This window comes from Amblyraja radiata, chromosome 23 (genome assembly GCF_010909765.2).
Source record: "Amblyraja radiata isolate CabotCenter1 chromosome 23, sAmbRad1.1.pri, whole genome shotgun sequence".
NCBI lineage: Eukaryota > Metazoa > Chordata > Chondrichthyes > Rajiformes > Rajidae > Amblyraja > Amblyraja radiata.
This window is the reverse complement of record NC_045978.1, coordinates 17258522-17402700: the sequence shown is the minus strand read 5'-3', so window position 1 is coordinate 17402700 and position 144179 is coordinate 17258522. Positions and strand designations below refer to the sequence as shown.

At 40.3% G+C, this 144179-nt stretch overlaps 3 protein-coding genes across 5 annotated transcripts; all 3 read right to left on the bottom strand.

The window, feature by feature from the left end:
• Positions 1-17564: 17564 nt before the first annotated feature.
• LOC116986261 (bactericidal permeability-increasing protein-like) lies at positions 17565-55000 on the bottom strand. 2 transcript variants are annotated; one of them, XM_033041623.1, is made up of 16 exons: positions 54709-55000; positions 54036-54179; positions 51675-51780; positions 48629-48757; positions 44240-44392; positions 40827-40890; positions 34736-34796; positions 33817-33908; positions 32197-32373; positions 31460-31519; positions 29718-29885; positions 29505-29572; positions 26588-26630; positions 26264-26327; positions 23031-23107; positions 17565-18878 (listed from the first exon to the last, which is right to left on the bottom strand). In XM_033041623.1, the coding sequence occupies exons 2-16, from the start codon at positions 54145-54147 to the stop codon at positions 18837-18839; spliced, it is 1416 nt and encodes a 471-aa protein (XP_032897514.1). In that variant the 5' UTR covers positions 54148-54179; positions 54709-55000; the 3' UTR covers positions 17565-18836. The 2 variants fall into 2 exon arrangements, with proteins under 2 accessions (XP_032897514.1, XP_032897515.1); XM_033041624.1 differs by lacking the exons at positions 17565-18878; positions 23031-23107; positions 26264-26327; positions 26588-26630 and adding an exon at positions 27604-27819.
• Positions 55001-64334: 9334 nt separating this feature from the next.
• cdk5rap1 (CDK5 regulatory subunit associated protein 1) lies at positions 64335-84482 on the bottom strand. Its single transcript, XM_033041622.1, has 13 exons — positions 84144-84482; positions 82635-82738; positions 81334-81368; positions 80897-80997; positions 79563-79773; positions 78202-78322; positions 75801-76031; positions 75372-75469; positions 73206-73261; positions 70845-70975; positions 69437-69586; positions 66094-66234; positions 64335-64781 (listed from the first exon to the last, which is right to left on the bottom strand). The coding sequence occupies exons 1-13, from the start codon at positions 84418-84420 to the stop codon at positions 64674-64676; spliced, it is 1764 nt and encodes a 587-aa protein (XP_032897513.1). The 5' UTR covers positions 84421-84482; the 3' UTR covers positions 64335-64673.
• Positions 84483-87059: 2577 nt separating this feature from the next.
• On the bottom strand, positions 87060-143009 carry LOC116986259 (bactericidal permeability-increasing protein-like). 2 transcript variants are annotated; one of them, XM_033041619.1, is made up of 16 exons: positions 142766-143009; positions 123071-123209; positions 120871-120985; positions 117543-117671; positions 115366-115521; positions 107225-107288; positions 105915-105978; positions 102827-102918; positions 101587-101763; positions 99314-99373; positions 94120-94287; positions 93966-94033; positions 91790-91832; positions 90077-90140; positions 88744-88820; positions 87060-87364 (listed from the first exon to the last, which is right to left on the bottom strand). In XM_033041619.1, exons 2-16 carry the CDS (start codon positions 123180-123182, stop codon positions 87326-87328), a joined length of 1428 nt encoding a protein of 475 aa, XP_032897510.1. In that variant the 5' UTR covers positions 123183-123209; positions 142766-143009; the 3' UTR covers positions 87060-87325. The 2 variants fall into 2 exon arrangements, with proteins under 2 accessions (XP_032897510.1, XP_032897512.1); XM_033041621.1 differs by lacking the exon at positions 123071-123209.
• Positions 143010-144179: the final 1170 nt, after the last annotated feature.

Sequence of the window (144179 nt, the reverse complement as noted above, 5' to 3'; positions counted from 1 at the left end):
GTGTGTATGTATGTGTGTATGTATGTGTGTGTGTATGTGTGTGTGTGTATGTATGTGTGTATGTATGTGTGTATGTATGTGTGTGTGTATGTGTGTATGTATTTGTGAGAATGTTTATATATACACACTGAACTTTATTTCCCCCTCCTGTTTATTATATTGTTTACAGTGTACTATGTTCTGTCGTGCTGCAGCAAGTAAGAATTTCATTGTTCTATCTGGGACATATGACAATAAAACACTCTTGTCTCTCTTGACTCTCCTGAAAACCCAAGTATATTATTTGATCCTAAATCCACAAATCAACCTGAAGAAGCTAGAGATACTTCCATACAGGAGAACTCTTGGTTAACTGGGGTTTCTTTCTCTTTCAGCCCTATACCAAGTTTTTCCAGCATCCAATGCAAGGCCTTATACTTCCGAGCAGGCTGCTGCCTTATATAGGCCTGGTCCCCACAACAACTGATTGTTTCCCAGGAAAGGGACACTGATTTATAAAAATTGAATGAATAAGATTAATCTCTTACACCATGAGATGTTTTATTTGCTGTGCTTGGTAATTCAGTTGTCTTTTCCATGTATTGCTTAGTGCAACAGACTTTTACAACAACTTTGAACTGCCCATCTGCCAATATAGCCCCTTCACCTGTATCCACCAATCACTTGTGTAGGAAAGAACTGCAGATGCTGGTTTAAATCAAAGGTAGACACAAAGTGCTGCAGTAAGTCAGCGGGTCAGGCAGCATCTCTGGAGAGAAGGAATTGGTGACATTTCTTCAGATTGATCAGTTTGAAGACGGGTCTCGACCCGAAACGTCACCCATTCCTTATCTCCAGAGATGCTGCCTGACCTGCTGAATTCCTCCAGCATTTTGTGTCCACCTATCACTTGCTGGGCTTTGTCCTGCCCCCCATCTCTCTTTTCCAGCTTTCTCCTCTACTCCAATCAGTCTGAAGAAGGGTCCTGATCCGAAACGTTGTCTGTCCATTCCCTCCACGGATGTTGCCTGACTCATTGAGTTCCTCTAGCACTACTTTGCACTTTGAGCTCTGCGGAAAGTAAGCTATAGGTTCAAACAATATGGGGGAAAAAATTGAAAAAATTGAATATCTGAAAAGGAATACAATAGATTGATGGTATTGAGAATTGTCTTCAAAGGGTTTAGATGGAAGCAAACCTCACACAATGTTTTGGATTGAAAACAAAAGAATAAAGATACAATATTAAAAGTAATTTAACTCAATAGTGTAGGACGTTATCAGCCAGCGATTTAAATCTGAAGAAGGGTTTCGGCCCAAAACGTTGCCTATTTCCTTCGCTCCATAGATGCTGCTGCACCCGCTGAGTTTCTCCAGCATTTTTGTGTACCAGCAATTTAAATCTTCTTTTACAAATAATATTATATGAAAGACAAGAGTTTATAACAAAAGACAATAGACAATAGGTGCAGGAATAGCCCCCTCAAGCCAGCATCGCCATTCAATGTGATCATGGCTGATCATCCACAATCCACTCTCAGGAAAGATTGAAAAGGCCTGCTGGGAGAAAGAAACTTAGGGGTCACTTCTTGACAATGGAAGGATTTGACAGCAAAATGATTTCCGATTGAATGGGAATTCAAACCCAGGCATTACAAACATGTGAAAAATAAATGCGAGAAATTCAAGAGAAGCTACTTATTTACACGAGGGATGGTTCGACAGTGAATTTAGTGCTGCATAGAATTGGGGAGATGAGAAGTAAAGTGTATGTGTGGATCAGAGAAAGTAATAGTATATGGTGATGAGGTTAAATGATGGCTGGATGGTCCATTAAAATGATATGGCTCCATAAAGTTCAAATACCTCTAGTCCACTGGATGGCTGCCTCGCCAACAGTCTGTCTGTCCCTTCCTTCTTTGTTGTTTTATTAGTATGTGTTAAATGTATGTTTTAGTGTTCTTTAGCTTGTTTTATGTGGGGGGATTGGGGGAATTTTTTTTAAATTCCTACCCCGACGGAGATGCAAATTTTTTCCATATCGTATCTCCGTCCGCACTGTGGCCTAACATTAAGGAGTTGGTGGCCTTTGCTGGAGATCGACTTCGTGAGATTCAACCGCGGGATCCTGCAGGACTTACCATCGTGGAATTTGCGATCCCTTTGACAGCGATCAACTTTGGGAGCTCCAACTGCAGGAGCCTGCGGACATAACATCGTGGAGCTTGCGGTCCCTGGTTAGAGACCGACTTCAGAGGTTCCAAGCCGCAGGAACTTTGATCGCCCCAACACAGGAGCTTTGATCGCTGGCTGCGTGAGATTCGATCACCCCTACTGCGGATCGCTCGACTGCCCCGACCGCGGGAGAACAAAGAGGAAGAAGATTGGACTTTATTGCCTTCCATCACAGTGAGGCACGTGGGGAATCCGCTGTGGTGGATGTTTATGTTAACTTTTATGTAGTTGTGCGTCTTGTTGCTTTTTTTAGTTTAGCTGTGTGGTAATTCGAGTTTCACTGTACTGTAATTGGTACATGTGACAATAAATTGAACCTTTGAACCTTTCAACTTAGATCAGCGACACAAATTGCCACTTTAAAGTGGTAAAGTGTACATAGCATCGCTATAAAAAAAGTTTTTTTGACTAAATTCAACACATTATTGCTTACAAACACAAGGGCATTCTATTTATTATGATTGTGATAGAACTTTCTGATCAGCAATTCTAGTTTAATTGAACAAGTAGAATTGAATGTTTCACAGAGTATTGGTCCCATAAGATGTAGACTAAGGTCTCTATTTATGTTTTAAAGCTACTTCATTGGAACATAGTCCAAAATGAGAACTCTTCCTGCAATTGTTCCATAGTATTAACATATTATCAACCACTAGCTTCAGACATGAAGTATTGTTTAAATAGAGGTAGAGAGGGATAGAGGCCATTTGGCCTACATGCCAACCATCCATCAACCATCTACTCCCATTTATTCACCCCATGCATCCATTAATCCCCTCCACATTGGGAGAATGACTGATATAATGATGTGTTTAAAGTTTCTAAAATCCCTTCCTTCAATGATTCCTCTCTCTATATTGCTCTATTTCTTTACCTGAACCATTCAAACAAGAGGACATGACTTCAGAATTAAGGGACAGAAGTTTAGGGGTAACATGAGGGGGAACTTCTTTACTCAGAGAGTGGTAGCGGTGTGGAATGAGCTACCAGTGGAAGTGGTGGCGGCAGGTTCGTTGGTATCATTTAAAAATAAATTGGATAGGCATATGGATGAGAAGGGAATGGAGGGTTATGGTATGAGTGCAGGCAGGTGGGACTAAGGGAAAAAAGTTGTTCGGCACGGACTTGTAGGGCCGAGATGGCCTGTTTCCGTGCTGTAATTGTTATATGGTTATTCAACAGACTGGAGAGATGAAGAAGGGACATTTTGAATTGCTGGAAAGTCCAAAACCAGGGATCACTGACTAAGAATAACGAGTAAGTCATTTAAGACTGGGAAGAGGAGAAGTTTCTTCTTGCAGGGAGTGGTAAACCAGTGAAATTTTCCACCACAGAAAGGAGTTGAAGCCAAACCATTAAATATATTTGTAGGTAGATATTCTTCTTAAAAATACCCATGTCAGGGAATACGGGGAGAAACCTCTAACAGGTACTGAATTTGCCATAAGCAAGTTGAATAATGGAACAAATGGCCTGCTCCTGCCTCAATCTTCTATGCTCCAGTTCAGTTTAGTTTATTGTATAGTGAAAAGCTTTAGTTGCGTGCTAACCAGTCTTCTATCTTTAAGATGTTCTTTGATTCCCTACCTATTGACCACGGTTTTGATTATATGACTCAGTATCTCCTTGTGTGGCCTGGTGGCACTAAATCTCAAAGTGTTTCAGAGGTAATGTTGGCAAATGGTCTTGTGAAACTCCCTGAGGCAATTTGCTGTGAAATAAATGTTATAAACTGTTGTTTGCTTTAGGTTGTATCATATAGTCTGTCTTCCGTGTTACAGCTGTGGGAACCGCTGGTCCTGGTCTGATTGCTGAAGTGTTGCTGGTCTGAGGCACCTGCTTTGTGTCGTGATAACAACTCTCCAGTAACCTAAACTAAATAAATCACGGAAACATGGTGGAAGTTCCAGTAAATAAAAAGCAAAAAAAAAAAGAAAACGGTTTACCTGGATCTAGTAAATAATCTAACAAAAGAGAACAATTAACTGCAGAAAGTACCACACAGTTTACTGGAAAATCGTCCTTCATCAGTGACTTTTTGAGTGAAGCTTTTAATTTGAATTGTTTATCTGAAGAATCTACTTTGAAGAGGAATTATCTGTATCCTGGAGACATTGGCATTTGAAGAGAAAATGTTTCTTTTATCATTCAGGAACTTCTTTTGTACTGGGTCTTAATTCCCTGATTAGTCTATTAAAGGATTTGCATAGCTGCAAATAAATGACTAATCCTCTGAAATTAGCAGTGATGAAACCTGTTTATTGTTCCCTCTAACTGAAAGGTAATGAATCCATCTAAATTTAACGAATGATCCCACGTATACAGGGCCGAGAGATCAAGCATCAAGTTCTTTCAAGTTCCCACAGACCAATGTGAGAAGATTGTAACACGATCCTGAGCTAGTAACAAGGTTCTAACGAGATAAAGCTTTAAGTAAATCTGAATTATGTTAGTTCAAGAGTCATGAGTGTTTAATTGTTATATGTGTTGACAACAGAACAATGAAATTCTAACTAGCAGCATCTTAACAAGGCCATAAATGCAATAACACAAAGATAATCTGTGCAATAATAAATACAATAAATTAATAACCTTAACTCTGGGTAATCATAAAAGTGCACAAACTGAAGTCTGTAGGGCAACCAAAGACTCAGACCAGACAAGACCAAGATACAAGATACAAGGTACATTTATTTGTCACGTGCCAGATGACACAGTGAAATGTGATAACCATACAGCCATACAATAAAAATAAAGAACACAACACACGATAGAATTCAACATAAAACATCCCCACACAGCAGAGTCAAAGTTTCCCACTGTGAGGGAAGGCACCAAAGTCAGTCTCTTCCTCTAATGTTCCCCAATGTTCACCCATGGTCGGGGCCTCCCTGAGCCCTCCGCAGTCGCCGCTACAGGCGGCCCGATGTTCTGGCCCGCTCGCCGGGGTGATGTAAGTCCGACATCGGGGCTGGGGGACGTCCTCAGCGGCCTGGACAACAGAGTCGGCCACCTCCTACCGGAGTCCGCGGCTCCCAAAGTCCGCAGGCCGCGCCGGGCGGAGACTCATGCTGGCGGCCCTCTGCAAGGAGCCCCAGGACTCCGCGATGACAGTCAGCGCCGCCCGCGTTGGAATCTCTCCCAAACCGTAGCTCCACGATGTTGGAGCAGTGGCCCAACGCTCCGGCGATCCTGGTAGGCATCGCCCGCTCTGTGGTGAATCCAGCGCCGCGCCGCCACTGTTGTAGCTCTGGTCCGGTTCCCGGTCCCCGGCAGGAAAGGCCGCTCCGATCCAGCTGGTAGACCAATTGCTGAGGTACCTATTGTGCAGTTAAAAAAGTTGAAAATAGAAGCAGAATATATTGGATTAGCAGGACTAAGGTGAAAAAGGGGGAGTGCGGCATATTGGATGCTTCTTTCAAACAAAGAACAATGCACACACATTCTAAATAACTCTGCAGATCCCCTGCCTCTGACATGCCCTTGTTGCCACACAGGAGGCCATAAATCACCATCCCTAGTTGCCAATAATATGCCCAAAGGAAAATTGAATAGAAACTATTTACCCAAACAACAGTTACGATATGGTACATACTACCACAGGGAGATGTTAAGGTAAATAGCATAGATATATTTAATGATAGTTGGGTAAACACATGAGAGAGGTGTCATAGGATTTGTCGATGAGGCTGATGAAGAACGATAGCAAGGGATTTGCTTGGAAATATGAATTCTATTGTCTGCACCTATGCACCTGTTGGATCAAATGTTATCTACGTCCCCCCTGGCAAATAGCCCACAGTATTTTTTTTACTGATGTGGCGTGGAAACAGCCCCTTCAGCCCACCAAATCCACAGCAACCATCCATCACCCGTTCACACTGGTTCTACGGTATCCCACTTTTGCGTTGACTCTCTTCACACGAGGGGCAATGTTCAGTGGCCAGTTAACCTACAAACCCGCACGTTTCAATGAACCATGTTCAGTTGCTACCTGCTGTGCTGTCTATGTGGAGTTTGCACACGCTCCTTGTGATCCTGTGGGCTTCTCCGGTGTGCTCCATTTCCTCTCACATCCCAAAGACCTGCAGGTTGGTGGATTAATCAGTCACAGCATATTACCCTGATTTAGGGTGCTGGTAGAATTTGGGGTTGTGGGGAGAATAGAATAGTAAAATTACCAGATTAACATAAATGGATATTGACAGGAGACACAAGCGACTACAGCTGCTGGAATCTTGAGCAGAAACCAAACTGCTGGAGGAGCTCAGCGGGTTAGTCTGCATCTGTGGAGGGAAAAGGAAAAACAACGTTTCAGTCAAATGTTCAGATGACTTTTCAGGTCAGAGCATTGTCTGTCCATTTCCCTCCTCAGATGCTGCCTGACTCACCGGGTTCCTCCGGCAGTTTGGAAAATGAGTGGTTGATGGTCAGCATGGACTTGGTGGGTGAAAGGGCATATTTCTGTGCAATAATTGCATCGGGGATTCTTTTACTCCATGTGTTCAAAACATAAATTCAAGTCGCTATTTGCAGTAGATATTGGTTCTTGCTGATCCTAATTTATTGACAATGAAGTGAAATGCATCTCAGAAATTGCTGAAAAATATCCAATCTGAAATGTATTTGTCAGTTTACATAACACATATTTAAGAATTACACATATGTGAATAACGTCTGGTTTCAGAGCCCCCACAGATTTGAACAGTAATAACTCAGCTTGGGTAGATTTTGTTCAGGAAATGCCTGTGTATCTTGAGGCCTGGGCAAAGGAAGGATATATCTCCATTAGATAGACACAAAAGCTGGAGTACCTCAGTGGGTCAGACAGCATTTCTGGAGAAACAGAATAAGTGATGTTTCAGGTCTCAACCAATCTAACAGATGTGCCTTCAAACACAGCCCATGGATGAGAAAAATCATTATATAATGTGATCAATACTAATATGATCAATAGTCTGAAGAAGGGTCTCGGCTTGAAACATCGCCTATTCCTTCTCTCCATAGATGGTGCCTCACCAGCTGAGTTTCTCCAGCATTTTTCGTCTACCTTCAATTCTTTTCATCTTTTTCACCTGTACAGATTGTCAAAACTATCAGTAAAGAACGAGGTAATAGTGGCAAAAGATAAAATACTTATTTTCCTCAGATCTCATATATAATTTTCAGTTTTGAAAATATGATTGCTTACGTCATTCATTTTTATTTTAATAAAGATAGTATTAATATTTGGGTATAACGTGCCATTTTTAGGACCCCATCATCAACCCAAAGAGACAAACTTAGTGGTCTGAATTCAGGCCTCATTATCTTAACCATCTAACATGGAGCAGAGGGATTAAACTGTGGATCCCCAGGGTGAGCTCTTCAGAAGCACTGAATGAAACGGATAGGATGTAAAGGACACTCCCTTCAGTTTACATGGAAATTCAGTAGCCCACCCGACTAATCTGCAGATAATTGGAAATCTCATTTGGAGGGCAGCAGTTTATCAGTAAGATCATCGTGCTCAATGCTGCTGTTACTGTTCACAAACTGCATGAAAGAGGTGAGAAACACAGCCGTCAACAGGAAGTAAAACTAGCTGTAATTCAACATGTCTCTCAGTAATTCAGAAGTGACTCAGCTAATAGGTTGCTCCCATCTACAAAGGGATCCAGTTCACATAATTTCTCAAATTAACTCTCTACAGGAGTGCAGAGAGAGAATTTAACATCTCAGAGGTTGAGATTGGTCTTTAAGGAACCCGTTGAACTTTAGGAAGAGTGAGCCACAATCAACAATCATCAGAAAAACGCAGACAGACAGGAGGCACTCAGCTAAGCAGGCAGTACATGCGTAGACAGGTTACCATTTCAGGCTCGAAATATCAGAAGATGTTTCCTCAAAGTTTTATATCACCCCTCAACATCAGTGGCACCACGGTGGAGAGAGTGGAGAGCATAAAGTTCCTCCGAGTGTAAATTACAGACAGTCTAACCTGGTCCAGGAACAACGCTGGGATTGTCAAACGGGCCCATCGGCGACTGCACTTCCTGAGGAAACTCAAACAGACCTCACTCCCCACCAACATCCTCAGGACTTTTTACAGGGGCACGGTGGAGTCTGTACTCACGGACTGCATGAACACGTGGTACTCCAACTGTAACTGCTCAGACAGGAAGGCTCTGCAGAGGGTAGTGAGGGGTGCAGAGAGGATCATTGGCATCTCCCTACCCTCGGTACAAGAACTGTTCCAGAGCCGCTGTCTGAAAAAAGCTCTGAGAATAGCTAAGGACAAACTGCACCCCCTCCACACACACCTGGATCTCCTGCCATCAGGCAAGAGATACCGTAGCATCAAAGCCCGGACTACCAGACTGCTAAACAGCTTCCTGCCACAGGCTGTGAGGCTGCTAAACAGTCACTCCACCTGATTCTGCGGCTTTGCACTGTCAATTTAATAACTCTGGCACTGGCCACTCAAATCAGCTGCCCTGGACATTTTAATGACTGTTTTTACTGTATTTTAATGTTGCTGTTTTACCTGCTTTTAATTATTTATACTGTTTCATCAGGGACTGGATTGTTTTTAATGTTATTATGTGTTAAATGTTTATGTTTTATGTGCGATGCTCTGGTATTCCCTGGGAAACGTCTTCTCATTTCGCACTGTACAATTGTTGCTTTGCAAGATGACAATAAAGGTTGATATGATTTGATTTGATTTGATTTGAAAAGTTTTTACTCAAGATTCCAACATCTGTAGCATCCTGCGTCTTCAAATATCAGAATGTTACTTTATTCATTGAGTGTTTTCTTTGTATGTTTTTGTCTCAACATTTCCAGCACTTTAGCATAATGAAACTGTGGTTGCAGGGGAAAAAGTCAGTCAACCCATTGAATCTATCTTAGCTCCAACTACACTGGGCCTGTGAGGAGTGGCAGGGTGGCACAGCGGTAGAGTTGCTGCCTTGCAGCACCACCAGAGACCCGGGTTTGATTCAGACTATGGGTGCTCTCTGTACAGAGTTTGCATGTTCTCCCTGTGACTGTGTGGGTTTTCTCTGGGTGCTCCGGTTTCCACCCACAATCCAACGACGTGCAGGTTTGTAGGTGAATTGGCTTTGGTAAGAATTATATTTTGTCCTCAGTGTGTAGAATAGCATTAGTGTAAGGGGATCGCTGGTCGGCACGGACTCGGTGGGCCAAAGGGCCTATTTCCGTGCTGTATCTCTAAACTAAACTAAACTAAACTAAACTAAACTAAACTAAACAGTCAGTCTCTATCCACAAAATTTCCCCATAACCTTGCAAGTTATTATCTCTCAAGAGTCTATCGACATCTACTGAAGGTCCTGGCCCTGATTACCATTGTCCTAAATCTGTGACATTTTTCATGACTAATGTTGGGACTTCATAGGTATTTGCGAAGCAGACCTAATGCTTCCTAAACCTTGATCTCTGACTAGGCTTGACCTTAGCATTGATTCTGGTGTTGTGGCGGTTAGAGTGAAATGAAGAAAGTGGATACAAGGAACTGCAAATGCTCGTTTACAAAACAAGACACAAAGTGCTGGGGTAATCAGTGGGTCGGGCAGCATCTCTGGTGAATGTGAATAAGTGACGTTTAGGATCAGGACCCTTTTTCAGACTGAATGTGGTAGGGGGTGGGTGGGGTGGGAGTGAAGGAAATATGGAAGAGAGGAGATGCAGGACAAACCCTGGCACGTAGTAGGCTGATACAGGTTTTTGATAAGTAGATGATGGACAAAGGCCAGAGATGAATAGACAGAAGGTGTGAAAAAAAAGGATTGAAGATAGACACAAAATGCTGGAGAAACTCAGTGGGATAGGTAGCATCTCTGGAGAGACGGAATGGGTGATGTTTCGGGTCGAGACCCTTCTTCAGGTGTGCACTGCTGAGTTACTCCAGCTGTTGGTGTCTATCTTCAGTGTAAACCTGCAGATCCTTCCTACGCACCTCAATTTCTACATTTGCTATCGACTTTTGTACTTAAAGATATCTGATACTGGACATCAAGAATAAAAACAGAAAATGCTGAAAACACTCAGCAGGTCAGGCAGCATATTAGACAGAGAAACAGAATGAGTGTTTCAGGTTGAAGACACCATATGAAAACTGTCCTATCTTGGTTGCCTCTCACTTCAACTCCTCATTATAAAATGGAGTTACACAGAAATTCACCCACTGTATCTTCCCCACATTCCATTGAGTTCCTTTTAAAATGGCTGAGTATTTGATGACCTTATTGATATGTACAAGATCATGAAAGATATGGATAAAGTGAACACTCAACAGTCTTTTTTCCAGAATAAAAGATTCTGAAACTAGGGCTCATAGTCTTCAGGTGAGAAGGGAGAGATTTACTTTGCACCTAGAGGGTAGTCCGTGTCTGGTCTGTTTAAGAATAAGGGGTAGCCATTTAGGAAAAACGTATTCACCCAGAGAGTTGTGAAACTGTGGAATTCTCTGCCACAGAAGGCAGTGGAGGCCAATTCATGGATGTTTTCAAGAGAGATTTAGCTCTTAGGGCTAAAGGAATCAAGGGATATGGGGAAAAAGAAGGAATGGGGTACTGATTTTAGATGATCATATAGAATGGTGTTGCTGTCTCGAAGGGTCGATGGCCTACTCCTGCACCTATTTTTCTATGTTTCTATGTTTTTCTATGTTGCTATGGAATGAGCTGCCAGAGGAAGGTATTGAATTGGATACAATTATGAAATTGAAAAGGCATTTGGAGAGATATATGGATAAGATGTTTTTAGAGGGCTATGGGCCAAGTTAAGGTAAACGGATTAGCCCAGTAGGCATGGACAAGGTGGGCTGAAGGGCCTGTTTCCTTGCGTACAGCTCTATGACTATGATTCTAAACAGTCTAACTTTTAAACAATAGTCCTAGTTCTAGATTTCCTCATAAGGGGAAACATCCTCCCCACATCCACTCTTTCAAGATCCTAGAGCGAGAAAGAATACCACTGATGATTATTCCTCTTTAACATCCTTCACCCCCAAACTAAAGTGTTTGCATGTTAAAGAGGAATAATCCATGCAGTGGAACAATCTACTTGGAACATGTTGGTAAGGGCCTAAGAGCACCAACACTGCCATCTGCTGGTAAAAAGATGCATTGCTTCTACCAAGCCAGAGTAAAGATGAGGAGCAGCAAAAATGAATAATTTTGCATTTGATTCTGAACAACTAATGCTAAACTGCTGCATTTTCAGAGGTGTTGCCATGAGGTTGCACAGTAAATTGATAGCTTACCAATAAGGGCTATGCTTATTGACTGAGCTGCACGTGTTCCATTCATTAAGAAAATACTGTAAGGTATCAGAGGTCTTGAAGACTATTCGGTACTATTTCAACGTAGTACAAAGAGAGTGCTTTACTGTCCCTTGGATGGGACATTGACCCCTGTCTCTAAATTCCCTCCCTCAGGTGGATGTTAGAATCACCTGTCAATATTAGTAGAAGCAGAACAACAACTTTAAGTCTTCACAGTCTTGACCTACTGTCAATTACATAGAAACATAAAAAAATGTGCAGGAATTGGTCATTCTGTCCTTTGAGCCAGCACCTTCATTCAATATGATCATGGCTGATCATCTAAAATCAGTACCCCGCACTTGCTTTTTTCCCATATCTCTTGATTCCTTTAACCCAAAGAGCTCATTCTAACTCTCTTGAAAACCTTGGTTTTTAGCCTAGTTTAGTTTAGTTTAGAGGTGCAGCACAGAAATAGGCCTTGGGCCCACCAAGTTTGCGCTGACCAATGATCCCCATACACTAACACTATCTACACACACAAGGGACAATTTACAATTTTTACCAAAGCCAAATTAACCTACAAACTTGTATGTCTTTGGAGTGTGAGAGAAAACCAGAGCACCCGGAAAAAAAACATGCAGTCATGGGGAGAATGTACAAACTCCATACAGACAGTCAGGGTCGAACCCAGGTATCTGGCGCTGTAGGATTTTAACATTGCAATCATTCTTTTTCCTACAACTGAAATCATCCAAGGGCAGGGCAGATTCCAACACTATCCTGTCCCGGTAGCAGCGTCCCATTTCAGCAGAAGAGTCCCAGCCTGATGTTCCAGCCAGTCTGAAGAAGGGTCCCGACCTGAAACATCACCTATTCCTTTTCTCCAGAGATGCTGTCTGACCCGCGTAGTTACTCCAGTTTTTTATGTCTATTCCCAGTTTGAAACATTGTCTATCCATTCCCTCCACATATGCTGCCTGACCCATTGAGTTCCTCTAGCGGTTTGTTTCTGCTCAAGATTCCAGCATGTGCAGTTTCTTGTGTCCCCATTATCTTGGCTTCCTTCTTTTAATAACAGGGCAGAACAATGGTTGCTGGTTGCAGCTTAGCCATTTTAAAAGGAACTAATTTGGAATTACTTAGAGTATAAAGTAGAGTCAGAGTATAAAAGTGAGGTCGACCGATTGACCAAATGGTGCCAGCATAATAACCTGACTCTCAACACCAACAAAACCAAGGAACTGATTGTGGACTTTGGAAGAGGTAGGATAGGGATCAACAATCCCGTTTATATCAATGGGTCGATGGTGGAAAAGGTCAAGAACTTCAAATTCCTGGGCGTGCATATTTCCAAAGATCTCTCCAGGTCCCAGCACACTGATGCAATTATAAAGAAAGCACATCAGCGCCTCTACTTCCTGAGAAGATTATGGAGAGTCGGTATGTCAAGGAGGACTCTCTTGAACTTCTACAGGTGCACAGTAGAGAGCATGCTGACCCGTTGCATTGTGGCTTGGTTCGGCAACTTAAGCGTCCAGGAGCGGAAAAGGCTGCAAAAAGTCGTAAACGCTGCCCAGGCCATCACTCTCTGACTTGAAACACGTGCAAGAGAAAAAGAAGATGGCACATGGAATTAACTGGATTTCTCTTTCAAGGAGCTGGCAAAGGCATGCTGATTGAATGGCCTCCTGTGTGTAAGATTAATCATTCTCAATGTTGAATTTAAGTTATTCCTTTTCATACTTTAGCCAGGTTTACAATATGGAAAGCAAGTTTGGAAGGTGGAACAAACAAGATCACTGGGGTTTAAATTAATGAAGGCGCAGAAAACTGCTGCACGTTGCTTGGAATGCCAAGTGTTTGTGAATGTATTCACACTGCAAGCCAGCTCCAATCATTTGTTGCTTGGCTGAGTCAATGCGCTGCTTTGCTTGACAAGAACAGACCACCCTAGAGGTACATTCAGCTTAATTATTGTGCAATGTGAACACAAACATCCACTTGTTTCCGTGCTGGAGAAATGGGTGCATGTTTACTGATAGAGCTGAGAACTTTACAGTCTGTTCCAAGTAAAGTTCAAACTGGGCCTTTCTGGAGTCTGACCTCAGCTTCAGCCTCTGAAACCTTTCTTCCTTTCGTTTCTGGATCCAAATCATTAAATATTTCTCCTTTTCTGTGGCCATTAACACGTGACAGGAAGCAGAGTTCAACAGAGTGAAGATAGACTCATAGGGATTGGAAGTGTAAACTTGGTAAGTAAGGGGACCATTGTGTCTTGGTGTGCATAGCAAGAGACTGAATACACTATTCAGTGATACATCCACTGCCATGTATGCCACTGAACCTCACAGGGAACAGCTTTGCTTCAATCTACTGTAATAGTTGGTGTATAATATTAGACGAAAAATATACAAAGTTCTAGGAATTTTTTGAAGCAATCTGGTAACGTCTAATGGATTTGCTTCAGTTGTATTGCATAACTCAAGTTTGTTTTTGTTAATTTGTTTTCATAAAAGCCAGTATGGGTGACCCTGACCCCCCCCCCCCCCCCCCGACGTCCCCAGGCCGTGCCGGGCGGAGATTCAACACTGACAGCCCTCGGCAAAGGGCCCCAGGACTCCACGATGTTGGTCAGTGCTGCCCGTGCTGGGAGCTCCGTGAACCACAGCCCCGCGATGTTGGAGCAGCGGGCCCAACACTCCGGAGCTTCAAACGGCGATCCAGGTAGGTATCGCCCTCTCCGTGGTGAATCCAGCGCCGCGCCGCCGAAGCTCTGGTCCGGTCCCCGGTCACTGGTAGGAAAGGCCGCTCCGATCCAGTGATAGGCCACGAAGAGGGGGGGCGAGAACGCAACTTGAAATAGTCGCATCCTCGCTAGGAAGCGACTGGGAAACGGTTTCCCCCTCACCCCTCCCCACATAGAAAAACTAAAGAATCCCCAAAACAAACTGTTTAGACAAACTAAAATTTAAAAAAGAGGGGAAAGAATGGACAGACTGTAGGCAGAGGCGCCTTCAATGCAGCGCCCCTAGTGGAGCAATGAATAAATTAGAGTCAGTGAATAAACAATAAATAGAAATAAAATTCCATTTCATTATCATCTGTATAAAAATAAAAATAGAGAAAATGGTATATTCTCATTAACTTTATTCATTAATACATTTGTTTAATATCGCTTACTACATGGAAAAAATATTTACAAATCCAAAATAACTAATTAATCACAAACAACCAAAAATTAGATTTGTCCAATACCTCAGCTTTACCCCAATACTAAGAACACATTGTAAATGTTGTTAAGATTTCCAAAGGTTTATGAACTGGACCACGACTTGAACAGCTGAGACCAGGTTTCACATACAGTGAATAGAGTGGAGAATTGAATGATGAAGAAAGGGAGGTTAAAGGTGAGCGTTTCGATGAAATAATGCGTAATATAGTAATACCAAAAATCCTTCCAATAGGTTTTATGGCATCCGAAACTTACTAAGGTTGAATGATTGGATATAAGAAGTTGAAGGTGAAATGTAGTAAAATAAATGCCTGGGTCAAGCCAATCACTAAGCAAGCAGTGCTTAACGTTTCTTTATTTAATGCTGTAATTTTGGTGTTTACAAGAAATACTGAGGCCTTCTCAGCAGCGGTCTTAACTTTGTAACCCTGCTTCTGCATTTTATCAATTTCTGAGCCCGTCATAACATCAAGGTCTTCTTCCTCTGCCTGGTGGCTCCTTCTTTGGCAAGGAGTATTTGTCCCCCACTGATGACCCCCTCTCCCATCTCCAACACCCCTATTCCTCTCTGACATTCCCTTCTTGCCTTTTACCTTTCCCCGACAAATTTGTTTTCAACTGCTGATAGGATATCTACCGTCTTGACTTCTCTATCCCTTTCACTCAATCCAAGCTCACCCTCTTCACGCACGCAGATCAAGAATCTTGATGCAGGCCTTTACCCAAGATATCAAATGTCCCTTTGCCTCCATAGATACTGCCTGGCCTGCTGGGTTTCATCAGCATTTTTTCCCCCAGATTCCAGCATCTGAAGTTGCTTGTGTCTGTCACTTTGATATTGTAGCATTTCAGTAAAAAATGCAAACCATAATCACGTCAGATCTATATGGTAAGTAAAAGGATCTGTCAATAAAAGTCTTCACAGTACTTGACTTTCTATAGATGCTCATATTATAACTTCTATTGCATTCAATTCTTCCTTTTTACACATGCAAAGATCAATGAGTGAGAAATCTAAAGTATGGGCATTTTTCCCTATTGTATCTTAAAGATTTGATGTTTTGCCGTGATAAGACTCTGTCCTTACTTTCCGGTGTCTTCTTTAATCAACACCGAAACGGCCCTTCAGCCCATCGAGTCTGCACTGAACATTACGCACCCACTTACACTAACCCAATCCTCGTAAATGTTATCTCACACACCGACACACTGGGAGTAACTTACAGGGCAAAACTAACCCCCCAGATCTCAAGTTTAGTTTAGATTAGAGATACAGTGTGGAAAGAGGCCCTTTGGCCCAATGACACTAACACTATCTTAAACACACTATCTTTACCAAGCCGGTTCTTCCTCAACCGGAGAACCAACCAATCCCCGTCTACAGATACTCTCCTCCGCCTAGTCATTACTCTTAATAACTTTTCATTTGACTCTTCCCATTTCCTCCAAATACAAGGCATAGCTATGGGCACGCGCATGGCCGCCTCTTTGTAGGGTACATCGAACAATCCTTGTTCGAGACGTACCAGGGCCCCATCCCCGACCTCTACATCCGCTACATCGACAATTGCATTGGTGCTACCTCCTGCGCCCACACTCAACTCACTGACTTCATCAACTTCACCACTAACTTCCATCCGGCACTCAAATACACCTGGATCATTTCCGACACTTCCCTATCATTTCTCGCCCTCACTATCTCCATCGCAGGGGACAGACTCCTGACCGACATCCACTATAAACCCACTGACTCCCATGGCTATCTAGACTACACTTCTTCCCACCCTGCTTCCTGTAAGGACTCCATCCCCTACTCCCAATTCCTCCGTCTACGCCGCATCTATTCCCAGGATAAGGTGTTCCACACCAGGGCATCGGAAATGCCCTCATTCTTCATGGAACGAGGGTTCCCCTCCCCTACTATAATGAGGCTCTCACCAGGGTCTCTTTAATACCAGGCAACACTGCTCTCTCTCCCCATCCCCCCACTCGGAACAAGGGCAGTCCCCCTAGCCCTCACCTTCCACCCCACTTGCCGTCATATACAACAAATAATCCTCCGTCATTTCCGCCACCTCCAACGTGACCCCACCACTCGCCACATCTTCCCATCTCCCCCCCCGTCTGCTTTCCGCAAAGACCGCTCCCTCCGTAACTCCCTGGTCAATTCTTCCCTTCCCACCCGCACCATCCCCTCCCCGGGCACATTCCCTTGCAACTGCAGGAGATGCTACACTTGTCGCTTTACCTCCCCCTTCGACTCCATGCAAGGACCCAAGCAGTCATTCCAGGTGCGACAGAGGTTCACCTGCATCTCCTCCAACCTCATCTATTGCATCCGCTGCTCTAGATGTCAGCTGATCTACATTGGTGAGACCAAGCGTAGGCTTGGCGATCGTTTCGCCGAACACCGCAGCTCAGTCTGCATTAACCAACCTGATCTCCCTGTGGCTCAGCACTTCAACTCCCCCTCCCATTCCAAATCCAACCATTCTGTCCTGGGCCTCCTCCATGGCTAGAGTGAGCACCACTGGAAATTGGAGGAGCAGCACCTCATATTCCGATTGGGCAGTCTGCACCCCAGCGGTTTGAACATTGACTTCTCCAATTTCCGGTAGCCCTTGCTGTCTCCTCCTCAGCTCTCCCTCAGCTATCTGGCTTCTCCTCTTCCTCCCCCCCCCCCCCCCCCCCCCTACATCAGTCTGAAAAAGGGTTTTGGCCCGAAACGTTGCCTATTTCCTTTGCTCCATAGATGCTGCCTCACCCGCTGAGTTTCTCCAGCACTTTTGTCTACCTACAAACCTGTACGTTTTTGTAGTATGGGAGAAAACCGGAGCACCCAGAGAAAACACATACAGGTCACAGGGAGAATGTACAAACTCCGCACAGACAGCACCCGTAGTCAGGAATGAACCTGGGTCTCTGCCATTGTAAGGCAGCAAATCTGCCACTGTGCCACCATGCTGTCCCATTCCTGTCTCTGGGAATTGGGAGGAAACTAACATCTGGAGGAAATCCACATGGAAACAGGGAGAACATATGTTCTCCAAACAGACGGCACCAGAGATCAGGACTCGTGCAAGTCATTTGATGCTGCAATTCTGCTTGCTGCATCACTTTGCCACTTTATTTATTCATTTATTTTCAGATCCGAGAGTCACTGGCATTTCTTCACCATTCCTAAATTCCCTTCAGAAGGTAATTCTGCGCTGCTGCCTTAAACTGTGTTTGTCCTTTTGGTGTAGATTTGCCAAATGTGCTACAAGGAGATCCAAAATCTAGACCCAGTGATGATGAAGGACTGGCAACATATTTCTAAATCAGGATAGTGTGTGATTTGGAGGAGATCTTGCAAGTGTCTGCTGCCTTTGTACTTTGTACATCATGGATTTGGGAAATGCTAATAAAGTAGTTGAGGTGAGTAACTGCAATATATTTGTTGTTATTTTGTTAAAAGGTGGGTACTGCAGCCATCATGTACAGATGGCGGATGGAATTCCCATTCAAGAAGGCTCTGTTGTCCTGGACGTCTAGGCAAGTGAAGAGTATTCCCTCGTGGTGCTCACTCCTGACAAACAGGCTTTGGGATGCCAGGAGGTGTTCGCTAGAGGATGACCTGCACTTGCAGGCAAGATACTAATGTGAATGATCCAATTGAGTGATGTTGACAGTGGCAAACATGATGATGATAATGCCATTGAATGTCAAGGTAGATGGTTATAATAATATTCAGAAGCAGGCTAGATTTTACACTGACATGAAGCAAAAGCATATGCATATATGAACAGAGAAATATTTCCCTAACTCAGGAGCAACAAACCCATTTGTCACTACACCATTATTCTTCAGTCTTTAACTCTGAGATTGAATCTCATACACCAGCTACTTGCCGCATCCGTTCATTTTCACATGTACTGACGTAGAAAGTTGGTACGATTAACTTCTAAGCATTTGTCGGACAACACATCTTTAGGCTTAGTTTTACAGTCTTAAATTGTGTTGGTTTATATTGCCATTTAAAGGAAGGATTAAGAAATAAGTAAGTGTTATCTGGGTAACTGGATTAATTTAGTCAATTTTAGCAGTTTGGTATGTAATATGGCGGTAAATTAGCTTTCAATTTCCATATTGTATATCAGTTGCGAAGAGTATTGAACCCTGTAAGATAAACAGATGAATTATTATGTCAGAGTTGATTTCATATATTTTTAAACTCACATTGTAACATGCTGAATGCAATTTGAGCTGTTGTATCACAATATATTTTTTGCTTTCAAATTACCCTTCACATTTTTCAAAAACTAAATGCAGACTGTTGCCTGGTCTTTGTCAATATTTTATCCAATATTCTGAGTTGCTTTAAGTCTAACACAATCCACCTTCCAAACTTGTTCAAGCTCCACAATGGAAATTCTAGCTACTCTGTCATAGTAGGTTCCTTTTCTGAGTCAGGGTACCAATGGAAACAGTGTTCAGTATGTCACAGGTGTGAGCGCAAAGGCTTCAGCCCATGAAGTATTAAATCATCCCATATAAAAGTAAAGGTTATACTATTGGTCCAAAAACGAACCTTTATAGTAACCTGAAAATCACAAAATCCACTCTTTAATTGCAATATTTCCCTTTGAACTGATGTAATGGTCACATTTTCCAAATGTGTACGTAGGAGGGAAGCTTAGGGTTGGAAACCCTACAGAATTATTCTGCCAGCAGGAATTGTAGTTTTATTTTGGTTTACTTTAGAGATACAGCATGGAAACAGGCCTTTTGGGCCACTGAACCCACACCGACCAGCAATCACCCCATACACTAGCACTATCCAACACACTGGAGGGTGGCAAATGTTGTACCTCTTTTCAAGAAGGGCGGCAGGGAAAATGCTGGGAACTATAGGCCGGTGAGCTTAACATCTGTAGTTGGTAAGTTCCTGGTGAGTATTCTGAGGGATAGGATGTACAGGCAATTGGATGGGCAAGGGCTGATTATGGATAGTCAGCATGGTTTTGGACGTGGGAGGTCGTGTCTCACAACTCTGATTGATTATTTTGAAGACGAGTCAAAAAAGGTTGATGAAGGCAGAGCTGCATATGTCGTGTAAATGGAGTTCAGTAAGGCGTTCGACAAGGTTTCACATGGTAGGCTGTTCTGGAAGGTTAGAACAGACAGCTGAATGGATAGCAAATTAGCTCTGTGGAAGGAAACAGAGGGTAATGGTGGAAGGTTGCTTCTCAGACTGGATGCTTGTGACTAGTGGTGTGCCTCACGGTTCGGTGCTGGGCCCATTATTGTTTGTCATCTGCATCATTGATTTGAATGAGAACATACAGGGCAAGATTGGCAAGTTTGCTGATGATACAAAAGTTAGTGGTTTTACAGATAGTGAAGATGGTTGTGAATGATTGCAGCAGGAACTGGATTGATTGGCCAGGTGGGCGGAGGAATGGTTGATGGAATTTAATACAGAGGAGGTGTGAGGTGTTGCATTTTGGGACGCCAAACAAGGGCAGGACTTATACAGTTAATGGGTAGTGTTGTAGAGCAGAGGGATCTAGGAGTACAGGTGCATGATTCCTTGAAGGTCGAGTCACAGGTACAGTAGATAAGGCAGTCAAAATGGCTTTTAGCACTTTGGCCATCAGTCAAAGTGTATTGAATATAGAACTTGGGAGGTCATGTTGCAGTTGTATAAGACGTTGGTGATACCGCATTTAGAATATTGTGTTCAGTTCTGGGCTCCATGTTATAGGACATAGTCAAGCTTGAAAGGTTTCAGAAAAGATTTACGAGGATGTTGCCAGGACCAGAGGGTGCGAGCTCTAGGGAGAGGTTGAGTACGCTGGATCTCTATTCCATGGAGTGCAGGAGGATGAGGGGAGATCTTATATAGAGGTGTACAAAATCATGAGAGGAATAGATCGGATAGATGCACAGTCTCTTGCCCAGAGTAGGGGGATCGAGGACCAGAGGACATAGGTTCAAGGTGAAGGGGAAAAGATTTAATTGGAATCTGAGGGGTAACTGTCTCACACAAAGGGTGGTGGGTGTATGGAACAAGCTGCCATCGTTTATGAAACAGTTAGACAGGTACATGGATAGGACAGGTTTGGAGGGATATGGACAAAGCACAGGCAAGTGGGACCTGTGTAGCTGGGACATTGTTGACCGGTGTTGGCAAGTTGGGCCGAAGGGCCCATTTCCACACTGTATCACTCTATGACTATGACTCTAGGGACAATTTACTTTTTTTTTTACAGAAGCCAATTAACCTACAAACCTGTATGTATTTGGAGTGTGGGAGGAAACCTGAGCAGCCAGCGAAAACCCAAGCGGTCACAGGGAGAATGTACAAACTCCATATAGACAGCCCCCTTAGTTAGGATTGAACCCGGGTCTCTAGCACTAAGGCAATTCTACTCCTGCGCCTTTGTGCCACCCTTGGAGCTCTTAAGAGAAATCCACAGCCATCACTGTTCCCTTATAGTCAATGCAGAAGTGCACTGCATAAGCTTTCAGAAATGAGATGAGAGTTAAAGTGTCTTGACTCTCACATTGGTGTCCATGCACAGCATCTCCCACCCTTACATTTGTATCCAAAGGTAAGCATCATGGAAAATGAATCAGTGGAATTCCCTTCATTGATTGCTGTTCTTTTTCCAAATAGATTGCGAACTGCATCTTTGATCAGCCCATAACTCTTAGCGGCTTGAGGCTACTCATGCCATTCGTGATCAGTAAAGTTCAGTGCATGGGAATGTGCGGGTGTTGCCCAAACATGCTGAAGACCAAAGCTCCGCTCTAGGATCTTTGCTGAAGACTGTTGCACCCTGCAGACCAATACAATTTTCTCCCGTCTGTAGCTTTCTTTTCTACACTAGCATTGTGATTGCCATGAGAAAAAGAAACGTGCCAATGATGCAACACTGATATGACCTCCCACAGAAAACCATACAAAACCCCATTAGCTGCACATGTTCAGCACACCAGAAGAGGGTGACATTTTTTGGTGTGCATATCTAGTGGACTGTATCGGTTTAACATTGGCCCAAACAAAGTTAGTAGAAACACTGCAAAAAAGGAAATAGAAAAGCAAGAATGAGTAACCAATCTGAATTTAAATGGTAAAGACTTTTCTTGATCAACCTTTTTGGAGTAATTTCAAAGAGCAACCACTAGAAGAATATAGTAGGTGTAATATTTCTCATAGATTTCACATATTTCATTGATTAATACACTAAAGAACCACAATTAGAACAAGTAGAATTAGCTAGCTGGCCATAAGACAGAAAGTGGAATAAATGGGTAATCGGGAGCTATTACTGTCAGAATCGTAGTCATGCAGCACAGAAACAGGACCTTTGGCCCATCTTGCCCATGCTGACCATAATGCCCCATATATACAACCGCCTGTCTGTGATTGGCCCATATCCCTCTAAACATTTCCTATCCATGTACTTGTCCAAATGTCTTTTAAATTGTGTTAGAGTACTTGCCTCAACTACCTCCCCTGGCAGATCATTCCATACACCTAATGCTCTGTGTGAAAAAGTTGCTCCTTATGTTCCTATTAAATCTTTCCCCTCTCACCTGAAACTTATGTCTCTTGGTTTTTGATTTCCCTACTCTGCATGTAAGACTCTGTGCATTCATCCTATCTATTCTCTTCATGTTCCTGTGTGCCTCTAAAGATCACTATTCACCCCCCTGCCCTGCAAGGACTAAAGTCCAAGCATGCCCAATCCCTCGCTATAGCTCAGACATGTGCTGCCTCTGATTTTATCCTGTTCATTCCTCAATGGTCTGTTTCTTTCCTGCCTTTCCTATGATTGTGGAGCAGTTCACTTTTTTCTTTTCGGTTTAATTTCACAGTTGCATGTTTGGCTTCTTAATTGCTCTCTTGGGACTTTTCTCCTGATTGTATTTTCCATCATGCTTTCAATGTGCTTGGTGAGAATATCTTTCCTTATGTTCAGCTTTCACATGTCCTCCTCCACTAAACATCTTCTTTCCAGCACAATATCCATTTCCAAGACGATACTCAAATCTATTTTGATTATTGTTCAACATTATTGTAATACTGTTACATTTTGTTTTGTTTCCCAAATCAGATTTGATCCAATTTTTTACCCTGGTCTCCATCATGCTTAGCATTAAAAATGTTATTAACTCCAATACCATTTAGTAAAGATAAATATTAACCATACTTAAGCATGCTGTAGATGCACATTTACTGGATTACAAATAAGTTGTTAGTTTGAGTAAATGAGAACTGGAACTATTCACATCTCCTTTTTGATCAACTGAAACCCTTACCTGGTCAATTTCAATGATTGGATTGATCAATGCTATCTTGTCTATTTTTGGTATTGGGAGTCCCTTCTTCAGTTTTGCTTTGAAAACATTTAAACATTTAGAAAACATTAAGTACAAGAGGAGAATTATATCTTATACAACCAGACTCTGGTTTTCATATTAAAAAAGATACATATATATTAGAGGAAGTTAAACAATTAGTCTCTCGAAAAACACTTGTTACCAGCAACATGGTTATAATGTAAAGTACTCTGACCACCAGTAAACAGTGACGAGTCCCATGACATCTCATGTTATATTATTGATAAATGAATAGGGATCTATATTGTTATATCTGCAAGAATACCATTTATGTTATTTTACCATATTACATAAGTATAGTCCATGTAATAAACAGCAATTCTCCCTCACAGAACAAGGTCTAGCATTTGTAAATATGACACTGTAACTGACAAAGATAACTCAAAGTCTAATGAAATTGTCAAAGCTTTGGGAATAAACAAGATATCATGTGGGAGCGTAATAGTATAGAGCGTTAAGGTACAGAAGTGTGAAAATGCACACCTCCAGATTCAGGGACAGGTTCTTCCCAGCTGCTATCAGGAAACTGAATCATACTACCACAACTAGAGAGCAGTCCTGTACAACTATCTACCTCCACCAACTTCGGACAATTCTTGATCAGACTTTACTGGCTTTATCTTCCACTAAACGTTATTCCCTTATCATGGGCCTGCCTCTTTGTAGGGTACGTCGAACAATGACTGTTCCAGGCGTACACTGGACCTATCCCCGAACTCTACCTCCGTTACATTGACAACTGCATCGGTGCTACCTCCTGCACCCATGCAGAACTCACTGACTTCATCAACTTCATGACCAATTTCCATCCTGCACTCAAATTCACTTGGACCATCCGACATCTCCCTACCACTTCTAGATCTCACCATCTCCATCACAGGAGACAGATTATTGACCAACATCTACTACAAACCCACTGACTCCCATAGTTATCTAGACTACACTGCTTCCCATCCTGCTTCCTATAAAGACTCTATCCCCTACCCCCCAAATCCTCCGCCTATGCCGCATCTGTGCCCAGGATGAGGTTATCCATACCAGGTCATCGGAGATGTCCTCATTCTTTAGGAAACGGGGGTTCCCCTCTTTTATTATAGATGAGGCTCTCACCAGGGTTTCCTCGATATCTCACAGCTCAGCTCCCCACCCCCCCCCCCCCCATTCATAACAAGGACAGAGTCCCCATTGTCCTCACCTTCCACCCCATCAGCGGTCGCATATAGCATATAATCCTCCAACATTTTTGATACCTCCAACGGGATCCCACTGCGGGCCACATCTTCCCATCTCCACCCCTTTCTGCTTTCTGCAGACACTGTTCCCTCTGCAAATCCCTAGTTAACTTGTCCCTTCCCACCCAAAACACCCCCTCCCTAGGTACTTTCCCCGGCAACCGCAGGAGATGCAACACCTGTCCCTTTACCTCCCCCCCTCAACTCCATCCAAGGATCCCAACATTCTTTTCAGGCGAGGCAGAAGTTCACTAACACCTCCTCCAACCTCATCTACCGTATCCGCTGTTCCAGGTGTGAACTCCTGCACATCGGCGAGATCAAGCACAAGCTCAGCAATCATTCCGCTGAACACCTCCGCTAAGTCCACCTTAACCAACCTGATCTCCTAGTTGCTCAGCACTTTAACTCCCCCTCCAATTCCCAATCTGACCTTTGTGTCCTAGGCCTCCTCCAGTGTCAGAGTTAGGCCCAGCACAAATTGTAGGAACACCTCGTATTTCACTTGGGTAGCTTACATCCCAGTGGTATGAACATTGGCTTCTCTAACTTCAAATAGCTCTTGCTTTCCCTCTCTCTCCATCCCCTCCCCCTTCTCCCACCAGTCTTACTGTCTCCGACTACATTCTATCTCCGTCCCGCACACTCCCAGCATCAGTCTGAAGAAGGGTCTCGACCCAAAACATCACCCATTCCTTCTCTCCAAAGATGCTACCTGTTCCGCTGAGTTACTCCAACATTTTATGTCTACCTTCGATTTAAGCCAGCATCTGCAATTCTTTCCTGCACATTCCCTTATCACGTATCTATACACTGTAGATGGCTTGATTGTAATCATGTATTGTCTTTTCGCTGACTGGTTAGCACACAACAAAAGCTTTTCACTGTTCCTCGGTACACGTGACAATAAACTTAACTGAAACTGAGCAGCCTAGCAAGTAACATTCCATACCACATGATTGATGTGAACACTTGGTTTCACACCACAAAAATGTTCAACAATGCCCTCTGGTAACTGCATGAGAGAAGAGTGTAATGACTGGGTAGATCCAGTCCATAATGGACAGGGAGCTGGGAAGATTCGATAAATTAAAAAAATTAATCTGTAAATGGAAATTCAAAAGCTTTCTGAAAGGCATGACTGATGAAGTGAAGGTCAGTGATATATTTTTCTGGACAGAAGAAGGATCAAATAATTTCAAGAGCTGGACACTCCGTGAGTCAGAGACCAGATGATCCAACATACATATTGAGCTGAATTCAAATCACGGGGCCACATTTATGAGTTCCATTGCCAAGATAAAACCAGGTGAGTCAGTCAACAAATTTCGTATAAGGTTTAGAATGCAGTTAGGAAGTACAAATTCAAAGTAGTAGATGGAGAGTAATTGACAATTGTTTGGGATTCAGCACACCTGCAACTGCAGAAAGCTTGGATTTGGAAAAATGAGTTCATGATAGTACAGGACGTAAAGGCATCCACAGCATTGAGTTTGGAAGACGTGAGGAATTAAATTAATCTCAGTAGAAATAAAAACATGGAGAATTGAAAGCAAAATGCAGAATTAAAAAGCTCTCCAGTAAGAAGCAAGGATCAGTCCCCATCAGCATTGAACACATCACCGGGGTTTGAAAACCAGGCACATATCCACGAGATGTCACTGTTAGTTGCAGTGTCATTACCAATGGTTGTGGCCTGTCATTCAGTGCTCTATGCCAACTAAAATCCTAGTCTGTTAATCAGACTGATCTCAGGGAGAGAAGCCTGTTAATTGAACAAGATAGGCACACTGTGAAGTCACAACTCCACTCCTTCATGTCAGAATTTCCTGTCTGAAGTGATTATTTCTATCCAGTCAACAGTTACATTGGTCCAAAGAACAACTCAACTGGAGGATTTGCAATTTTAGGCAGGCATACCATTTATTTTCGGAATCACAATCTTCTGTAGCCCCAATTTCAAAGCTGTTTCCATTGGCTTTACCTGGGAGCAAATTATAATAAAAATTAATGTAACATTTTTTTAATCTTTAAGCTTTATATTTTCCAAAAATTAAAGTAAAATTTTTATCTTTAAGCTTTATATTGTTACTTTAAGACTAAGTTGTAAGACTAAAATAAATAGTCACATGGTTTACTCACAGAAGTGATTAAAAAATATATAATCAGCAATTATATATTAATATGTAAAGTTAATAAGCAGTAATTAACCATATCACTTTTAAAGTGACTATGCACACTTACTGGAATGGTTCCCACTTTAGACTCTTCCAATACCAAGTCCACACTAATTTCAAAGTTAGAAAGATATTTAAGAATTCAATTTGACACAAATAAATTGCAAAATGTTAAACTATTGCAGAAAAATTTTCTTTAGAAAATTATAATGTAACTTTAATGGCTTGCACAATAAAATGGTTGCGCATTTGTTTAGGCAAACACTATTTTTGAACATGAATGCCTAATGTCTCCTCCAGGGAGGAACTTATCAATACTCTATTAAGTTGTAAAGGCAGAAGCCAAAATCAAAGATCTTGGTAAACTTAACTCTTCAAGAATTGAAGGGTAATACCCAGAATTCTTTTTTTAAAGGTTGTCAGAAGAGTGGGCGCGGTGGGTGGCGCAGAGGTAGAGCTGTTGCTTTACAGCACCCGAGACCCGGGTTTGATCCCACCTACGTGTACTGTCTGTACAGAGTTTGTACACTCTCCCAGTGAACGCATGGGTTTTCTCCGAGATGTTCGGCTTCCTCCCACACTCCAAAGACATACAAGTTTGTAGATTAATTGGCTTGGTATAAGTGTAAATTGCCCGTAGCTTGTGTAGGATAGTGTTAATGTGTGGAGATTACTGGTCAGCGTGGTCTCCATGGGCTAAAGGACCTGTTTCCATGCTGTATCTCTAAAGCTAAAAAACTAATAGAAACTGCTCATTAAATAGACACGTGATGCAGAATTGAGTAGCGGATAAGGAAGTAGACACAATGCATGCTTTGCTTTGCATGCATCCATAGCCATGCAGTCGAAAATATCAAGAGCGGAACTCGCTATCAAAACATGGAGGGGACGGGGGACACAATTTTTTGGCGGCCACGCGCGCATGCGCACACTCACACACACACACGCGCGCGAGGCTTCGGAGGCTCAATCCAGCGCTAAAAGCGGAGATTTTAAAATTGGGATCACAAAAACTTGGGGGGAGATGTCCCCCACCTCTCAAAACATGGGGGGGACATGTCCCCTCTGGCCCCCCCGGGTTTTCCGCCCCTGGAAAACATCATGTACAATTGAACAGTCCTTGCATTCTTTTGCACCTCTTTTCCTTCATTGTGCCTTGCGCAGAGGAAGTCAAGTAGGTCACATGCTGCAGGAGAGTCAGGATGGATATAATCTGGGGAGTAGGAGGGATGCTGTAGCTTTATGCTGGGATATCCTTGTGCATGAACAAGTCATACATCCAGAGGTCCAAGAAGCATTCTGTTATTTAGGAAAAGCATAACTTTTTAAATATATATTATTCCAACATGTTACACACAAATTATAATATGTAATAAAATGTCTAAATATTTTATGCCAATGGTCTTGTCTGTTGCAAATTATACGTATGACCTCAAAGATTGGACTATACCTTCATACCCAATATCAAAATGATAGGGGCACACAGGTTATGAAAATAGACTAGCACTCATTATTAACACATTAGGCCTGCAGCAAATGGTTTGATGATCAATGGGAGAGGCACTGCAAAATCCAAGATTAAGTCCTGTTTCTACACCAAACATGTTCTACATTGTGTTGGAATCACACAACGCAAAGAAAAGCAGGACTGGTTAAAATCACAATAAGTAACACAAAGCTGCTTGATATCTCCATCTCCATGGGGTGGGGGGAGGTGTGTATGTGGGTGCGAGTGGTGTAGGAGGGATGGGAGGAGGGATGTGCCAGAAGGCGGTGTGGGGGAGGATGTATGTGGACGGGGGGGATTGTGTGTAGGCAGGGGGGTGTGCGGGCAGAGGGGTAATAGGGGGAGGGGTGTGTGAGCAGGGTGAGGGGTGTGTGGAGGCAGGGGGGTGGTTGTGGGGGCGGGGGGCTTGTGGGGGCAGAGGGACTGTGGCGGTGGGGGGGGGGGGTGTGGGGTTGCTGCTTGGGGCGGGGCTGCTGTTTGGGGCGGGGCTGCTTGGGTACTTGGGGCGGGGCTGCTTGGGGCGGGGCTGGGCTGCTTCCGGTCCCTCCAAAAGTCCGGTTGGAAACCTCCGCAAGCCACTCTCACTCCAGTAAAGACGCGATGGGGCAGGAAGGGGGCGGACCATCCCGGAGAGTGACAGGGGAAGAAACTAATCCACGCGGCGCCGACTGGCAGAAGAAGAGATCAATCTGCGCACAACGTTTTTTAAGATTTTTAAACCTCTTTTACGACTTTCAACTGATCGGAACATAACTTGTTGGAATCGCAGTGCAGGAGAACAGAGAGTGCACTGGCGAAAAATCGCAGCACTTTCGCGAACAGTTTTTGCGCAGATAGAAAGACTGCCAAACTGGAAGATAACAAGATCAGAGTTTTAGTTATGTGTAGAGAAAGATAGAGATAGAATAGATGGATAGATATAGATAGATAGAGATCATTGCAGCAACATTGACCCTTACTCAGAATCCTAGATATACCCATCTCATAGCTTTGTGGCAGTAACTTTTTCATGTGATCGACAACAGTTCAAGACCACAACTCATCACCACTTTCTTCAGGAAGGAGGAATTGACAATATATATTACAAACAACCGTTGAGATACTACATGGTTATTTAAAGGCATTATTTAATCCACATAAGAAATTTTAAGGGAGTATCTATTCTAATTGATTGAACAAATGTCAGAGAATAAACAATTTGATCTCCTCCAGTAAATTTATCATATCTTTCATTCAGTTCATTGGGATAATTGGAACTGAACCTTTTGAAAACAAATAGATGCTTGAAGTTGTCTGAAACATGCCTCACCACTGAGGCAAAAAAAAAAAGCAGAAAAAATATTTACCTTTATTGTTGTTTGTCTACAATTACACATATTTTGTGGCTTGAATTTGGTGTCAACTTGAATATCTAAAATAATAAAGCTAGGATCTGTTGACAGATAAAGAAAATATGTTTTTCCGCTTTACTTCTTACCTGCTGAGAGATACTGATCCATGCAGTTTTCCATATGAAGTGTACACCTGCCCACTCACACTGGCTGTCTGCGGTTGACATAAATTTTATTAAAACAATACCAGAACATGATTCTTACCTACAGGAAAAATAATGTTATTACCCCAGCCTTTTTCTTTTTTTAAATGAACACTGGTATATTGAATGTAAAGATCTAGTAAGAAAGGCACTTACAATACCCAAAAGGAATAGCTCTGCTAAGGAATTGTTCGGCAAGATTACAAATACTTCGGCTGCAGTAAATACATCAGAAGAGAATTTTCCTGGGACAAGCTTCACAATTGGTTGTTTTGTAGCACTCATCACAACTTTCATCAGTAAGTTGGGGTACTCCTTTGCAACCTGGATGGGGTCAAGGACATTTTATAATGGACTGTCAGGAGACATTAGAATTATTATTAAACCCATTCACTCATTATCCCCAAAGTTTGACTAAAAGCACGTCAGTTCATTTCCCTTTTGAAATTTCAAACCAGTTCCAATTTATAAAGTGTATATTTATTTTTCTTAATGAATATTTATGAATCTGATATGTATTTTTAATAATGGTCTGACTCTAATTCTGTAATTAGAATCAGAACATCATTGCATGATTAGAGCATTCAATTTGTTTTAACAGTAGAATTGACTTTAACTTTTAGATGACCAATCAATAGAGCATGTCAATACATCACATATAATGGCACGTTCTGTCAAAGAAGCGGCCGCAGTTTTAATGAATTGGCTTACTGTTTTTAGCCAAGAGTCATGAAGCATCAAGTGACCACCCTAATGTAGCTTAGTCAATTAAAAATTTCCAATTCAGGCTGACCTGGCTGCCTTTGAAATGCAAATAGAGAGTAAATCATAATTGTCAAGGATTTGACTCGTAGCACAGCTGAGACCAAAATAAGAATTTACTGTGTGGAGAGATTGTGACCCGTGCAAGAATCAATTAGTTCAAAGTTAAAATGACCATCAGTCCTAAAATGGCCACTGACAACATTTGAGGCTAATATAGTTCCAGAAATGAAAATTGACTCAAAAAAGTTCACATAAACTCACATTGAAAGGAAGAAATGTTAATCTATCATTGGCAGTATTATCTGAGGGAGGATAGTTGCCCAGGTCATAAGGGATGTCTCTCCTCTCTTTGATTAGAGATCGTTATTTGTCCTCAGCTCACAAGGAAATCTAATTGTCTCATCCAAACAATTGTATCTCCAATGATGCAGCATCTCTAAAACATTTCTATGCTCCAATTTTGAATGGGATTGAACCTGTAACATTATAAATCATGGGCATAAATGCGACACACTGGCCAATCTATCACAACAATTTCTGGCGTGTAATTAACTGGATTAATCAAAGAAGGGTCTTGACCCGAAACGTCGTCCATTTCTTCTCTCCAGAGATGCTGCCTGTCCCGCTGAGTTACTCCAGCTTTTTGTGTCTATCTTCTGTCTAAAGCAGTATCTGCAGCTACTTCCCACACAACTAGATTTTAATGTTAATTTACAATAATATTTTGAGCAATAAATTTCTGAAATGTTACAACTTGACTAATGTTGACTTTTGTCAAAGTTACTATTTCAAATTGGGAGTAACTTAAAATATTTCATAATTTTACAGGGATCGATGCAACGCCAATGTTACCGACTTAAGAAGAAAGCACATTTTAACCATTGCAAAAGGATGGCAAGAGAATCATCAATGTTAGTATTTTTTAATTCTCTTTGTTAATTTATCATTGAAAGGTGAGGGGCAAAGTAAAAGTGGAAAAAAGTGCTTAATATAGAAACTGCTTAAATTATTTGCACTCTAATAGTTTAAATGGGATTCTTACATCCAGAAAAATGGGTTACAGTATGATGTATTTGAATAGATGTAAAGTTAAATAATTCACATAACCGGTCACATAAATTGATATTTAATACCTCAGGTAACAGAAAATTCAAACTGGATGTGTTCAACTGAAATGGTATATCTTTTGGAATCTGAAATGAGATGGAAAAATGTTATCTCCACATGAAGTTATCAAACCTGACTGAGCATTCTTAAGGTATTCATTTTTGTAATGATACAATCAGTTTTTTCAACAGCAAATTTTTAATCAATTATTAAAATAGATAGAACATTCCTTTTTAAGCTAAGTGATATTGTGGTTGTAACTAACTGAGGACATGTAACATTAAGATGATCCTGGCACTTTGGTTTGATGGTACATTTGGCCCTTCGAGCCAGCACCGCCATTCAATGTGATCATGACTGATCATCCCCAATCAGTACCCCGTTCCAGCAATTTCTCACCTACTCCATCAGTCTGAAAAAAAGGTCTTGGACCTGAATGTCATCTGTCCATTCCCTCCATAGATGCTGCCTGACCTGCGGCATGACAATAATAATAAACTAATCTACACTAAAACATCATCTATGTTTTTCTTCATAAATAATGCAGGGATTATGGACTGGACAATAATCAGGGCTGTTGATAGATTAGCAAAAGTTATTTCTAACTATTTTGAGAAGAATTAACAAAAGTCATTTGAATAACGGAACACATGCCAAAGATGATTCATGGATTAACATTTCAACTTGTTTTTCGTGTTTGTGAGTGGCTACCCAGAGTGTTTTTTCTTCCCGTCAGTCTAATTTGGAGACATGATTTACTTACCATGTCATTTGTGATATTGAATTGCAATGCTCCAGCAACAAAGTATGCAAAGCCTCCAGTGTTAACAGAGTATTCAGACAGTCCAACGACTAACATTTGATTTGTGGTGTTTGAGAGATTAAACAATTGCGCAGTAAACGGAGCCTCCATGTGATGTTGAACATCATATAATTCTCCCTAAACGAGATTTGAAAAAGTTATTAGTCACTATTAAATGGAATTAATATAGATTCAATAAAGAAGTGCGGAAGAAAGAATAAAGTGGGTAAAATAGCATCTATCAACTAATTGAGTCCTCTGGGCAATTGCAATCGTACATATAAAATATATTACAAGGGAACACAAACTGTTTCCATATTGCTCAATGCAATTGGCAGAATACCTTCAAATTTATCTTTAATCACTAGAGATCGAGGTGTATTAACTATTCAATACATGTTCAATTCCAATCTACTTTTGTTATTATAATTTGTACGGTCTGACCTGCTGAGTACTTCCCAGTAAAACATACAATCCAACATTCCATACTATACAACCTTGGCAACACATTACAGAGATAAAGAAACTTAATCTGTTTTTAACTGCACTTATCTGATATTATTTTACCAGAGGTAAGATTTCACTTTGTCCAACCCATCACCCTCCTCACATTCTCTACTACCTCGACTAATGTGTTGATCCTTCCACAACTCCTTGGTTCAATTATCCCTTCCCATCCAACCTACCCCCTCACCAGGTATTTTCTCATCCCCTCTTTCTATCCCATGCACCCCACCCTCATCTGGTGCGCTACCATTTTTCTTCACCAAGCAATTGGTAATTATAGAGACATAATATATGTATTTTCCTGACAAGGATTTTTCCAGTGAAATGGTAATACAACAATGTTCAAGTTTGTGGAAGAGCTCGATTACTTTAAAATTGCTGTGGATCTATTCAGCATTATGCTGAGACAGTGCCTACTGGTGCACATCATCAATGACCTTGCCTTAGCAGGCGGACACCTCATTTATTACAGAGTGTCTGTGCTACAATGATTACATGATGTTTGTCTACCAATGCCTTCAATTCCTGTAGAAAATTAGTGCTTGGAGGTGATAGAACATTTCTCTTTCTTTCCCCCAAAACAATTATTTTTTTCCAAGGAAAAAATATTGACGATCTTCAGGAATGAGACTCCATTGCTAACCTGGAGTCCTTAGCAAGAGACATTTGTGTTAGTATCCTGGGGGCTAATTTCATACAACACATATTCTTCATGCCAGATCCATTCTAAGCCTATGGTTAACACTCGATTTGTGTTTCCGCAGTTTTGGTTGTGGATGATACACTCTGTAAAGCCAAGAGCTGCCAACTGCCACTTACTATTTCTCAGCCCTTTCATGTGAGGTCCTCATGCCAGTAATTATTCTCTCATTTTAATGATTTATTGATACCCAGGTTGAGCCCACAAACTCAACTCATTAATGGCTATTTTAGATGAGCAAATATCTCTGCTGAAAAAAGGCAGATTAAATACTAATCAAAATAAACTTAATTGGGTTTTGAAATGCAAGCCTGGAAAACCAGAACAATACTCCTCAGAAAAAAAATTCACTTATCAATATATGACAACTGTACCTTTATGGGGAAATCAATGAAATCAGTTGTGATCTCCGGTTCTCCAACCAAAGAATAATCAAATTCTACATACTTGTCCAATTGCCATGAAACTGTGAACAAAACAATAGAAACAGTAAGGTACACAAAAATGCTGGAGAAACTCAGCGGGTGCAGCAGCATCTATGGAGCGAAGGAAATGGGCAACGTTTCAGGCCGAAACCCTTCTTCAGACTGATAGGGGGTGGCGGGGAGAAGGAAGGAAAAAGGAGGAGGAGGAGCCCGAGGGCTGAGGGATGGGAGGAGACAGCCCGAGGGTTGAGGAAGGGGAGGAGACAGCAAGGGCTAACAAAATTGGGAGAATTCAATGTTCATTCCCGCAGGATGCAGACTCCCCAAGCGGAATATGAGGTGCTGTTCCTCCAATTTCTGGTGTTGCTCACTCTGGCCAGGGAGTTGACCCAGGACAGAGAGGTCGGACGGGGAATGGGAGGGGGAGTTGAAGTGCTGAGCCACCGGGAGGTCAGGTAGGTTCTTGCGGACCGAGTGGAAGTGTTCGGCGAAACGATCGCCCAACCTCCGCTTAGTTTCACCGATGTAGATCAGCTGACATCTAGAGCAGCGGATGCAGTAGGTGAGGTTGGAGGAGATACAGGTAAACCTCTGTCGCACCTGGAATGACTGCTTGGGTCCTTGAATGGAGTCGAGGGGGAGGTAAAGGGACAGGTGTTGCATTTCTTGCGGTTGCAACGGAAAGTGCCCGGGGAGGGGGTGGTACGGGAGGGAAGGGAAGAATTGACAAGGGAGTTGCGGAGGGAGCGGTCTTTGCGGAAGGCAGACATGGGGGGAGATGGGAAGAAAGAAACAGTAACGTCCACAGAAGACACAAACGCCATGAGTAAATATTTCCCGCTGACGTTTTATGCTAACGAATACTTACCTCTCAGAGTCTGGATGACATCTTCAAGCTTTCCAACTCTATCTCTAAATTCAGAACATAACTGTATGATAAATATAACAAATAATTAAAATGTTAACAAGAAAAGTACATTGAAAACTAAACAAGAAAAGCACATTTTACTTTTTCAGACGCATTATTGAATCAGTTAAGTATGTGTGTTGAACTTAGTTTTAGTTTTTGAAACTGAGCATAGCCCATCGGCCCACACTAACAAATGATCACCCGTAAACTAGTTCTCTCCGACACACCCGGGACAATTTACAGAAGCCAATTAACCTACAAACAAGCATGTCTTTGGAATGTGGAAAGAAACTGGATCACCCGGATGAAACCCACATGGTCTCAAGGAGAATGTACAAACTCCGTACAGGCAGAACCTCTACCACTGCGTAAAAGCCCCGTCCCACGGTACAAGTTCATTCCAAGAGCTCTCCCGAGTTTGCCCTGATTCGAACTCGGAGATTTACGTTAATGGCCACTCGTCGGTACTCGGGGCTCTCGTGGACATTTTTCAACATGTTGAAAAAGCTTCACAAGTCTTCCTGTGCTTACCTGCCGTTAGCGAGTCTTCCCGAGTGTTTCATTATGTTCTGGCTCTTTCTGGACTATACATAATGGACGATTAAAGCAGTCTTGCTTACTAGATCTTTATTGTCTTTGTGCAGTCATCATCCGAACTGTGTCACGAGCCCGGTGTCACCTCTAAAACAGTCCCCCGTACAACAGTACTTAAATAAACAATCCTATTGTTACACCGAGTACCTGCCGTTAGCGTTACAAGCCGCTAAGAGACGTCCCCGAGCTCCGACGTATCCGCTACGTTCATTCTCCGTGCTTACCACGAGTTTGATTTTTTTTAAACTCGGGAGAGCTCTTGGAATGAACTCGTACCGTGGGACAGGGCTTTAACTGTGCCGCCACACTTCATGGCTATTGACTGATATCTGAATATTCAAATAGTCATTCAGCATTCATAGTCTAAAGCATACAACTTAGGGGGAGGAGAGCATTGTCTGTGTTTCTGCTGTTTTTCCATCAGCTTCATGTTCCAAACAAGTCTTCAGGTTCACAATAATTGCCAAGATTCCACATAAACACAATGAAACATTTTTTATTATAACCTTACAGTTTTATAAGGTTGTAAAATGTTAAAATAAGGTTTTAATGATAAACATTGTGCAATTTGTACATCAGAGCACCCTGAAACCTTGGCGTTGCAGATTTAAGCAAATTTGCATTTCTACTTTTTGATTACTCTGAGTAATTTTACAGTTCTCCACATTATGTTCCATTCCTAGCATTATTGTCTACTTGTAACTCATTTTAGGAGATCCGAAAATTCCTTCCTCCCATTTTACTGTCATATAGAGAAACATAGTGCATAATCATTTTCTGGTAGATTCTGCTACAGCCTCTGGATTAGTCTAGGAAGAAAATCATTAACCAAAAACAAAATTAATGGGAGCCATAGGGTACTTGATCCCACAAGCCTGCCTCACTGCTTAATATGATCATGGATAATCTATGCTAGCTTCAACTCCTCTACTATGCCAGATCCTCTCAGTTTCTCAATCTTTCAAATATTTACCTATCTCCAACTTAAATATATCTAATGCCTCCACCGCCCTCAGGGCAGATGGACCCAGAGTTTTACAGATTATTTTGTAGCTGTGTCCACTTGTTCATGATTCTCCCATTCGTGGAAATAATATTTATCCCTTCAAGTCCCCAAAGAATCTTATATGTTTGGATAATTTCACTCCTCATTTTTCAAAACTCCAAACCCAAAGTATTTAGTATTTCTTGATAGGACAAGCCTCTCATCCCAGGATTTAGCCTGATAAACCTCTCTTCAACTGCCTCCATTGCTACAATATCCTTTCAGGCAAGAGGCCCAGAACCGTGCACAGTATTCCAGCTGTGGGCTTACTAACACTCAGCACAACTGCAACAAAACTTTCCTGTTCTTGAACACCAATCCCTTTGTAATAAATGTTGTTTGCCTTCTCAACTACCCGTTAGGTCTGCTTGCTAACCTCATGATTTGTGCACTCAATTGAAGTACAAAATTAAATATCTTTATCATGAAAAATAATTCATTTTTCAATGATATACATTGTCTCCAATTTACCTGAATTTACCTTTACAATTTTTTAGAATTTTACAGCTTTGATCTTGTTAACATCCAAAACTAGGAACTGAGCTAAATCAGGGGAGGTGGAATGTTTGGCTTAATCAATAATACTTGTGTAGGCCAAACATAATCCGAGAAAATATATCGCCCATTTTACAAGGCTCCTAATCTCCTTCACCATTTATGATTATGGAAAAGAAAATCACATTTGACAAAGACAGTTTATAAGCATAAGAAGGAATTCTGGCACTTCTTAAGCTAATTGGGATCTAACTTTACTCAATTTAAACCCAGCAAATTGAAGCCTAGCCACCAGAAATTTGTCTATTACTAAATCAGGAAAACATCATCAAATGGCCATCAGGAAAGATAACCTATCAATCCTCCATGCTCTGGCCCGCACTGGATGAATAAGGGCAATTGGCTAATTACATGCAAACACTGTAGATGATTGTTATTGTCGATAGCAAATAAGGCCTTGTAATTGCCATGTATACCACAAGCTTGTCCCTTAGTAACAAAGCCACCATTCTGTATACCACCATCACCCAATCCCAGATTTTTGCTCCAGATTGCAGCATCTGCAGTCTTTTGTGTCTCCTGCCTATATTCATTTCTTATTGCATACACCAGTGTATGAATAGAATAGAATAGTTTCTTTATTGTCATTGTAACATGAACCATGTACAACGAAATTTAAAAATGTCAGCCAGTCAGTGCACCATTCAAACATTTCTATAAAATAACGATACATACAAGGTAAAATATTAAAAAAAGATAAACAACTAAAATAAATATGATGAAGATAACACGCGTAAACACCCAACCCTACATCCTTCTGTCGATTTCACAGTGTACCACAGTCCCTTAGTATGTATCGCTCCTGCGTTCCTTGGCGGCTACATTTAGTGCCTTTATAGCAGTGGGGTAAAAACTGTTTTTAAGTCTGTTTGTCCTTGTCCTTGTAGATCTGTACCGTCTGCCTGACGGCAACAGTTCAAACAGGGTGTGTCCGGGGTGGGAAATATCCTTTATAATACTCTGGGATTTTTTGATGCAGCGGGAACTGTGTAAGTCCTTTAAGGTAAGGAGAGGGCAGCCGACAATCCTCTGGGCGTTGTCAATGGCCCTCTGGAGCGATTTCCTCTGAGCCGCTGTGCAGCTGGTGTACCACACGCATACACAGTATGTTAGGATGCTCTCAATGGAGCACCTATAAAAGGACAGCAGCAGTCTCTGAGTGATGTTATTCTTCCTGAGCACCCTCAGGAAGTGCAGTCTCTGCTGGACCTTTTTCAGCAGCGCAGAGGTGTTCACGCTCCATGTCAGGTCCTCCTCAATATGGATTCCCAGGAAGCGGAAATCCGCCACCCTCTCCACACAGTCCCCTCTGATAATTAATGGTACCATGTCCGTTTTATTCTTCCTGAAGTCTATTATTATTTCCTTTGTCTTTAAGGTGTTGAGGAGCAGGTTATTTTCTCCACACCACACTGTCAGCTGCTCCGCCTCATCCCGGTAGGCGCACTCGTCCCCCCCGGAGATGAGTCCCACCACCGTAGTGTCATCCGCAAATTTGATAATGGTGTTGCTATGGTGGGCGGGGGTGCAGTCATGTGTGTAGATGGTGTAGAGCAGGGGGCTCAGCACGCAGCCCTGTGGAGAGCCGGTACTGAGGCTGAGGGCCGTGGATGTGTGATGGCCCACTCTGATTCTCTGGCTGCGACCTGACAGGAAGCTATTTATCCACATGCAGGTGGAGTGTGGAAGTCCCAAGTCCCCCAGTTTGTCCACCAGTTTGTGGGGAAGGATGGTATTAAAAGCAGAGTTGTAGTCCACAAAGAGCATCCGCACGTAGCTCCCCCGCTGCTCCAGGTGGGACAGTGCAGCATGGAGAGCTGTGGCTACAGCGTCCTCTGTAGATCTATTCGCTCTGTACGCAAACTGGTGGGGGTCAAAGCTTCGGGGCAGGAGTGATGTGATATGACCTCGGACCAGTTTTTCAAAACACTTCATCACCACTGGTGTGAGTGCGACTGGCCGGTAGTCGTTGAGGCTGGAAATGTGGGTTTTTTTGGGCAAGGGGACTATGGTTGCAGACTTCAGACAGGGTGGAACAGTGGACTGGGCCAGATACTGGTTGAAAATCCTCGTACAGACTCCAGCCAGCTGGTCTGCGCAGTCCTTCAGCACGCGTCCAGAGACACCGTCGGGTCCAGTAGCCTTCCTTGGATTGATGGCCCGCAGCGTGCGCCTCACCTCATGCTCCTCTATCTTGAGGGTTAGGCTGCTGTGGACCATGTGGTGTGATGTGGCTGTCTCGGGTGGCTCCACTTCAAAGCGAGCAAAGAAGAGGTTCAGCTCCTCTGCCAAAGAGGCGTCACCTTCAGCAGCTCCAAGGTTGGTCTTGTAGTTGGTGAGATACTGGATCCCCTGCCACACTTGCCTGCTGTTGTTACTGTCCAGGTGGTCCTCTATCTTCCTCCTGTAGTCTGATTTGGCCTCTCTGATGCCTCTCTTCAGGTTAGCTCGGGCCGTGCTGTATAAAGCCCTATCGCCAGACCTAAAAGCGGTGTTCCTCTCTTTTAACAGCCGCTGGACCTCCCGGGTCATCCAGGGCTTCTGGTTGGGGTAGACCCGGATGCGTTTGTCCACTGTGACCGTGTCCATGCAGTTTTTAATGTAACACAGTACACTGTCTGTGAACACCTCCAGGTCCCGGTGTTCAAACACATCCCAGTTGGTCCTGTCGAAGCAGTCCTGCAGCTGCTGAGATGCACCATCAGGCCAGGTTGTGATGGTCTTTGTGATGGCAGGAGCGGTTTTCCTGAGGGGGGCATATGCAGGAATTAAAAGCAGGGACATATGGTCCGACTGACCCAGGTGTGGTAGTGGTCTAGCCATGTAGCCCAGCTTGATGTTGGAGTAGACCTTGTCCAGTGTGTTAGCTCCTCTTGTAGCACATTTAACATGCTGGTAGAATTTGGGGAGCATTTTCTTCAAGTCCGCGTGATTAAAGTCCCCTGCTATGATGTGAACACCGTCAGGATATATGCTCTGTTGACTGCTAGTGCTACCATACAAATGTCTGATAGCCGAGTTAGCATTAGCATCCGGTGGTATGTACACAGCAGTTATCATGACAACAGTAAACTCTCTAGGGAGATAAATGGGCCTGCATTTAAGAGTCACATACTCCAGGTTCGGGGAGCAGTGACTGTCCACAATCACTGTGTTTGTACACCAGGTGTTGTTCACGTACACACAGAGCCTTCCACCTCTGCTCTTACCAGAGTCTCTTGTCCTGTCATGACGCTGTGCTGTGTAGCCTGCTAGCTCGATAGCAGTGTCCGGAATGAAAGAATGAAGCCAGGTCTCCGTGATCAACAGGATACAGCTGTCCTTCACGGCGTTGTTAGCTGCAGTTTGTAGCCTCAGTTCATCCATCTTGTTAGCGAGGGATCTGGCGTTCGTGAGAAACAGGCTGGGAAGCGGTGGTTTCAGTGGCTGCCTCCGTAGCCGAGCCAGCGCGCTGGCCCTGCCGCCTCGCTTTTGCCTTCTCTCTCTGCGCCGTCTTCACCTCCTCCCCGCGGAGATGGTGATCCACAGAGTGTCGGGGCTCCTCGCTATGTCCGCCGGGATCTTATATGAGCGGACAAACTCGGCGGTAACCCCCCGTTCGCGACCGGCTCGACCGGCTCCAATCCTAAGAAGATCCTGCCGGCCGTAGACGTTGTTCGCCCGACAGTAAGTACACAGGGCACAAAACAACACGCACACATACACAAAAAACACGAAGCACTGACCGGGAGGACATCGAGCCGCTGCAACTGTGTGAGCCGCCATGAACAACGACAACAGCTGGTGACAAATAACTATAATTGTTTCTTCAAATACGATTGGTACGATTAGAAAACAAAGGATCTCTGAGCTTACCTGCTTGGGAATAATTTGTCGAATCAGATCTTTCACTTTATCAAGGAACATCTTGTAAAACCAACTTTAAAAGAAAACATGCTGGTATTACTAAGAGTAAAATGGTCCAGGTTATAATATTGTAGATTTAACAGAAAGATTGGCATTGTACCATTGCTAAAATGTGTCTTTAGATTGCAGTAAAATTGTTTGTTATCTCCCAAAGTAAGACTCATTGCCCAGTTTTTCAGTAGACAAAAGTGTTCCCAGATACTTTCACTGACTTCAGTTGAAGTATATGCTAGAGGGAGTGAGTTCCAGAGTAAAGCAAAGACATAACTACTAAATTCGAGGATTGGCAAAGAGCAATGCGGAGATCCTGTTGATTTGGAGGATTTATAGAAATAGGAAGAAGTGAGACTTTTCAAGGATTTTGAAACATCAATGAGAATTTAATAATGAAGCCATTGTTAGAGGGTAGTGAGGGGAGCAGAGAGGATCATTGGTGTCTCGCTACCCTCGGTACAACAACTGTTCCAGAGCCGCTGCCTGAAAAAAGCTCTGAGCATAGCAAAGGATAGATTGCACCCACTCCACACACATCTAGATCTCCTGCCATCAGGAAAGAGATACCGCAGCATCAAAGCCCGGACAACCAGACTGCTAAACAGCTTCCTTCCACAGGCTGTGAGGCTGCTAAACAGTCATTCCACCTGATTCTGCTGCTTTTGCACTGAGAATTTAATAACTGGCACTGAGTAATAACTCTGGCACTCAGCTGCCCTGGACATTTTATGACTTTTTTTTTTTAATTGTATTTTAATGTTGCTTTTTTACCTGCACTTTTTTTTAAACTATTCGTACTGTTTTTATCAGGAACTGGATTGTTTTTATTTATGTGTGAAATGTTTAAGTTTTTATGTGCGATGCTCCGGTATTCCCTGAGAAACGTCTTCTCATTTTGCACTGTACAATTTGTTGCTTTGCATGATGACAATAAAGGATGATGATGGTTGCTGAACCAGGAACTAACACCTGGGCGGTGGCAGAGGGCAGGAGCAGTATTACTATGTTATGGAATGCAATTGTACATTCTGTTCATAAACAGACATGATGGTCAATGATCACCATTCTAAGATGTTTTAGACACCCTCCACATTCATCTCAGTTACCTGTTGAAATGCAGGCTACTTTCTTCATTTGCTTATTTGAACTTTTGTAAGGAAAGTTAACATAAACTGAATTCTAGGGAGAATTAAATATCTCAATTCATACATAGATTACTACACCCTTAGCATGATTATATGTGATCTGTATCACATAATTCTAGTGACACATCATGGGTGAACATTTTATTGACCGATCTTTGAATATCTAACTAACACTTTTTGATTCTTGCCCTTGATCGGTATCCTGATCATGGCCAGATATCCCTTTGATCCAACCTGTGTAACATTCTTTCAAGGTAATTTATAACCAACAAGCTTTAGATGTGTTTCTAAAGTTTCTAAAGTTATCACATCTCCCCACATTTCTAGAGAAATTGCTTGAGGGGAAAAACCAGTTGCTCTTGACATCTCTGAAAACATTTGAGAAGGTCAATAAAATCCTTTTTAGTCCATTCATCCAGCTAACCTACTTATTCTCAACAAAACTGCAGGCAGTAGAATCAACCACCATACAGATCATTTTAAGAGGTTATAAAAGTGAGAGGAATTTGGGATACCCTTGTCAAATTTGTCTGCCAGTAGAAATTCCTCACCATCTTATGTTTGTTTAATGATGACAAGGAACCCATGATCTTAATGAATGGGTTCGCAACATATACAGTTTCAGTGCAATTTCAGTTTTAGTTTTGCATCACCAGCCTAATTTGTTTCTCAATCTTTCTCACCTTAATACCTCAACTCTAGCCTGACTGGAAGAGATTTGTATGTCATTGATAGAGGGCAGATGAGGGAGATCAGTCAGGACTTTATTCATTGGAATATCTCAGTTTATAAGCAAAAAGGCATGGATGATGGGAAACAACTTCTTTATTTCACAAGTTCAAGTTTAAGTTACATTTTTATTGTCACATGCACCGATTGGTACAGTGAGATTTGAGTTACCATATAACCATACGATAAAAAGAACACAATACACAATAGAATTTAACATGAACATCCTCCACAGCGGAATCAACATTTCCCACTGTGAGGGAAGGCAATAAAGTTCAGTACTTTTCTTCTTTGTTCACCCACGGTCGGGGTCATTGAACCCTCTGCAGTCACCGCTATGGGTGGCCCGATGTTTAGGCCCTCTTTCCGGGATGATCGGAGCTCCGGCGTCGGAACAGAAGAACACTCTCAGTGGCATGGAGTTTCCGAATCGGCCACTTCTTACCGGAGATTGCGGCTTCCGAAGTCCACAGGCCGAGCTGGGCGGACGGAGATTTAACACTGGCGACCCTCGGCAAAGGATCCCAGGACTCCGCAATGTCAGTCAGCGCCGCCCGCGTCTGGAAGTTCCGCAAACCACAGCTCCACTATGTTAAAGCAGCAGGCCCAACACTCCAGACCTTCAACAGACGATCCCCGGTTATGCATCGTCCCGCTCTGCGATGGACTTCAGTGCTGCACCGCTGCTGAAGCTCTGGACGGTCTCCGGCAGGAAAGGCCACGGCAATCCAGATGGTAGGCCGCATCCAGATGGAGGGGGTGATGATGTAATTCGGAGAAAAGTCACATTTCCGACCAGGTAATGACTGGGAAACGGTTTCCCCTCTTCCCCTCCTCCCACCCCCACATAAAAAAGACTAAGATATCTTTAAAACATATTACTGACACATTAAAAAATAAAAAAAGGGTGAAGTGATGGACAAGCTGCTGGCGAGGCTGCCGCGCGCAGCGCCACCCGATGACGTTACTTTATGGATGTCAACCCAAAAGTACAAGTTTTCTTCTGCTGCCAATGACGAATATTAATTATGTGAAGAAGCAGCAAAACTATTATCATTAAAAAAGTCACATTGTTGGATATTGTTTGCAATATGTACATTTTGGTTTTACATATGTTCATCATTAACATTGTTGATTTAGATTGTAGATATTGTAACGGCACCTAGTGGTTAGGCCACTCTTGCTATGCGAACCCTCGGCAGTTGGGGGTAGGGTCACTTCACTGGGCAATGGCGGGAAGGAGTCACTGGGTGTAGAGGTGTGCCCTAGTATATAAGAACCGACCTTTCCTCTCTCTTCATGAGAGTGTCCTGCCACCTCAGCAGGAGCTCAGCTCGAGCCCACGAGGCAACAGCCTCTCAGCGATAACAATGACTATTATGTTAGAGTGCTAAACATGCATGTATATCTAACCTACAATGCTTAAATAAAGAAATCATTTATTCACAAAGTTTGTGCCTCTGCAACATTTTCCTTACTACATTACGAACATACCTGCCCCCTCCATACATTTTGAGGTCAAGATCTCCTAGTGTTGCATCACAGTCATTGTAGGTTATCATCGGTCGAGAACTGTCCAGTGAAACACCAACAATAAATGCGGCTGAAAGATCATTAATATTCAGATCAAAGGTTCCTCCATCGTGTCTAATAGAAAGCAATACACATCCAATTAATTATTGGTACAACGTCCAAGTTATGCTGAAATTTAGTGCAATATACTCTTGTGCCCATTATGAAGAACCTTTGCATACGTTTGCATACTTTTCTTCATACTAAAATAATTACCAAATGTGTTCCTCTCCCGAACTCAAATCTTTTTTGTACCATTAGTCCCTATACATCTACATACCAATGCATCAGAGGTTTATGATAACAGCCACAAAACATAATAATCAATAGCCAAGCCAAGTTCCTTTTGTAAATTAATCCCAGGGTTTGCACTATACTGCAAAAAATTAGTGGCTGTATTCTGAAAGAGACAGAAAGCAGTGAAATAGAATAGAGAACATAGTTTGTCAAGCAATCAAACATAAATGGTTTACCAATGTCACATAACTAACTAGATTTGTTAATGCATAATAAACAGAACAGAAATGAGATTAGCAGATAAAATAGCCACAATAATGAAAGTGATTTTATGAGCATTTGTTTTAATGCAATTATATTTGTGTACAATCAATAAAATAAATCCCATTGATAATGACTCAGTTGAATACCAAATCTTGTTTTACTTCCATACTTGATTCAAAAGTAAAGACTTTGACAGAAGTTTGGAACAAAGTGCCAGATTATATTGGCTCTTAAATGACCACATTAATGCTGTCACGTAAATTCAATCAACCTTGATTGTAAATAAAAAAGGAGCCACAACACCAAGTTTTGTAAAAGCAGGCCAATTAATGATGTGTAATGTTAGTTAGAATTGTTTGTGCATAGTTTGATTTTGCCCATAAGGGCAAAGATGGAAATGTAATTATATGGTGGCATGGCAAGGGTGACAGCTCATCCAGGATCTTGGTAATATGAATAAAGGCAAATACATTCATAGAAGTGAGACTTGTGAAAGTGAGCATTGTAAGAAGTGGAAGAGAAGCACATAGAAGTCAGGGAACCATTTACAATAGACTTCACCTGTCTAATACAATACTCTCGCGATAATTTGCAGGTTATATTTTAGCAATTCCATAGTTTTAGGTTTCGATGATCAGATGATTATTTCAGCTTGTTCAAAAGGGAACTGCAGATGCTGGAATATCGAAGGTACACACAATTGCTGGGGAAACTCAGCGGGTGCAGCAGCATCTATGGAGCGAAGGAAATAGGCGACGTTTCGGGCCGAAACCCTTCCTCAGACTGATGGGGGGTGGGGAAAGAAAGAAGGAAAAGGGGAGGAGGAGGAGGAGCCCGAGGGCGGGCAGATGGGAGGGTGGGAGGAGACAGCTAGAGGGTTAAGGAAGGGGAGGAGACAGCACGGGCTAGCCAAATTGGGAGAATTCAATGTTAATGCCATAAGGACGCAAGGACCCCAGACGGAATACGAGGTGCTGTTCCTCCAATTTCCGCTGTTGCTCACTCTGGCAATGGAGGAGACCCAGGACAGAGAGGTCGGATTGGGAATGGGAGGGGGAGTTGAAGTGCTGAGCCACCGGGAGGTCAGGTAGGTTATTACGGACTGAGCGGAGGTGTTCGGCGAAACGATCGCCCAACCTACGCTTGGTCTCACCGATGTAAATGAGCTGACATCTAGAGCAGCGGATGCAGTAGATGAGGTTGGAGGAGATACAGGTGAACCTTTGTCGCACCTGGAATGACTGCTTGGGACCTTGAATGGAGTCGAGGGGGGAGGTGAAGGGACAGGTGTTACATTTCTTGCGGTTGCAACGGAAAGTGCCCGGGGAGGGGGTGGTGCGGGAGGGAAGGGAAGAATTGACGAGGGAGTTGCGGAGGGAGCGGTCTTTGCGGAAGGCAGACATTGGGGGAGATGGGAAGATGTGGCGAGTGGTGGGGTCACGTTGGAGATGGCGGAAATGGCGGAGGATTATGTGTTGTATTTGCCGGCTGGTGGGGTGAAAGGTGAGGACCAGAGGGACTCTGCCCTTGTTGCGTGTGCGGGGATGGGGAGAGAGAGCAGTGTTGCGGGGTATGGATGAGACCCTGGTGTGATTATTTCAGCTTGTTGTCTATCATTTTTTAATATTTTTGTTCCATAAAGTCATGCAATCAGACTATTCTTCAACGCAGACCAGTGGGTAACCTTATGTACTAACCCCATTGCCCAACACTTGGTCTATAGCCCTCTATGCCTATGAGATTCAAATGTTCATGTACACTTATTAAATGCTGTCAACAATCCAGGTTCCACCACTCCCTTAGACAGTGCATTCCAGGCACTTACCACTCTTTAGGTGAAGAAGGTCTCCCTCATATTAGTTATAGATTTTAATTTATGGATTCTGGTCCAACTTCCTTGAGATTATTTGTAATATTTAATGCACACCGTCATTACTCAGGTGTTTTTCACCCTCTTGGCTTACCCCAAGTCTTACATTTCACCCATCCGCTTCATACCAAGAATCAGTCTTATTAATGTTTTTCTGCACTCTTGTTAAATCTAGTGTCTCTTTTGTACCTGATTTGCACGAGTCTAATATATGGGGATGTAAGGAAGGTTAGAACAAGAATAGTTGTATTCATCTTATGCTTTGTATTAGATTTTTTTTAAAGAACTGATGGTCTAATTGTTACATTGTTTGCAAATGTATTGGTTTTACCAAATCGCATAGTAAAATTAGCGTGAATGCGCTAAGGTGACAGCTGAACCATTCTACGTCCTACTGGGTATTTGAGAGCAAATGCCTGGAGTATTGCACAGTTTATGTCCCCTTGACCAAGGATGCAGGAGCATTGAAGGCGAACCAATAGAGATTAACCAGAATAATGCCTGGGATCAAAGGGTGGTCCTATCTGGAGAGACTAGAGTTTGTGCAAGTATTCTCCGGAGATTAAAAGAATGATGGGTGACCTTATCGAAGCCTACAAGACCGTACGGAAGTTTGAAAGAGAGCTTCACTAGTGGGAGAATATTAAAATAAATGAAAGATATTGAATGGAAACAGGTCTTTCAGCCCACTGGGTCCTCACCAACAATCGATCACCCATTCACAATAGTTTGACAATATTCCATTTCTGCACTCACTCCTTACACACTGGGAGCTTTTTACAGAGGCTAATTAATCTATAACCTTGCATGTATTTGTGGTGTGGGAGGAAGTCAAAGCAGTTGCAGGAAGCTCACGAGGCCGCATGGAGAACATGCAAACTCCACACAGAGAGCACCCAAGGTTAGGTGCTGTGAGGCAGCAGCTCTACCAGCTGCACTACTGTGTGGCACCCTGAATGGACATCACTGCAAAATAAGGGTCTGGTTATTTAAAATCCAGGTACATAAAAATGGTTAAGAAATAATTTCACTAAAATTTCAATTGGAATCTAATTGCACAGTGAGTGACAATGATTTAAAATTTTTTTTTACAGGTTTAATGCAAAAGTCTTAATTTTTTATAATAATTGTTGTAATGGATCTGAATAATATTAAAGATGTTGAATCGTGTTTTCAACAGTGAACTACTGTGGATCTACTGTATATATAGTCCTAATGAAAGAAAGAAAGAAACTGCATGCACTTATATGGCACCTACCATGACCTCAACATGCAGTTATATGCCTCCAAAACTTTCACAGTTATCAGGTACCATTTGGCACTGCAATGTTGGAAATGCAGCAGCAGATTTGCACACATCAAGGTCTAACAAGTAAAAACTATTGGCTTGTCTATCCTGGAGAGATACAGTACATATTGGCTGGGACACCAGGGAATACCTTCATTCTCCTCTAAAAAATATTTATCTTTATCGACTCAAAAGGTAGTTGGGGCCTTAGAATAAAATGCAGCCACTCCGACAATTTGGTAGTCTCTCAGTGGTCAGCCTCAGATTGACAGCTTTCCACTGCCTGACATGACACAAAAATACTATGACAGAGCTGCTGATTATATACAATAACTCTGCTTGGAGAAGATCATTAACTTTGAGACAACCATATACATAAAAAGAGTGATATGACAGTGTGTTCCGCATTAGTTTTAAGAGACCTTGAAATATAATGGTTGCAAATATAATAAAAAATAAATACAATAAAATGAGTGCATTGAAGCAAATATAATGTCTTAGTCTCAGACTGTGGTAGAAAGCAAAGACATGTTGACTAAAGAATATTTTTGTATTTTGAGTGGACCTATTTATTACTGTATTGCATTTGAATCTACTATTCATGCACAATCTTCTTCAAAGACAGGCTATAAGGTCATAATCAAAAACATACATTAGTCCAAATATCGTATGCCAGTTTCCACTAATGCCAATATAGGCTTTTTCCACTGAAGACTTGAAACCAGTGTTGGGGATCAATCCGACATCAGAGACAGGCACGCCAAAACTTCTAACCCTCATTCTGTGAATAGAAACAACCATTAGTTTTGTACATTCATTAAAAGAGTGAAAGCATTATTTGCAAAATTAAACATTGTAATATGTTTGTATTAAATATTGTAAGATTATCTTCATAATCTCTCCATAGAATGCATACATATTATACGGCCAGTCCAATTTCCATCCCATTGATGTCAGCAGGACAGTCAATAGGGCCAAGTCCACTATCTTTGAGTACATGGCAGTATGTTTCTCTTACATAGAACATAGAACCGTACAGCACATGGCCTTTGGCCTACAATGCCTATGCTGAACATATTGCCAAGTTAACATGCTACTACTGCATGAGTTCCATATCCTTCCATTCCCTGCAAATCTATGTGCATATCTAAATGCCTCTTACATGCATCAATCATATCTGCTTCCACCACCACCTCTGGCAGCACGTACCAGGCACCCACCAACCTCTGTATATAAACAAAACACATGGGCCACACATCTCCTTTAAACTTTTCTCCTTCTGACCCAAAGCTATGCTGTCTTGTCTTTGATATTTCCATCTTAAAAGAAAGGTTCTGAATGTCTAACCTATCCATGGGTCTCATAATATTATATTGTTATATCAGGTCTTTAATCAACCTCCAATGTTCCAGAGAAAATAATCCAAGTTTGTCAAATCTCTCTTTTAGGTCATACCCTCTAATCCAGAAAGCATTCTAGTAAACCTCTTCAAACACTTTACATCCTACCTTTAATTGAGCAGCCAGAACTGCAAATACTCCAATTGCAGCCTAACCAAAATTTTGTAATGCGGCAATATGACTTCCTGACTCTTATACCCCATGCCCTGACTGATGAAGAGAGCATACATAAAATACACCAGCTTTACCACTCTATCTATCTGTGTTGCTACTTTCAGGGAGCTATGGACTTGGGCTGCAAGATCTTTCTGAACATCAATGTTGTTTTGGACTTTGCCATTAACAGTATACTTTCCCCTTACATTTAACTCGCTTCTCTTCCCAAATGTTTTCACTTGGTGGTGGGGTGTGGTTCATGGCCAAAATGCTATGACCACAATGGAAAGAGGAAGAGAAGGAGAAAATGAACTGGCAAAACTGCTTTTTAAAGGCTAGTTCATGAAACTGCAGTGACATTGTATTTGTGAAAGCTAAACACATCATAGAATATCACTGAAAAACAGATTAAATGCATTTGAGTGGATGGCTGGGATGTATCAACAACATCTCAGACCTAGACCCTGATCTGTGTCCGCTTCCCTTTTGAAACAAAGTAAATCTATGTTCTGCGTATGAAGGAGCTGCAGATGCTGGTTTAAACCGAACATAGACACAAAAAGCTGGAGTAACTCAGCAGGACAAGCAGCATCTCTGGAGAACAGGAATGGGTGACATCTTGGGGCAAGACCCTTCTTCAGAACAAATCCTATGTTCTGCACTGAACCAAATCACTGCATGCAAAGTAGTTATTGAAGCCTGCACAAGGTGGCAGTGTGGAACATCAGTTAAATCATAATCTGCTTCAGCAGTCTGTTGGCATTGACTATGACTTGCTTCACTCTGGTTTTGTGGGTTCTGTGAGTAGTTGATGAAGCCAATGTTGAAAGTGCAGACTTCTCTATAGATACAGTTGAAGGTGCCTGGCAGCATGAGTAGGTGGGTAGTTTGAGAAATGGTGCGCTTATTTTGTTGTTGACCCGAGGTACTGTGAACTTGTGATGCCACCATATTCTGATTTCCCACCCTTCTACTCTGCTCAGGGAATAATATTCTATGAAAAATGCTATTGACAACAGGAAAACAAAGTTTAAAAAAATCAGAAATCAAAAAATGAAAAAAGAATGACAGTAAAAACATTAAAGTTTAGTGTAAAACCCTATCAGTGCAATGAACATGACAGGTTGAAAATAGATACAGCATAAAACTGACATTCAATATTTTATGACAATTTTGCTTCCCGGTTATTTTTGGTACCTCCCAACTCATGGTTTGAATGGAACAGTAGAAATAAATGAAAATCAGTCAGTATTTCATAATTTCGTCCAGTATAGTATAGTATAGTATATCTTTATTGTCATTTTCCTGAGTACTCACATACCCAGAGGAAACAAAAAAACGTTGCTCAACCAGTGTTCATTCAGTGTGCAGTAAAAAATAAATAGAAATAAAAATACATATATCATGAACAAATTAAACACTCTACTCTCTACTAAACATCAACAGGCGTTCCGATCGGCAGCGGCACGACAGTGGCTCTGCTGCAGTGTGTCCAGGTTGGTGGTTGGTGCGCGATACTTTGGCAGGGGGCAAAGTCCGTTTATCAGTCTTATAACCTGCGGGAAGAAGCTGAGGAGCATCCTGCTGGTTTTGCAGCTAATGCTCCTGTACCTCTTCCCAGATGGCAGGATGGAGAATATGTGATGCGATGGGTGGTAGGGGTCTTTGATGATGGAGATGGCTTTGCTGATACATCTCTTCCTGTATATGTCCAGCAGGAAAGGGAGTGGAGCACCAATAATCCTGTTGGCGGTCTTCACAATCCTGTCTAGTTGGTGCCGTTCGTACGCCTTGCAGCTCCCGAACCAGGAAGTGATGCCATAGGTTAATGTGCTCTCGATTGTCCCCCTATAAAAAATTCGTAGGTGTGTAATGGGGAGACCTGCTTTCCGTAGTCTTCGGAGAGGGTGTAGTCGCTGCTGGGCTCTCTTGACCAGTGCTGTGGTGTTGGTCGTGGACGTCAGGTCATCTGACAGGTGGAGCCCTAGGAACTTCACGCTGCTGACCCTTTCCACATCAGCTCCATCGATGTGCAGAGGTGTATGATGGTGTATGGTGTATGGTGATGTGCAGTATAGCCATTTGTGAAAACAACAAGAGCAATAAACATGATAACAATGTATTCACTGTTGCCATACATACCCAGTGATGTGGTATTTTAAGCCAAACTTGGATATTGTCCCACTTATTTCTGGCAAGGGAAACTCCTGAATCTTCTGCTCAGCAAAACTGAGGGCAACTTGTTTGCCTAAACCATATCAACAGCGAAATATAAAATAAAGTGTTAAAAGCATGTAAAAACAAATCAAGTTAAACTTATTTTCTGACGGCAGTGGATGAAATTTAAATCCATGAACATCAAAAGGCTGCCTGATAAATAGTGAATGAGAATAATAAAAACTGTAAGTCATATGGCCAATTGGAAGGTAGCATTCCTGATGAGCAAGCATGTAATAGTGGTTACAAAACTACATATAATGTTAAAAATAGCAAAACTTTCAGAGGCTTCCACTACAAGTGGAGTAGCTTGGGCCACCGGTTGAGAGTTGGCAGGAGCAGGGTTAGACGATGACTGGCATTGCAGCACAATATTGCGTTTGACACGACACCGATTGTGGAGGAGGGCACATCTGGAGTGGTCTGAGGATTAAGGTAGGCATTTCTAGCATTGTGCAGCCTCTCAGACCAGCACTGAAGGATTATCACTATCATCACGATGGATTGAGCGGCAGTAGACTCTCCTAGTACAAAGTGATCCAATTCTCCTGGTATCTGAAGAATTATCTCAACATTGGCATCCCTGATGCTTAAATTGCATTTTGATCACTTTATAGAAAATATCCAGTCAGATTTTTTGTTCAGAATAATTTTATCTGAAAATAGTGCATTTGATTTTTAATCACATTGTTCAAGTAAACACATTATATATTATATTTTCTAGACTAAACTTTTCCTTGATTGCTTGGGTCCTTGATCCCTGTAGGAGTTGCCGCACTGGATTTTTGAAGTAAGAGTAAAGGGCCTGTCCCACTTAGGCAACTTTTCAGCGAACTCCCTGCAACCTTCAAGCTCGTAGCACTCGCCTGAAAAACCGCGAACTGGAACGGCGACCAACACACACACACACACACACCACCACCCCCCCCCCCCCCCCGGTAAGTCCTTTAAAAGAGCGGGGAGGGGAGAAGGGGGGGGGGGGGAAGAAGGTTGGGGAGACACTTTTAAGAAGCCAGACACTTTTTAATAAGCCAGAGATACACAGCTGTGAAGTTTAGCGGGCATTTAACATTACCGGTCGGTTTTCCTTGGTTCTGAAAACTCGTGCTTACGTTTTTTTTCCCCCAATGAGCCAATGAAAATGCCCGGTCAGCAAAGGAGATTAACTAAAACTACATAAGGCTACCTCGACTACCTACAACGACATGGCGACCTCACTGCCACTGTACCTATGACTACAAGTTTATTGTAGTCATAGGTACTAATTTTTGGTCGCAGAAAATGTTTCAACATGTTGAAAAATTTGCTGCGACCATACTGAGGCCGCGACTAGTTCCCAGAATGCGGGAACTCCTTGCGACCATGAAGGAGACTCACCAGAGACCACCAGCGAAATGTGGCGACCATGTGGCGATCATGAGGCGAGCGCAGAGTCTCCTGCACTCGCCTAAGTGGGACAGGCCCTTAAATGCGCTTGGAACCTCTATTGGCAAGTATCAATGTGACAAAATGCTGGCACAGTTGAGTGTCACAGACGACAACATCTGAGCTAAATGTTTTTTCTCAATTCCAAAAAAAGACAAATGTGAGTTTAAACCACATTTTTTGTGAAGTGCAACCCCATTATATGAAATACACCTGCATTAACTTGCAGATTAGTACCCGAGATGTGTAACATTGTCTTAAATCCATGGTGCTATGTCATTTGCATCAGAGGTTTTTGTTTATCAATTCTCCGGTTCATGGCCTACTGATGCTATCTTAGTTTTCCTCTTATGTTTAGTACCTATATTTGCAGGATCATAATTGCCCAAAGAACATTAACATCCTAATAGCATCCAAAACTTTGTAACTACCACTATTAAATGTTAGCATCCCAATAGCACCTTTAACTCCCTTATATAAAATTACTGATCTGTTTTTCTGAACTAATAAAAAAAAATGTAAAAATCTACAACTTCAATGCTAAAAATAGACCACCTTCTCTATAGAATGACACCAGCAACTAGTGATTTCACTCGAGTTCCATCTTGAACCTTCAGGTCATTTTTCTATGACTATTGGTGACACGTTTTTTTGTCTTCATTTAACATGGCCATTACATTACATTTATTTAAATATAGATCTGAAGTGTCAGATGGTCATAATCTCTTTAAATGCAGAAATCGCATGCCGTTAAGTTTGCAAAATTCAAATAAAAGCTATGACAAATTCTATGGTAACTCAAAGTGAAAGAGACCAGGAAACTTTGGGACTTTTTAATAAATATATTCATAACATACTTACCATATTCTAAACCTTTCTGTGTGATTTTGGTTTGTATTCCAGGATTGAGGTAATTCTTCTTTCCAAGTGTAGTTCCAATCAGAATAAACACGACACAGACGGACAGATACATTTTTCTTGTGTTAAGTTTGGATCAGCACATTGCTTTGTATTAAAGAAAGAAATAAACTCTTATTGCACTGATTCCTTAACATTTTCACAGATCATATGTATCAGTAATGTTTACAAATTATCACGATTTAATTGTCAACATTATAAAATGTCAGGATGTTATGATTCCTTCGTTATTACAAGTGCTTTTTAAAAAAATATATTAGAAAATAAAATCAGAATTAATCATACTTTAAAACTTTTATGCTACATAACATATCCTTTGAAACATTATACTTAATTAGATCTATATATGGTGCAATATCAGTCATAATTATATCTACTTTAATAAAACATGTTTAAAATAAATGTGTGGGAAGGAACTGCAGACACAAAATGCTGGAGTAACTCAGCGGGACAGGCAGCTTCACTGGATAAAAGGAATGGGTGACCTTTTGGGTCGAGACCCTTCTTCAGACCCAGTTCCGCTGAGTTACTCTGGCATTTTGTGTCTATGTTTAAAATAAATATCACAGATATGTAAATATGGTCTGCAAGAATGTTTTAACGATGATCATCTTACCTTCTCTAAAGGCACAGTATCGCTTGATTCAATTATAGTCGGTTAGTTTTGAAGGCAAAAAATACTTCTTCAAAGTATTTTTATTTCATTTCAACAGAAACAGGAAGTAATGTCAAATGAACCTGAGAGCAGACACCGCTCGATGACCACATTGCTTTTAACTCAATCATCACCAAATGAGAGGTCTAGGAAAGAGTGTTCACGTCGCGCCCACCAATCTTTCCACCAATCTTTCTACCACCATGCACAAGATGCGCAAGACAGACATTATTGTATGCAGATGCTGAGAAATTGTGTTCAGCTCTGGCTGAACAACTTCGAATCTTGTGTGTGGACTCGACAAGAAGAATCTCTGAAGGAAAAGATTTAAGCGACTTCCAAATAATCCAATCAATTATTTTTTTATAATTAATCTTAATCTGAGTATGTAACCATCAAATGCCAGTTATATATAAGAACACAGTTGTTAATCTTGCATGTAGTGTTCTTCCTGGGTGTTAATATGTAAACTTAATGCTCCACCGGAAATGATTTTGAGAATATAAATGCACCAGCGTGCAAGCAACTCCTTCACTTTTAAAATTCAACGAATGACAAACATAATGATTAACTACAGTTAAACACAGTTATCAATATATCAGTTTTAACCTTGAAAATCTTGCCAATGAACTTTGCAGGACCGTTATCAAACAACATTCAATACTGGGTCATAACGAACTGATTACTGGTATTGGTTTATTAATATCACGTACAAAAATACAGTAAAAACCTTCCTAAAACTTCCTACATAGCAATGGCATACCTGCCCACCAGAGTATTGGTTCCCCTCAAGTGCAGGTGCAATGCTGGTTTGCGTATTAGATTGTATCCACTGCTCTCCGCAATTTCTTGCAGTCTTGGACAGAGCAGTTGCAATAATAAGCTGTGATGCATATGAATGATATGTTTTTAATGGTGCATTTCAATCCTTTCTTGCTTTGACAGGCTTTCATGAATCAGCACTGAACAGCAAAGAGTCTGAAGAAAGGTCTTGACCCAAAATATCAACTATCCAAGTGTCGGAGCAACTGAATTACTCTGACACTTTATGTTAAGCATGATTTACTAAAGAAAAAAAACTGTCTTGCAAGAAGTTTCACCTTTGGTCTTCAGTCTTTTATATACAAAGTACCTTGTGCATCTGGATATTCCCACTGATTTACGAGAACTTGCCATTGACTTACTATTCATCCGTGCCAGTTTAAAAAAAAAATAGTTGAAACAGTTAAAGCTTTGGCAATATGATCTTGGCATACTCAGATTTTAATGTTTACTTTGAGGGTGTACACATAAAATGGAGATTATTCCATTCAGACAGCTTTATAGCTACAATGCCCTCCATAATGTTTGGGACAAAGACCCATCATTTATTTATTTGCCTCTGTACTCCACAATTTGAGATTTATAATAGAAAGAAAATCACATGTGGTTAAAGTGCACATTGTCAGATTTTATTAAAGGGTATTTTATACATTTTGGTTTCACCATGTAGAAATTACAGTTGTTTATATATAGTCCCCCCATTTCAGGGCACCATAATGTTTGGGACACATGGCTTCACTGGCGTTTGTAATTGCTCAGGTGTGTTTAAATGCCTCCTTAATGCAGGTATAAGAGAGCTCTCAGCACCTAGTTTTTCCTCCAGTCTTTCCATCACCTTTGGAAACTTTTATTGCTGTTTATCAACACGAGGACCAACGTTGTGCCAATGAAAATCAAAGAAGCAAATATGAGACTGAGAAACAAGAATAAAACTATTAGAGACATCAGCCAAACCTTAGGCTTACCAAAATCAACAGTTTGTAACATCACTAAGAAGAAAGAGAGCACTGGTGAGCTCACTAATCGCAAAGGGACTGGCAGGCCAAGGAAGACCTCCACAGCTGATGACAGAAGAATTCTCTCTATAATAAAGAAAAATCCTTAAACACCTGTCCGACAGATCAGAAACACTCTTCAGGTGTGAATTTGTCAATGACCACTGTCCACAGAAGACTTTGTGAACAGAAATACAGAGGCTACACTGCATGATGCAAACCACTGGTTAGCCACAAAAAAAAAGCCAGGTAACAGTTTGCCAAGAAATACTTAAAAGAGCAACCACAGTTCTGGAAAAAGGTCTTGTGGACAGATGAGATGAAGATTAACTTATATCAGAGTGATGGCAAGAGCAAAGTATGGAGGAGAGGAGGAACTGCCCAAGATCCGAAGCATACCACCTCAACTATGAAACACGGTGGTGGGGGTGTTATGGCCTGGGCATATACAGTGCATTCAGAAAGTATTCAGATCCCTTCACTTGTTCCACAATTTGTTATGTTACAGCCTTATTCTAAAATGGATTACATTCTTTTTTTTTTTATCATCAATACCCACACAATACCCCAGAATATAAAAGCAAAACAGGTGTTTAGAAATTTTTGCAAAATAATTAAAAATAAATAACTGAAATATCACATTTACATAAGTGTTCAGACCCCTTACTCAGTACTTTGTTGAGGCACCTTTGGCACCGATTACAGCCACGTCTTCTTGGGTATGACACTACAAGCTTGGCAAACCTGTATTTGGGTAATTTCTCCCATTCTTCTCTGTAGATCCTCTCAAGCTCTGTCAGGTTGGATGGAGAGCGTTGATACACAGCTATTTTCAGGTCCCTCCAGAGATTTTCGATCGGGTTTAAGTCCGGGCTCTGGCTGGGCCACTCAAGGACATTCACATACTTGTCAAGAGCCACTCCTGTATTATCTTGGCTGCGTGCTTAGGGTCGTTGTCCTGTTGGAAGGTGAACCTCCGCCCCAGTCTGAGGTCCAGAACGTTCTGGAACAGGTTTTTCATCAAGGATTTCTCTGTACTTTGCTCCGTTCATCTTTCCCTCGATCTGACTAGTCTCCCAGTTCCTGTAGCTGAAAAACATCCCCACAGCATGATGCTACTTCACCGTAGGTATGGTATTGGCCAGGTGATGAGCGGTGCCTGATTTCCTCCAGATGAATGACGTTTGGCATTCAGGCCAAAGAGTTCAATCTTGGTTTCATCAGACCAGAGAATCTTGTTTCTCATGCCTTTTGGCAAACACCAAGCAGGCTGTCATGTGACTTTTACTGAGGAGTGGCTTCCACCTGGTCACTCTACCATAAAGGCCTGATTGGTGGAGTGCTGCAGATATAGTTGTTCTTCTGGAAGGTTCTCCCACCTCCACAGAGAAACTCTGAAGTTCTATCAGTGACCATCGGGTTCTTGGTCACCTCTCTGACCAAGGCCCTTCTCCCCGATTGGTCAGTTTGGCCGGGCTGCCAGCTCCATGAAGAGTCCTGGTGGTTCCAAAGTTCTTCCATTTAAGAATGATGGAGGCCACTGTGCTCTTCGGGACCTGCAATGCTGTAGAAATTGTTTATACCCTTCCCCAGATCTGTGTCTCCACACAATCCTGTCTCGGAGGTCTACGGACAATTCCTTCATCTTCATGGCTTGGTTTTTGCTGACATGCACTGTCAACTGCGGGACCTTATATGTGTGTGCCTTTCCAAATCATGTCCAATCAATTTAATTTACCACTGGTGGACTCCAATCAAGTTGTAGAAACATCTCAAGGATAATTAATGGAAACAGGATGAACCGATGCTCAATTTTGAGTGTCACAGCAAAGGGTATGAATGCTTATGTAAATGTGATATTTCAGTTATTTCTTTTTAATTACTTTGCAAACATTTCCAAATACCTGTTTTCGCTTCTTCATTCATCCATTGTAAAATAAGCTATAATGTAACAACATTTGGAAAAAGTGAAGGGGTCTGAATACTTTCTGAATGCACTGAATGGTTGCTGAAGGTACTGGCTCACTTATCTTCATTGATGATACAACTGCTGATGGTAGTAGCATAATGAATTCTGAAGTGTATAGACACATCCTATCTGCTCAAGTTCAAACAAATGCCTCAAAACACATTGGCCGGCGGTTCATTCTACAGCAAGACAATGATCCCAAAAATACTGCAAAAGCAACAAAGGAGTTTTTCAAAGCTAAAAAATGGTCAATTCTTGAGTGGCCAAGTCAATCACCCCGATCTGAACCCAATTGAGCATGCCTTTTACATGCTGAAGAGAAAACTGAAGGGGACTAGCCCCCAAAATAAGCATAAGCTAAAGATGGCTGTAACACAGACCTGGCAGAGCAGCACCAGAGAAGACACCCAGCAACTGGTGATGTCCTTGAATCAGTCTTCAAGGAGTCATTGCATGCAAAGGAGATGCAACAAAATACCAAACACGTCTACTTTCATTTACATTGACATAAGACATTGAGTGTCCCAAACATTATAGTGCCCTGAAATTTGGGGTCTATGTGTAAACACTGCTGTAATTTCTACATGGTGAAACCAAAATGTATAATAATACCCTTTATTAAAATCTGACAATGTGTACATTAACCATGTGCTTTTTTTAATTACAAATCTCAAATTGTGGAGTACAGAGGCAAATAAATAGATGGGTCTTTGTACCAAACATTATGAAGTGCACTGTATGTACACTTCTAACACAAATACATTCTGCGAAACATTTTTTAAGGTGTCACCGTACTACACTGTCTGTTGTACCATGCAACTTATTCCTATTGTTACCTTACACTGTGCACAGTGAAACTTCAGTTGTAATATATGGCTTTGCTTTGATTAGCATGGGTAGACTGCCATCCAAGATTCAATTACCAACATAGGGCTACCATTAGCTGTAGGATAAATTAGTGAAACTTTTCTCAAATAGAAATGGTCTCAAACTGAAGGAGAACTACAAAACAAAAGGGAAGCAGTGAAGCCAACTAAAATAAAAAATATTCCATAATTTCAGTTCTTCTTTTATTAGCGTGTTTACCACAACACCAACCCAAATTTCTTCAGTTATATTTCTTTACACTTTAAATTTAAAAATGTTGCAACACCTTAAATAGTACTTGTTTATATTTTCATTACTGTTAAATCTTAATATTTAACATAGAAAATAGAACAGCACAGCACAAGAACAGGCCCTTTGGCCAACAAAGTCTCGGCCGAACATGATAACAAGACCTGTCGCTACACCTCCTCCCTCGATTCTGTCCAGGGACCCCCACAGTCCTTTCAGGTTAGGCAGAGGTTCACTTGCACCTCCTCCTACCAAATCTACTGTATCCGTTGTTCAAGATGTGGACTCTTATAGATCGACAGACTAAACACAGACTGGGCGATCGATTCGAGGAACACCTCCGCTCTGAACCAACCTGATCTCCCGGTTGCTGGACATTTTAATTTTCCTTCCCATTTCTACATAGACCTTTCTGTCCAAGGTCTCCTCTATTGTCAGAGTGAGGCTGAACACAAATTGGAGGGACAGCATCTCATATTTCACTTGGGCAGCTTGCAGCCCAGTGGTATGAATCAAAGATCCTATGGCAAGCAAGATAGTTCACTCGAGGAAAAAGACGTAGTACGGTCATGGGCAGATTCATGGGTAATTTTCGGCCCCATTTCTGTAACCGGCTTCCGTCTCCGCACCAAAGATCCCATAGGATACTAGTTAGTTAGGAAGCCGGTTAAGGAAACATCCTTTTATTTTCCCAAATAAAAGTTATTTGGGACAAATCTTCTCATTTTTAGAATTATAATTTATTAACACAAACTGTTCCACCGCAACGCTGATTACACTGCGAGTAGGGTCGGGTTACTGAAATGGATGAAAAAAAGGCCCACGTTCCGCTCCGTTGCGTACTACACGTCAGCCCATTGCATTTAGAAAGAGTGGTCTATCTTGCTTGCTATAGGATCTTTGGTATGAATATTGATTTCTCTCACTTCAGGTAGCCCCGGCATTCCCTCTCTATCCCTCCCCCACCCAAGTCGCACTTGCTTCTCATTTTCACCCTACAACAGCTTACAATGGGGAAGTCCAGAACAAGGGGTCACAGTTTAAGGAGGAAGTCTTTTAGGACCGAGATGAGAAAAACATTTTTCACACAGAGAGTGGTGAATCTCTGGAATTCTCTGCCACAGAAGGTAGTTGAGGCCAGTTCATTGGCTATATTTAAGAGGGCGTTAGATGTGGCCCTTGTGGCTAAGGGGATCAGGGGGTATGGAGAAGGCAGATATAGGATACTGAGTTGGATGATCAGCCGTGATCATATTGAATGGCGGTGCAGGCTCAAAGGGCCGAATGGCCTACTCCTGCACCTATTTTCTATGTTTCCTTTATCGTTACTTTTGTTTCACATTTCATTCATGTTCTTTTCTCTCTACATCACCGTCAATATCTCGTTTCCCTTATCCCTAACCAGTCTGAAGGGTCTCGACCCAAAACGTCACCCATTCCTTCTCTCCAGAGATGCTGCCTGTCCCACTGAGTTACCCCAGCTTTGTGTCGATCTTCATGATAACAAGACCAACCCTTATCAGCCTGCACATAATCAATTTCCCTCCAATCCCTACACATCCACGTGCCTATCCAGAAGTTTCTTAAATGCCATTATTGTATTTGCCTACACCACCACGCCCACCACGCAGTTTCTATTTCCATCCAGGGAAAAAGGTTTGGACTGTACTTTAGTTCTTATTTTCAGATTTTAAATTGGTGCTTGACATTGTTCTCACCTTTCGCCCCTTTCCAATTTTGATGCACCAAATTGATTTTATTTTTTACCTTACCACATAGCCTCTGCTCTTAACTAATCCAACAAGCAGAATACATGTAGAAACATGGAATTGTAGATGCTGGTTTAAACGAAAGGTGGACACAAAGTGCTGGAGTAACTCAGCGGGTCAGGCAGCATCTCTGGAAGGGTAATGCTTCGGGTCGGGACCCTTCTTCAGACTGAAAGTGGTGGGGGTGGGGAAGTGTGGAGTTGAAGAACTGGAGGCAAGAAAAGACCACAAATGAGCTCAGACAGGGCAGTGCCTGGTAAACTCATTGTTGGCTAGCCAAGGTGTGATCTCAAGAGGATATTGCTTCCTTATAATTAACACTATCTACATGCACTCATATCAACCTACTGGAACAAATTGTCACTTGGATTACTAAAGCAAGTTCTTTATCTGCTCCAAGTTCATTCTACCTGTTCAATCAAACACTCCCAAAGTGCCATGAACTAAGCAAATCAAACATCTCTGAAAAAAAAAAAAACTATTATTGCAAGATTTTAATCATGCATAAGATTCAATATATAGCCTCACATCAATAATGATTAATAGCAGGTAGATTCCAGCAATGCCCGCAATGAATTAACATACATATATTAATCAGTCTGAAGGGTCTAGACTCGAAGTCGACAATTCCTTCTCTCCATAGATGCTGCCTCACCCGCTGAGTTTCTCCAGCATTTTGTGTCTACCTTCGATTTTACCAGCATCTGCAGTTCTTTCTTAAACATTGTTATATGGTTATATATATTAAAATGTAATGTAGTTATATTAAAGCAAAGTATCCTATTAAAACAGCCTACATGGGTATCTTTCATTGTTGATCATTTTTCAACCTGAATAATGAAGCGTTTTCCCCCATCAGATGACTATGGCACTTTTCAAAATTTACTGCTTCTGCAAAGATTTTCATGTTCCTTTTCAGAGGCTGTTAACAAAACATTTATCCCCTTGTTGGTCACTAAGTAGTAGTGCTTTGCCTAATTTGTATTTTTCACTGATTTAGTACTTAAACCTTATTTTTCCAATAATGTCTGCACGTCTGGCATTCTTCTGCTACCTGTTTTATAAGATTCAACCTTGCACACCTATTTCATTTAACTACTTAATTTACCCATTTAACTTCTTACTATTCTGTCTAACTTCAATTGCTGTACCAAACAACTTCAATGCAGACATCAAAAGACTGAATGCCGGCGAGAAAAATACAAACTGGATTTGGAACTCAGCAGACAATTCAGCATCCATAGGGTGAAATAGAAAATGTTTCGGTTTGGGATCCTTCTTCAGACTTCAATGCGAACAATAACACTAAAAAGGATCCGATGTTCTCAGAAAAGGTACAACTGATAAAAGCTTGGTATTAAAGCACCACACTAAGAGAAGTGATGAAAATGAGTGGGAATGCTAAGACTTGTATTCATACATTAACCTTTGATGTTCTCCAAGTTTTGAACACATTAGCACTTCAGACATTGAATGTAATTGAAGTACTGATGATATATAGGACCAGAGACTGGGCAACATTGAGCTGGATTCATCCCACCACCTACCTGCATTTACCCTGGCTTGATAGAGAGGTGATCAAAATGACCCTCTGCAGCTTGATACCCACATGTCAGTGTTGATTGTCTATCTGGAACTCTCACACGAGCATTTGGCAGGAGGTAAAACTGGAGTGGAGGTTTTTCGCCTATCAAAACCCTAGGCTGTTAATTTGATAAAGTTTTCCAAAATCTCCGATTATGAGAGATTAAAAACTAAAGATTTTTCTCGTAAAACTAAAAGATAAAATTACACATTTAAGATACCACAGTAAAATAAAACTTGTTTACACAGCGTTCAATTTTGGGTGAGAACTGCCATCCAAGGTGAGATCTGACTGTCATGGATTCGGAGGGTCGCTGCTCCACTGCAATACCGGGGGAAATCAGGATCACAGGCCCTTGCAGCTGGACCCAGGACATTTCAGAGTCTTGTAATGAAGCAAATGTGCAGCAGTAACTCAGCAGAAAGCTCATGCTGTCATATGCAGTCCAATTTGCTTGGGAGCAACTGTAGGAATGTGCTTCAACAATCTTTAATAAGAAGCACAAGATACTGGAGGACTCAGCAGGGCAGGCAGCATCTCTGGAGAGAAGGAATGGCTGACATCACCCATTCCTTCTCTAGAGATCTGAGTCTGAAGAAGGGGTTCGGCCCGAAACGTCACCTATTTCCTTCGCTCCATAGATGCTGCTGCACCCGCTGAGTTTCTCCAGCATTTTTGTGTACCTTCTCTAGAGATGCTGCCTGTCCCACTGAGTTACTCTAGCATTTTGTCTTTCTTTGGTTTAAACCTGCAGCTGCAGTTCCTTCCTACACATCTTTAATTAGAATGTTGAAGCAGCATATCAGATAAAGACCAGATCATAAACGTGGGTGATCATATTTGATAGGTAAATGCTGATCAGACACAAGATTCATTGTTTTTTTTTGATTGGTGTTGTGGAATTTATACTTGCACCTGAACATAGTGTATACATATATATATTTTGTTGTACTGCAATTACCTGGTTAATTTTGCAGCAGTCTTCATAAAATGAGTGGTCAGTTATTTTTTTGCCCTGCTCTTAAGTCAATTCACTCCTGGTATAGATGGTAACAGCCTCGTTCCAGAGAAACCTCATTCCCTCGTCAGCGCAGCTGCTGGTGAGGAAAACCCCATTTATGTACTTGAATGCTCTGCATCTTTCTACATTTCAAACGGTATGTTCAAGTTAATACCCATAAACAAAAGTCATGTTTCCTGTCCTAAAGTCCATCCCATGCAGCTCATTTCAAATATTCATGTTGATCAACAGCAATGAGGAGCTTGAAAGAAAGCTGGGTGCCAGGAACAGATTCAGAATTTTTGCTTCATCATTAAGTATCTAATTGCAATAACTTTTTTTAAATAATTTATTTTTAATCATCAGGTTAATGCACATTGACATTGTGGAAATATTTTAGGTTGCAATACCTAACAATCACATATTCTATTTTTTTAAATAACATCTTAAATGTGTGCAAGGAAACTCAGCATCAAGATTTTTGAAATCAAATGGCACAAAAACACATTGTTGCTGTGAATTGCAAATGATATGTACTTCCTCTCATGAAAAATTGCATTCGGTTCCTCCTTCCTATCCTCAGGAAAGTTTTGTGGTAAAGTATACTTTATACTTTCTCCAGTCACCCTTCATTACATAAAACTTGGATCAACTCCAGTCCTGATCAATGCTATTGTCCATTACTGACGGTCTTCAATTCTGTCACCTTTGTTGATTTGCTCAAGGTTGTAAGGCAAATAGGAATACCCTTTAAACTTTGGGAATTGGCTGATGTTATCTGAAAAAGAAAACATTTGAATCATATATTTGTCCATAAATATAAAAGTTGTATTTTATTTATATTTTTCTATTATTGCAAATTTCTTCTCAGGTTTAAGGGGATGGTGACTCTGAGAATGCACATGTTACCACAGTTGTTCATAGTGAACAGCTTACTACCCAGTTTTGTTTCCTACAAGACAAAACTATATAACAGAAGTGGTAACAACTCATTATTTTTTTATGAGCTCAATGCTTTTTATACATACTTTGAAAGGGAGAACAATAACACGTCTCTTTGCGCCCCAATAAAGCTCCTGACAACCCTGAGATCTTAGTTTCAGAGGTCGATCTCAGTGTGTCCTTCAAGCGGGTTAATCCACGCAAAGTGTCCTGCCCAGACGGCATACAAATATCTTTGGGGGGCAACTGGCAGGTGTACTCAAGGACATCTTCAAACTCTCACTTCTGCATTCTGAATTCCCATCTACTTCAAAAGGACATCTATCATATCAGTGCCCAAGAAATTCATGGTGACTTGACTCCATTACCATTGTTGGTAGCATTTACATCTACCCCACGGAAGTGCTTTCAGGGGTTGGTTATGGTGCAAATCAATTCCTGCCTCAGAAATAACTTGGATCCATTTCAATTTATCCATCACAATCAGTCTACAGCAGATGCCATCTCACCGTCTCTCTACTCTGCCTAGACCATTTGGATGACAGGAACACATACATTCATAGACTACAGCTCAACATACAGCACAATAATTCCCCTCCAAACTCTTCACCAAGCTCCAAAACCTGGGCCTCTACACCTCCCTTAGCAACTGCGTCCTAGATTTTCTCATCAGCAAACTTCACTCAGTGCTGATCAATAACGACATCTCCTCCTTACTGATCATCACAATACTGGTGTTAATGAAAGAACTGCAGATGCTGGAAAAAATCGAAGGTAGACGAAAATGCTGGAGAAACTCAGCGGGTGAGGCAGCATCTATGGAGCGAAGGATAGATGCTCTATAGATGCTGCCTCACCCGCTGAGTTTCTCAGCATTTTTGTCTATCACAATACTGGTGCACTCCAAGGCTATGTACTCGCCCCCCTGCTCTACTCTCTTTACACCCAGGATTTTGTGGCTAAGCACATCAAGGCTACTACTACATTGTTGGCCTCAGTCACAAGCTGTATTATCTATCTACTGAATTTGTTCTGCTGCTTGGTTGAGAATGTTTACATTCTTGATGTACCATTCCCCATATATGAAAATTTCAAATCATCTATCACACCTAATCAATGCTCTTGAATAATATCAACAATTCACTTACTTGGACTGATATGTAATCCCCAGGTTTGATAGAAACAAGCATATCAGATGACCAATCACATGGTATCACCAAATTTGGAAATATTACTTTAATGTTACCATCATTTCTTCCACACAATTCTACCTTAGATCGCTTACTAGCCTGTGAACAAATAACAACATTTAGCAATTAGTAATGGGCATATTAATGGCAGAAAATCTATCTCTATTCATGGACATTTACACAAATACATGAACGTAAAGTTTCAAAGTAGTGATCATTCTTAACAAAAGGTGATAGGAAGAAAACATTCACATTACTACCTAATGGAAGTTTAAATAAAATTAGGATAATCATAGGCAGACTAAAGATTTGAACATGTGAGAAGTACAATTAAATGATATCCTCTCAAAGTACTTTATAACCTGCTTTAGTGAAGGTCCTTTACTAATATGGAAAGTAATGCACAAAGGAAGTAACTGGTTCCTTCCTCCCTTCACTGAGTAAACTGAGTGATTTACGGTTGCGGAAAAAAAGTCAGCTGTCTCAACAAGTTAAGCCACTTTCAAAAGGAAACTACTGTAATGCCTATTAAAGGAAATGCATTGGAAATCCTGATGCAGTAGTAACTCCAAATTGTGATGGAATCCATTGTGAAGTTTGACAAAAAATTGATTGTGCAATTTGTTGTGGAAAATTGTTGAAAACTAGGTTTCAAGAGTCAAAAAACACAACTGGTTGAACTTCTGGAAACTAAAGTTCAAAAAACATTAACAGGATTTACCAATGAGAAAAAGCTTTGGTATTTAGTACTTAAATGAGATTTAGCTTGCTTTTATGATCTTATCTAGACCAAGTGGGACCCGTTGGGCCCCGTTTCCCCCAACGCAATATTCCACCACTCACCCATAGCACCCAACTGAACAGGCGAGGCTGACAGTTCCCGTTGTGACACCAGAGATTCTCGTTGTGATGCGAGTCACGGCAACCCTCCCCAATTGCGCCTTTCCATCCTTCTTCCGACCCCTATCCTCTTCCATTTCCCCTCATCCCCCAATATTCCCTGCACCTCCTCTTCACCCTCCCTCTTGTTCCCCCTCCTCCTCCTCTTCCCACTCCCTTTCTCACCTCTCCCTTCTTCTCCTTTCCCCTACCCTGTCACTCCCTCCATAACCCATCTCCCCTCCCAACCCCCATCTCCCTCCTCCCCCACTCACCCCCCCTCATCCCACTCTCCCCTCCTCCCCCACTGCCATCCTCTCCCTCTAACCTCCACTCCCTACCTGCCCCTCCTCTCCCTCTATCCCCCCCTGCTCCCCCATACTCCCTCCTCACCTCCCGCACTTTCCCCTCTCTCCCATCCCTACCCACTCCTCTCCCCCTATCCCCCTGCTCCCCATTCACCTCCACAACGAAAATCACAATGTTTTTTTTAAATGAAACTTCCCCCCTATCCCCACCTCCCCCCCCCCACAATGACAACTGTGATTTAAAAAAAAAAAGGAAGCCCTCCCTATCCCATCTCCCCACAATGAAAATCACGTTTTTTCTTTAAAATAACCTAAACACAATGTTTGCTGTTCATGAAAATGGAAGAATTTGATTAAAACTGATTTTTTTTTACTTAAATGAGATTTGGGATCCCATTGTGATCTAATTGTGAATGCAAACGGAAGAATTTGAATAACGGATTTTTGAAAATCGCGATTTATGTGGTGGGATTTTGGAATACCACGCACACATACAAACAAACAAGATGAGAGTTTTAGTATTATATAGATGATGACCAGATATTTGTACTTACAAATCCCTTTTTTCCTCTATCCCAGTTAAAGGATTATTTACAGCAATGTGTGATCTTCCAAATAACCAATCTCAAACCAATCTAGAAGAATGGGAATAGTGAAGATGAGCAAAATGGTGGGCAGATATAGTGTGGCATGGCCCCTTCCTGTTCATGTGACTATGGTTAAATAATAGATTTTCAGTTGCCATTTTAAAAGAAACAGCAAACTGTGCTGTGCTTCTGAATTTGTAGGCCTTGGAGCTTGAATTTATCTTTTTTGAGAAGGAAATAGAATAATAGTTACAAGAGATATCTACCCGATTCAATTTTGTATGTCATCGAATGTTAATAAAAATGTATACTACAGGTGTTAATAAAATGTATATGGCAGGCAAAAATGTTTGTAGATAGAAAATTTCAAATTCCCCAGCAAATCACTATCTGACGGCATGGTGGCACTAGTAGTAGAGCTGCTGCCTCACAGTGCCAGAGACTCTGGTTCCATCCTGACCTCCGGTGCTGTCTGTATGTTTTCATGTTCTCCCTATCACTGCATTGGTTACCTCTGGGTCCACTGCTTCCTCCAAATCCCAAATATATGTAGGTTTGTAGATTAATTCTGTAAATTGCTATTAGGGAGTGGATTAGAAAGTGGGATGACATAGAACTAGTGTGAATGGGCAATCAATGGTACCTCTGCTTCTTTCTCCATTGTATATTTCTTTTTAAGTACGTGCTATTTAAAGCTACTCAGAGGTAATAAATTCCACATTTTCTCCATTCTTCATATAAACAATCTTCTTAATTTACTGGTTAGTTCATTGATGATTATAGTTTCTGATTTGTAAATACATCTTCTTTGCCTGCAAATTAAAACCTTAAATAATTTGAAAAACATCTATTAAGTTGCTCTTTAATCTTCTAATATCAGATAGGACCAATTTGTTCATTTTGTTGATGGATGTATCTAACATTTCTAGAACTATGCTCTAAATCATTTTTGAATCCTTCCAAACTTTTAGCCAGAATACATCAGCCAGAACTGCATATAATACTCCAAGGTACACAAAAAAGCTGGAGAAACTCAGCGGGTGCAGCATCTATGGAGCGAAGGAAATAGGCAACGTTTCGGGCCGAAACCCTTCTTCAGACAATACTCCAATGCCACTTTAAATTTTGCCTAAAATACCATAGTCGTTAAACAAATAACAGGTAATGATGAATCAGAGTACAGGAGAGATCGATAATGTGATTGAATGGTGCCAGACAATAATTTTGTTCTCAAAGACAGCACGGCCCAAAGGTGCAGTTTATTGATTTCTGGAAGGGAAAGCCAAGGATCCATGAACCCACACTCGTTGACAGAAAGGAGCTTCAAGTTCCTGGGTGTGCATATCTCTGAAGATCTGTCCTGTGCCCAGCACACTGATATAATCACAAAGAAAGCTCATCAACACCTCTACTATCTCAGAATATTCTAGGAAACTTCCTCAGAAGTTTGAGGAGAAGTTTGTTTTTGCAGCTGTTTTTAATGTTACAAGGCTCACATCTCCAACTTCTATAATTTATTCTGCTTACCCCTTCTACTAGCACGATTTGGTCAGTTCCAATAAGTTCAGTGTTCAGTTTAGTTGCCTCCTCTCGGAACACAGCAATAAGTTCTTCCAAACGACGTTGTTTAACAACTGCAGGCACGCTGTCCGCCAATCTATGATAGGCATGCGTCTTCTAGAAAAGAAAATTACAACAATTTACAAATTTTAAATTTACAATACAATTTATGTTCAGCTTCCATGGCGAGCACTGTCAGCAGAAAGCCAGGGGGAAATTAAATGTGAAGAACAATAGTAGCTCCCCAGGACTTGTATATGTCCCATCCATCTCAAAGGTATACTGCTTCCCCCTCATCTGGAAAAAAAAAATCCTACATGTATGCCAATTTCATTACGCTTTACTGAACCACAATCCCTCTACACTCCTTCAGTGTGTTAAATTGTCAACATCCAATACTGAATAAAATGGAAAACAACAAAACAATGGAAAAGCTGAAGACTTTTTGTATTGAATCCTTTTACAATCTCTTTTCTCCAAAACCCACCTCATCCTTTTCCTTGATGACTGTTTGAAATAAACCATTCATTACAATCCCATTTCATATGAGAAGCACACATTTGTTCCATCAAAGCTGCCTGCAAGCATAACATTGCTTGGGTTTGTAGCTGAAGTTTCCCCCTTTGTAATAAGACTGGACCAGGCTGATATTTGCCTGGCCAGCCTTTCACTGTCCAATATCCATAACTTGAGCTCGCTCACCTGAATCTCTGCTGCTTATCTCCTAATTTAAACACAATTCTATTTAACGATCAACTATGTTGACTTTCACTCCAGTGCCATCTCAATTTAACAATGTTTAATCATGTTTTCAAAAGAAATCCATTGCCTTATTACCCTACACCTGTCCTCATCATTCATCAGAAACTCCTGCAAAATCTCTGTGCTTCTTTAAATCTGGATCTTGATGCAGTCAGTTTTAATTCCACCATCACTGCCATATTTGCAATCAGCTACCCAAGACTTAAACACAGGAATTCCCATCCTAAAATCCAGTATTCTACCTCCTTTTCCATCTTCCTGCAATATTCTTTTGTCCAGGCTTTTAATCATCTGCCCCAATATCATCATGTGTGGATTGTTGTCAAACCTTACTTGACAATGATGCTGCTAAATTCTGCGATGAGAAGGATATGATACAAATAAAAGTAACTGTTGTTAAAAGCTTTTCAAAATAACAAATAGGTAGTAAAGGATTCCAAATGTTTAAATTGTGCATCCAAAAGACACCTCAATTTGTTTGTGAAAAAAAAAATCAAAAGAGGTGAATAAATCTACAAATGAAAAATATGGGTACAGTTTTATTACAAAATACACGTTACAAATACAAAACCCTGGAAACAAATGAAAAGGTCGAGTAATTTGTGAAACTCACTTTTCGCATGCTGTAGGCAAAAAGATATCCCACATTATATCGGACCTGTCGAAGAAGAGCTATAGTCTGCAAGTGATCATCTTCTGTTTCCCCACAAAATCCAGCAATGAAATCGCTACTTAAGCTTACACCTGTTAGTATAATAAACATTGCAATAAGAAATTTATCTGACATGCAACTATCAAATGATCTATACTATTAAGGACCTTAATTACTGGTCCATTCATGTATTTCAGAATCTTAAAACTCACAATCTGTAAAATGCTCTCCCACAGACACACCCTCCACTTGCCTGGCTGTATTCTCAATGATTAAGTTTACAGTTGCTTGTGCAATATAAGATTAACATGCAAATAACAAGCTCCATTATAAAAAAGTGACTGGTCTCATATCGAACAGAACTGCACATGCAAATGTTACATTATACAAAAACCTAGCTGGGTCAAACCCAACAGTTGGTTTTGAATTATAACTATAACTTGGTCAATATAAAGCTACAGCCCTTCATTATCATTAATTTCTTCCCCAATCTCCCATTAGCTGCAGCTGACCCTCATATCAGATTACTGTAGATGGGCAAAAAGTTCAAACACTTGGGAGAGAGTATATCAAAGGCAAGTGGATAACCAAGGAAAGGGACCAAAGTGATAATTTGTCTATTGTGCTAGAGGATATGCGAGGTCTTAAATGCGAGGAGGAGGAGGAGCCATCTTGGTGAACGGCTGCTAGCAGCAGCCGTCCGTCTTAAATTCGTTTTTTTTCTAGTTTTTAGTGAGTCCTGTTTTTTTGTTTGTAGGGGATATGGTCTTTTAATGTGGGGGGGTAGGTGTTAATTTATTTATAGGTCCCTACCTGGTCGGTGTGGCAGCCTTTTTTCTGGGCTGCCCGTCGACCCGTCGTCGTGGCCTACCAGCGGGCTTGGAGCGCCGTTTCTTGGCGGGAACCACCCAGCACCTCGGCCTGGGTGGCGGCACAGCGTTGGAGCGCTGGAGCGGGCGATGCCTTGCCTGGGTCGCCGCGCTGGAGCTCTGGCGAGCTGGACCGCCGTGAGCAACACCTCCGGGCTGCGGGTTTGCGGAGCGGAGAGGCGGCGTGTGGAGAGACGGCGTGTGTAGAGGCGGCAGTGAGGAGAGCGGGGCGCCGACTTTTTCACCTGGAGCCTAGGAGCGCCAAACCGGCGCGGCCTTGTCGGCTTCGGCAGCCGCGGGCTCCAACCAAGAAGAGGCCGTTCCAAGTGGCCCAGCCGCCGAAAGGACTCTCCCGACGCCGGGGCAAGATCACCCGGTGAGAACGGCCAGGGACATCGGGCCTCCGTAGAGGCAATTGCGGTGGCCCCAATAGGCCTGACTTTGGGGTGAACATGGGGTGGGGACTGGACATTGTGCCTTCCTCCACAGTGCTATCCACTGTGGGGGGATGATTTTTTTTTTGTCTAACTGTAGTCTTGTAGGTCTGTGTCCAAGATGGCTGACGTGAAGGGAGAGTGGACGCTGGCACGAATTGGTTGCCGCTGCTCCCTCTTCACACTGTGTTTTTGATTTTCTGTTTTTGGATTGAATCCTGTTTTTGATTTGTGTCTCTGTGATGTCCTTATTGTTATATTCCGATTATATGTTTACTATGTAAGGTGTCCTTGAGATTTTGTATGAAAGGCGCCCATTAAATATAAAATTTATTATTATTAAATGAATACTTTCCACTTGTATTCACAATGAAGAACATTGCACTTGAAGAATTTAGGAAGGGAGGGTTGAATTCCAGAATAAATTACTGTTGAAAAGGAGGTATTAGATTTCTTAGCAGGTTTAAAGATGGGTAAATCTCCAGACTGCTATGGGAAACGAGATTGCTGGAGCTTTTACTAATTTTTCTAGTTGGTCGCAAAATAGATGCTAGAGGACATGCTTTTATTCAAGAAGGGGAACAGAAGGAAGCTAGTTAATGACAGGCCAGTGAGTTTAACACATGTGTTATGGAAATCACTGGAAAAAATACTGAGGGTTAGAATTAATTCATTCTTGGAGATCCTGGGATGAATCAAAGATAGTTAATGTGGCTTTTATGAAGGGGAGACTTTGTCTGACTAATTTGATTGAACTTTGAGTTGTTATCCAAAGTATGTTCACGGTAGCAATGCAGATAATGTAGTTTAAATGGGCTTAAATAAAATCTTTGTCAAGGCCCCATATATGAAACTGGTCCAAAAGGTTAGAGGAAATAGGATCCTGTGTAATATGGAAAATCAGATCTGAAAATGACTTGCTAAAAAAAGGCAGAAGGTGATGGCCTAGGGTTCTGGTGATTGGAATTGCACAGGTGGTTAAGATGCTATAGATGTGCGAGATACCTAGATGAAGTTACCTGTGATGATCTCGCGTATGCGCTCAACAAGTTCCAAATATGATTCTCTAGTATACCTGTGATAAAAATAATTAAATTGTAAAATATAGTTCAGCAAAATTAACATTTATTTATCGCCTTTAAATGTGGACAAGTTATATATAGATGATGGATAAGACAAAAAGAACAATACAAGAGATGTTTTTAATTGCTTATATTCAAATTTTGAAGGAATGGAAGAGGAGGCTTTCAAAGTTGGGAAGAAAGAGTGCAAAAATGAAAGGATCAAAGAGAATACCAGCAAGTAGGAGATCGGCCACTGAAAGTGAAGTGACAATTACATTGGAGATCAGAGACAGAAGGATGAGGGCATGCACTGTTAGGTATGGCTAATAAAGGTTGTAGAATCCAAGGAGTAACGGGAATGATACAAATTGTGTAGAATTTTCAATTTTGCATGCTGAAAGCCATTTCAAGTCCACGAGACACATTTGGAATATGAGAAACAAAACAAGTGTGGATGAGTCAGCATTGGTCATTAATTGTGAATTTTCACAGGATGTTTAACTTATCACATAACTGTATTTAATTCCCCAATAGCTTGCCTTTGATGCAATAAAGTGCACGGAATGACGAATCCAGATTTGCTACACAAAGAGATGGAGTGAAGCTTGAGACTACATGAAGCTCATATTCCAAGTTCAAATTAAATGAGACTAGAGTAGATCAGCACAAGTGGCAGGAAAATTATGCACTGATAGGCTCACTTCTGTGTTGTGCCACTCTATGACGTTATCTAGGTTACATAAAGGGCCTGTCCCACTTGGGCATCATTTGCGCGTCACACAAGTGGGCGCGCGAAGATTTTGCAAAATCCTGGGTCGATCGCGTGTCACTGCCTACACCACCACGTCTCACCATGCGCGCGTCACGTGTAAATGATGTTGCGTCATGTGTCGTGACGCGTAAATGATGTTGCGTAAATGACGCTCAAATAACGCCCAACTGGGACAGGCCCTTTACTTATTGTGTTCAGGAAAGGATTTTTTTTTCCTTTTATATACGGCACTACGAGTTGATATTTTAGAATTAATTCATACCACAACTTCAGTATTAATGTCAAATGTCCTCTATATTGTAATTGGTAATAATAAGCTACAACATTAGCTGACTACTTCCTAGAATTTAGTAATTACACAGCTTCAAGAGAGTTTGATATAACTGATTCAATGAGGCTCAATTTTCCATGAGATAATCAAATAAGAGTTTCATCTTAATCCCAACATTTGCATTTGAACTGCAGGAATAAGAGCTCCAACAGCATGAATGCAGGTAGGGGCTTTGCCTTAATTGTGACCATCTTCAAGAAAGGTCTATTGCAGTATTCAGAGGTAGTTCCTTCCTCGGCTGAAAGGAAAATCACTGTAAGAACAGCATGACCAGCTATCAATTTACAGTGAAAGACAAAGTGGTGGAGTAACTCAGCAGGTCAGGCAGCACATCTGGAGAACGTGGATAGGCGACATTCCTCATCAAGACCCTTCTTCAAACTAATAGTAAGATGGTTTGTGGGGGGAGGGGGAGAGAACAAAGCGTGAGGAGAGGAGGGGCAAGACAAAATGTGGCAGGTAAGAGGTGAACACAGACAAGGGGGGGGGCTTTGATAGGCAGGTGGTTAGACAATAGACTGATGAAGAAAATACAGAAGGTGTGACACAAAGGATTAAAGAGTGCAAATTGTCTTTTCATGGGAATAAATACAAAAGAAGCTTAGGCTAGGTAGGCTTTTAACACCTTGATTAACTATGATGAGACCATGCAGAAGTCATGTCGCCAACTGTAGGAAGAACATCCATCCACCCATCCCATATCTTTGAACACCTGTGTAGTCTCCCAAAGCATACTTCAGCCATCTTATAATTCACAGAACAGAGTAGAAGCTCATCATGCCCATCCAAAGGAATTGCTTACATAAAAAAGCCTCACTACAAATTGTACTATAATTATACACAAAGAATATACTAATTTAAAATAATGCTACCAATCCTGTGGCAGAAATTCAGAGTATTAGGACTGTTAGAATAAATAGTACAAAAATAGTCTATGAAGATCTATGCGATTGTCTGGTCACTTACACAAGTATTGTTTAACAGAGGAATCAATAATAATGAACACAAAGTAGTATACCCTCGTCTCATGGCTTCAAGTATGGCAGTGCTTCCACTTTGTGCTGGCAAATGGATCTGTTTGCAAATGTTGCCTCTCTCCTTGATAAGTTGTAAAACCTGATAAGTGTAATTAAAAGTGTGAAAAAATGTCACTCTTCAAAATCAATGATAGTATGCTCATAATATTGAAGCAAAAGATTCAGATGTCCCTCAACTCTAGTTACAACACAATCATGCAGATGTTTTTGAGACAAGGCAAAATTACATCTTTAGCAATTACTAAAGATTGCCCATCTTGACAATAGCAATATCTTGATGAAATTGTGTAATCGTATAGGAGACATGAAATAACAAATACATTACAGATGCCACCTTACCTAAGGTTCATGTTTTGTGGACATTTAACATTATTTCTACCTAAAAAGAGCAAGTATAATGGCGACTCTACCTCATCTGGGAAATCCTTAGGGTGAGGTGACGTGAAACGGATTCTCATCTCAGGATCAATCCTTGAAACCTGATCCAATAAGCAAGCAAAACGCAAACCTCCATGTTTGTTCCTGTATATGGTACTAAACCCTCGGCTCAGATGTGTCGGTTCCCTTGTATGAAACTGAATCTCTGAAGTATCACAGTAACTGTTGACATTCTGTCCTAGTAGCGTAACCTCCTTTACTCCCTGCAAACAAGGGGCATAATTATATTCCATCAGATTCTTTGTTAGTTTAATTTAGAGATGCAGCACAGAAACAGGCCCTTCGGCCCATCAAATTGCTCCGACCAACAATCCCCGTACACTAGCACTACCCTACACACTAGGGACAATTTAACCAATCCAATTAGCCTACAAACCTGTACGTCTTTGGAGTGAGGGAGGAAACGGGAAGACCCAGAGAAAACCCACTCAGTTACGGGGAGAACGTCCAAACTCCATACAGGCTAGATCGAACCTGGGTCTCTGGTGCTGTAAGGCAGCAACTCTACCGCTGCGTCACAGTGCTGCCCTTCTACATTAATCTTTGCACGTAGAAAAGCTGTACAATAAAGTTTATTATTAGTCACATGTACCAAGGTATAGTGAAAAACTTTGTTTTGCAAGTAATTCAAACAGATCAGATACACCATACATGAATAAAATCAAGTCAAAGTCAAGTACAATAGATAGAACAAAGGGGAAAATACAGAGTGCAGAATATAGTTCCCTGCACTGTAGTGTACCAGTTCCAGAGACACAGCCTAATGTTTACAAATGGGGCAGAGGTAATCGAACAGCAGCCCATGTTATGGACAAACTGTTCAGAAGCCTGGTGGTGCGTGCTTTCAAGTTTCTGTTTCTTTTGGCTGATGGGTGCGGGACTCAATTAAAGAGTCAAGAGAGATACAGCACAGAAACAGGGCTTTCGGCCCACAGAATCAATGCCAGCCTTCTCCCACTCATTGAATTTAACTCATTTTTATTTTATACTCCAAGATACCAGCCCGCAAAATCGGCCGCAAAAGTTAGCTTTGGAACGGATCTGTCGTTCTCCGGATGAGCTGGAGCTCCAGAACCCCAGCCACACTGGGAAATCCGACCTGCCAATCAGTGCAGATGTGGGCTATGGGAACGGATCTGTCGGGTGTGGCCGAGCTGGAATTCCAGAGCCTCAGCTGTAAAGGGCAAATTTGATCAACTGATCTGCGCAGAAGTCTTGATTAGGTTGAGATTGGCCACCTCACCCGGCCCAGGCGCCACATTTTCGGGGGGACTTCTGGGGGGTGAATTTTAAGTGTGCTCTTGTAATTTTGTCCAGATTAAAGGAGATGTCGGACCGTCAGTTCCCGGAATATCGATGGTGGACCTGTGTATATACCAGTTGGTAACATAAATTTATGCCACAGAAATTGCTAAGTGTTCTTGGGGTGGTTTCAGTAGGATCAGCAGTATCCATCTTCAACACTGTCTTTGTCCCTGGTCTTGCAGTCACATTATCATCCATGCAAAGACCACCACACACCTGACTACTTCCATAGATGACCAAGTTCAACAATGAAAAGAAACAGGTATTCCTTCTTCATTTAATCATTTCAGTTTGTATCAAGTGATTTACAATATGAAGACAGTTAAAAATTGTAAATGTATATTGTTATAAACAGAAGCATTATTATTTCAGTATTTTTACCAATTACTTCTCCATTTTAATCTAATTGATTCATCAGAATGTCACTTAGGCGGCTTTCCACTTTACATCTAGTCCATCAGCTTTAAGTTAGACATGGCTCAAGTGTGCAGCATGACTGATACACTTCAATGGAGTCGCAAACCATGATTAAAATGGTTTGTTTTCTTTATTCATTTTAATTAATTTAAATATTTTAAATTAATTCATAGCACTTGCTATGCTTTAAGTATTTAAAAAAATAATTCAAGTCCTTTTGACCCATTTAAAAAAATCTGCTAGAGACATTTAACAGTAATTGACAGCAAATTGTGAAAAGCACAAAGTGGTCCAGAATGGGATCTTGGAATCTACCATCCTAGGCCCAGCTGCCATTTCTTCAGCCTCACACGTTGACCAAAGAACTGAGGCTGTCGGGAAAATGGGAACAGTAGAGTCATACAAATAAGGGAAGCAAGTGCTGGTAACTAGCTAAACCAAGATAGACCAGCACATTGTTCGCAGGCAATTTGTGAAATTACATACAATGCAAACCAGCTATTTCAGAGTAATTTTAGGAAATAAAATTTGACAAATTACTTAAAAGCAACTGGAAAAAACTATTTACTGTATGTTTTTTTAATGTTGGATTTTTAAAAACTGCTGATGCTTTCCGTTCATTTAAAGATATTTTTTCAAAATAGTGTTTACCTGGTCTGAAAGGATTCTGACTTCTTGCGAAATGGAAGAAATTGGTCTACTTCTCTCTCGCCCACGTGTGAAAGGAACAATGCAATAGCTACACATGTTATTGCATCCCCGCATGATGGAGCTAGAACAAGGAAATGCTTTGTTTCAGCTAGAAACTGTCCATTTCGACAGTACTATGATAGCATCGTCGAGCAATTATCATGGAACAAATAATAACCGGCCAGCTAAATAACCACGTATTTACAGAATCAATGTTACATTAAAACAATAGGCAAGAAAGCACGAGCTTTGAAGTGACTCCAGCTTTGATGCAAATCATTAAGATACAGGAAATACTAGCTAAATTAATAAGGTGGATGTTAAGATCCCAGTCACCGTGTGCACAGTGGGGCCCACTGCTCTTGTGAATGCAGAGGTGACAGCTTTGTTCTGATAAATTTGGAATTCATAGATCACATGCATCAGTGGGACTGTGTGGTTTGGAAAGAAACAAACATTTTGGTGGTGTTCCACTGGACTGGCTTCCCTTGCCATAAAGAATAGAGTCTGTAGATTTGAAAAATGCTGGTGAAAACCTTTCAGTGGAACTTTATTGTCATGTGTACCTGGGTACAGCAAAATTCCCTTTTTGCATACAATTCTGTAAAAATCTTACTATATACACAAGTACAATCATACTTAAGTCCAAGAGTATAAGAATAGTAGATTACACATTGGCAGTACACAGAACTCTGCACTTTTCTTGCTTCATCTTGCACCCTGCCATTCAGTTATTAAAAAGTCTTAACTTGGCCGTCACAATTTTTTGCAGTGTATCTGGTTAATGTTGCTATGGTGTGGCATTGCAGTCAAGCCACATGCTGTTCCTTGGAGTTAAAGTACATAACTATAGTTAAACTCTGTAGTTTAAGTACACATGGAGCCTCACTCACTCAGTATTTTATAAATCTGTGACTTTCACTGTATAGTAAATACAAAGGCTTTTGGATGTCAAGAGGTGAGTCACTCACTGCAAAGTATCTAGCCATTGAACTAATTGCTATTTTACAATTTATACGTTTATAATCAATGGCAATCTCCCAAGATAATCATAGTGAGGGATTTAGGGGGGAAGATGTGAATGAATTTGAACACTAAGCAATCATCAGGCAACATTTCACTTCTAATGATAAAGTGAAGGTCGCCAATTAAACAACTGTAGATGGCTGTGCATAGGACACATCTCTGCAGAATTCCTGCAAATGTCTAGTAGCTGAGATAATTAACAACAATTACAGCTACTTTTCTTTATCAGTTCCAGACAGTGGAGAGTTGTTTTCTATTCATTATGCAAAAATTGATAAACTGGGAATCACACTTACATGAATGCGGTTTTTGTCTTGGAATTTACATGAACGGGCATGACATCTGCATAGGTCTCATCCAGTGACAACAAAACATTCACAGCCTTTTGACCTGTTTCAGCAACTGTCAGAAGTCTGGGAAGATCACGGTAGGAATCGGGCCCAGCAAGAACGTCGACAAGCTTTTCTTTTTCAAGGATTTCCTCTTTCAGCCTCTCAGCCATGCAACCTATCATAAATTAGTAACAATATTATTTGATTTGATTTCCACCTTGGAAGAACTTGGTAATATGTTTTTTGCCTAAATTACTCCATAATTTTCACATGAATATTTAAATTTTAAACAAATATGGCTAGTATTTAATAAAAATGCTTTATTGGATTAAAAAATAAACTACTGGAAGAACTCTGAAGGTTGTGATCTACTGGGTATAGCAGTATGTATCGGCATATTTTGATTCAACTTCAAGTCAAAATTAAAGTATATACTTTTGTCATATTTCCAGTCCAATTTATTCATGCATTATAAAAAAAAGAAAAACAGATTATTATATTCTTGTACTAGACACTCGTGTCAAATTAAATTGATGCAGAGTTCAGCAACTTTATCTGGTGCTTGTGGCTATGTTGTTAAGGAGCTCAATGATGTTGATTGATATGCTGGAGTCTAAATGGTTAACCACCTTGATCTCACATGCATACTGAATAAAATGTGCAAGCCTAAGATGATATGGCACCTTATTCTCCACTGCACTCATTGTTGAATTGAGTAAATTTTATTTTATTTTTTTTAAACTTTAAATCATCTAAACTCATTGGAACGTTTGTTCTTTTAAAAAGACTCCAACATAAATCATTAAAAAGCTAAAAGCCTATGATGGCAGTGAACTGTCAAAAGTCATCAGGGGATTTTGGGATGGGGCCTCAGAATAGGTTGTTACTTGCCACTTACGAGTTTTCTCCAACTCAAGGAATGCCTTAGTGGGTAAAGGAACAGCTAGTCCAGAAATATTAAGTCCAGCTAGGTGGCAGGCACAGAGTCAGAAACAGAACATAGAACAGCCAGAGGCTTTAAAAACATTCATTCTTTTCTTAAACCTGTTTCATGCATTCACTTCAATCTGTGCCAGGTAGTCTGTTCTGCCTTCTTTCCATATTGTATTTCCACATTATCTTTACATGTTACTTAAGTTCCCATAGCTGTTTTGAAATTATTTTCCTCCTTTGTCCCATAAACAAAAAGTGTCAATATATAGCTGTCGCTGTGATTACATTGGTCATCTTGACAATATCTTGCTGAAATTGGATAATTGTTAAGGAGACATGAAATAACATTACAGATGCCATCTCACCCAAGATCCCTATTTTAAGTGGTACTTGTGATTTTGCTCGGTTGGATTTTAGTGCAGCAAGCTGCTTCAGCCTTTTCCAGATGGTTTGTTCTGCCTTCTCTCTGAAAAAGCAAAAGTCTTATGATGCATTTTACAAATTATCTTTCTCACAGACTAAAGATGCAAGTTAGCTTCAAGTTATTTTGCACCATCCCCTTGTAGGTAACTAATCAGAGTATTACTGATCAGTTAAATTAAGAATTGTACACTTATTATAAAACTGCTTTCATATAAAAGCCAGTGGTTGTAGGCTCAGTTGAGATTTTGCACTACCTGTCCAAAAGGCACCACCACTTATTGAATTTGCCCTAAATTTAATTTGAATAAGCTTAGATGACAATTAGTATTCCCGGTTAAAAATGATAATGGCATAAAACAAAAAATATTGAAAATTATACCTGATTGAACATGTTACAAGTAAAATCACATCAGCCTGCAACAACAAAAAATACAAGTCAGATAATTTTTCAAAGGTTTATTGGGTTAACATGATTGAAAATCTTTTGTAAACATGCAGCATAGGTACTTTATTTCAAGGCTAGAGAAGTTTCACACCTGAGCAAGTTTCTGTGTAAAACATTGGTTTTATATTTTTCTTTGCAAGTCTTTTAGTCTTGTTATTGACTGGTGCCAAGGCAGTCTTCTGCAACTGAAATTTCATTCAAACTTATGTCACATTGCAAAACATGATAATAATTTGGAAAACTAAACACAATTGGAACCAGTTATGTACTGGAGTACTTTAATAACTCGGCATGGACTCATGCAGAAACACCATTTTGTTGATTTTAAATGGTATTCAAGAATTTCTATGCCACATATTATAATACTGCAATCAATGAAATATATATTATAATCTATTAAAAAAAAAACACAAGTCAGTTAAAAGTTGTTAAAGTCATTTATTCTGGATACCAAGCAATTCTATTACTTTAGTTTTAAAAACGACAACGAAGACTTGCATATCTCGCCATCATTATTGAGCAGCAAGTAAAAATGGTAAAAAAACACGGGGAAAGATACACATTGTGTGATGGGAGAAACAGATTTTAGATAAGTGCATTAAGTAGGAAAATGTTGGAGCATATCTGGCAAAGCTAAGGTGAATCAATGTTCTCGTGCACAGGAAGTTAACAGAGCCAACTGGGGCAGGGACAATGGGAATGGGATGCTTTGTGCAGCTGGGAATGTAAGAGATGCTATGTTGGACACATTTTATTATAATTAATTTGGAAACAGGAAAACTGGCTGATAGATTGTAAAATCCTTGGTAGGGAATGTGAAAATCTGACAAATCCATGAAACAATGCAATGTTCATTCTATTGAAGATGGTGAAACTACACTGTTATCACAGTTAATTTTAAATACTTCCACTTCCTTGTCCATTCAATAAATTAATTCCCCGCAAGCTCCAAGAATCTAACAAGTTTATTCATATCTAATATCACTACAAATTAAAAAGACATAACAAATTACAAAATTGGATATTGATCTGACAATATGAGGCGCAAATGCAAACTGAATCTTTTTGTTAAGTTAACTTCAGCCATTAATCTTATTTGGTTCACATCAACCTTGAACAACTTAATTTAACAACAATTAATGTTAAAAGCCTTCATTTAAAAAACATAAATCTATGCAACAATGCTAAACTGCAAACATTAAAGATAAAAAGTTGTTTATAATAATATAGATTACCTCAGTGCAGCTGGTAGCTTTCTTATAACCATTTTTCTGGAGGATGGACCAAGCAATTTCTGTGTCATTAACATTCATTTGACATCCATAGGTTTCGAAATACACTGCAAATAATAAAATAATTCAAATTCTAGAAATAAGTATTAAAACCAGGAGCAAGCATCATCACCGTGATACAGCATCATTAAATTATAAAAATAAACATTCTTCCAACCTCTACGGATGGGAGAATGCAGTTTTGCAAATATATTTCATCTTATATCAATGCATAAGCATTGCAAGGTGACTAGCAGACATTGGTATCAATTCACAATTTGATTTGATGTTAGGAAAGAACTGCAGATGCTGTTTTAAATCAAAGGTAGGCACAAAATGCTGGAGTAACTCAGCGGTCCAGGCAACATCTGTGGAGAGATTCCTTCCCTCTGAGTTATGCCCGTCCCACTTAGGAAAACTGAACGGAAACCTCTGTAGACTTTGCGCCCCACCCAAGGTTTCCATGCGGTTCCCGGAGGTTGCAGGTGGTTGCAGGTAGTGGAAGCAGATAGGGAGACTGACAAAAACCTCCGGGAACCGCACAGAAACCTTGGGTGGGGCGCAAAGTCTCCAGAGGTTTCCGTTCAGGTTTCCAAAGTGGGACAGGAGCATTACTCTACCTTTGATTTAATGTTATTTTGTGGTCTCTGTATAGCCTGCTTGTTGGCCTTAAATACAAACAGTATTGAAGTGGCTCAGTCACTCTGATTGATCGCCACAAGTACACTATTTTGGTTTAACCTATCCAGTGTCTCCTCAACTTAAATATTCCGAGCATATAGAAATGTGTATTGTGATTGTCCTCAGCATTTTATTTTACATACACCTGGGTAAGGGAACCCAGGCTATATTTTGAATTTTACAAATGATTCTAAAGCAGGCATGATAATTAATTGCAAGGGGTACATAGAGGCTTCAAACAGAACTTGGAACAGCAAGCAAATAAGCCAAAACAGAAGCGCTGCAGTACGACATAGAGAAAAAAAACGATGAGGTATGTGGGAGATGGGCAGATGAAACCCGCTGGGTGAGTGTTGGCAGTGAGGGGATGAAAATGATGCAAAACTGAACAAAGATAAAAACCCTGGCTGGACTGGTGGGAACGAGAGGGGATTGTGGGGAGGAGGGGCAGTGGGTGGTATTAAGATATACAAGGAAAGAGTAGGATAATGGTAGCGAATAGATGATCAACTATAAAAGACAAAGTATGGGAGTCTGAGAAAGGTCCTTGCATGAAACGTCACCTAACCATGTTCCCCAGTAAAGCTGCCTGACCTGCTGACTTACACCACACAGGTTATGTACTTATCTTGTAAATGAGCATCTGCAGTTCCTTGCATGACAGAGGGGTCAAAGGACATGCTAACCTCTACCACTTTCTGTAATGGCAGCCCCTCTTTTCACTCCCCTGCCTCTTTTCTACCCACGCTGCTTCAGGCAACGAGATACCGGCTAACCGAGGCCGCCACTCACCGCTCCTATTGCCGCCGGGCTCTGGCTCCCCGATCAGGTAGGGCGGCGCGTCCTCCCCCAGACCCTCCCTCACCGCCTCGCCTCTGGACGGTGGTCGAAGAAATGCCCGAAGGCCGGGTCCATCCGACAGCCTGGCGCATGGCTCGGAGCCGAGAGACGGACAGGATCTAATCACTGTCCCCGCCACGAAGGCTTGGGGTAGACATTTAACCCCTGCATTGAGCCTTGGCGGCCTACAATGCAGCAGCGTCCTCACTGCCCTCGCAGGCCCCATCATCGCCGCTGCTCATCACCAAGCAACCACCCTGTTTCACCGCGAGATGTAGCTACGGGAGCGGATGGCGGCTCCCGAGAGTTCAGCCGGCCGCCATCTTGGCAAAGGAGCGCTATTTTCTCGAGCGGCAGAGTGGTGCCATTTTTGTAAAGGAGTGTGGGCCGTTAATACCAAAGATTATAGAGCTCCTCTAGTATCTTTGGTTAATACGTCGGTTCGCTATCGTGAGAGACATTTCTGGAAACCAAGCGAACAAGATGCAAGCTAAAGCTTGTTATGAAAACCAGCAAAAAGTCGAAAAATGCCTGATTTGCAACAATGCAATTTTGAAAAGTGGAATTTCAATTTTTACCAAGGAGGTCATCAGTAAGGGCGATTTAACACATATATGGAATTGTGAAATCGTGAGACAGTTTACTGTTAGTTAAACATACTCATGAGTAAGTATACAGAACAAGTTCAGAAAGCAGGCAAAACATGTAATGAAACTGCTGTTTCTTTTCAGCACTAGTCATCAGGTTTCAGTCCTTATTGCTGGTACTAGCTGTGTAGACAAGGCGCATATTCCATTCTCCTCCCACATTCCAAAGTTATTTGATTAATTGAAAATTAGCCTTTGTATAAATAGGAGCAGTGAGATCGAGGGCAGTGATTGATAGTGAGAGAAAATGTTACGGGAAAGTAGGATGAGGAATGGGACCATTGTGGTTGCTCTGAAAGCCAGCCCAAAGACATCCAATCACCATATGGAAATATGAGAAAACTCAGCATCTTTGGATAAAGAAATGTTAAGGTTTCAAGTTGATCACCTTATATTACATTTCGGAAAATGTTTATTAAACTGTAGGAGAGGAGGACAATAGAGAGAAAAACGATATGGTCTGACATCGGAAGACCAAGTCTTCCCTTTTTCTTGACCGTTGCTCCCTCTGTCCCATAATTGCCACTATTCTTACCTGTACCTCCTTTATTTGCTGTTTTTCTGATTTTACTCTCCTTCCAGGCAATTTCTCATGGCCTTATCTTCCACCCAGCAGCATTCACATGGATCACATGATTTCAGGCAATGGATCACACTCTGTAATTTCCATAACCTTCAACATGGTAGATGCAGTATATCATGGATAAAGATGAAAGTATCTGCATTATTACACAGTGGTGCAACTGGGAGAAATGTTGCCTCACTGAGCCAGAGACCCAGGTTCAATCATGACCTTGTGTGCTGTCTGTGTGGAATTTGCTTATTCTTCCTGTTAATGCATGGATTTCCTCCGGGTGGTCTGGTTTCCGCTTATGAACCGAAGATGTGCAGGTTTGTAGGTTAACTGGCCACTGTAAATTGCTCCTTGTGTGTAGGGAATGCACGAGAAAGTAGGATAATATCGAAATTGTGTGAATGAGTGATCAGTAGTCGGAGTGGGCCAAACGGCCTGTTCCATGCTGCATCTTTCAATCAATCAAGATTTCACAAGACACATCTTCCCCCTTTTCTTCACTCTGAAATCATTTTTCCCATGTCAACTCGCTGGTTCAGCTTGCCACCAATCTCTCCCATTCTCACTGCAGTTTCCCACGCAACACCAGGAAATGCAAGACCTAGCCTTTTACATTTAACCAATGTCGCAAGCAGTCCTTCTAGATTAAGCAACAGTTCATTTGCATATCTTTCAAATATTGTATTTGCTGCTCATGATGTGGGCTCTTCTGCCTTTTGGTCTGCTCTGCAAACCAAATGCAGATTGAATGAAGGTACACAAAAATGCTGGAGAAACTCAGCGGGTGCAGCAGCATCTATGGAGTGAAGGAAATAGGCAACGTTTCGGGCCGAAACCCTTCTTCAGACTGCAGATTGAATGAACCGCTTAATACAATATATCCGTGCAGACCTCATGTTAATGTGAGAACCGTCAAATATCATTTTAATTCTCTGCCCTACTCTCACTCTGATCTCTCTGTCATTGTTTCACTCCTCCACTGTTTCAAATTAAACTCTAACTTCGAGGGTGATCAACCTGAAACCAACTCATTTTCTGCCCAAGCATTCAATATTGAGTTTCCAACAATCAGTGTGTCAGTGTCAGCAGTAACCAGTTCTGGTGTGTGGTCATATATCTGGAATGTTAATGTGGTCTTTTTCTTTCCAATTATGCTGCCTGATCTGCAACATATTTCTAGCATTTTCAATTGTTTCAGATATCCAACAATTGTTTGCTTTGTTTCTCACAGTTTTAGCACATTCTTGTTTTATTTCTAACTTTTCACACCCACATGCTAACTGGATGGCTCTGAAGGTATTGCATCACTTTGAAAATCTGCGTTGGCACATGATCATAGATAGTTCCCATTCCGACATCAACATAACTGTCCTCAGCCCCTCCAGCCTCAGGGTGAGACTAAATGCAAACTGGAGGAATAGCACCTTATATTCTGCCTGGGTAGTCTATAAACAAATGGTATGAATATTGAATTCTCCAATTTCAGGTAACGCTGGTTTGCAAACTGTATTTCCTAACTAATTATGGAAGCAAGTAGCTTTGGCCCTAGCAAGAAGCCACGGGTTGTGCTTGATATTGTATTTAATGTAGTGCATCAATAGAAGTCAATTAAATCGTAACATACATCTAAAATCAAAATCAAATATTTCTATCTTTTATTTTGCATTTCAAAAATGGAACATGATTCATTTCTTATTCCAAAAATATATGCTAGCAGTACACCACAGGCACATTTATTATCCACCTTCTTTCCTTCATAATTGCAGTAAAATGTTGATGTGTTTAATTGTGGCTCATGAAAGATAATGAAGAAGTGCTTACAATAAACATGATTGTAAAGCAAGATTTAAATAATTTCTCCATGGTATTTCAATTAATGACCGTTCGGCATCATTATACAAAATTGTTGATGTTTAATAATAGGTGATATCTGTGGCAAACATAAGGAAGTTCTAAAGTATAAAGAAGAAAAACATTAAGCACATGAAATAATAATGTATTTACTTATCACACACACATTTTAATCACCTTGAAAGCATCCATCACAGTTGTTGGTGTAAATATTTCACAAATGCATATATATATTGTACTAATGAATTGCACACATTTTCATTAATTTTAAGAAAAATACATTCATAACTTTTATGATATTTAATGATCTAGAAAAACAAATACAGGAAAATAAAAAATAAAATCACAGTGTTCAAGTAGTTGCAGTAAATAAATAATTGCAATAAAAAGGTGGAACCAAAGTCAGATACATTCATTCCAACTAAATTACACTTAATGTTGCTTAATGTAGCACAATTTGAATTGTGTGGTATAATGTGGTTAATGTATACCTGGTTAATGTAGGTTAATGTATACCAAGCTAAAGTACTAACAACAAAGGTTAAAGCTATAATATGGACTGATTTGCTAATGAAAATGTAAAGGATTGAATAAGAAACACAGAAGTATCAGAAAAAGACGTGAGACGGTTATGAAACAAGGAATCTCAAAATATATATGATCAATGCAAGAAGAAAGGTATCGTAAATCTACAACCTCTGCCATTAAGAAGGGCAAGGGCTTCAGGCGCACGGGGGCAACTTTATGTATCTGGACTTCTCCAAGTCAAGCTGCCTTCATACTTTAAAAATATATAATTGTTCCTTCATTGTCATCCCATCTAAATCTTGAAACTCCATATCCAACTGAATTGTGTGAATACCTTCACCAGATGGATTTCAGAGGTTTGGGATGCACATTTTATTAATTGGGTAGGGCAATAAATTCTGGCCTTGTCAGCAATCCCCAGATACATTTAAAAAAACAACCAAATAATGACCTAATATCTGAAATGTTGGTTCAGAAATGATTGAAAAAAATTAAGATTACTTTATTGTGATAAAAAGCTTCAGATGGTGAATAAATGTAAATACGCTTCCTATTCACCACAAATTGCTGGGTGATTTGTTTCACTCTCTTGTTATTCTCGCATAAATCAAATAGAAATCTTGCACAGTTCCCCCAGCTAATGCATTTCCTAATATGATATTTGGGCTGGTTTGCCACCAATGTCAACTTGCTTGCTATAAATATTATTTTGGAGCACTAATGCATATTTAATAGCCAGAATATTCAGCTGCTACTGAATGTATCTGGACTTGTTAGTGTTCTGATGGAAGGTCAATGACCTGAAAGTTAAGATAACTTTTAAAATTCAAAGATGTTAACTGGCACGCTGAGAACTTTGACCATCTTCGTTTATTTCAGAAATCCAACATTAGTAATTCACTTTAGTTTTCATAATTTTTTTATGAGACAGCATTTCTTTAACAAACATTACCTTATGTGGCTGCAAAATAAGGTTAGAAAGTTTGATATGGTCCATCAGAGGAAGTGAATATCCTTTGGCAAGGTCAGCTGCATAAAACAATGGTTTGCATGTTAGTTTAAAATATTGTAGGCTTGATTGTTCAATTAATAATAGGCTATAAACGGGTTTGACCAAATCTTTAATTAGCAACATATTTCTCATTTGATTTCCTAAAATCCTGAAATGAAGTAAATTTGTGAACACGTGTTCGGTGAATATATTTAATAAAAGGAGGATATTCTGCTTTGGCATGCTTGGCATACCTTACCATGCATTGCGAGTTCAGATATGGCAACTCCTTAGCTCCTCACTATACATTGCCCCTGATGTACAAATTATACATTTGATGGTGCTGAGTGAGATCCTCTTTGCCAACATATACTCACAAAATTGCATCGAATATTGTAACATGGTGTTGGGGAAGAAAATATATCAAAACAACGTTATGAAGGGATTACCATGGAATTCAATTAATTTGAGCCACGTTTAGTTCCTGGTTCCTTTGATCAGGATTTGCTGTCAACATAATGGTAAGTGCCTGCAGATAATATTTCCGAATGCATGGATTTACTTTAAATTAGATTAGTAAATGTTTTCTTCACCAACTACTTTTCCATCAGCAATAATATCTAGTACAGGTACATAAATATGGAAAAGCCATGCATTCAGCAAACACACATCCACAGATTTTACCTCGAGACACTTCCATTATGTTCACAGCAAATTCTGACCCGAAGAAGCAGAAACTCAAAGAGGCTCAATTTAATAGAATTCTATGTTAATCCCCTCCTCAGAACATTAAACTTTGATATAACTTGGTCTCCAGCATTATGTTAAAATATTGGATGTAATTTTGTGAATATATGTTGACAATAGAGAATCTCACTTGGCACCCACAAACGCACAATTTATCATATATTGATTTTTCAAACGTTGATGAAATGTATTTATTTCACCAGTTTTCTGCTCTCCCTGTTTTGAAGCCATTGATTCTTTGCTAATTACCTTTAATAAGTGAGCGTTGACAGTGACATAAGATGAGCTGTTCTATTTAGAACACTGTCCAATTAAAGTTAGATATAGAAATCCTAAATTATTTTCACTTCTTTAATTCCATGCATTGCCACTGCAGCAGTCCAGTAGTGAGATTGAACCTGCAATTTTATACGTCTTTACAATTCAACTACTTTTTCAACAGAACATAGCAATGGAGAGATTTTTATAATGTTGGGGAAAGGTGCTGACATTAATGTAGAAAGACTCTAATATAAATTATAAATTACAACTTTCTTCAGGTACTTACTATTAATACGAGGCAAAATAACAATTGAAATCAAGAAATCAATTCCAGATTGTAGACAGTTTACCTGGGAACAAAGTATGTTACAATGAGGAAAAACAGTTGCATTCAACAGATATGGAATTTTGATTAAATCACCATTATATTTACACATGTTATTAACTGTTTTAACTGCCTTTCACCTATCTTTATATCATCCGCAAACTTGGCCACAAAGCCATCAATTTCATCATCCGAATCATTAATAAACACCGTGAAAAGTGGCGGACCCAAATCCAACCCCTGCGGAATATCATTAGTCACTGGCCAGCCAGCTAGAGAAAGCCCCCTTTATTCTCACTCTTTGCCTTCTGCCATTCTGCCAATCTTCTAACAATGCTAGTAATATTCCTTTAATACAATAGGTTCTCAACTTGTACAGCAGCCTGTTGCTGTGCCTTTCCCTTTCACATTGTTAACTCCAATCGCTTTTGTGAAAAATATTCATTTAGTGACTCTGCTATGCTCTCTACCTCCACATTACTTTATACTTAAACTTTAGAGATACAGAGTGGAAATAGGCCCTTCGGCCCACTGAGTCCACGCCGACCTGTGATCACCCCATGCACTAACCTCCGCATACTAGGGACAATTTTACAACTTATTGATGCAAATTAACCTACAAACCTGGACGTCTTTGGCGTGGTGGGAGGAATCCACGCCTACAATCTCCGTACAGACAGCAGCCCGAGGCAGGATCAAACCTGGGAATCTGGCGCTATAAGGCAGCAATTCTACCGCAGTGCCACTGTGCTGCCCTTAGTTTTACGCTTTTTTATCTCAAATTTCCCCTACCATTCCATCATCCATCCTTTTGTTTTTAATTTGTTAATCGATTTGTTCCTCGCTAATCTTTTCTAATTCCTTTTACATTATACCTTTAGATTATCTTTCAATTCTTCTACCAGGCTTTTAACTCCATTCTGAGTATAACTTTCATCATATACGTTATTATGAAAAAGTAAAAGCTTCTTTCTATTCCTTAATTGAGGAAATTGGTTTAGTCTTTGAAGGCCCAACATGCTGTTTCTCTATATCTTTTATCAATACCACCCATTTCTCCAGGCTTTTCTCCTTCCATGTTTTTTTTTCTTCTTGAATATGTTGTAACGCGTAATATTACCCATTCCTGCAAATGTTTCATCCAGGAATCCATTACTCGTCAATGCTGTTTTTGAAACATTCATGCTCGATGTGAATTTATAAATGTAAAGATAGTTGTTAATCACTAATCTGTTAGAAGATTGGAAATACATTTGATATTTTATATTTTATAATCCTCTGCGATTTGTCTTGAACTTGGCAAACGCTGCAAACTATTTGTAAGTTGGTTCATAAATATTGCTGCAAATTTAAATAACGTTCGACTGGAGTTTGAATGATGACTATAACTTTCATCATATACCTTTACAATTAAATCAGTACAATTAAAGAATGAATCTGGAATCTTGCTCGCCAGATTTGCTGTTAATGTTACAAAAAAAACTGTCACGTCAGCAAATTTCTCAATATTTTCTGTTGGGCATTTGCCATCGCTTTTCTAGATATATATTGGAAACTTCATTTATGCAAACAATATAATGGTGGAGTGGGAGGGAGAAGCTTTAGCAAAGGTCATGGTTTAATATCAAATAATGGGATGATTGTAACTAAAAATAAAGTTTATATTATACTTACCTGAAATGGACCAATGTTAGATTTCTGTAAAGATAATTCTACTCTAATGAAAAATAACAGAAATATATATTAGCATTGTGAAAAATTATTTTTAACATGAAACAGACTCATTATTGCTAGTTTATGAAACAACAGAAGGGTTTAAATTAGAAGGGATCAGAGATCTTACCTAGGATTTTAGATCTTACCTAGGATTCTGAATTTAGTGCTGATTCAATGGCAAATCCTTTGAATGACTCAACATAGAATACTGAGCCCCTGTTTTTGTTGGTACAGAGTTTAAGGCGGCAAAATATATATTTTTGATAGTGATCACCATCCTCTTCCTCATTCCATCATCAATCATTTCCACCCCCAAGAGACAAAGAGGCAGACACGCAGACACCCATGCACACAAAACCACCCCACTCTTCCTGACTCATCTATTTCTTGATGATATAGGAATTAATTTACCTTAATGGCCATTAAAATATTGTCAGTGTGAAGTGTTTAGAAGCTATAATAGAAATAATTATTGCTTGGCAACTACAGAACTCCTATATTACCTGTCTCTTAGCAACCTTGCTGAACAGATTGCTTTATTATCTGAAAATTTTGAATAGGTTTATTGTTGTCACTGAGATACAGTGAAAGACTTGGTGTAGAAGCCATTGCTTAAGTCGGTATATTATAGCCATGTCTAACATTTTTAATAATTTAGTCTTCATCTGTATTTTGTAGGTGGGATTTGATATGTAGAAGGGGTGTGTCTATTTCTAGACTAGCGCAGACTCATAGGAGGCAGTTGGGTCTCAGAAGGATGAGAATGTTTTTTTTTTACCATTCATTCATTCACACACACAAGTTAATGAGACGACATACTTTTATAAGAAGAAACTTTCATATGATTTATATGACATGAATGGAACAGCGATTAAGAACGGAAAGTGACGGAGTATTTCTTTGCTAAGTACTACTTCAATAAAAGACCAATTAATCAAGAAACACCATTTGGAAGATTCATTTTTTACTATCTTAAGTATGTCGTGAGTGTGTAAAATATACCTCCTAACCATCCACGAGGAGTAATGGCTATCGAAGTTGGACTTTGAGAACGTCGTAAAGACTGCCATTATACTTGGTTTTGCATACAATCCAGGCAAATCATGCTATACAGATAGTATTAAAAAATAGCAGCACTTGCTGTTACAACCACAAAAAAGTACAGATAAAACAAATGCACGAGGTTGCAATGGGAATTAGGGAATTTATCTTTAGCTTATTGGCTGTTTAAGGGTTTGATAACTGCGAATGAAAAGGTGCTCTTGAATCTAGTGGTACGTGCTTTCAAGCTTTTTTCTGCCTGATGGGAGAGGGGAGAAGAAGGTGTGAGTTGCTGGCCGCTTTAAAGAGTGTTTTATTTCCCAATACACACTGGCTGCTGATCCACTCTGTTTCCTGAAGTCGATGTCCAGCTTAAAGATTTTCTCACATTAAAGGAGAAGTCGTTATCTTGACACCATGCTACTAAGCTCTCGATCTCCTTCCTGTACTCCATTTTGCTATTGTTTGATACTATGGTGGTGTCACCTGCAAATTTGTAAATGTTGTAGGAGCAGAATTTGGTCACACACTCCTGAGTATTCATGGAACTTCACTCTGTGGTGATCCATAATGATATGGATGGATAGATGTGCAACAGGTGGACTGGTGAGGATGAGGTTCAGTAAATTTGCTCTCTTGTGTTGTTCGCTCACTAAACTCAAATCGTTCAATTGTTGTCAAACTAGTTTGATGATTGAGTAATTTCATGAGATGAAGCCACAATTTATGAAACAATTATTTTAACAAGCTTGCCTCTTTTTAACAATGAGCAGAGACCAGCAGGACAAAGTTCTAGTCTTTTTGGGCTTCTTTCACAAACCAAGACATTGGGAGTGGAGTAGCTATGGGAAATGGTAAGATCCAGGGGTGACTAACTATAGACAAAGGGAAGTTTTGAACATATCTAGGATGATTCATTCTAGGACAGCAGATGGACAAAAGTCATATCAAGGAAATGTGAAGAATAATGAGTCTGGAAGACAGCTTCCCTCATTTAATTGGTACATGCATCTTGGATTAGTTCATCAGCACATTTATTAAATTGAATTAATTTATCTCAATTACTGTATTATATCATATGTTCTAACATTACCTATCCAATGTTAGTTTCCCAGTAATCTTGTCATCTTTTATACCAACTGGGGTTGTGATTTGAGCCTTCTGCAAATGAAAATTAAGACTCAGTTGTTATATTCTACCACAACTTGTAAATTAAATCATTTTTTAAAATGTGATCCAAAACTTACCAGTTTAACATTGAAGAGAGGAATTAATGTTGAATTTGGCAAGATAGCAAAGGCATAGACATCTCCAGATGTTGTGAGGATGATTTTATCAGACTGAAAAGCCATAGATGGTGCAGAATCCGCTATAAGCTGCAGTTTCATCTTCATGACTGGATACATTTTTTTCATCTAGAATGATTAAGTGAACACTTTTGCATTTATATTTGGATTGGAAATTGGCATTTTGTTGAAGTATGTTGAAGGCCATTCCAGCCAGGATATTAACAAGCATCAAGTTAGTGTCCAGTATTCAGAACAGGCCGATCATGAGTTAGACAGTGCTGGAGCCATGTCGGAGCTCTGTCCTACCTAATCCTTTTTGGTTTCAAACAGCAAACAGTTTAATTAGCAGAAAATACCTTCTACGTGTGCTAGTTAAAGGACAAATTCTTAACGGTTAGTATCAGCTTATTCCTTTCAGCCAGATCACATGGGGCTGGTCAAGCTGCTGGTTGTGGGAGCTAGATTGTCCTGGTCTGACCAAGAGGCTCAGGGAGCAATTTTACTTTTCAAACATTAGGAGGCGCTTCATTGAGTAGGTCCTCACAGAAATCTGCTAACCATTGCACACTCTAATAGTCCATCACCAAAGCTGCACAAGGACCACATCAATGAAGACAAATTATTTATTATGTAATCAAATCGGGCCTGGCTAGTGATAGAGAGATATAATTAGATATATTTTGGAATTTGCCATCACATAACATCTTCAGTCCCTCTTGCCAGAGAAAGCTGGTGAAATAAGCAAAATGTTGCGTTTAACAGGTATGACGCAGCATTTACACCCTTGCACCCCACCCCCAACTCATCACCTTCCCACAAGTACAAGCAATAGAACATTAGCGTAGAATGAAGATTAAAAAAACAATTTAATTCCAAATGTTTCCATAAATTTATTTAAAGCTATTTAAAAAAAATATTATGTTATTTGGATTTCAATTTACTAATTTCATAGTAAACTATTAATTTTCAGTCTAATTCAATGCTGTAGATTTTAGTATAGCAGTAAACGGGTAATTTGTAATTTTAAACACAAGGAACGATATATGCTGCTTAACAAATAAAAAACCACTGGAGTAAGCACTGGAGTAACTCAGCAGGTCTGAGTCTGAAGAAGGGTCCCACCCCAAAATGTCACTCATCCATGTTCTCCAACATCAAGAGATGTTGCCTGACCCGCGGAGTTACTCCAGCATTTTTTGTCTTCCATTTGTAAGTTTAGTCAGCTTGAAGTGACAGTGTAATAATTGTTTTAGATCAACAGGGGTCACTATTGTTGTACTGATTATCAGACAAGCAGTTTTCAAATAGAAGACTTATATTAACATTAAGGCCTTTATTTTGAATGTGTTTACGTGATTTTTAAAAATATATCTCTAAACATTGCAGTTGCAATTTTACAATCCTTTGTATGTTTATATATACTGTCCTTCTACCAATGCGCCGTGGAAAGTATCCTCTCCTATGGAATCCTGGTGTGGTTTGCTAGCTGTACTGTGGCTGAGAGGAGGGCACTGCAGGGAATTATAAAAACTGCACAGAGCATTACAAACGCTCAACTGCCCTCCTTGGATGATATATATATAGGGCCCGATGCTTGCGCCGGGCCACAAATATCAAGCAGGACACATCCCACCCTGCCAACCACCTTTTCACTCTGCTACCCTCTGGGAGGCGATTCAGGTCTCTGAAGGCGACTAAAAAATAGTTTCTACCCATGTGCGATAAAAGAGCTTAATTCCAACAGAGAACACTGGGGAAGCAAAATGTAATTCCAAGAAATGCCGCCAAATTCTTTAAAATTCTTTTTAAATACTTATTTATTATTTTACTAATAAGTGTACATATGTGTCGTGTTTGTATTTTTTTTAACCGGAGGAGATGTGATGGAATTTCGTTGCACAGTATTGTGCAATGACAATAAACGTATTCATTCATTCATTCATTCATATATTTTTCAGAATAAAAATTCATCATTTGCTGGAGTGTGTCTCGTTTGTCGCATTGGCTTTAGGATCATATATCAGGAATTTTATTAACTTTTCAGTTTTTATTTTTTAAGCATATTAGGTATCCTTTGGTGCATCAACCAACCCTGTTGTTCTTAATAGCAATAGAAAGTACTGGGAATACTCAGCAGGCCAGGCAGGAAACAGAAATGTTTCCTGAGCTGAAACCTTAACCCAGTTTCTGTCTCCACAGATGCTGCCTTGACTGTTATTGAGTGTTACCAATTCTCTCTGATTTTAGGTTGGATTTTCAGCATCTGCAGTTCTTTTCCATTCTTAATTAAAACAGTATAACATTTAGACTGTTTTGGTATTCAGCTGATGTAATATATTTTGTGCTCCACTGGACTACTTTACGAGTGACCTGGCAAATGACGCCACTGACATGGGACACAATTGAATGAAAGTGATGATGTGATCCATATTATTTTAGAATATTTGAGGATATGGGGAATAAATCGGGTCCATGAAGCTGACACAGTATGCAGATTAAAACAGTACAGTACACGGACAACCTACAATGTCCGTGCCGAACACAACTCTGTCTTCATGTGCTCCATATCTCTCCATTCCCTGCATATCCATGTGCCTATCCATGTGCCTATTGAAAACATTCTTAAATGGCATTATTGTATCTGCCTCCACAGTCGCTCCACTCTTTCAACATCCAACGTTTTTGCGGTTACAGCACCTAGACTATGGAACAGCATCCCTCTTCCCATCAGAACTGTCCCCTCCATCAATTCTTTTAAGTCTAGACATAAAATTGATTTCTACTCTCAAGCCTTTCTTGAGCTCCTCTGAGGGAGCGCTGTATATATGTATTGTTGAGCTATGTACCACTGTTTGTAGCATGTTAGTACCTGCACTAATGTAAAGCAATTTGGTCAACGAGAGTTGTTTTTAAATGGCTATAGAAATAAAATTGACTTGACTTGACATGACAGTCCCGTCATCCCCGGGAATTAACCTCGTGAACCTATGCTGCACCCCCTCAATAGCAAGAATGTCCTTCCTCAAATTTGGAGACCAAAACTGTACACAATACTCCAGGTGTGTTCTCACTAAGGCCCTGTACGACTGCAGAAGGAGCTCTTCGCTCCTATACTTAACTCCTCTTTTTATGAAGGTCAACTTTAGTTCCTCACCTTAAAACAATGCCCTCTAGTCTTTGACATTTTTCCTGAGAAAATGGTTCTGACTGTCCACCCTATCTATGCTACTCATAATTTTATCTACCACCAGATCTTCCCTCAACCTCTGATGGATCCATAGAAAACAATCCATGTTTGTCCAATCTATCTATATGACTAATACCCTCTATCTACCTGTGTTGCCACTTAAGTGTTGCGAAGTGGTGTGGACTTGGACTCCAAGATACCTCTTTGCATCAATGCTGTTAAGGGTCTTGCCATTAACTGTATACCGTTTCCTGACATTCAACCTCCCAAAGTCCAAAACCTCACACTTGCTCAGATTAAATTCCATCTGCTATTTCTCCACCTGTAGCTGATCTATATCCCACTTTATACTTTGATAGACATAAAATGCTGGAGTAACTCAGAAGGTCAGGCCACATCTCTGGAGAAAAGTGACGTTTCAGACTCCCCCACTGTATACTTTGACAGCCTTACTCACTATCTGTAACTCCACCAAATTTGGTGATGTCTGCAAACTAATCAACTCATCTACCTTTATGCCCAAGTTATATATATATATATATTCTAGATCATAGAATCCGGTAGATCATAACATCCGGTAGATCATAGCATCCGGTAGGCGGCGCGACTCTCGTCTGCAGCGGCCTCTGCAGTCCGTCTGCGTTTTTATTATTTTATGTCTATGTTTTCATGTAGTTTTTGTTATTTTTGTTGGGGTATGTGTGTGGGGGGGTGGGGGTGGTGTGGGGGGGGTTGGGGGTAACTTTTAAATCTCTCCCTGCACGGGAGACCCGACCTTTTCTTTGTCGGGTCTCCGTTGTCATTGGGGCTGCAACGAGGAGCGGCCTCCAACAGGAAGACCGGGGGCTGTGGTGCCGACTACTCACCGTCGCGGAGCTGGCCGAGTCCAGAGCGGGTGGAGCTGTGGTGGACGCTGCTGCGGCCCGACCCCCGGAGATTCGGTGGCTGCAACTGCGGGTTTGGCGGACGGTAACACCGGGAGCCCGCGGGTCCCTGGAGGGAGACCGCTTTTCGGGGCTTCCGCAGCGGCGACTTCTCCCGCCCGAGTTGCGGGGTTGAAGAGATCCTGGAGCGGGGCCTTACAGCACCGCCCCGCGCGGCTTGGAATGGTCGCGGGACCCTGCGAGCGCACGCCGGGGGCTCTAACACCAAGACCTGGTGTGCGACCTTGCATCACCCGGCGTGGCTTTAATGGCCACGGGACAATCGCCATCGCCGGGGGCTTTGACTTTGACTCTGACATCGGGGGGGAGAGTGCAGTGGAGAGAGAAGTTTTTTTGGCCTTCCATCACAGCAATGTGATGGATGTTTATGTAAATTATGTTGTGTCTTGGGTCTATTTGTTTGTATGTATGGCTGCAGAAACGGCATTTCGTTTGGACCTCAAGGGGTCCAAATGACAATAAATTGAATTGTATTGTATCAGCCTATCATGATGGACATTATCAAATGCCTTACTAACATCCATGTAAACAACATCTACTGCCCTAGATTAGATTCAATTTAAGTAACAATGGGACAAAGCCAAGAAGGTGGAAGACCCAAATTCAATTTTAGGTAAAGGGAATATTGTAAAGTATTCACAGCTATGTAGGCTGATTCTATGATGTAGTTAGGAGCAGAGTTTAAATAAAGTGCATATTGTAGTGTAACGCTCTCCCTGTCAGTTTTTATGCATTGGATGGATTTTAGAGTGGTTGGTTAGCAAGTTATTTATAGCTAGTCATTTACAAATAGACAATATTTTTAATATATTATTTGTTATTATACAGAACTATAGGGCATTTAGTTCAGAACAATTAAGTATATTCACTGTAAGCATTCATACAAAACGACATACAGATTACTATAATAAATTGGATCACATTTGTATAAATAGTTACAGTACTCTTTCTTTAAACCATAATTTCAGGAAAAGTATATTAATATAATTTAAAAGTATATTTGAGAGTATTTATATAATACCTGTGGTATCAGTGTTCCAATGGTTTCTGTATTAAAGCGTATGCGTGAATTATCTGGAAGCTATATTAAGAAAAAATATGCATTGTCTATTACATTTCAGGATTGAAGTATCCATACATAACAAAAGATAGAAAACAAGATAATTAAATTAATTTATTGAATGTTTATGTAACTTGTCAATAGAATCGCAGTGGATTTAATTCTTACTAGTGAATTATAAGCAATTTTTACATACATTTCCTGTGTATATCAAAATACTCAGAGCCAAGGAACAGAGTTTGAGAAAGTTAAGCCAGATCATTTTCCTTTAGCTGTTGTAGCCTAAATGCACACAGCATGTGAATCATGAAGAATGTTTTAAGAATGATAAAATGTTTTTAAAAAAAGTTAATTAAATCTATGAAGATAAAACACAAATGGAAATAATTTCCTGTAATGGAAATAAACTATAGATTACATTTTTGTTTTCATTGTTTTATCTTAATGTAAAACAAAGAGAATTCTCGAGTTAACACGGAACATGTTGCTGTAAGCATAAATATAAATCCTTCATTTTCAGAATCAATGATCTCCATCTTTCATCTGAAATGTATTTGTGAAATTAGGCTCCAATTTCAATCCAGGCAAGTTTCCAGTATAATTTATTAATACCCTCCTATGTAAACAAAACAGCATTATATAAAGTAGACACATTCTGAGTTATGTCTCACAATAATCAGCTCTAAAAGAAGCATTCACTTGAACTGGCCTTTGCCATTTTACATTAATGGCATGTTTTCCATTAATACCCCTTAAGGTTCATTAACCCATTAATTGTAAATAGTACAAAGCCACTCCTTGACTCCAAGAACTTTATTGGGAGAGAAAAAGGCATCCAAGATTAACTAACACATCGGGTGGGCTGCCCTGTGTATATATATACAAGGCCAGTATGTTTTGCTTTATGTTGAATTTAGAATAATGGAAGATTTCCAGATTTCAAATTCTATAAGAACTATTTCAAAAGGTCATTGATAGAAACGATCCAGTTATGAGAAACCAAACTTAGTCCAAGCATTTGGTCTAGATCTGAAAGGATAAATTTGTGGATTTTCTACTCAGGAAAATTTATTCATGACCTTTCACTCCTGGTCCCAAGTAACAAATAGAAAATCAGATTTCCATGTTGACTGTGAGGTTAACTGATAATTGTGTTGTTTTTGATCTTCATCAATGGAACACTTTCTATTCGATAAAGATATCAATGGACTTTCAAGCATCTTCCCAACCAAAAATGATCAGAGTACCATCAGAATTCCACCATCAAGGTAATTATGTTGACAATCGTGTATGGTGATTTTCACAACATGGTAACTCTGTGTGTTTATACGGTTACTGATCCATATATTTGTGTCACAGTAATTTGACTGTTATTGAAATTGCTGAAGACATCCCATAGGGTTGCAATGAAGTCCAGTGCAACACTTCTCCATCGTCATGTGGGATCGCAGACTCATTTGGCTCCATATCTTCTAATGTCCATTTGTTTTCAGTGATCTTGAGAACATTCTGCCTCGCAATTTCAGTTACTCTTAGAATAATAGGATTTTAGAGAGTCTAGGACCAGAGGCCATAGCCTCAGAATAAAAGGATGTACCTTTAGAAAAGAGTTGAGAAGGAATTTCTTTAGTCACAGGGTGGTGAATCTGTGGAATAGACATTTCCAAGGCGGAGATTGACAGATTCATGACCAGCAAGGGCGTCAGGGGCCACAGGGAGAAGGCAGGAGAATGGGGCTGAGAGGATCTAAGCGGTAAGCTTCTTTTACATGAAGAGGAGGTGATGTAATTAAATATAGTTATTATGTTTAAGAAGCATTTGGGCCAACACTTAAATAGGCAAGCCAAAGAAGGATGGTCCTAATGAGGAGAAATGGAATTAGTGCAGATGGGCAAAAAGGTAGGCATGTGCTTGATGGCCCAAAGAGTCAATTTTTATGCAGTTTGATTTAACACCGTATTACCCCATTCTTCCCCTATTGCCTTGAATCATCTATCATCTCATTTACTGAATTTGTTTGACATGAAATTAATAAATTCATGATTCATTAAAAGTAAAAATAATAGTTATACCTATTAGTACTAAAAATAGTCAAGGTAGTTCTCCTCTATTATTTTCAGTATTTAGCTGATAGTAAGGTAACAGTAAAGACTTTCTTATTTTGACTTGAAGTCTTTGATACAATTTTAAATAGAAATTATATTATAATTCTATGTGAATCATGTTCAACTCACCATATCGTCAGTAATGTTAATGGATATACCTCCCACTGAGTTGAGAACATAACCAGCAGAATTAAAGAAATATTCGGAGATTCCGATGTAAAGCATACGCTCATGGCCTGAAAAAATGTTCAGCGCTGGAGCAGAAAATGGAATGTCGGTACGATGTAATAGATTGTAAAATTCCCCCTAAATGGAATTGGATTTAAGTTAATTTCCAGTGCATAATATTTCTTCATTGGGTTAGACATGTACAGTATTAATTAAATGTATGAACAGTAAAAGAGCAATCATACAATAATAAAATGAACTATTTTCTATGCCATATTGTAATGAGAGATTTTCTCTCAATAGAATATACAAGAGGATCATTTTTAGTTCTATTGAGAGAAGTACTTCATGGATTTTTTAAACATGTAGGAACTATTCACACCATGTTAAATAGGGCAGCAATCCTACAACTGCGATATTTATGGTGAGATGAATGATCTGTTAATTTATCTTTTTTTTTCCATGGGCCACTTCATTATAATGTATTGACACTGCATTATTTCCTTTAAGTGGTACAATAGATCTTAAACAAAAGATGGAGTAGGCTGATGCATCTTAGTTTAGAATCTCATCCAAGGGAGAGCATCTCCAACAAAATAGTTTTACTCAGTGCTGCCCAGGAGCATCAACCTGGTTTGTGTGGACTTCTATCTTACAAAAAGAGAAAACTCAGGATGTAGGATAAGCAACTTCAGAAACAACAACATGATTTTCTTGTGTACTATGACACATGATTAAATAATATATTAGATAATGTAATGAACCTCAGATTTTAAAAAGGACTGATTGAACATAAGAAATAAGTTACAACATCTGTTCATTTCAATACCAAACCATTCTCTTTTAAACAAATAATTACAAACTAAAGAGAATCATTTGTATTTTGAAATGCAGATTAAGATATTCTGATGTAAAAGAAAATATGGGATGTGCTCAGAAGGACAAGCAACATCTGTGGAGAGAGAAATAAAGTAAATGTTTCAGGTTAATGTTCTTTTATGAAACTAGTGAAAGTTTTGATGAGAGGTCATTGACCTGAAGCATAAACTGATAGACACGTATTTCTGTTTTATCATTATTAACACAAAGTGCTTTTATTGTTTGTAAACCTTTACAGAAATAAATTGTGGAGAAACTTCAAATTTCTTACATTAAAAATGGCTGCATTTACTTAATTTAATTGTACATTACACTGTCATACCTTGAGGGGTAGATTAAGTGAATTGTTTGTCACGAATGGAGGACTGGTCAAAGAGTAATCAATTCCGATATATCTGCCAACTTCTTTTGTCACTGAAAGAGTCAAAGTGGTGGAACATATTAAAATACCACTAAATGTTTGAGTACTATTTAAATAACAAAATCATGAAAGTATGGAGGATAATGTCATTTGTCAAACCTGAGGACCTGGAGACAATGGTCTAAGATGTTCAGTAACCTGATGTGTATCGGGTCTGTGTCAATGAATACATCTTCAAATGACCTATCCCACCAACTACCCTCCCAGATTCAAATGCGTCAAGGCTCATAACCACATGTTACAGTTATCACAAAATGCCAGCACTTTCAACATGTGAAGTACACTAAACACATTCTACAACACTCAACGAATTTTTATTTTTTTTCATGCAAGCTAAGATACCATATAATTAGTAGGAACAACAAATCTGAGTGAAGGTAGTGAAATTGTATCATCGGGAGACTGTACTCAGAATCACTGGTCAATCCAGATTACATTATCAGGGGCAGGGCTGAGACAATCATGACAACACAATGCATCCAATACCTTTCTTATTTTCCACCTCCCACTTATTGCTCAACCTCTTCTGATTTATTCAGAATTCACATTCTGTTTTCCATTTTCCTCTATCAGAATCACAGATAGGATGCAATATTTGTATGTCCCCCTTCTCCCACTGCTTATTGCTGTGAGAATGAAATACAGTCTGCTCTTTTTGAAGGAGAGTGTGAGCTTATTATCCAACGGTGAATTCTCAAAGTATTTACAATTCTAGCCTGGAATAAGCCCAATGCATTCTAAAATAACTTAACAACTACTGACGAAATATCTATTGCATATGTGTTTTGATTATCATCAATATGTCCATATATCCACAGACTAATCACACATTAGGTTTAAGTTTATTATTGTCATGTGTACAGTAAAAAGCTGTTTTGCATGGTATCGAATCAGATACCATATATAATGTGAATAATACTATATATAAATACAACCAAGTCAAACTCAAATACCACAGAAGGAGCAAAGTGCAAGATCCATCAGTTCCATAGACAAAGTCCAATGTCCGCATAGGTGAAACAGACAGTACCCTAACTCATGGAAAGACCTTCAGAAGGGGGGAATAGAGGGGAAGAAGCTGTTCCTAAATTCGATGGTGTGCGCTTTCAAGTTTCTATTCCTTCTGCTAGATGGGATTAAGGAGAAGATGGAATGACCGGACTTTGATTGTGTTGCCTGCTTTTTTTTGAGGCAGCTTAATGTATTGATGGAGCCAATAGTGAGGTCTGGTCAGTGTGTTGGGCTTAATTTACAATTCCCTGCAATTGTTTGGGGTCTTGGGCAGTGCTGTTCACAAACCAAGTGATGATGTAATCTGAAAATATGCTTTCTATGGTGCATCTGAAGATGTGTGTAAGAGTCATTGGAGACATGCCAAATGTCTTCAGTCTTCTAAGGAAGTAGAAGCGTTGGTGTCCCTTCTTTTCAGTCACATCATTGTGGTTAGTTCATGACAGATTGTTGGTAATATTAACGCTAAAGAACCTGAAGATCTCAACCCTTTCCACTTCGGCACAATTGATGTTGATAGGGACCTGTACTCCACTATACATCCTGAAGTCAATAACAAGGACCTTCATCTTGCTGACGTTGAAGGAAAGATTATTATCCTGACACCATGTTACGAAATTCTCTATCTCCTTCCTGTGCTCCATCATAATTTGTGATACAGACCATCAACCTTCGGTTGATAAGGATATCTGCTGCGACCATTTTCCTTCTCACCCTTCCAACACCATGCTCTGTACTCATTCTCTGAAACATGATTAACTCTAAGGGGAGTGTCTTGTTATACACCCACATCTGCAGAAGCATTGGAGGTAAACTCAATCCATTCCTGGCATCCTGCATTTTTAAAGAAACTAGCTGACCAGGTGGCGCCACCAGCAGTGGCTGCCTCGCCAACAGTCCGTCTGTCCTTTCTTCCGTTTTTGTTATTTTAAGTATGTGTTAAAAAGTATGTTTTAGTGTTCCTTGGTTTGTTTTATGTGGCGGGTGGGGTTGGGGGAAACGTCTTTTCAATCTCTTAACTCGACGGAGGTGCAAATTTTTTCCGTAACCTATCTTCGTCCGCACTGCGGCCTAACATCGTGGAGTTGGTCGCCTTTCCTGGAGACTGATGGGCGGTCCAAACCACAGGAGTCTACGGGACTTTAACATCGCGGAGCTTGCGTTCCCTTTGATGGGGATCGAAGCTCCAACCGCGAGGCATGTGGATTTTAATATCGTGAAGTCCGCGGTCTCTGGAAAGAAGAGGCCGATTCGGGAGCTTCATGCCGCAGAGAGAGTTTCAACTGCCCCGATGCAGGAGTTTCGATCGCCTCGACAGGGGCTTCGATCATCTGCTGCGGGGGCTTTGATCGCCCCGACTGCGGATGGTTTGACTGCCCCGACCACGGGGGAGAACAAAAACAAAAGGAAGAAGATTTAACTTTATTGCCTTCCATCACAGTGAGGAATGTGGAAACCACTGTGATGGATGTTTATGTTAACTTTTAATTTATGTGGTTGTGTGTCTTGTTGCTTTTCACTTGGTATGGCTGTATGGTAACTCAAATTTCACTGTACCTTAAGTGGTACATGTGATAATAAACTGACCTTGTAACCTTCAATCAGAAATTAATTGACAAGTCAGCTATGAGTAAATGATATGCCTTTAAATACCACTGAGTTGTCACTTAAAGGACATCCTCTTGCTGCCTAATGTGTGTTCAACAGTGCAGGACTAGTACATTATGGTGTTGAAGGCAGAGAATAATTAGGAGCCTTATATCAGCCGGATAGTTGAACTCACATTTGGCAATATCCCATCGTCAACATTGAGATCATTATGATCATTTGTGTCAAAGCCAAAATTTGCTGTCCATTATTTTTGTAGGGTATAATGCCCAGATCATTATTAAAAATATATATGTTTCATTTAAAGTAACCTATGTAAGACATGCCTATTATTGTTTAGAAACCGCAGTTATTAATCATTTCATCATACCTGGCACTGTCCGGAGAAACGGATATATCTTTTCATTGAGAATTTTCTTCAATTCAAAACAGATCTGCAAAATTGAAAAAATTATTAGTATGGATTAAATCAGTCATTAAACTGTTTGATTATCTTTACTGTATATTGCTGTACATTTTCTGCTTATAATAGATGTTGAAATTTAGTCAAAATACTAATCAAGAATCTCCACCTTAAAAATATACTTTGACGGCCTCCATAGCCTTCTGTGGCAATTAGTTCCACTGGTTCACCACCCTCCGACTAAAGAAATTCCTCCTCATCTCCTTTCTAAAGGTCCATCCTTTTATTCTGAGGCTATGACTTCAGGTCCTAAACACTCCCACTAGTGGAAACATCTCTCCACATCCATGCTATGCAGACCGTTCACTATTCGGTAAGTTTCAATAAGGTCCCCCCTTCCTCTTCTTGCGTATGGCGTGCACAGCGTAAAGTTGTAGGACAACTTGTTCTATTTGACCTTACTTGATTGTGCACGCTAGGTTGATTGCATTCGTCGAAACAGGGCGGACCATGTGAAGGTTGCAATTTCCCACCCCAGGTCCCTCCCTCATCCTTCTAAACTCCAGCAAGTAAAGGCCCAGTGCCATCTTCAAAACAATCTCTGGGACATTGTCTGGCTCAGTAGCTATATCCACTGCTCTTAACTGTTTCTTGATATCACATGGAAATCATATTTTACATCCACTGGTTACTCTGCTTGCATATCATTGAAGAAGTCCAATACATGTTTAAACATGATCTCCCTTTGCTCACTCCTGGAGAGTACTCGACCTAGCCCAGACCTCCCGCTCATTTTTATGGCTGCATTTACTTTTCCAATTCCCATTGTTTAAATTGAGATTCAGATCATCTGATGAGAAACAGAGTGTGCCACAAAATGCAAACTACATCTCAGTCAGTCGATCCTGAGGCCCAACTGCCAGACTGCACGAGCTTTCCAACATCATATGTTTCTTAATGCCTCTTATAATCAGAGACATTTGGAAATCAGTTGAAATGGATTATAATAATGGATATTATAATCAAAATATTATGTTTATTTACAAATGTTTACAGGCACAAATTTAAATAATATTGTATTAAAACAAAGTAAAATAACATATCTGGGGCATTCTGGAAGGTCGCAACTAATATATCCACAAAGATAGACACAAAGTGCTGGAGTAATTCAACGGATAGCTAAGATAGTTTGTTATTTACTATGGTAGTGTATAATGCTGGATGGATATTTAAAGCTCCCACCCTTATTATGTAAAATAAAATGTTTTATATCATACCTTGCCACTTAAGTATTTCCTGATGGAGGGTTCAAACCACCTGATGATCAGGTTGTACAGCCAACTGAACATAAAAAAAGAAAAAACAATAGACATTAACAACCAGAATCTCCAGAACATTTCTGTTAAAAATAATTAATGCTTATAAAGCATTAATTTTGAGGATTTAATTGGATAATTAACACAGCCAACCTGAACTTTGGCTGATCCCTTGTTGAAAGTCTTCGGCCATTAAAATGACCAATATAACAACAGAGGGAAAGGCTCTTATTTCCTATTCATGTCTTCTGGAAGGGACAGAATGTCTGAGAAGCATTGAAAGTTTTTGAAATTGTGCAATAAACTAGGCTTCCAGTTCACGTTCATAACTTATAGGAGCAGAATTAGGCCATTCTGCCCATCTTGTATACTCCACCATTCTATCATGGCTTATTATCTTTTGCTCTCAACACCATTCTCCTGCCCCATAACCCCTGACACCTTACTAATCAAGAATCTTTCAATCTATGCCTTAAAAATACCCAATGACGGCCTCCACAGCAGTTTGTGGCAATGAATTCCACAGATTCACCACACTAACCAAAGAAATCCCTCCTCATCTCCTTTCTAAGGTACATCCATTTATTTTGAAGCTATGGCCTCTGGTCCTAGATGCTCCCACTAGTGGAAACATCTTCTCCATATCCACTCTATCCAGTTCTTTCACTATTCGGTAAGTTTCAATGAGGCCCCCCCTTCACCCTTCTAAACTCCAGCGAGTACAGGTCCAATACCGCTAAATGCTCATCATATGTTAACCCATTCATTAACGATTAAGGGCAAGGCTTAATCATTAAGGACTTAAGGGCAAGGCTGCTTTATCAAAGGGAGCTGAGGGAATGCTCTGTGTCCTGTTGCACAGCGACATGGCTCACCCCCAGCTCCCCAGACTCAGCTGTCCAGCCTGAAGGGTACTCCATCCATTGTATGGACCGTATACTGGCATCTGGGAAAGTGAGAGGAGGGGGCGCCTGCCTCATGGTCAACTCTGCGTGGTACTCAGACGTGGCAGTCCTGTCCAACTCCTGCTCTCCACACCTTGAACATCTGGCATTGAAGTGCCGTCCCTTCTACCTCCCAAGGGAATTCACCTCCATCATCCCGTGGTCAACAAGCACCAGACGTCTTACCCCGAGGCATTTACCATCATAGCTGGGGACTTCAATAAAGCTAACCTGAAGAAAATCACTCCCAAACGTCCATCAACATGTCTTCTGCTGCACCAGAGGGCCAAACACCCTCAATCACTGCTACACCACCATCAAGGATGCCTATCGCTCTATCCCTCGACCTCACTTCAGTAAATCTGACCGAATGGGGGGGGAGTCTGTAGACTGGGCAATGTTCAGGGACTTGGCAATGGACCTGAACGAATACGCCACAGTCGTTACAGACTTCATAAAGAAATGTGTGGAGGACTGCGTCCCAACAAAAACCTTCCAAGTGTTTCCCAATCAGAAGCCTTGGATGAACTATGAGATCCACATTCTTCTGAAGACCTGACACCGGGCATTCATGTCTGATGATACAGTGGTCTACAAGAAGTCCAGATACAACCTTGGTAAGGCCATCAAAAAGGCCAAAAGGGACTTCTGCTCCAAACTGGAGGATGAGACAGATGTTCGGCAACTGTGGCGGGGCTTGAATGCAATCACCTCCTACAAGGCGAGATCAGGAGGCAGCTCGAATGTTGGCGAAACATCACTCCCTGACGAGCTCAATGCGTTTTACGCGCGCTTTGATAGGGAGAACACTGATGTGCCTTCTCGAGCCCCCATTCGCTGTGATGGTATTTCAGTCACAGTCACAGAGGCCGACGTCAGAAAATCCTTCAGAGGGGTGATCCCTCAAAAAGCGCCTGGACCTGATGGTATACTCGGTCGTGTTCTAAAAACATGTGCGGACCAACTGGCTGGAGTTTTTATGGACATTTTCAACCTCTCACTTCTGAGGTCTGAGGTTCCAACCTGCTTTAAAAGGGCATCAATTATACCGGTGCTCAAGAAGAGCAAGGTGATGTGCCTCAATGACTATCAACCAGTGGCACTAACGTCTGTGGTGATGAAGTGCTTTGAGAGGTTGATCATGGCGCAAATCAACTCCTGCCTCAACAAAAACCTGGACCCTCTGCAGTTCGCTTACCGCCACAACAGATCAACGGTGGATGCGATCTCGCTGGCTCTCCACTCCGCTCTGGACCACTTGGACAACAAAAACTCATATGTCAGGCTGTTATTCATTGATTACAGCTCGGCATTTAATACAATCATCCCCTCCAAGCTGGTTACCAAACTCGCAGAACTTGGTCTCTGCGCATCCCTCTGCAATTGGATCCTCGACTTCTTCATTCACAGACCACAGTCAGTTCGTATTGGTGGAAATGTGTCAGCCTCGATAATAATCAGTATGGGAGCACCTCAAGGCTGCGTGCTTAGTCCCCTGCTGTACTCACTCTATACTCGTGACTGCGTAGCCGGTCATTGTGCGAACTCCATAATCAAGTTCGCTGACGACACCACTGTTGTGGGACGTATCACCGATGGGGACGAGTCAGAGTACAGAAATGAGATCGTCCGACTGACCATATGGTGCCAGCACAATAACCTGGCCCTCAACACCAGCAAAACCAAGGAACTGATTGTGGACTTTGGAAGGGGTAGGATGGGGACCCACAGTCCCATTTATATCAACGGGTCGATGGTGGAAAGGGTCAAGAGCTTCAAACGCTTGGGTGTGCATATCTCTGAAGTTCTTTCCTGGTCCGAGAACACTGATGCAATCATAAAGAAAGCACATAAGCACCTCTACTTCCTGTGAAGATTACGGTGAGTTGGTATGTCAAGGAGGACTCTCTCGAACCTCTACAGGTGCACAGTAGAGAGCATGCTGACTGGTTGCATCGTGGCTTGGTTCGGAAACTTGAGCGCCCTGGAGCGGAAAAGACTACAAAAAGTAGTAAACACTGCCCAGTCCATCATCGGCTCTGACCTACCTTCCATAGAGGGGATCTATCACGGTCGCTGCCTCAAAAAGGTTGGCAGCATCATCAAGGACCCACACCATCCGGGCCATACACTCATCTCCCCACCACCTTCAGGTAGAAGGTACAGGAGCCTGAAGACTGCAACGACCAGGTTCAGGAATAGCTACTTCCCCACAGCCATCAGATTATTAAACTCGGCTCGGACAAAACTCTGAACATTAATAGCCTATTATCTGTTTATTTGCACTTTATCAGTTTATTTATTCATGTATTCATGTATATTTATACAATGGTATATGGACACACTGATCTGTTCTGTATTCGTGCCTACTATGTTCTGGTGTGCTAAAGCAAAGCAAGAATTTCGTTGTCCTATCAGGGACACATGACAATAAACTCTCTTGATCTTGAACATTCCTGGGATCATTCTCAAAAATCTCCTATGAACCCTCTCCAATGCAAACACATCCTTCCAAAATTGCTCACAACACTCCAAATGCGCTCTAACCAATGCCTTATGAAGCCGTGTGATATCTCTGTGTATGATGCAATATATTAAAGGGCCAGATGTTTCGCTGCAGTGGCGATCAAAATACTTATTCCCTTATCGATGCAGGCAGCCTCAGCTATGGCAATACTACAATAAAGGAGCCTTATATACTTTCTGTATGTTACTGGTGTTGATTGGGTAGTTGGATGATGCATAGTATCATGGTCTATATTGGGAAATACTGATGTTGCTCAGGTTCAAAACGATAATTGTTTGAATGTATAGACATTTGTAACAGTTCATTAAAGGCATCTTAAAATATACTGGCCTAGAAGTATTACTGCACAACTTCACAATAATGCTGCTGTACTGTTGTAATTGGCTTAAACCAGAGTAAGGTAATATTATGGAGACACAAGAAACTGCAAATGCTAGAATTTTGAGCAAAACACAAAGTGTTGGAAAAACTCAGTGGGTCAGGCAGCATCTGTAGAGGGAATGGATAGACAATGTTTCGGGTCAGGATCCTTCTTTAGCATGAAGATGCTTCCTGGTCTGCTGAGTTTCTCCAGCACTTTGTGTTTTTTTTTTAAAGCAATGCAATGCCCATTTCTGGGTTCTTTAACGCCTGTTAGAAAAATTGACCTCCCCCATTTTGACAGGATCTTTTTTCTAACATAGAACTTCTCCAAATTAGGTCAGCAGTAGTGCAAAGCATAAAGTTCAACCCCAGTGTGATTTTTTTTTTTTACTTTAACAGCCTGTAAAAAAAATATTTCTTAGTTGCATACAGCTCAACCAGCTGTAATTCAGTCCACTTCCCCTGAAACCATGCTATTTAAAAGGGCAACAGTCAGAATATTTTTTTTGTTCTCACTGATCTCCTGCCCCTTCAGATACAGGCTCCACACATTGCCTTGACTGCTTTGTTCATAAAAGCCAAGATCACAGAGATTCTCAGCAATCAAACTCATTACCAGCTTTGTCTGCTGATTTCTGCCACATTTCACAGCTTGCTGCTCTCTACTTCATTAGGGAGGTCACCCATACAACGCACACAAGGAGAGGAGGCTGCAACTGATTTTTCTACAGACCATTGATACAAAGGATCATGGGGAAGAATGTTTCCCTGCATTGCAAGTTTTCAAAGGTGCAGAAATTCACAGACTGCTCTTGTGCTACATTATTTACAGAGCCTTGTCAATCGCTGGCAAAAGATGCAAGGCTATGGCATGATGAGGTCATGAGCTCACACTGAAGAACATGCTGCTTCAGGGAATTGTTCTGTGCCAGCCAGCCCATGTCCTACTGATCCTCTGGGAGAACATTCCCACACTCCTCCCATCATTCTGGCATACACAGCAATTGTCCCTTAAAGTAGTACTAGTAGTTTTTATATTATAGTATGTATGTTTAAGAGCTGACTGCCGAGATCACATCTGTTGGCCCTGATGGTGTTTTCTGTGAGAATTTACAATTGATCCAATAACATGCTGACAGTGAACACTTTGGATGTTTTTTTTTACAGGGAAACCCGTCAACGCAAATTTGTGAACCTTTCAAATAAAGTTCAAAATATTTATGGGACTTTTAAAATCAACAATGATCCAAAAATATTGCAGATGCTGAAAATAATCAAAAGGTCCAGCAAAAACCATTGGAGAGAAAAACGGAATCAATGTATCTGGTGGACGGCATTTAAGTAGAAATTTTAAGTCCCAGGAGACAAATAAAGCTGTATTAATGCAGTTAAAATGTAGTAAAGCATATCAATGCCAAAGACCAGATTCATCAGGTTGTGTTGAAAGCACTCAAGGAGCAGAATGTTCATGCCCAGTTCATCTACATGGGGCTGGTGTACTCTAGGTGAAAGTATCCTGCACAGCAGGATTCGGTTTCCATGGATGCTGTCTGCCCTGTTGATTGTTTTGAGCATTTTCTAATTTTTAGACTTCTATGTGGCCCAGCATAAAGGCTAAAATAAAAATCCAGCGTTGATCCAGTATTGAATTGTAAACAGTTGTAGGCCTAAGAGTGCACCTGAAAAATAAATTTTCAAGGAGATGCAAGCTCAAGGCATTTGCAGGCAATCTTCAGACATTACTCAGAATGTTTCTTCATTCAGAAACATGCACATGAAATCTGAAAATGCCTTCTAGTGCCTCAGTGACATAAAATATTGAGCAGTGCAGCACAGGAACAGGCCTTTTGGGCGTCAATATCTATGCCGAACATGATATCAAGCTAAATTAATCCCAACTGCCTGCATATGATCCATATCCTTCCATATCCATGTTCCTATCTAAAAGCCTCTTAAGTGCCTCCACCACCACACCTGGAAGTGCACCCATCACTTTCTGTATAAAAAAGAACTTGCCCCACACTTTTGCTCCTCTCACTTTAAACATATGTCCTCTAGTCATTGACATGTCCACCCTGTTATAAAGGTTCTGGCTGTCAAAAGATTTCAATATTACAGCATTAGTCTGGGAAAGCTGTTGATGTCAATTGAGGGAATCCCAAAATTGCTTGGTCAACATAAAAGGTTGAACAGCTGGTGTTAAATTCTGCTATCTCATTTTCTGAATTTTGAATTGAGAATTTAAGATTCCTTGGGCACTGATCTCAAGAACGTTACCTGCCTCTTCTCCACTTGTATTCTCACGGTTGACTCTCTTCCTCTCCAACTAGAAATAAATTGTTTTGTTTGGTTTTGATACCTTTTTAAATGTCAAAATGAAAGAAACAAGAAGCATATGTTGATGAAGTAGTTAAAATATAAAAGCAAAGGTGAAGATGTAAGATTCCATGCTGGAGGCTATCAACAATTAAAGAGTATAGAGAAGGGGGAGAGTAATGGTTAGGAAGAACAAAGCTGGCTTTTTTAAAGTATTAAGATTATAAAAGGAAGGGTGGGTTGGGAGCGGGCAGGGCTTAACTCTTCCACAGTTAAAGTTTTCCGCAGTTTGACCATTGGTATATATGACCAACTGGTACAGGATGTCTCTGCTTTAATTGTTAATGTGAAGAGAAGACCCAATCTTGCTGAATAATTTATTTAGGATGTGGGGAGAACATTTTGTGAGTCTTTAGAATTTCAGTATATAAATAAAAGAGTAAAAAACAAGAATGACAGCAGTGAAGTGATATGCAGGAAGTGGAATTTTGTTTAAAAAAAAAGAGTAAACCCAAGGAGTCATCTTCTTGAGACCGAATTTCTTCACTTTCTCCTTGAGTGGGGAGAAAGCTGGAAAAGAAAGATGGGATAGGGAAAAAGCCTGGCAAGTGATAGGTAAGGGGTTGGGGATGTTGTTGGCAGATGTCTGCAGGAAGTGACAAAGGCAACAGGTGAAAAGGAGACAAAGGGGGTATCAGATAAGGAAAGAGGAGGAATATAATGTAAAGCCAAAGGATGTGATATGGGTAGATAGGCATGGATGGGGAAAGGGGATTAAAGGTGAAATGGTGGACTCAGGATGGAAGATGAATATACAAGGAGGGGAAAGAAGCAGGGTATCTTGGAGAGGGGTTGGTGAGAGACTGTGGGAGCAAAATATGTGTACTGACATGGGAGGCACGGGAAAGAAAGCGGGTGTATTCATTGAAGGTACACAAAATTGCTGGGGAAACTCAGCGGGTGCAGCAGCATCTATGGAGCGAAGGAAATAGGCGACGTTTCGGGCCGAAACCCCTCTTCAGACTGATTCATTGAAATTGGAGAATCCAATATCCATACTATTGGGCAGTAAAGGGAATATGAGGTGCTGTTCCTCCAGTTTGTGTGTGGCCGCACTCTGGCAATGAAGGAGGTCATGGACGGAAACATTGGTTTGGGAATGGGAAGGTGTGTTAAAATGGTTAGCAACAGAGTGATCAGCAGGCCATGTTGGACTGAGAGCAAGTGTTTGGCAAAACTGATCATCTAGTGTATGCTTGGTATTGATGATGTAAAGGAGGCCACAATGCAGTTGAGGATATTTGAAAAGGCTTACGTGAACCTCTGTTTCACTTGGAGGGGCTACTGGGTATCCTGGTTGGAAGTGGGAGAGAAGGTGAAGCGACAAGTGTTACATCTCCTGCAGTTGCAGATGAAAGTGTATTGTAAATTGTATTGTATTGTATTGTATTGTATTGTATTGTATTGTATTGTATTGTATTGTATTGTAAGTACTTGTGAAGAGAGCGAGTTGGGGGAAGGGATGAGAGAACCAGAGAATTATGGAAAGTGGTAGTGATGGCAAGATATGGCTGTTTGTGGGAGAAGGTAGCAAAAATGGTGGAGAATAGTGTGTTGGATGCAGTTGAGTTCCTCCAGCATTTTGTGTTTTGCTCAAGGTTCCAGCAGCTGCAATTTCTTGTGCGTCCAAGGAATCATCTTTACTTGAGGGTGGCAACTATTTTCAGTCTTGAAGAAATCCAATACAATGTTTTTTTTAATTTTTAAGCTCACAGATGAAATGCTTAAAGCACGCGTTGTAACCCCATGTACATTTATAAATCTCAGCTGACTTTGGCTGAATAACTGGCCATTCAATTTGAGACCCCACCATGTGGCTCTGGTAGCAATTTTACATATGATTAAGTATGAAGGAAAATACAGAATAAATATATGTTGAAGGACATGCTTACCTAGATTTTCCAAAAACGTGTACTTGGAGTTTTGCAATGTAACTTGAACAATCCATTATAAACATAGTTGGCCTGCCTGCATCATCCTTGCCAAACCTAAGGAAAATGGAGGTGGCAATGCTGTTGATCTGTGCCTTTACTTTGCCATGAGCCCTCCTGTAAAAAACGAGGCTACAGTTAACATGCAGAAACAAAGAACTGCAGATGCTGGTTAAAACACAACAGGGTACAAGGTGCTGGATTAACTCAGCAGGTCATACAGAATCTCTGAAGAACATAGATAGGTGACATTTCAGATCGGGACCCTTCTTCAGACTGATTGTAGCAGTGGAGCAGAAAGCTGGAAAAAGGGAGAGGCAAGACAAAACGTGGCAGGTAATAAGTTGACATATGCATAGGGGGTTTTGATAGGCAACAATTGGGTTAAAAGCTACCCAGGTAGAATATGATTAAGAAAGAACTGCAGTTGCTGGAAAAATCGAAGGTAGACAAAAATGCTGGAGGAACTCAGCGGGTGAGGCAGCATCTATGGAGAGAAGGAATAGGTGACGTTTCGGGGCGAGACCCTTCTTCAGACTGAGGTAGGGTCTCGACCCGAAACATCACCTATTCCTTCTCTCCATAGATGCTGCCTCACCCGCTGAGTTCCTCCAACATTTTTGTCTACCTTCAAGAAGAATATGAGATGCTTTTCCTCCAGCTTCCTCACACTGGCAATGGAGGAGGCCCAGGACAGAAAAGTTAGCGTGAGAATGGGAAGGGGCGTTAAAATAGTTAGCAACTGGGAGATCCAGTAAGCCTTGGTGGACCGAGTGTAAATTTTCAGCGAAATGGTTACTGAGTCAACACTTGGTCTCGCCGATGTAAAGAGGGTCACATCGGGAACCACAGATGCAGTAGATGAGGTTAGAGTAGGTGCACATGAACCTCTGACTCACCTGGAAGGACTGCTGGGAGGGAGGAGGGTTAGGGACAGGTACTAAAGAAAGACGACACCTCAGATGAATGGAAAGTATATTTAAGAATAAGGGGAAAGCAATTTAGAACGGAGATGAGGAAACACTTTTTTCACACAGAGAGTTGTGAGTCTGTGGAATTCTCTGCCTCAGAGGGCGGTGGGGGCCGGTTCTCTGGATACTTTAGAGAGAGAGAGAGAGCTAGATAGAGCTCTTAAAGATAGCGGAGTCAGGGGATATGGGGAGAAGGCAGGAATGGGGTACTGATTGTGGATGATAAGCCATGATCACATTGAATGGCGGTGCTGGCTCGAAGGGCCGAATGGCCTACTCCTGCACCTATTGTCTATTGTCCATTGTCTATTGTCTATCATCCTGGGAGCAGACGAGGCGGAGATGGAGGAATTAAGAGTAGGGAATAGCGTCTTTGCAAGAGGCAGGGTGGGGGGAAGTGTAGTCCAGATAACTGTGGGAGTCAGTAGGTTTATAATAGACGTCAGTCCAGAAAACTGTGGATCTCTCACCCGCATCTCCTTTGTGTGCTGTTGTTCTGCTCCCCCAGACGGAATAAGGATGGAGTCCCCCACCTCCCCCCCCACCCCCCCGCCCCCCCACCAATGTCTTGTCTACTTGTCACGCTTTGTCCTGCCTCTCCCCTTTTCCAGCTTTCTTCTTCCACCTTACAATCAATCTGAAGATGGGTCCTGCCCCATAACATTACCTATCCTTGTTCTCCAGAGACGCAGCTTGACCTGCTGAGTTACTCCAGCATCTGGTGTCCTGCTACAGCTAATAGTTTTAAATACCAAATATTAATTGATTTTGGAAGACACATCTTGAAATGTTAATTCTTGCAGGTTAACAGGCGAAGAAATGAATCAATTACTCTGATAGATAACCCATTAAATAATGCTTGCAGAAAGCTGCTAATATGGTGACATTTATGGTGTTGTACTCTATGAACTTTAAAGACAAAGCTGTAAAACGGTAACAGCTCCTTTGGCATTTAATTGTATTTGTGCTTATTCAGCTCCATCATTTAGTTCTAGATCATGTACAGTATGTCTATGAAGGATAGTTATTTCAAAATTCCTTCTTACATACAGGTCATGAAAATGAGTGGTGCAAATCTCCAAAGTTTTAAGTGTGAGTCACATAAGGTAATGTTAAATTATTCAATCGTGACTGTTGAAATTTTTTTCTGAGGTAAAGATTACTTACAGAATCTTTGATTTGATGTACCAGTTACCACTCATCTCAATGTAACCAAGAGAAAAAGCAACTTTCAGTCCCACATTGGAGACCAGGTTCACACTTGTGTCTGGAAAGTTCACTTTACTTATTGTAATGCTGAAACATAAAAATAAATCAGTATTTATAATTTGAACAATGTGCATGTAGAGTCTCTCAATTTACAAACCAATATTTTTGTTTTGCTGGTTGATATGACCCTTGCTCCACTGTCAATAATGCTGTTTACCTTTATCAACCTGTGCAAAACTGAACTAAGTTTCCACCTTTGCCATATTGCCTTGCTTTCCCTTACTGTAACTCTTGGGCGTTGCAGCTTCCAGATTTAATCCATTATCTTCCATTGTCTGGTTTGGATTAGCTTGAATCCATCAAAAACACAATAGCTTGGAATCCGTTCTGTTTCCACTGCCGTAGTTTTATTAATGCCTTTACTTTAAAATCGTTATCAAGGTTTCCAAATTTAACTGAGACATTATGCTTCTAATGTCTGCAACAGGACATACATGTATGCTGTCCCCTTCAATGCTTGGGCTTTGGTTCCATGTGTAACAACCCCTCATTCTGGCCCATTGTAGGTGGTAAAACCTTCAGTTGATTGTTGTACTGTCTCAGCTCCCCCTCTGCAAAGCTGTGCTCTTTAAAGAACTTCTCTTTTTATTGCTCTTTTCTCTGCAGCTATCCATCTCTGTCTACCTTCTATTAATTATTTTAATTTAATTCGTAAAAATTCCAGAGGATTGGACAAGGTAGATGCAGAAAAAATGTTCCTGATGTTGGGCGAGTCCAGAACCAAGGGTCACAGTTTAAGAATAAGGGGTAGGCCATTTAGGACTGAGGTGAGGAAAAACATTTTCACCCAGAGAGTTGTGAATCTGTGGAATTCTCTGCCACAGAAGGCAGTGGAGGCCAATTCACTGGATGTTTTCAGGAGAGAGTTAGATTTTGCACTTAGGGCTAAGGGAATCAAGGGATATGGGGAAAAAGCCAGAATGGGGTACTGATTTTGGATGATCAGCTATGATCATATTGAATGGCGGTGCTGTCTCGAAAGGCTGAGTGGCCTACTCCCGCACCTATTTTCTATGCTTCTATGTTACCTGGATCTTAGCTAGGATCGACAAATGCAAAGTAATGTTGCGGTCTCTTAGTTTGTTCCAATTGATATTTTGTTTGACAAGCAGATACAAATGGGGGGGGGGGGGGGGGGGTTAATTAGCTGATGGGTACGTAAAGGTTAGAAATGTAAAGATGGCAAAAGGTTGACAAAGGGGACACAATGTGACAAAAAGGATCAAGGAAATATTTTGCTGATATTTTCTCTTCCAGGTGAAATTAATCTAATATTGTTTTCCACGTAATTTATAAGTTTATTAGCTAACTCAATAAAGCCTTTTATAAATAATATTGCACACTATCCGTACATAAATATATGATGAGTATCTAAGAGTTTTCAATTCATTCTCTCTATAATAAAACAGTAATAAATTACAGTATGGTGTGTAATTTGCAAATTCAAATGTGAAGTGTGGAATTTTGGTGGGAAGAATGAAGAATCCAAATGCAACCGAAATGTGTACATCTGGAGAGATAGAAACATAGAAAATAGGTGCAGGAGTAGGCCATTCGGCCCTTCGAGCCTGCACCGCCATTCAATATGATCATGGCTGATAGACCACATTTTGGGGTACTGTGAACTGTATTTGCTTTTAATGCCTTGGAGAAAGATGAGAAAGGATTTACTAAGTTAAAAGAAGAGCATGGAGATTATTTCTACTGGAAATATTGAACAGGTGTGATTCACTGCTGGGGACACACCAGGTAGCTGTGGATGTCTATATTGGGGCGATCAGATTGGGGGATTAAACTATTATTAATAATCCAAGGTAGGAATTGTGGAGTTTTGCTTCCCCAGGAAGTGTTTAGAAAGCGGAAAATACAAGTGTAAAGACTATTTGAGGCAAACAGATGCATTTAAGAGAAAGCTAGATAAGTGTACTTAGATTTTGTGAGAAATCTGTCAATCCAGATTTTTTTTAAATCAAACAAACTGGTAAACATGACACTTTCTGCACTTTGATATTACGTTACAATTTACAAGTGGCACAAAAGTAGGAAGATGGCATTGAATAATTTCACACGTTTGTGGAGTTCCAACATCCTTCAAATCATAAAACAACTTGGTGCAGGGCTGAAAACTGTCCAGATTGATCAATTTACATGACCCCTTAATTTTGGGAGAGCATAGCCAGGGGACGGAATGAACTAGTAACGTTTGGAAAATATTTATAATAAATAATGCTGAGGTGGTAGAAAGATCATTTTTCTAAAGAGAAGGAGAAAAATAATACATTTGTAACATCCTACCATTTCCCGTCAAAGTTATATCACTTATTGTGCTCTCACATTAAATTGTGTACAAATTGTGCTCTCCCATTAAATCCACATTCTCTGATAAGGGTAACCCTGAAGAACCCTATGAAGTCATTTTGCAAGCTGTGCAGGAACTTGGAAGATTGTGTGGTGTTAAAGCATCCAGAATTTGGAGCCTTGTCTTCAATCTCTCCCCACAACCGCAATGAGAAGTTTCTGTGGTTGTCAGAAACAATTATTCACTATTCAGACCTGCTAAAGACCCCAGAAGAAGCATCAACCAAACTGAAGAAAATGGTGCAAGAATTGTTAATCTTTGATCTGTATGGCATTTGGTTCAAACAATATTTTTGCACATGTTAAGATAGCAAAGTTTCAACAGTGCAAAATATTTACAAATCCAATCCTGCTAGAAGAAATTTGCACTTCTTGCTATGATGGTACTGTTGGTAATTGGATTATAACAAGTTAGTTGGATGGAACCGTGAGGGAGGCGTTCATGTAGGGGGGGGGGGGGGGTGAACAAAGGAGGACCAGGTGCGAGATACTTTGTAACTTTGTCAGTGCCCTTTATGTGGCAACTATTTGCATATCCTAGGTATGCAAGCAAAGAATTTCACTGTGACTTTTCACATGTGACAATAAAGTATTCAATTCAATTCAAAACAATTTAATTAAATTTAACGAAGCAATTTCAACAATGTGAAGGAAGAAAGAAATGCAAGAATTCTGTCTTCTGCCAGTGGAAAAGGAACAAGTGCCTCTCCCCATCAGAATTTATTATGGTATGCAAGGAAAAAAGTTATTTAATCTCTGGCATTGCTATGTGGTGTACTGTTATATTTATTAAAAGAAGGAAGAACAATATTGGATAAAAATGCATGACTTTTCCTTAAACCAACAATGTGAAGGGAACTTAACATACCTGCTTATGTTATACTGAAGTTCTTGTAAAACTTTGCTCTGTTTATCGCCTGATATATCTGGAATTCTCACATCAATCAATCTGTTTCGTAAAACAGACATCATCATTTTACAACCTGAAAAAAAAAATTGGTCATTTTATTCATATAATTTGAGAAGGATAAAATAGGTTTTAAGCTTGATCAACTGTGATTATCAAAATGTGTTCAAAGGTTTTCATTTGTTTTTCAAGTTTTTCAAGTAACCTTGATGTAATTAACAGTGCGCCTGTAATAATATCATCTGTCTTTGGTATAAGGCTCTGAGATTTAGTGATATTTGCATCTGCTCCATTATTAAGGACCAGAAATCTTAATGCCAAAGCAAAATAGTAGAGATTCTAGAATAGTGAAATGAAACCAGAAAATGTTGAACATTATTTCCAGAGAAAGGATAATCAGCATTTCAGATCAGGGATTTGAGTCGCCCTAGACTTTGCCTTCAGCTGAGAAGGAAATGCACTCATCAATCATTATACTGACAACTGCCTATACAGTTTTTGAGGTCAATTTAATGGAGACTTGCTGTCACCCGCTGGTAGATCGCGTATCACTTCAACAGGAAATCCTTGAGTAAGATAGAAAGGGTGAGATTCCTTAGCTAATCAAGTTGAAGAATCCTCACTGAAATCGATTCTAAACTAGGATAACATTGAAGCTTTATTGAGTACGTTTCACTTGTCTAAATAGATCACCAAAATATTGAAGGCCTGTCAACTCTATGACTCCAATGGTCTTATATTGATTTAAGTAAAATATTTAATTTGTTATTGAGTTGACTGCAAAATTGCTGTTTAACATGGTTGATTTATCTCTCCATCCACATCAGCAGTAAATACACTTCCATAAAAATATTTGAAATATGTGATTAGTCATAATAAATAACAAAGGGAATTGAATCTGGATAAATGAGAGATGTTTCATTTTAGAAAGTCAACTGCAAGAGAAAGTATACAGTAAATGGAAGGAGCCTTAGGAGTAATGATGTATAGAGTGATATTTGGGTGCAGGTCCATAGATCCCTGAAAGTGGAAACACAAATGGATAGGATACTAAAGAGGGTATACAGCATGCTTGCCTTCATCGGTTGAGGCATTAGGTATAAAAAACGGCAGGTCATGTTGCTGCTATATTTTAATTAGGCCCTATATGGAGTATTGTTTGCAGGTCTGGTTATCACATACAAGAAGGGTGTGGAGGCTTTGGAGAGGATGTAGAAGAGATTCATCAGAATATTGTCCAAATCGTAAAGTATTTGCTATAAATAGAGGTTGGACAAACTTGGATTGTTTTCTTTGGAGCATTGGAGGCTGAGGGGCGACCTGATAGAGGTATATAACATTATGAGAGGCATCAAAAGAGTTGATTGTCTTTTTCCCAGGGTGTAAATGTGACAAATACCAGACAGCATAGCTTTAACGGGGGAGGGGGAACGTTCAAAAGATTTGTGACCAATTTTTATAGAGAATGTGTTGGTGCTTGGAACAAGCTGATAGGGAGATTGTGGAAACAGATACAATAGCAAAATTTACGAGATACTTAGATAGACACATGGACAGGTAGGAAATAGAGGGATGCAGTCCATGTACAAGCAAATGTGATTAGTTAAATTGACATCATGGTTGGATAAGACCTGATGTGGCCGAAGGGCCTTTTCCTGTGTTATGTTCTACTTCTATCAGAGAGCAGTGTGATTAACAATCCATAATTTTCTGGTGTTAATTGGGTTAGATTTTAATTTCTGTCAGATGTCATATTTCATATCCTAGGTACTTAAATTGTCACTTTGGTTACTAGTTGACTGGAGATTGCTTATGGAATCTCTTTTTCTAATGAGAACCAGAATAGCAGAATTTACAGAAAGTGCAATCTAATTATCAAAGTTTAACATTTGTTTGCCACCTCAAGGAAAATCACACCTATCATAACTTTGAAAAGTGCTTAGGGTATGGAGATACAGATGTTCCTTGATTCAATTTGTTTTATTTTTGTTTCTTTCAGCATTGTTTATTCACTGATGGGTGGGTGTGAAGACCAAATCTTCATCAAACTTCTATAAAATGGTGGAGTGAAAAATTTTGGAAGAATTATTGAACAATCTGTACATCTCATCCACATGCAGGCATTTCCATATTTGGTATTGGATCACCTGTGGCAACCTACCATAGTCAATTCCTTTGGTGGTGATTTTTGTTTTGAATCCAGGATTAGTGGCCCAAACACTTAGTGGGTGGAGAAAAAAGGTGCAGAACAGAAGACGTCCAGCCCACTTCATCGTATTCTCCAAGTCTTGAATCCGTAACTGAGAAATTAAGAACAAACTCTTTTGAGTTTAACTTCTGTAGTAATCAATTCCCATCTAGCCTTATTTAATTCGAGCAGTGCATACATTCAGAGAAATGCTTTTTGACCACTTATTTCTTGTAATAAAAACACATCTGATTTCAATTTTCTGATTCCGATTTCTTGGTGTTACACTCTCTTGTGCTTTTGCTCTCTTGGTGGGCATAATTGATCTCAATATCCCATTTTGTAGAATAGCAGGAATGTTCAGGTAATATCCTGACTAGAGATTTCCCTTAGCCATGAGTGCTAAAACAGATGGCATTGCCACTGGCACATGGTTGTGGAAATTGGCTGCGTGATGCCTTCTCTACAGGAGTAACTGTACTTCATTGGCTGTGACTTGGGATGTCCTGAAGTGTGAAAAGCTGTTACTCAAGTTGCCGACATTTATAACTAACTAAAGCATTCTGATCTTAAATCCATGAGACAACACAAAAATGTGCTGTTGTTTTGCTTGAGAGCATCCAATGCATAATTTGATGCATAATCTAGCACTATAGATTCTAAATGAGGTTTATATTATTTAGTAAAACAATCACAGCTGCCACTCCTACATAATGTTCAATGTGACTTTTATCAATGTGCATTTAAAGTCAGTGTAACTTTTCCTCTGTTTTCTAAGTGCAGTGATCAGAATGGCTGTGAGTGGAAGCTATTCATCCTCCTGTCTGGTAGCTGGAGATCCACTTTCATAACTCATGAAATGTTGTGGGATCAAGTGGCTATATTTATATCCTATATTTATATTGGATGTGGCACTTGTGGCTAAAGGGATCAGGGGGTATGGAGAGAAGGCAGGTACAGGATACTGAGTTGGATGATCAGCCATGATCATATTGAATGGCGGTGCAGGCTCGAAGGGCCGAATGGCCTACTCCTGCACCTATTTTCTATGTTTCTAAGTCTGTAAATGTATAGAATAACTTTTCTTTCTTTGCATTACCAGCTATCTGAATGCTTGATAGATGTATACAAGTCATATTCAAAGTGATGTTCTCTTTATGGTTATATTATTGACTTTAGAGCAGAGATAACTCCACCCTTAATAAAAATTAAAAGTAATTGAATAATTGACATCCTTTGTGACATTACGCAGGGACAAAGAGAACTGTGTAAAAATAAAATGTGAACATTGCAAGTCTCAGAAAAAAAATACAATATTTGCTTGATGGCTCCCAATGTTGATTTGTTGCAGTACAAGAGGAGTTGTCATGCTTGACATCCAAAAGGAGCTTTGTATCAGAGTTTGCCAAATGGGTTCATTGGTTTAGGTAATGTCTAGCTGCCATCTACGACACTCTGTCATTCATGGAAAGTTTACATCTTACCTTCTTCCCCTGGGGAAAATCATTACCATGTTATGCACTGTCATTTTCTTGATAAATCTGTTGAAAGCTTGTCTGCGTATATTTCTTGCATTGGCTTTGTAGGATATAGACATAAAAAAGGGATAGGTTCACAAGTAGATCCGTCAATCTTCTATATTTTGATTGCAAGTCAATCTCAAGTAGATGAAATGCAGTTATATAGCATTCATCTTGTGAAGCAGATCCTGAAAATATATTTCATATGAGCATAAGAAATAGGAGGGGAAGTAAGCCAATCTCTAGCCCTTCAAGCCTGGCTAAATCGTTCATCAAGATCCTCATTTCTGCCTCAGTGTTATTTTCCATCACTGATCCCACATCTCTTGATTCCCTCAATGACCAGAAATATATTGACCTCGGGTTTGAATGAATATAATAACTGAACTCCTACAACTGTCCATGGTGGAGAATTCTAAAGTTCACCACCCTCTGATACACCCAGAATGATTTGTTAGGGTCAGTTAATGATGGCTGGCAAGTGACGATGACACAGCATACCTTGTAAATGATATGGTCACACCTACCCATTAAAAGTAAATCCCCTTAAAAGTTAAAAATAAATGGGAATATTTAAGGTTTAACTGTATTTGCACATTTACGCCAGTTACATCAACAGTGTTTAACAGGGAACAAAGAATATTACATTTCATCTTTTTAATGGAGCTTTTGTGAATTGAATCATTTCTATTTACATGCAGAACTGTAGTGGATGAGTATATTGAATTGTTGACAGAAGGAATCAGTCTTAAATGGACCTCACTCAAATGTAGGCAGGCTGTCAGGAATGCAATGCTTTTAATTCACCCCTACGGAAATCATCGAAGACCGCATCTTGATTTGTTCTCTTGTAATTGCTTTAGCTTCCAGCTATTTGTATTTTTGTACTTTCTATTTTTAATTTAGTAAATACAATGGAAGTAATTATATGTTGAATCAAAATTTTGGCATTTTCCTTGGCACACAAGGGCCGCACTGTGGCATAGTGCTAGAGCTGCTACCTTACAGCACCAGAAACCCGGGTTCGATCTTGACTGTGGGTGCTGTCTATATGGAGTTTGTACATTCTCCCTGTGACCGCATGGATTTTCTTTAGGTGCTCCAGTTTCCTCCCACACTCCAAAGACGTATAGGTTTGTAGGTATTCGTTGTTCAAGATGTGGACCCTTATACATCGGCGAGACCAAACGCAGACTGGGCGATCGTTTTGCGGAACACCTTCGTTCAGCCCACCTGAACCTACCTGATCTCCCGGTTGCTGGACACTTTAATTCTCCTTCCCATTCCAACACAGACCTTTCTGTCCTAGGTTTCCTCCATTGTCAGAGTGAGGCTAAATGCAAATTGGAGGAACAGCATCTCATATTTCCCTTGGGCAGTGGTATGAATATTGATTTATCTCACTTCAGGTAGCCCTGCCATTCCCTCTCTTTCTCTCTTTCTATCCTTCCCTAATGTCACACTAGCTTCTCGTTTTCACCGTACAAACAGCTAACAGTCTGTTTCCTTTATCATCATTACTTTTTTGCATATCTTTTATTCATAGTTCTTTATCTCTCCACATCACTGTCTATATCTCTTGTTTCCCTTATCCCTAACCAGTCTGAAGAAGGGGCTCGACCCGAAATGTCTTCTCTCCGGAGATGCTGCCTGTCCCGCTGAGTTACTCCAGCTTTTTGTGTCGATCTTAGGTTTGTAGGTTAATTGGCTTTGTTAAAATTGTAAATTATCCCTAGTATGTGGATAGTATTAGTGTACGGGGGATCGCTGGTCTGTCTGGACATGGTGGACTGAAGGGTCTGTTTCCTGGCTGTATGTCTGAAGTCTAAAGGCGGAATTCCTTGGTCTGCATTGTATTTTTATGCAGATTGTTCTGTCCCCATCCGTTATTGCATAAAGGATTGTGTATTGACATTATTGAGCACAATGGTAGTATATTCATGATAATCTTCAAGAAGATAAATGGTTGCATAATTGGCAATTAAAAATTGTGTAGGAGTATAAACTGTTTCATATGAATTCATGACTATAATCGTGCTAAATGGGACAGACTCAGAACAAATCTAGTAGCAGCTCAGAACTCAGCAGCATGAATTGATCTGAACTTTGTGCCATGGCAGAAATGTACACCATCACAATCTGTTCTCTCAAGTCCTGCACACCCTTTACTTTAACATTAATATCAAGTCAGAATATAGAAGTATGGTAGTTGGGAGATTTGGGAGTTTGGAGCATTTTGTAGAAGTATGGTAGTTGGGAGCATTTTGTTCATTTCTGGGCATCATGTTATAGGAAAGATGTTGTCAAGCTGGAAAGGGTACAGGGAAGATTTACAAGGATGTTGCAAGGGCTAGAGTGTCTGAGCTAAAGCGAGAGGTTAAGTAGGCTGGGACTTTATTCCTTGGAGTGCAGGTGGATGAGGGGTGATCATATTGAGCTGTATAAAATCATGAGAGGAATAGATCGGGTAGATGCACAGAATCTCTTGCCCAGAGTAGGTGAACCGAGGACCAGAGGACAGGTTTAAGGTGAAGGGGAAAAGATTTAATAGGAATCTGAGGAGTAACGTTTTCACACAAAGGGTGGTGGGTGTATGGAACAAGCGGCCAGATGAGGTAGTTGAGGCAGGGACTATCTCAAGATTTAAGAAACAGTTCGATAGGTTAGATGGGTAAGACAGGTTTGGAGGGATATGGAGCAAACGGGGGTAGGTGGGACTAGTGTAGCTGTGATATGTTGGCCGGTGTGGGCAAGTTGAGCTGAAGGGCCTGTTTCCACACTGTATTACTTTATGCCTCTCTATGAGTCTATGACTCAGGGGATCAATCCTGCTTCAATAAGAAATGCAATATAACATGCTGAGAGAAACATCAAGCAAACCTAGAAAAGAGTACAAAAGAAGGTTTGAAACTACACCAATAAAACGTAATCTCAGATAATTTCCATGGGAATAAATTAAAAGCATTACATTTCATCCAAAATGCACAGTGCTCAAACTATATGCGAGTTAAACATGTCACTTACTATGTGTTATTTATTTGAAATGTCCATCATATTCACCAATATAATATATTTGAAATCTCATTCTGCACGTTTAAATGAGTTTGCAATTACTGATTGCAGATGCTATTCCTTATAGTTTGTTTCTACTGATGTCATTATTAATGCACAGATTTTACAGTTTGTTTTTCACTATGTTGATTGCAATTCAGACGTGGAGATTGCAGATCCTGACAACTGGGTCTGTGAAAACACCAAACTATTCAGAAAGATGGAGCTAGAGTTTCAGCTTTCTGTCAGTTGATTCATGTCATGTGGATATTTGTATGTGGAAAATTTTGCACTACCTTCAGCAGAATTGAATTGTTCTGTTTGATATTGTTATAACATCGTGTCAGAAGTTTCAAATCTTTTCAGCAAATCGGTATTTGCACATGAAATGAATGCATTTCACTTCCTTCCATACACACCTGTAATAATTGAAACTCATGAATCTCATATATTAATCTCTGCTGTTGCAGACATACATTTGCAAGACCCAACTGGACTAATAGCACATAGTATGATGATGAAATGGGTCCGAATGGCAATGTGGAACAGTAAAGGCAATTTATTTGTTATGGTTTGTGGCAACCGTGAGAGGGAAATCTGGCGTTAATTAAAAATACCTTCTGGAGTTGCTAAGATGTTTAAAGTCTTCCACCCTGGAGATGCTGGTGGCTGGGATACCAGTGGGAGTTGCCATCAACAATACTTGTTGCACACAGTTACAACGTGGATGTACTTGCTTTTATGGAGATTGTTCTGAAGTGCATGCAAGCTCTAATTAGAAGGTAATAGCCAGATTTATTTTTGTAACAGATACATAAAAGAACTGAATATGGTACTCATTATGGAATTCAACAATTTCCTATTGCTTCAAGTGACATGAAAACAAATAAAATAAAATGGGACATTGCTTCTACTCCAAGTGAAAACTCCTGTCGCACTTTCAAGCACAATAATCATAAAACAACTAATTGCACGTTATATTCCTGGTGTCATAGATGATTTGATTATGGAATAAAAGTAACATTTTGAGAACCAAGTGTTCAGATTCTGAATAATGACAAATAAAACATAATTGAAAATCAGGGACTTGCAGGGAGTTGGATTAAGGTAGCGATCCTCCTTCAAGTCTTCTTGAAAGGAAAATCACTCAAGGTGCACTACAGTTCTACAATTTCAGTCATCCATGTCTGGCCTGGGGAATATATGGGCCACACGCGCGCGCAAAGGCAGAGCCCTTCATCGTGCTTGTGACGTCGGTTCTATTGTTGCTGAAATCAGCATTGGGAACCTGCTTCAGCTGGATATTTATTTGGCTGTCTGTCCTCAAGATCCTCATCTATCAGCCCTCCTATTTCCATCCATCAGTATACCAGCCCAGGTGATTGCTCCCACACTCTTAAATTACCTCCCTGACTGGCAATGCCACCTACATGTATCCTCAGACCACTGATCCCACCTTCCAGACCACTTCTTTTCTAGACTCCTATCTTCAAGATTGTCTCTTATCTACTGATCCTATGTCCATCAGTCCTCTCCTGATTACCAATCTGCTTCGTGAATCTAAATGTAGAATCACAGAAACTGACCCTTTCTGCCCATCTCATCCATGGCGACCATAATTCCCATCTATGCTATTCCATTTGCCTGCATTAGGCATATATCCCTCTAAATTTCTTACCAAAGTTTGGACTTCTTGTCCAAATACCTTTTAAATGTTGTAATTGTCCCCGCTTCCATTATGTTCTCTGGTAGTTCATTGCAGATAAACACTAAGTAAAAAGACATATACGCTTCAGATCTCCATGTACATCCCATGATACCCAACCACTAATTCTGGTCCGGATCATTTTACTTAACAATTGGCCTGAATCCCCCCCAACATACTAAACCATGCTCCTCAACCAAGCTTCCTTGCCCCACGATTGTCCAAACCTGTCGCTGGCTTTGGACTTGACAACTTGTGTTGAACACGTGATGGGTGTGAGAAACCTGAAGCACCAACCTTATGCTTTGTCCATTGCTAATGGGCCTGTCCCACTTAGGCGACTTTTTAGGCGAGTGCAGGAGACACTGCGCTCGCCACATGATCGCCACATGTTCGCTGGTGAGTGTCCTTCATGGTCGCGAGGAATTACCGCATTCTGGGAACTTGTCGCCGCCACAGTATGGTCGCCAAAGATTTTTCAACAGAGGTTGTCTGGCTTAAAAGTGTCTCCACTCCTTCTCCCCTCCCCCCCCCTCTCTTTTAAAGGACTTACCGTACACTGTGCTAGGTGTGTGTGTGTGTGTGTGTGTGTGTGTGTGTGTGTGCGTGTGTGTGTGTGTGCGTGTGTGCGTGTGTGCGTGTGTGCGTGTGTTCCACTCTGACAGTCGCCGTTCCAGTTCCCGGGTTTTCAGGCGGCTGCCGGATACTTGACAGTCGCCGGCAGTCCGCTGAGAAATGGCCGAAGTGGGACAGGCCCATTACTTTCCCATCGGCACTCATGTGAAGAAAATAATCCCAGTGGATGTTCTGCTGCAGGCTCTCAATCTGAAACATATTTTATCTTTTATTTATTTCTCTCCACAGATGCTGCCTGATCCACTGAGTTCCTCCAGCTGCTTGTTTTTTACTCCATATTCTGGCATCTGTAGTATACTGAGTCTCCTGGTAGAAGCTGTCTGAATAGTGGTTGTCAAGACTTTTTTTTTTGCAGGATCTCCTGACAAGATGCTACCACATAGTGGCACCAGAACATACCTTGCCCAGAGAAATATTTAAAAAAATACATTGACAGCCACCTAAACCACATCCCTGGCTCACCTGGCTACTGGTACTGCCAGAAATTCTTATAAATGTTTAGAAACAGTTAAGTAAAATTAATTAATGCAAAATATGTCGATACAGTAAACCCTCATTATAATGTGACAACAGCCGTGCTAACCAGACCGTGCGATGGGTAAAGAAGGGCAGCTAGTGCACCTTGCGAGCTGGAGGTAGTGTCGGAAGTCGGGGCTGGGGAAGCCATGCAAGCAGAATGGCGTTGGCAGGTCTGCCTGCTATAACCAAAATCTGTTATAAAGAGGTTTGTTGAAACAAGGGTTTACTGTAATCTATGCTTACCTCAATAACTCTTTGAAAATTTGGTTACACTTATCAACACCGGTCATCCATTTGGTCTTCCACATTCAGATACTTTCATATACCCACCACCCTCTGAGTGAAAAAGTTGTTACTTAGTGTCTTATTAAATCTTGGCCCTCTCATCTTAAACCTATGTTTCCTGGCTTTTCAGTTGAAATTTCATGAAAAGCATGCCTGTGAACAGAGAAAGACTATTTAATCTGCTTATGGAATTAATAGTACAAAGAAATGGTTCAAACATGGCTTGCACATTTTGTTTCTGGTTTATAGAGTGCTTTGCCACAAGAATTGGTTGAAACAATTAACATGTTTTTTATAAAATAAAACTGGATAAATATATGAAGCAGAGAAGGCAAAGGCATAAATCAACTTGAAGAGAATTGGCAATGGTTTGATTTGAATTTTTCTAGCAGTCAGTTTTTATACAATTGTCTGAATTGCCTTCTCCACAGCATGGTTCCATAAAAACTAATGACATGCCAAACAAAAATATATTTCCCTTTTAAAAGGAAGAGCTGGCAGTGTCATTGTACCTTTTCCTATGTGCTTCTGGACATTAAAACCATTGTATTGCAAAGACAAAAGTGCTTGACATCAAATTGAAAGAACCATGTTTGACCTGTAAGTTTATAAAATAACAAAAAGGAGTAAGCAGTCTGATGGCTAATCCATCTTACTTTAGTAAAGCACAACATCATATCAACTGTAATCAAATTCCCTGAGCTGCCTTAAATGTTAAGTCAAAGTCTAATCTTAGGCAGCCATGATTTATTATTTATACGTTGTTATTTGTTATGCTTGCCCAGTCTTATAAATTTGCAGCAAATTTAAATTGCAGATGATGGAAATCTGAAATAAAACACAAACTGCTAAAAAGAGAAGTAGCTTCTGCGGGTAAAAGAAATAGTTAACATTTCAAGTCTGAAAGGTTCATTTTATTTCTGCTGCTTGGCTTGCTGAGTGCTTCCAACATTTGCTATTTTCACTTATGAATTTGCAATATGTTGCTTCTCAGCACTGCTTTCAAATCAACTCACATTGCCTGGCTTTGTCCTGTCGCCAATTCTCTCCCAGATTTCTCCCCCATACTACAATTAATCTGAAGAAAGATCCCAACCCAGAATGTGGCCTATCCATGTTCTCAAGAGATGCTGCCTGACCCATTTAGTTCACGCAGCACCCTATGCCATTTTTGTAAAACAGTATCTACAGTTCCTTGTGTCTACAACTAGTATTGTTCCTTACTTCTGGAGTCCCTTGTGTCATTCAAGAAGTTGATGATTATTAATTTTATCCATTATCAAACAGTGGCAGGATAAAACAGACCCTTGGTTTACCGAGCTGAAGATTTAGAAGTTTTATCTTTGCAGAGAAAGTGAAGAATAGAGCAGCAGAAAAACTGGTAAAATAACACATCAACTTTTCTATGAGATTTAATTTAGTTTAGTTTAGTTTAGATATACAGCGCGGAAACAGGCCCTTCAGCCCATCAAATCTGTGCCAACCACCAATCTCCGCACCCTAACACTATCCTACACATACTAGGAACAATTTACAAGTTTACCAAAGCCAATTAATGTACAAACCTGTACGTATTTGGAGTGTGGGAGGAAACACACACTGGTCACGAGAAGAACGTACAAACTACGTACAGACAGTACCCGTGGTCAGGATTGAACCCGGGTCTCTGGCGCTGTAGAACAGCTACTCTACCACAGCGCCTCCATGCCATCATGTCAAGATCACTGAACATGGAGCCAATAATAATATGTAAAAGAGTATTCAAATATCTGATTGATAGAACACTAACTCTTGTGTTGTAGTATTTATTTTTAAGTCTAGTATTGTCTAAAGTTCAACGTATGATAGTGTTAATGATACAGAATTAATTTATACCCAGCATTTTCCCTTTTCTGATCCATGCATGAGGTTCCAAATCAAAAACGATGCATTTCAGAAAAGATGTTGCAGTGAAATGAAATTTCTTCTTCTTATTCAACAGTCCCTCATGATCAGGGATAATTTGTTCTCACTCTGTTTCTGAAGATGCCTGTGTGTGAATTATTTTGTTGCTAGTTTTCCATGGCAACAACAGTAAAGACTAAACATGTGGTCTCACCAATGACAAGGAGCGGCAAGATGATTGGAGTGCATTGCACAACTCCCAAAATGCGTACTCATACGTTAAGCATTTAAACGTTACTGACCTGGGCACAAATGCATGACCTCATCCACAACCTCTCCCTTAGCACATTCTCCCTCCTTCCCTACCCTGATCCATGCATCAATCTTCCTCCCTCCTCTAAGTGCCCCCCACTTTTTTGCTCTTTCCAGGGTGTTCCCTGCCACTCAGCTCTCCCCCTTCACCCATACCTTTCCCTTTTAACCTCATCCTTTCACACTTTTGCCAACCCCAGCCTCCCCCACTCTCCAGCTTCTGCAGAAAGAAGTTGTCCCTAACCACTGCCTCCCACAATGTTCAGGGCTGCCATTCCATTTCAGCAAGCACATTGCATGAAGCCTGTTGTTTAGTCCAGATTGCCTAACCCTCTTCCAGAAAAATTTGGGAGAAACATCAAAGCAGGCATTTTCAGAACTGGAGTGGGAACAAGTTACCCTCAATCCCGAGGGGCTTGCCTCATTCTGCCTGAGGCACAGATTGGAAGTGGATTAATACTGCAGGAGTGGCAGAATCTCACCCGATTGCCACCACTATGGTATATTGCAAACAGTTTCACCTGTGATTTCAGCCGGACAATCAGATAAATAGACTGAAATTTTGGTGTAAGCCAGTCTCTGTGAATTCCCCAGCTAGGGAATTTTCAGCACAGATTTTGTCTTTTTTTGTGCACCTCATAATCAAAACCAGACATTGCACTATTTGTTTGGAAATCTCGGTGGATACTGCATTTTTTCTAGACTTTGTAAGATCTATATGTCTCCCCGTACATGATTCACCTTTCTATCAGGTGGCTCGTGTCTCAACTTTAATGTTGTGACTGCTTTAATGTTGGGAATTTGTGGTTATGTTTGAACAGATCCTGGTTTGCCTCTCTCTTTTATAAGTCTTGCAATACACATTCTTTCAATGGTCAACATTATTATTTCATTCCTAGGAGCTCTGACGGTACTGATTCAAAAAATCTAAATTTAAATGTCAAGAATCGTCTGTGACAAATATATTGAATATATTCAAATTAACATTGGTATTGCTTTGAATCTTGCAGAGTTGTATTTAGTTAGCCTGTACTTTACCTATAACAGTAAGGGCTGATTTTTTAATCTGTTCATTTTTTGTAATCTGGATGTTGCTACAAAGACCAGCATTTATTGCCCATCTTTAATTGCCTTTGAGAAAATGATAGTGAACCATCTTCTTGCACCACTGCTATCATTCTGATGATGGAATTCCCACAATGCTATTGGGTACGAGTTAGATTAGGAATTAGACACAGAGCCAATGACAGAAAGTTGATGTATATCTAATTCAGGATGGAGAGGGATAGCTTTGAGAATCTCGTCTACCTGCCTGGAGCATGCTGACTCCAAGTATAAACAATGGAAGAGGCTCAACACCTCCTGAACCGCCCATTTGCTTTCCCAGTCAAACACCTACTGCCCATTTATCAGAAGGTCCTATGTTGGTCTCAACATCTGTATGAGCCGGAGTGGAATCATGTCATCTTCAAACCAGTGACTGGCAAGATATATATTATATAAAGATTATATATATGATAGAGAGAGAAAAAGTGCTATAGAACTGGATAATAGAAATAGTCCAGTTTAATTCAAATAACATATTGATTTGTAGAACCATAACATAATTTTATGTAAAATTAAATTATTGAAAGAAGTGAATTTGATCACAATTATCCTTCTGTATGTTATAATGTGCTATAACATTTTGAAGTGAACGTCAGCTCACTGTGTCTGCAATTGAACATTATTGTGCATAGATTTGATTCAGATAGCAAGGACTGTCACCCCAGTCAAGTTACATGAACTATATACACCATACTGGCCACACATGCATCTCTCCGCTGCCATCAGGTAGAAGGTACAGGAGCCAGACATCTGGTACATCCAGGTTCAGGTACAGCTACTTCCCCACAGCCATCAGGCTATTAAACTCACCCTCAAACTAACTCTGAACTATAACAGCCTATTGCACTTTATCTGTTATCTGTTTATTTATGTGTATATATATGGTCTATGCTATATAGACACACTGAACTGTTCTGTATGCTTACAATATTCTGTTGTGCTGCAGCAAGCAAGAATTTCATTGCCCTATCTGGGACACATGACAATAAACTCTCTTGACTTGACTTGTCTTGATATACAACTTTCATGAAAGCCAGATGAAGATTTCTCACACTGCAGGACAACTAAGGCAGTCCCAAATATCCACGATGGGGGTAATTGCCAGTTTTCAAAACAGTTTCCAATTAATCTGGAGTTGCTTCTTATTATTCTAAAAGATAAGTGAGCAGGAGGCTAGATTGTTTAAATGTCGTCCTCCAACACTGACATTTTGTAAATGTAATCTGATGAAGTTAACTCCTTTATTAATATTATACTGCAGTAGTCTTTATCAAATTAACACAAGCTTTCAAATGGAAAAGAATCTTAACCTTATCTTTTTTTTAAATTTGCTGTAGTTCCACCTGATTTACTTTCTTCCTATATTGTTCAATCTCTCCTCTCTTCAAAAATATACCACCTTGAGTATTACTTTGGCTTAATGGGTAACAGTGTTACCTGTGGATCAGACGATGTGAGATCCAGCTTCTTTCGAAATGTAATCATAATCCAGATTAAAATTACATTTTTAATGCAATACCAAAAGAGTATAAGCATATGTGGATATATTTTATCTGCTAAAGGCATCTGAAAAAGTTGTTATATTTTCAGTCAAGATCAAGGAAATGTAGTTTTGGCATTTATTTTGGCTCATTCAACTATAATTGTTTTGAATGATCAGCTAATCCCTGTCACAAGGCTAAAGATATTAGGAATATTCCGAAAAAAAGTGGATATCATAGTTGAGTAATGATGACAATGGAATTGGGCTGGGAAGAATAGCTTTTAACATTTTATTCTCTTACCCATTTCTCAGTTGTACACTGAATAGTATGTTTACCCACGGCCATCAGAGGTGTCCAGGATGACAAGATTTGCTTGAAAATAAAAAGCTGTATTTAAATCTAAATACTTGTATCAGTTATTTCCCTAATTCAGCAAGAAATGTCTGGGTTAGATTAATTGTATACCGATTCCACTATTAATAGTTAAGAGGTATAATTGTATCTGGTGTCATACTACTAATTAGATACTTAAATTATCTTAATTTATAAAATGGGGAAGATAATTTTATACAACTGTATTAGCAATGTGTCAGCAATCATTTCTGAGTATTCCTAGTGCTTATTTCTGAATATATGTTTTATCAGTCACCAGAAATCTGTGCTGGAGTCATACTGTTTTCATGGTTGACTATCTGGCTGTACATAATGTTATTTAGTGTCCTTAATTTAGAATTTGTCAGAACAGATGTAACACTCATCTGAGTTGATAGACTTGAGCAGCAAGCACTACATGAGAAGCACACAGGCGATCAGCATTTACTTGATTTTAGTTTCAATGTCAGAATAGGGTTTCTCACTCTTACCCTTCCAACCTTCTTATGCTCAAACTAAAGCAACAATGAGTTAAAGACATTCTCCCTTGAACTGACTAGTGATCACACATGTACACACACCGATACACACACTGCTCAGGACAGAAGAGATCAGAGTTCCAGATACACATACACAAAGACAGCCAGGATCACGCAGGGCTCGCGCACAAATACATATTTACTGCCCAAGACGGTAAGTTTAGATATGCACACTGCTTGCTATGCAGACATTAAAACTTACGGAAGGGCAGAGAGCAAACTCACATTGTCTGGGAATGCAATGAACAGGCATGAATGGTGGTTGTCAGTGAAATTCAAATACACACACACACATGCACATGTGTGCTCACGCACACACACACACACAAACCCCCTGTGGGGGATCTGACACATACAGACACTGGGCACTGGGATAAAGTAAGCACATTGCTGTGGGATTTCAAGGATTCCAACACAATAGATATGTTGAATTTTATTATAGCTGCATTTACTGGAAGTTCAGAGAATTTAATGTTTTCATATTAACATAAAATTGTTTTATTGCTAACTGCTACCAGTACTAGTTAAACCTACCCGCAAATCAGCTTGATGATCCAATAACTGATCCAAGATGGCATGCCTTCTACACATTTGCTGTCCCTGGAGAGTACTTACTTCACCACTTGTGCTCCAGTATATTTGACACTTTAAAATCCAAAGTTCCAGCTTGGGGGCATCCAACTGTATAATTTTTGTCTTTTTTATAAATAGTCTTCTTTTATATTTTTTGAATAAGCAAAGATTTAAATCTATCTTCTGTAATTTGAGACTGAATCCTTCATGGCAGGTGGATTCTCCTTGTTGCCACGGATGTGGAAAGGATTTGTGGTGAAAGATATTGAATGTAATGATGCCTCGTAATTCAATTATAGAACCAAACGGACATTGCTGCTGCTGAAAAAAAATTAGCTTTCCTCCTTGTCATCTGCTTCATTATTTTGTCAACCTCTTCCTTTGTTAGAAATGGTCTGGTCCCTGGAGGAATTGCATCGATACAGTCTCTCCCCAGTCAATCCCTTCAGAATTTAAAACATTTCATTGATATTAAGGGTCACTATTGTAATCAGCAATGAATGCAGAATTCTAGTACAACAGTGCTATGTTCTTGATAGCGCAACTGTAGAGACCAGATTTCATTAGCACTGTATAAACTATATTCTAGCACATAAATGGCAATTCCAATATTCTCTAAGTTCAGCATTGTGTGACCTCTCTTTGCCTCTGTGTGTATTTTGGGTTCTGAAGTGATTTCGCAAGCCAATGAAAAACAAGTTAAACAAATAGACCAGATAGATGGTGCATAGCAACTGGGCAGTGGTGAATTTGCAAATGAACCAGATACTGTTGCATACTAAAGATTTTTTCAAGGTGGTGTGGATTACATGCAAATTCACCACTGCCCAGTTGCTTTACACCATCTATCCTGACAGTTTTACCAGTACTCTGGCATAGTTTTTGTAGTCCCTTGCTGATGGTCTGCACAGCGTACTTTACATTATTGCAACTTGGAAATGTTACAACTCAGAGAAGAGACCAAACTATTATGAATTTCCAGAAGCACTGGAAACAGAAATTATTTTTACATGGAATTCAATTAATTTCAATGCTCACTCGTCAAAGTCTCAGATAAATTCAGGTATAAAAGTTTTTTTCTATCTTTCTAAATGTGTGTTAACTATCAAAATGTAATAGCTGTCAAAATGGAGCATAGGCTATATCTATATTATCTTGAAATAATAGATCATACTTATTTCAATATGATTTGAAATACAGAAAGATTGGCAATCAATTTAATTTTGGTTCATGCACTATTAATATTGAGAAACTGCCCGGAGAAATACCAAAACCTAGGTGTGGCAGGTCTAAGATAATGAAAATTCTTTCATCTAGGGCTATAAGCCTGAGATAATTGATTCCAAGCATTCCTGTTGGAGAATAATAATCTTTTAACATGCATGCCAAGCTGTACTAATTATTGCAAAGCCCTGGTGTTTGCCTGATTGAAGCTCAATCTATTTTAAAGCTCTTTTTGTTTATTGCAGCAAAATATCATAGTTTTGCATGAAAAGCTCTGAAAAAAGCAGTGTCCCTTTGTAACATTAACCAAGCTGAATTTGGGCAATATTTCAAAGACTAGCAATTAATGAGCCTAGCTTCAAATCCACTTTGGAGTTTGCGTGTTAACTGTTTGCTATGCTTGGCTGCGTATGCTTGGTTTTGAATCTTCTGCATGGCAAGAAAGACCGCTATGTTTTTCTCTGATTATCGCTTCGCTTGGCTTGAATAATAATTTAGTACTCTTACCACTGCTTAGCTGAGTGGAGTACCCATGCTTTCATAGTTAATTTTACACTAATTTGTCGGAGCTGCACAAAATGAAAGCCGACTAGTTTGAAGATCAGACGCAAAGTACTGCAGTAACTTCTGCAGTCTGAAGAAGGGTCCTGACCCAAAAGTATTCTGAGGAAGGGTCCTGACCTGAAACATCACCCATCCTTTTTCTCCAGAGATGCTGCCTGACCCGCTGAGTTAATCCAGCACTTTGTGTCTATCTTCAGTATATACCAGCATCTGCAGTTCCTTTCTACATAGTTTGAAGTTCATTTGACTCAACCCTCACTGGCAAATGTAATTTGCAATACTATTTCATTGCAGCGCTAAGGAAATTATTCACTTGTTCGTATTGATTTTCAGTTGGGATGTGAAACTAATATCTCTTCTGATTGCACTGCAAATATAAAAGACATTATTCACTCAACGAGCGAATTCAGTTTATCATTCAATCTTCAGCCACCACACCGAAAGTCAAAGATGTGGTAAACAAATTCAATTTCTGTTTATGGACTGGTGTGAAAATTTGCTGTAATTTTTCTCCATAGGGTGACAATATCCATGGATATCATTCATTTTGTGAAATGTATAAACATGAATAAGATTGGTTATTTCATACATGCAATAGGCAATTGGTCTATTGAGTAGGCCACTCGGCCCTTCGAGCCAGCACCGACTGCACTGTGATCACAACTGATCATCCACATCAGTACCCCGTTCCTGCCTTCTCACCATATCCCTTGGCTCCGCTATCTTTAAGAGCTCTATCTAACTCCCTCTTGAAAGCATCCAGAGAATTGGCCTCCACTGTCTTCTGAGGCAGAGAATTCCACAGATTCATAACTCTCTGGGTTAAAAAGTTTTTCCTCATCTCCGTTCTAAATGGCCTACCCCTTATTCTTAAACTGTAGTCCCTGGGTCTGAACTCCCCCAACATCGGGAGCATGTTTCCTGCCTCTAGCGTGCCCAATCCCTTAATGATCTTATATGTTTCAATAAGATATCCTCTCATCCTTCTAAATTGCAGTGTATACAAGCCCTGCCGCTCCATTCTTTCAACACATGACAGTCCCGTCATCCCGGGAATTAACCTTGTGAACCAATGCTGCACTCCCTCAATAGCAAGAATGTCCTTCTTCAAATTTGAAGACCAAAACTGCATACAATACTCTAGGACCAGCAAAACACCAGCTTCAAAACCATCTACAAAATAATGGATTGTGTGGTTTCATTTGTATGATTCAAAGATGCTGGATTCAAAGTAAAATCAAACACGCTTTAACTGGAAATGTATCACTTGAATACATGCTGCGGTTTTACGTTATTTCTCTGTTTACGTTGTTATATCAAATTGTATGCTCGTGAAGGGTAAGGGATGCAGTTAAATGTCCAGACATGTTAGTTAAGGAGTAATTTTCTGGTTCCTTTGGGTGGATCTCAGAAAAGAGTTCGACCTCAGAATTATAGGTTTGCCTGTTCCTTTTGGGTGGGTCTGTGCTTGATGTAATATTGCGGTGAAGCGTTTTCATTTGTTAAATAAAGGACTGTAGGTTGATGTAATCAGTAATAGATCAGAGTTCATAACCTGATGGTCAATACTTTACACACATTTACACGTAAGGTAGCAGGCAACTTGACTGCTTCTTTCCTAAAAGTAATAATTGTGGTATGGAAACTACAGAGGCTCTTGGGAGCCAGCAGAATATGTTCTAAAAATATAATATAATTAAATGGTTTTATAATGAAGTTGTTGCATTTTTAACAGACATTCCCTTCGTGTTAGTTGCCTGGGACAACACCTATCAGTGACACCTTATTTGCTCTGACTTAAGGCTTATCCTTACATGACCATTATTTGGGAAGTAAACCTAGTGGATATATGCAGTTGTTATTCTTTAAAGGCTTATAAGGTGTCCATAAATGGAAGTATTTATCGTGAGCCTGTATCTTCATTTGTGCATAACAACAGGGTGGTAACAGAATGAAGATGTTGAGGAAAATTGAAATTTAAATCCCGGAGGAACGGCTCAATGTATCTCAGCCTATCCAGAAACTGGGGATATATAATGGTCTGGCTCATGTGACAGGCCCTTACAGCATTTTACTTTATAAAAATTGGATGATAATAGCAGTTTGCTCCTGCCAACCAAAATATGTTGCTAAAAGTCAGAGAGCATCCACTTGGAAAGCCTACTAAAATGAGAGGAAGCGAGAAGCAAGTGTGGCAATTCGTTTATGCTGCAATTAATGAGACATTAGTCATTCCAGAATTCAAAGTCTTATTGCTTATTTATTGTCTTCCTCAAGATTAGAGATTGCTTTTACTCTCATTTCTTAATTTCTCCTTAGTCCTCTGGACAAGTACCCATCTTTGTGTAATACTTCAGAGTGTGTTTATACAGAATTAATATTTCATAATACTCCCATATATTTCACTGTGGTCTCTTAATATTAGCAGAAATCTCTGTGATGCCCTTAGAATCTTTGAATCTACAAGTAGAGGTTTACTACTTTTTGATTGCATAATTTACATACATTTTTAATAAGATGCATGAACCTGTATTACATGTATTTGTGTTTGAATCTTGGTTATACCTAATGCAACAAAGGTGGGTAGTATTGATGCCAAAGTGGGTGGTATTGCAGACAGTGAGTATGGTTGTCAAAAATTGCAACAGGATCTTGATCAGTTGGGCAGGTGTGCTGAGGAATTTAAGACAGAGAAATGTGAAGTGTTCCATTTTGGGAGCACTAACATGCACAGGACCCACACAGTGAACAGTAGGGCTCTGGAGTGCAGAGGGATCTAGAAATACAGGTACATAGTTCGTTGAAAGTGGCATCTCTGGTAGATAGGGTAATTTAAAAAAAATCTAATTTATTTCAGGAGTTTTACATCAGGATGCCCATTTATCCTATGGTATAAAGTGAGGGATGACCTCAGGATAGTGTGCTACTAGTGGATCAAGTTCGACTTCAAATTTGAAGGTTTCCCAGTTCTCAGGATTGTGTTAAGGCAAAGAGCTGACATTAAGTTATTTTGGTCTCACCAAGAGAGTACTCCTCTCTCAGGGCTCAGATACTGAAGATCAAGATCAATGGATAGGACAAGTTTGGAAGGAAATGGACCAAGCGCAGGCAGGTGGGACTTGTGTAGCTGGGACATGTTGGCCGGTGTGGGGAATTTGGGCCGAAGGGTCTGTTTCCACACTGTATCACTCTATGATCTAATTTAGGTTTTAACTCGTGAGAGTTAATTTCAATTCAGGTTATCAAAACTGCAAAATGGAGTGTGAGATTTAAGGTTATAAGCTCATAAAGTATAGGAGTAGAATTAGGTCATTCGGCCCATCAAGCCTAATCATGACCGATCTATCTCTCTCTCCTAACCGCATTCTCCTGCCTTCTCCCCATAACCTCTCACACTGTACTAATCAATAATCTATCTCTGCCTTAAAAATACCCAAATAATTGGCCTCCACAGCCTTCTGTAGCAAGGAATTCCACAGATTCACCACCCTCAGACTAAAGAAATTTCACCTCATCTCCTTCCCAAAAGTACGTCCTTTAATTCTGAAAGTATGCTGTACCTCAGGCAAATTGTTAATGGAAAACATATTTTCTGCAGTAAATATTTACCATAGTACCCTTTCTTCAAATCCATGATCAACATGTCAACTATATTTATTGTAAGATGAAAAATATAACTGTGCAAAATACAACAATATCAAAATCAATAGCACGAGACTCCTAAAGTTAACATCTACTAAAACTGAAATTTCAACTTTCTTGCTTAAGTTTTAGCAATAACTGTATCCAGGTAATAATTAACATTTTGTTTTAAAAGAAGTAAAAGGTAAAAGAAAGTAGAAGAAAGCAACAATATTGTTAAAACTATTTCATAGGTTATGCATATTGCGTACCTGATGAGGCAACTTACAATGTCCTTGCTTTTCAGCCAGTATATTGTATTGTCTGTGATTCTGATAGTGCAGTTTCTTTGTCTTTGGTCATGCCAGCTGCCCTTCTCTCTGTTGCTGAGGTTGCTGTGGGAAGAGCTATGGTGTTGAGATCTTTCTCCACATCTACCTGAACTCTAAGTACAGATAAATGAGTCCCACATTCGACAGCCACAGAATCCTTTGAGGAGTGTTCACACATCAGTATTTGAAGCATTCCCCAAACATCTTGCAGCAAAGTTTTGAAATTCTTTAATAGAGAATGACTAAATTAGTAGGTTTAGGCATAGCCTGTCATCATCTATAGTTATTAGGTCTGCCATTTGATGGTTTGTATGATTGGGAGATCTGTTTCTTTCCAGTCTGCCTCCTTCACCTTCATGCATTTTTTCTTAAAATAACACAAATTATTTTCATAAAGTTTTCTTTCAAAATTAACAGTAATGAGTGCTGACGGTAAGGAACAAAATACACACAGGAAGTAAACACGTCCTTAATAATTCACAAAAAACTGCCAGGGTCACAAACATTTCTCAGTCTGGTGGACTTAAATCAAAATCAAGAAAGCTGCCGAACACGGCAACCAGATTGTGAAAAGCTAACAAACTAATCCAAAAGAAAAGGAAAAGATAGAATGTAACAAAATGGAGAATATTGCGTTACAATATTCTGATCTAGATTTATAGATGGTGGGGGTAACCTGGTGGGAACTGAATAAGGGTGGGAGAGTTCGGTGGATATGGAAGATAAATGGTTTGGATGTGCAAAATAAGGTGTAGTCTATCAGTGTTCCCAGAACTGAATAGACTGCTTATTTAAATGAATTATGACTCCTCAATTGCATTTATGATAATTCTGAAAGCACCAGCATGTCTGAAAATGTGCAAGGAGTTGTTAATTTTGTTACATATCCTCCAGTTCTAACAGGTTTAGGTTATTGCCAGTGCTGTAGGGTTTACAGATGCCAGGAGAATTATAGTTATGAGGAGAGACTGACTAGGTTGATGTAATTGAGGAGTTCTGAACTATAAGAGACCAAAACAAACTGGAAATGAAGGATTTATACCCCCTTGTTAGGGAGATACAGAGCCAGGATACATTAATTTTAGTAAATTAGTAAAATTATTTTAAATGTTGTCACCAAATTTCTGGAACTTACCGTCTGATCAGATAGTGGAGACAGAAACCCTTATCAGACGTAAAAGCTACCTAGATGTGCACTCATGAAATCGTAATTTGCATTGAAAACTGGGAAATAGGTGCAACTTTAAAAATAAAAGTCTGGCATTGATGCTATAGGTTAAACAATCTCCTTTTGTGCTGCATTTTCCATGATTCTTTTGAACATAGAGCATAGAAAAGTACAGCACAAGAACAG

What these genes read in the sequence shown, in the direction of transcription:
- LOC116986259 (XM_033041619.1), bottom strand. Translation starts at nt 123,182, where the DNA reads ATGAAGTGGGCTGGACGTCTTCTGTTCTGCACCTTTTTTCTCCACCCA. An exon ending in TTGGAACACTGATACCACAG is followed by an intron (nt 94,288 to 99,313) that starts GTATTATATAAA and finishes TAATCATTCTAG; the next exon opens with ATGAAAAAAATGTATCCAGT. An exon ending in GGGAAACTAACATTGGATAG is followed by an intron (nt 91,833 to 93,965) that starts GTAATGTTAGAA and finishes ATTTTTCATTAG; the next exon opens with AGTAGAATTATCTTTACAGA.
- cdk5rap1 (XM_033041622.1), bottom strand. Translation starts at nt 84,420, where the DNA reads ATGATGGGGCCTGCGAGGGCAGTGAGGACGCTGCTGCATTGTAGGCCG. An exon ending in GCCCGGCGGCAATAGGAGCG is followed by an intron (nt 82,739 to 84,143) that starts GTGAGTGGCGGC and finishes TATTATTTGCAG; the next exon opens with TGTATTTCGAAACCTATGGA. An exon ending in TCAGAATCCTTTCAGACCAG is followed by an intron (nt 76,032 to 78,201) that starts GTAAACACTATT and finishes CCTTGTTTGCAG; the next exon opens with GGAGTAAAGGAGGTTACGCT.
- LOC116986261 (XM_033041623.1), bottom strand. Translation starts at nt 54,147, where the DNA reads ATGTATCTGTCCGTCTGTGTCGTGTTTATTCTGATTGGAACTACACTT. An exon ending in AGCTATTCCTTTTGGGTATT is followed by an intron (nt 29,573 to 29,717) that starts GTAAGTGCCTTT and finishes TGTCAACCGCAG; the next exon opens with ACAGCCAGTGTGAGTGGGCA. An exon ending in CTAAAGTGGGAACCATTCCA is followed by an intron (nt 26,328 to 26,587) that starts GTAAGTGTGCAT and finishes ATTTGCTCCCAG; the next exon opens with GTAAAGCCAATGGAAACAGC.